The following is a 116859-nucleotide window of genomic DNA, read 5'->3' as shown; positions in this document are numbered from 1 at the left end:
CCCGGGACCCGGGTGTATTAGAACAGAAGTGTATTCTCCTGTTTCCGGCGCCCAGAAGTCTGAAGGGCCACGCACTCTCGGAGCGTCTGGGGCCGCCAGGGGCCAGCTGGTGCCCATGCTCCCTGAGCTGTGGTCGGCTCATCTCCACCACACCCTGAGAGCCTAGGCCTGAAGCTGGAAGATACTTTGGGGTTGTCTCCCTCTGGAGACGGGATTGGCAGGTGGGAAGAAGATACAGGAGAGGAGGGAAAAAAAAAAAGTCGGCAGGGGGGTGCACCAAGGCAGGGAGTGTTGCGGGAAATGTGGCTTTTGTCTGTCCAGCCTCTCAGTTTTCCTCTGGGGGACCACGGCACGAACCCCGCAGACGAGCGAGCCCTGCCTGCCCCGCTCCCTGTGCCCACAACTCCCACAGGGGGCGCCCACGATCAGCACCAGCAGAGAACAGGCGAAGTGTGGTGAACCCAGCTCTGGTTTATTAGAAAAGGTGTGAACAGAGTTGCACCGACAGGAAGAGCCCCTCCCCCACCCTCTGCCCACCCGTACCCCACACCCACACCGCCCCCGGGGGTTGTAGTGCCTCTCAGGGCGCAGCCTCAAGGGGCCTGGACAGCAGGGTCTCCAGAACCCTGGCTGTTCCCCGCCCCAGCTCCCTGATAGATTTATTGCACTTAAGAAAAAGAAAGCTCTGATTCTCTGCTCCCAGCTCCCCCACCCCCCACCCCCAGCCCCGGCCCGCACCCCACCTGGGGCTGCTCTCCGCATCTCCACCACCACTCACCGCCCCTCCGCCCGGTCCTGTGCCCGGGGCCACCGGGGGGCCACCCCGCCACCACCCGGGACTCCTGCCCGCCACAGGGCAAGCCGGGCCGAACAGGCCCTCTTGAAAAGGCGTCCAGCCTGGTGGCCGATGTCCTCGGAGACCTCCTCCTCCCATCCCCCCAGCCCAGAGCCTTCGAATGCCGGACACAGAGATACAAGTGCTTAAGTCAGGGCGGGGAGGGCACCCCCTGCAGCTCCTGCACTCCGTGTAGTGTTGTTGTGCGGGGCGGGGGCCCCCAGCAAGGCCCCCCACACCCCCGGCGGCCTGGGCCTCAGGGAGGCTGGGGGTGAAGGTGAGCAGATTCTCATGGCTCTGGCCTCAGCTCATCGAAGACTGATGGGAGGGGGGGAAAAGGAACTTGGGGAGGAGAGATTGGGGGAGGGCCCGTCAGAGCCAGGGGCTCTACTGCCAGCCCCCCAGCCCCCCCCCCCCAGCCCTCTGGGGCCCCTGCCTCACCTAAAGTGTCACAGTGTCTCCTGCCCAGAGTCCTGACTGGCTTCCAGAAGCAGCTCCTCGAGCTCCTTCTCGTTCTTGGAGCAGCTCAGCTCTGCAAGGGGAGGCGACAAAGGGCAGGCGACCTCCTGTCAGGCAGGCGGGGATGGGGGTTCCAGTCTGACCCCCAGGGCAGCACGGGTCTCGGGTACCAGTGAGACCGTTAGACTCCAGTTAACAGATCTGGCCTTGCTCCCTCCCGGGGAGAGCTGCCCTGGATCCGAGGGAAGAAAGGTGGGGGCCAAGGGTCAAGTCCTACTCTTTCCTACCCCTGCACGGGCCATTTTAAAGAAGAGAAAACCGAAGCCTTCCGAGAGGCAGCTGCCTGCCTGGGGTCACACACAGCACCCAGGGCCCTTGGGCACCCCGCCCCAGAGCGGCACTCACCGTGTTCCAGGCCACAGCTGCCCGCCTTGGCCTCGGGCCCCGGGGGCGGCTCCGGGGGCAGCGCGAGGGCAAACTCGGGCTTTAGGCCGTTGGGCAGTGGTGGCCCTGACTGAGGCGGCTCCAGCTGCGACTGAGGCTCCGACACCCCCGGGTCCTGAGTGCTGACGGCCTCGGCTGGTGGCAGGGCAGGTGAGGCGGGAGGGGAGGCTGAGGCAGGCGGGGAGGGAGGACGAGGAGGGGCAGGGGGGGCAGGGGAGGCGGGAGGGGTGGGAGGCACGGGGGGCTCTGCCCTCTCGGGTGGACTCTCCACCCGGGTCACCACAAATACTTTGTGGCCCCGGCCCGGGCTGGACACAGAAATGCGCTGCTCGGTGGGGGAGGAGGGGCTGCCTGGGGGGCTCCTGTCCCCAGGGCCCAGGGAGTCCGAGGGGGGCACCAGGGCGGGGCAGGGGGCCTCGGCCCTCTCCCCATCCTCCTCCTCAGAGTCTGAGTCCGAGTCCGAGTCCGGCCCGGCGGCGGGGTCCGGGGCCCCGTTCTCCTGGGCCTTGGTGGCGGGCTCGTCCCCGGGCTCCTCGTCGGGCTGGGGCTCGGTGACAGTGATCTCGGGCATGGAGGCCGACAGCTGCAGCCGCTGCTCCTTCTCCTCCTGCTCCCGAGCCAGCATGAAGTTCTGCTTGCAGCCGTTCTGGATCTCGGCGAGCAGCGCCTTCTGCGTCTCGATGAAGCTCTTCACCTGCGGGCGGAGCGGCCCGGCTAGGGCTCTGGCCGGCCCGTCCCCGGGGCGGGGGAACCCTGCGGTGGCCCCGGGCCGGCCGGCCCTGCCCTGCCCCGCCCGCCAGAGGCCTCAGGGGAGGGCCCACTCAGCTCACCGCCTCCTTCTTGGGCTCACGGTCAAGGTCCAGGCGCAGCAGTGAGCGGTTCACCTTGAGGGCCAACGACAGTGCCATGAGCCCGCCCGTCTTGATCTCGTTCTCCCGAAGGTCCAGTCTCAGGAGGCGGGGGCTCTCGGCGATGAACTCTGCCACCGCCACCGCGCCTGGGAGGGGGACCGCAGGGGCTGGCCACGGGCTAGCCGCCCGCCAAGCCCGCGGGCACCGCTCCCCTGGCCCGGCCCCACGCCCTACCCTCGCACGTGAGCTTGGTGGCGGTCAGGCCCAGGCGCAGCACGCTGCGGTTGCTGATGAGGCCGTTCTTGAGGTTCCGCACGCCCTCGTTCCCGATGGGGTTGTGGCCCAGGTTCAGCGTCTCCAGGCTCTGTGTGTGCGGCTGCAAGGGGCGGGGCGTAACAGTGAGGCGAGGCCCCGAAGGCCGGTCGGGAAAGAGGCACACCGAGTGCTCCCTCTCCGGCAGCGTCGCCCGGACAATCCCGCTTCAGGCCAGGTCCTTCGCGTACTCAGAAGCGGCCACAGCGCCAGCCGCCCTGTCCGCCCCCAGCCCCAGGCCCACTCCCTGCTGGCACCCGAGGGTTCAGGGCACAGACCTGGCCGTTGGTGATTCTTAACTTGGACGGGAGTCTTTGTATCCTGTGGGCTTGTTTTACATACCACGTATTTATTTAAAAAACTTTTTCGGACGTTTATTTTTGAGAAACAGCGCGAGCAGGGGAGGGGCAGAGAGAGAGGGAGACGCAGAATCTGAAGCGGGCTCCGGCCTCCGAGCTGTCAGCACAGAGCCCGACGCGGGGCCTGAACTCACAAACCACGGGATCATGACCTGAGCCGACGTCAGTTGCTCAACTGACTGAGCCAGCCAGGCGCCCCCCACGTATTCATTTTAAAAGATTTAAAACGTACTGAAGGCTTCCAGAAATAGTAACTTCCCGTGCATAACATGTTCACCTTGTGCGAGACACTGTGCTAGGCTACCGTGCTGGGCGCCAAGAGACAAGGGAAGCGAGAGCAAGGCTACTTTCCTCGGGACAAAGAGGCCGTGGGAGCCGAAGGAGAGCTCAAACAGCACGGAAAGGGCTGCCGCAAGAAGCCGGATCGGGGAAGACGACGGCGCTGAGAGGTGGTGGCGGACACGTGGGCGCCCTCCCCTCTCCCGGGTCCCACTCACCAGCGTCATGCCCAGGAAGGCCATGCCCGTGTGCGTGAGCTGGTTGTTCCACAGCACCAGGGTCTCCAGCCCCTTCTTCTGCTCCTTGAGACCCTCGCAGATGTAGGCCAGACCTGGAGGAGACCCGTGGGCGAGTCCCGCCTGTGGTCTAAGTGCCTCCCCCGGGGGCACCAGGGCCGCCGGCCGGTGAGAGCGCGGAACCCCCCCCCCCGCCCCCCCACAGGCTCAGGCCCGGCACACGACGGCGCCCTGTCCGCTTCAGGACCCTGCTCGAGTGTCGCCCTCGCGCCAGTCCACCGCCAGCCCACCACTGCTGCTCTGTTTTTCTCCAGAGCACATCTCACCGTCCGACAGACTCGGTAATCTGTTCATCTGTCTTGGCGGTGTCTCTCCCGAGGGCAGACACCTCCGTCTCACGGCTGTGAGCCCACAGGCAGCAGGCCCGGCACGGTGCCAGCTGCTCAGTAACCGTGGCGTCCGGGCCCGGCCTCGACGCCCTGTGCCATTCCCCCAGCCCTCCCCTACACCGAGGCCAGGGGACCCCGCTCAACAGTAAAGAGGATGAAACGGAGTTCCTCTCAGTAACCACTTCCTCCTCCTCCCCATTTACCCCCCAGCTCACCGTGGCCTCGTCTCCCCCCAGACATCCACCATCTAGCCTCTTTCCCACCTCGGGGCCTCTCGCACTTGGTGTTCCCCTGCCTGGATTCTTTTTCTAGGTCTTTAAAATGGCCGTTTCCAGTCTCTCTCCACATCATCTTAAATAGCGTCTGGTTGGCCCCTTGTCCCAACAACCTTGTTTCCTTCAGGGCACTTTTTCCAGGTGGTAATTATTTTCATTATCTGTTCAATACCTCGCTTCATCCTGCAGGTCTCCGCTGAGCTGTCCCCTCCTCCAGGACGCCCTCCCTGGGCTCCCACAGCCCAGCCCTGCCCAGTCTGAGTGGTCACTGCCTGGGGATGTTCCCTCTTGGACCGGCAGCCCCAGGAGGGCAGGGCTGGGATCGTCCTGGCCACCGCTGTGTCTCCAGCACCGCGGGGGTACCTGGCTGGGCACACGGCGGGTGCTCGGTGGCTGCGGTGGGCTGGGCAGACCTCTCACACACCTGAGTCCAGCACGTGGTTGTTACGGAGGTCCAGGATCTGCAGGGAGCAGTTGAACTTGAGGAGGTTGCCCAGCTGGGCCGAGTCTTGCAGGCCATTGAGCTTGTTGTCAGCCAAGTACAGCTCCCTCAGATTCACGTTCATCTTCAGCGCTGTGGCTGGGGGAGCACGGGCAGAGTGCCGTGACCGGCCAAGCCCCGGCGCCCGGCGGGCGGCCCGTCACTGCCCAGCGCCCCCGGCCCCCGAGCTCACCGAGCAGCATCAGCGGTCGCCCCGACAGGCTGGCGTTCTCCAGGTGCAGCACCGCGAGGCTGCTGCGGATGCGCAGGGCGCGGGCCACGAACGGTGCCGAGTGGTCCAGCAGGGGCGTGTTTCGGGCATCCAGGTACTGCAGGCAGCTGGTCTGGTGGGGCAGGGGCGGGGCTGCGACGGGCCGGTCCGGCCCTCCCTGCCCCCGTGGCATCTCCCGCCCCCCGGCCGGGTGGGCACCAGGGCCCCGTGAGGGAAGGCCCGGCCTGGAGCCCCGCGGGTGAGCCAGGAGGGGCCCCCAGGCTCCCCCGCGGCAGACGCCCCGCACGAGGGAAGGGGGTGGCAACCACAGCCACTTCCAAGGGGTATGTCGCGGGCAAGCGAAGGACGGGGGAAAGATGCGTGAAGGGAGGAAAAGGCGTCGGGGTTGGTTGGCCTGGGGCAGGGCACCCTTGGCACCGCTTTCGCACTAGCCTGGAAGCTGGGCACCGGCGCCCCACCGACGGCCCACGCCCCGAGGGCTCGGGAAGCCAGGTCCCAAAGGACGGGTGCCCCGGGAAAGCGCCTGGACCCCCCTGTGCCCGAGCCCCTTCCACCCCGGGTACAGGTGAGGGGCACCCACCTTGCGCATCATGTGGGCCGCGGCCTGCCAGCCCCGGGTGCCGATGTGCTTGTTGAAGGAGATGTTGAGGTGGGTGGCCGACTCGTAGTATTCGATCATGTCGAAGAGGGCCGAGGCGCCCTGTGGCACACACAACGGCGTTTAGGCTCAGGTGGAGGCAGGCCCAGGGGGCTAGGAGGTGGGGGCCACGCGACTAAGGGAAGGGGAGAGCCCTGACGCTGCCCGGGCACCTCCGGGTTCCGGGAACCAACCTGCCTGCTCCTGCCGGACTCCGTCTGCTTTCTCTTACTCGCCACCACCCCCGAAGTCGGGCAGATCTGGCGCGTGACCAGGACAGGCCCTGGTGTTCCTGGGTCTCAGTTCTCCAGGAGCCCACCCACCGGGTCTCCCAGTGACCTCCAAGTCTGGGGAGGCGAGGACACCTAGGCCTAAATGGGGAGGCTGCTTTCTGAAGGTTTCTTAAACTCTCCCCTACAGGTGCCGTTAGCCCCAGCAGGGGTTCCTGAAAAGGTTTCCGGTGGTCACACGGCTGCCCCCACTGAGGCCCGGCTCCCCAAGCCCCTCCCTTGCGTCAAGTCCCCTGCCTTTGGGGTGGGGTCTCTGACACCCCATTTTCTGGGCCCCACCCCAGAGCCCCAATATTCCTCACACCCGCTCTGGTCACACTGGCTGTGTCCCCATCTTGTCCTTCAAGAGGCCCTGCCCAGCTGTTGTCCAAGGAGGCTCTTTTGCTGCAGCGCCCCCTCCCCCCAAACCTCAGAGGGGCCAGAGGGCTCAGGGAACAGGTGAGGCGGTGGCAGGGGCTGCTCACATCTTCGTCCAGGTTTGTCTGCTCCAGGTCCACGACCTTGAACTGTAGCCTCTTGAAGACCTCTTCCAGGGCCTCACAGGTCTTGTAGTCGAGTTTCTCGCCTGGGACAAGACAGAGGGCCGGGCACGTCTAGTGAACCTGTGTGTGTATATGTGTGCACTCGCGTGCCCCGGGGGGGTGGGGGCCGGAAACGCGGGCTCCAGGCCAGGGGAGGCTTATCGCGCCTGCCTCACGTCGGGGGGGGGGGGGGGGGCGCCTGCCCCTGGCCCGGCTAACCTCCTCTTCCCGCGGGACCTGCCAGCCCAGACCCACCCCCCAAGGGTCCCGGCCTCTGTCCAGACACGCACCTTTCAGGTCCAGACAGTCGATGCGGTGCCCGAGATCTGTGAACTCCTGGGAGAACAGAGCGGATGGTGAAGACAGGAAGACACCCTCAGGAGCCAGGCTGGACCCTGACAGCAGGGCGGGCGGGGCTCTGATCTGGCTCCATTTCTGAGGTGGGGGCCGCGCAGGGCCTCAGAGAAGAGGGGCAGTTCTGCACCCACAGGGCCCGGGCCAGGCAGCCGGGGCACAGTCCCTCCGCCCCAGCTGGGCATCTCTGGGGCGGGCATCCCAGGCAGAAGGAGAAGCCAGCACAAAGGCTGTGAGGCAGGTGCTGAGGCAGGGAAGGCTGACAGGCCTGGGGTGAAGGCCAGGCCCCAGGCCCCACACAGCAAGCGGTCAGGTGTGGGCCTGCTGGGGGTGGGGGTCACATTCTGTTCTTGGGGCTCCACACACATTAACCCGTGGGGCGGGTGCTGTGACAAAACCATGCGCAGACAAAAGGCTCGGGCCAGCCTTGCCTAAAGTCACTTGCTAGTGAGGGACAGGCTTGGTCGGAACCAGATGGTGGGCTCCAGGACCCACACTTTTGGCCACCACGCAGAGTGACTGTCTCTCCCTGGAGCTGCCGACAAGCCCTTCTGGAATTCTCCCAGAAACCCTTAAACCCAGTGAGCAGGAAGTCCCTAGCTGGATGGCAAGAGTGACTGCTCACAGTAATGCTAAGGGAACAACAACCCTGGAAACAAGCAACCTTGGAACATTCTGGAATGACCCATCCAGAGAGAGGACAGGCACCTTGTGGCACACGGCTACAGGGGGAACACGCCACAGGCACAGGAGTGCCACGTTCACATAAAAGCGGAAGGTACCCTTGTGTCTGTGTAACTCTGGATAGTGAACTGCCCTCTTACAAACGCAGCACAGCAAAGGCCAGAGGACAAAGCCCCCAAGCTATCAACAGTGGGACTCCTGGGAAATGAGACTTGACTTCAAGTGAAAGGTGGATTTTGTTTGTGCCTATAATATTTTAATTACAAAAAAAATCAGACACGGGCCGGTGGGTGGCTCAGTCGGCTGGGCGTTCGGCTCTTGGTTTCAGCCTGGGTCACGATCTCACGGTTTGTGGGGTCGAGCCTGGCATCAGGCTCTGGGCTGACAGTGCGGGACCTGCTTGGGGTTCTCTTTGTCCCCCTCTCTCTCTGCCCCTCCCAACTTGTGCTCTTTCTCAAACTAAATAAACTTTAAAAAAAAATCAGGCAAGGTATATATTGAACAGAGAATATAAAGAATAAATGTGCACATTTCCCCTGGGGAAGAGAATTTCTTTGGGGAGTGATAGATATTTGAAATTCTTATTTTTTTCTTTTTTATTATTATTATCTTTAAATGTTTATTTTTGAGAGAGAGAATGCGCATGCGCGTGGGGGAGGGGCAGAGAGAGAGGGAGGCGCAGACTCTGAAGTAGCCTCCAGGCTCTGAGCTGTCGCACAGAGCCTGAGGCGGGGCTCGAACTCACAAACCGTGACATCATGACCTGAGGTGAAGTTGGACGCTTAACCCACTGAGCCACCCAGGCGCCCCGCCCCCCCAATTTTTTTTTTTAATATTTATTTTTGAGAGACAGAGGGTGAGCAGAGGAGGGCAGCGAAAGAGGGAGACACAGACTCTGAAGCAGGCTCCAGGCTGAGCTGTCAGCACAGAGCCCGACGTGGGGCTTGAGCTCACGAACCATGAGATCATGACTTGAGCCCAAGTTGGACGCTTAACCAGGCGCCCTCTATTATTTTTAAATTTATTTTTTGAGAGAGAGTGAGTGTATGGGGGGGGCGGGGGGGGGGGGGAGAGAGAGAGAGAGAGAGAGAGAGAGAGAGAGAGAGAGAGAGAGAGAGAGAGAGAGAGAGAAATCTTAAGCAGGCTCCACGCTCAACGTGGAGACGGACACAGGGCTCAATCCCATGACCCCGGAATCATGACCTGAGCCAAAATCAAGAGTCGGACGCTCAACGGACTGAGCCGCCCAGGTGCCCCACGTTCTCACTTCATGTGGTTCCATACTGTTTAAATATTCATGAAGAGCCTGACTGCTCTCACAACCGAACAGAGGGTTTTCGAGGATGGATTCACACGGGCCCTGGGCTGGGCGGCCAGGCCGGGCAGTGCTTTGTGCGCGGGGCGGGCAGAGGGGCCCAGGGGCTGCCGGGGGCCGGGGGGGCGCGGCCTCCTCTCCTCCCCCGCCTCCCCCGCCTCCCCCGCCGGGCACCTGGAGCTGCCGGAGGAGCTTCGGGATCTGTCTGCAGTTCAGCTTCTGGCAGGCCTGCTTGTAGGCACCAACGACCTCGTCCACGGTCACGTTCTGGGCTGCGGGCACAGAGGACCCAGGCCTGTGACTCCCCACACCCCGGGCCCCCTCCACCCCCTCCCACCCCCGGGCCTCTGCCAGCGCTCCCTGCCCCCCACGCCAAGCCTCCACAACAAAACGCCCCTCCCAACGACCCACTGGGTTCTGTCCTCCGTTCAAGGGCCCTCGCTGCCACCGCTGCCCCGAGGTGCAGCCAAACGAGCCACGCCTTCCCTCCACGTCTCCCCACGGCTCCTCGAGCAGCTTCCCACAAACATCACGCAGCCAGTATCACAAAACTCCTCGGCTTGTCATTCGTCTCCCCCACTAGATGGGGAGCCCCGAAAGGGCAGGGCTGGGTCTATCTTTGTCACCACCTTGTCCCCACGCTGCCCAGCCTAGGGCCAGGGCCCAGAGCAGGTGTTCAGTTTGTGGTTTTGTTTTGTTTTGTTTTTTTTGTGTGGATAAGAGAATGAATCTGTACTTTGGTGCTATGAGGAAGCTGAGCCCAGAGAGGTGAAGCACCTTGCCCAAGGTCGCACAGCTGGTGGTAAGTGGTGGAGCCAGGGACTGAACTCCGCTCTTAACTGTGATGCACGTGGCCTCCCAGACTCCCCACTCCTGAAACACCCTCAACAGCAAAACGTTCCCCAACGGCTACTTAGTGCTGGGCCTCGTCCCAGAGACACAGCAGCAGTCAGAGCAGACCGGGCACGGCCCTGTGTCCAGGGTAACAGCAGTGGCTCACAGAATGAAGGGATGTAGCCCAAACCCAACAGCGGCCCGGCACAGTCCTGGGGAAGCCCGGGGCCAGCCAGCACGCCCCAGGCAAGGCTGGCCTCTCCGTCTGCACGGCTTTGCCTTCTCTGGATATCGCACTAAAATGGAGATAAACAGTACGTGGCCTTTTGCGGCTAGCCTCTTTCGTGGAGCATAAAAGACTTTGAGTTTTGCCCCTTTACCGTGCTGCACACGCGTTACACAGTCTGTTCGTCCATTCACTGGATGAGATATTTGTGTTCTTTTCAGTTTCTATGACATACTGGATTCTGCCCCAGGGCAGCCAGGGAACAGGAGGCTCCGAGCAGGGGAGGGACGGAGTCAGGCCGAGAAGTCGATGCAGGACAGAGTCCTACACTTGGCTCCGGAACCCCATTCTCTCCGCTGTGCTGGGTGGGGGTGGGGCGCTGGAAGAAACTGATGCAGGTCCCGGCTGAGCCCTCACCACAGGCCACCACAGGCGGCCAGCAGCCTCCCTGGCGCATCACCTTCCCGCAGACCTGGTGAGGGCATGAGCCTGGTGGCCCCCGGGGCAGGGGCAGGGGGAGGGGGAAGAGAGGAGGTGGGGGCAGGAGCTGGCCCTGCCAGGGAAGGCAGCCCTTGGGACTTGAGCCGCTGCCTCGGGGAGTCCCACCAAGCTGGGTCCACTGGGCCCCCAGGGGTCCACAAACTTGAGTGAGGAAAAGGGACATCTCTACTTTCACTAAGTGAACTGAAATGAGATTGAGCCTTTCCTTCTTATTAACTTGGGCGAGAGAGAGAGAGAGAGAGAGAGAGAGAGAGAGAGAGAGAGAGAGAGAAGCATTTAGCAGCCCTGTGACTGTGTCATCAACCGCAACGACAGGTGCTTCCACGTCACGCAAGAGCCCCTGCAGACTGTGACGGCTCCTCACTACCTCCTGTTATTTTATGTGCCCGGGAGGAAGAACAGAAATACTGGATTACAAGTTTAAAAAATCTCCAGCTGACTGTATTTTAATTGGTATCCTTTGTAACCCGACTTTATTTTTCGCCTTTAAGAGTCATCGCTCCAGTGCCTGGTTGGCTCAGACGGTGGAGCACGTGACTCCTGATCTCAGGGTTGTGAGTTCAAGCCCCACGTTGGGTGTAGGGCTTACTTAAAAAAATTTTTGTTTTTTTCAATCACCATTCTGAAAAGTGGTGCGCGGGCTTTAACCAGGCAGCCAAAGGGCAAAAAGTGCTCCCCTGGACAAGCTTGCTTCAAGAAAGGCCCCTAGGCCAAGGCTGCGTTGGCCTGGGCACATCAGACGGGGATGAGGGCCTGAGCACACGTGGGGCCATCAGTAGCAGCTCTCAGGGCCCCAGACAGCCTAGAGGAAATAAGCCTCCTAAGCAACCTCTCAAGCTGCCATCAGTCCTTGAGGTGTTCAGTTCTGACATCCCTTCCTCCAGGAAGCCCTTCCTGACCTTCCAGGCTGGGCCAGGCTCCTCCCCTTCTAGCTCCACCCCCCCCCCAGCCCTGCCCGCTGGGTCGATCTGTGTTGCGAGGAGCCTCCTGAGAAGCTTGAAGCCCGGGGTCTCGAACCCGGCCTCCTCCACACCAGCCACAGCTGCCGTCTGGCCACCCCTTCAGCCAGGGGTCCATGGGGTATACATGCAGCACGGCCTCACACAAGGTCACAGCCAGGGCTCAGAGAGGTCGCATCCGCCCACTCACTTACAGAAGGGGAAACAGAGCGGGAGGCAGGGCTGGACGGACTCGGAGAAGTGGGAAAGCCCCCAGGGCCCAGAATGACCGGCCGCCCTCTGCTGGTAAGAACGACAACTGCAGCTTGTCATTCTCTGATGCTGGGACACACTTTGGGGGGCGGGGGGGGGGGACGGCCCAGGGGAAAAACACTAAAGGCACAAGAGCGCGGGGATTCGGTCAGTCCACAGCAGCCTGAGGGCACCCCTGCCCCACCTCGGTTACCCCAACATCGCCAGCGGCACGCCCCGAGGCCCGGCACAGCGCGGGCAGGCTCGGGAGTGACCTTACATGTGGGGGCTTCAGGCGCGTGTTAAGAAAAAGAAACTATTGCGAATTGCTTGCGGATGATGAGATGAAACGTATTCAAAAAAAAAAAAAAAAAAAAAGGGCGCCTGGGTGGCGCAGTCGGTTAAGCGTCCGACTTCAGCCAGGTAACGATCTCGCGGTCCCTAAGTTCGAGCCCCGCGTCGGGCTCTGGGCTGATGGCTCGGAGCCTGGAGCCTGTTTCCGATTCTGTGTCTCCCTCTCTCTCTGCCCCTCCCCCGTTCATGCTCTGTCTCTCTCTGTCCCAAAAATAAATAAACGTTCAAAAAAAAAAAGAAAATTAAAAAAAAAAAAAAAAGAACCAATTTAAGAAAAACTGGTAAGGAAGCGGCAGTAGGGGGGTCCGGAGAAGTAGCGTGCAGCATTTACACAGCACTTCTTTCCGCTGGGCTGGGTGCCACCCCGAGCACTTCAGAAGCTAGCGGAACCGGACTGGCCCCTCCACACACCGGCTCATCTGTGACGCTGTGGCCAAACGGTCAAGGGGAGAACACCGAGGAGGCCTGGCGTCCGCGGACGGAGAGAGACAAAGCTTCCCAGACCCCACGCGGGGCCTCCAGCCTCGGGTCATCCGCCCCAAGACTTCCACAACCTTAAGGAACCGCACGGGCATCGCCACGGCACAAACGGGGGGGGAGGGGGCAGGCCTGAGTCAGTGGGCTCAGCAGTCACCCCGTAGGGCCCTGGAGGCCTCCCCAGAGGCCGCAGACGCCCCGAGGCGCTGGGCCCAGGGGACGGGGAGCAGGGCCGCAGAGCGGTGAAGGCACGACTGCTGTCTGAGTGACCAGGGCAAGACTCCTTGCTGCCTCCCTCCTGGCACTCCTGGGTAGGGCTCCCGAGTCTCCACCTGAGACACCAGGTCCCGCAAAGCGGTTAAGAACACAGGCTGCGGGGGGGGACGCCTGGGTGGCTCGGTTGGTTAGACGGCCGACTTGGGCTCTCAGGTCACGATCCCACCATCCGTGAGTTCGAGCCATGCGTCGGGCTCTACGCTGACAGCTCAGAGCCTGCTTCTAATTCTGTGTCCCCCCTCTCTCTCTGCCCCTCCCGGACTCGTGATCTCTCTCGCTGTCTCAAAAATAAATGTTAAAAAAAATTAAAAAAAAAAAAAAAAAAAAAAAAAAAAAAAAAGGCCCTGAGGCCACCAGGGTGGCTCAGTCGGTTGAGCGTCTGACTTCCGCTCAGGTCATGATCTCACGGTTTGTGAGTTCAAGCCCCGCATCGGGTTCTGTGCTGACAGCTCAGAGCCTGGAGCCTGTTTCAGATTCTGTGTCTCCCTCTCTCTCTGCCCCTGTCCCACTCGTACTCTGTCTCTCTCTCTCTCAAAAATAAATAAAAACATTAAAAAAAATAAAGAATAAACAAACATTAAAAAAAACAAAACAAAACACAACACAGGCTCTGGAGCCACAGTGCCTGGGGTTGGATCCTGACTCCTAATTTAAAACTCTTGTGACTTCGAGGGGTTTCTGGGTGGCTCAGTCCGATGAACATCTAGCTGACTCTTGATTTCAGCTCAGGTCATGATCTCACAGTGCCTGAGTTTGAGCCTTGCCTCGGGCTCCATGTTGACAGTGTGGAGCCTCCTTGGCATTCTCTTTCTCTCTCTCTCAAAATAAATAAGCTTCAAAAAACAAACTAACTCTGCCTCTGAGCAAAGCAATTTAACCTCTGTGCCTCAATCGCCTTATCCATAAAATGGGAGGAGGGTGACTAACTCCTCAGGTAACTGGTGATTGAGTGAGTACAAGTTCATCCCTCAGACCAGGGCTTGGCCAACTCACGGGTGCACATTAAACACCAGCCATCACTGTCGTGTCGCCCCCACTGGAAAGGAGGGACCCAGGAAAGGCATACAGGCACCTGTCCCTTATGGAATGGTTGGTGAGGCTGGGCGCACACATGTATGCAGGAGGGAGGAAGGGGGACAGGCGTGCGCACGCGTGTCTGTGTGTGTGTCTCAGGTCAGGGCTCAGATGTGTTCACTCAACTCCCAAGTCCAATGCCCTGAAGTCCCACTCAAGCAGCAGCTGGAGTTCAAGGGGTCGTCAGAGGAGGGGACGGTGACGAACGAGGAAGAGAGTGTGCACGCGTGCCAGGAAAGGTATATCCAGAGGTTGTAAGAAACCCCGCGCTCAGTCCTTGTCCTGGTGAGGCTGCGGCAAACAAGTGTGGCCACCTCTTCGCCTCTCTGGAAGGGGCATCGGCAGGGTCTCGGGAGATGAGGAACGTGAGGGCACTCGCTAAGAGGCCGCACAGAGCAGGAGACGCGACTGGACAAAGAGGACGCGGAAGGTGGTGGCCGCCACTTCCAGGTCCTGGGAAGTCACTGTGTGTGAGGCACGACGACGCTGGGCACTTTCTAGGCACAGGTTCACTCAGCCAGCTTGGAGACGCGAGGCTGGCACAGTTACGACCCCATTTCCTACTAAGGGGAGGCCGGCCCAGAGAGCGCGCGTCGTCTGTGCAAGGGCCCGGGGCCAGGACTGGCAGGACTGGAACACACGTCCAGATCTGCACTGGTCTGAAACCAGAGCATGGCTGCTTCTACTACTTTGGCCTGAGGAGGAAGGTACCAGGGGGCAGAGGCAGGCTGTGGGGGACCCCTGGGCGCGGGGTGGGACAAGGCGTCAGCTCTGGGGAGGGAGGCTGCCGTGTGGCAGCTGGCAGGCGGGGTCTCCCGCAGGGGTGAGGCTCTGCGGCACGCCCCGGCAGCTGGTGCCAGTCTCCCAGGAAGAGGCTGTGGGGCCCGCGGAGCCTGCCTCCCCCCTCCCAGCTGCTACAGCCCTCACAAAGGGAGGGAGAGAAACCCGACCCAGGCATCAGGTGACAGGCAGAGAGACATCTGTCTGGTCCCTCGCTCTTGTCTGCACATACTTGCGAAGGCACCCACGAGATGCAAGGAGAGGCTGGGCACCAGGGGGCGGCAATGACTCAGGCCATCCCTGCCAGCCTGGAGCTGGTGGGAGAGAGAAGACACAGTCATCCAAGTGGGAGTCAAAAACCAGGAAGCCACAGTGTCGGGGGGAGAGGGAAGGGGACAAGGCAGATATGAACAGAGCAGTGGGCAGCGGCCCCTGGGAGGGGTGGGTGTGACAGAGTGAGAGCAGGCATGGCAAGATCCAGGACACCAGGAGGCGGCGCATGGGAGGGAGGCGGGGGGCAGCGAGGGCTCGGCCCCCTGCATGAGACAGGAGCCCCCAGGGCCGGGCACAGGGCAGTGATGGGAGCTCCTGGTGCCGTCCCAGGATCCCAGTGGGACCAACCACATTACCTCCGCTCTCCACTGTCCTCCCCAAAGGTCCCAAGAGTGGACAGTGGCCTGTCCCTAGCCGCTGTCACGGGGACTGGCTGAGGCAGACCCTTATAGAACCAGCCCCAGCCAGTCACAGGGACTAAGCTGGAACTGTCCAGAAGGAAGGGCTCTCCTCTGCAGGGGTGGGGCTGAGGTTACCTCTCATTTCTGGAGCCGCTGGCGGCCATCCTGGCATCCACCAGGAGGAGAGGGCCTCCTGAGCCGACTCAGAGGAAAGGTGAGCTCAGACATTTGAGACCCTGGACCCAGCCGGGCCTGAAGCCTATTCAGGAGGACCCCTCGGGTCCATAAGCCAACAAGTCCTCCCTTTCTGCTTCAGCCCCTCGGAGTTCGGCTTCTAATCCGGGACGATTCCAATTTAGGTGGCCTTTGGCCGTTCGCCCGGTGAACACCTTCTGAGGCCTGCCACATGCCAAGCTCGGTGCTGCACGGGGAGAAAGGGGCGACTCCGACCCGGTCCCTGCCCTCCAGGGGTTCTTGTTGGTGGAGGCGGCCGTGCCCTAAGAGGGCTCTGTGAACGTTCCAGACCAAGCTAAGATGAGGCAGTCAGAAGGGAGCCAGCTCTCAGAGGCCCCTTCTTTCTCCCTGGGCTCTGTGCTCCAGCCACACCCACGACATGTCAGCCCCGCCCATTTTGAGTTGTCACTGTCTGGACACAGGCCTGTCTCCCACCCACCAGACTGGGAGCCCTGGGAAGACAGGGGAGGGGCAGGGGGGTCCAGGCTGTGTCCCCAACACTGCCCTGCATGGGGGCCAGGCGCATGAGGGGGTGACAGACAGATGAAGGGGCTCACACCTGGCCACTGTGCTAGGCCTCAAAGCGGACAGGGGCTCTGAGCAGGAGGGGCCCACCTGTCCCGGCGGAAGACACTACTGCGGAGGCCGGGACGAGGGCCTCCCGGACCAGGAAGCCTGAAGGGAGGAGAGGGGCACCGGGGCGCCAGGGCGCAGGCCCTGCCAGCAACTACCCACCTTGTGACAGAGCACTCCTTGCACAGAACAGCAGGAACTCTTTAGTTCACCTGCTTCCCCACCAGGTGCTCCGCCAGACAACGTGCACAGAACCGTTCGTCCTCGTCACAATCCCGCAGAGGGGACATCTCTGGCCCACTACCCACTACGCAGAGAAGGAAACCTCCCGTAACGCTGAATGCTCTCCTGAGGTCATGAAGCAGGGAAGAGGCAGAGGGAGGGTCAAAGTCGGGACAGGACGGTCCCCGTCCTACCTTGAGGTCCTGAGGTCCTCAGGCCCTCAGCTTCAGGCTGGACTGATGGGTTTGAGGGCCCAGAAATGCAGCCTTCTCTAACATCGGGCAGGGAGGCTGACGGAGGGATTCATCTTTCTCTTCAGTTTCTCGGATCTACAGAGCCAGTCTTGTCCCTCAGTAGCACCTCTGGGGCTCCTCACGGTGCCTGCTGAGACCTGAGTGGCTGCAGTGGCTGAGCCTGAGACATATCGGTGGGGGACCAGCCCGGGGTGCTCCCGCCCCCTGGGCCGGCCTTCTCCCCTCCCCACAGGTCCCCCCAGTAAGCAGCCACCAATCCCCACTGGCCCTGTCCCAGAGCCTCCCTGCACGGTGAGGGAGACAAAGCAGGAAGCAATCACAGAACAGCCGCACAGGGTAGGGAGGGAACGTGGAAGCAGGGAGGATGGGAGGACTGGGATCTGCTGGAAGAGAACACATAGAAAAGTCTCACAGAGAAGGACTTGAAGAGAGACGGCAGGGAGAAAGGCAACCTGGCCAGAGGGAATGCTGTGAACAGGTACAGGCATGGGGACTGCACAACGCACGTGGGCAGTAAGCCACACGATCAGGAGGGCCCAGGGGATGTGAGAAGAGGGGGTTTGGCAAAGACGCTGGGGGGGGGCACCCCTGGAGGGTCTCAGTCACGGAGCATGGGACAGGGGTATCATCCTAGAGAGCAGGTGGCAAAGCCCACACACAGAAGAGGCAGGAGAGCAGAAGTGGCTCAGTGGTCAAGGTCCCCACTCAATCCTTGTCCGCGACAGAGCCATCTATTCACAAGGCCTCAGGGCCTCTGTACCTGCCGCCCCCCCTGCCCAGAGTGCTCTTCCACCTCCTGCCCCGGTGGTTCTCTCCCTCCCCACCTGCAAATCTCTGCTCCAACGTCACCTCGTCAGAGGCCTTCCCTGATCACCTTACGCAAACAGTCCCCTTTGTCCATCCCTGCATCCTGCTTCATTCTCTGTGTGGTACTTTTCACGACCCAACAAAGCTTTATAATCTGTCTGCTTAATTACATGCAATGAGGGGAAGGATTTCACTGCTTCTGTTCAGTCAAGTATCCCCAGAAGGGTATGCACTGGGCACACAGTAGGTGCTCAATAAACATTTGTTGATGGAACAAACGAACAGAGGTGGGGAGAAGAGTGGGTCTCTGGAGTCTGAGTCCCTGCTTCCATGCAGGCCAGCTGGGCTGGATGAACTTGGGAAAGGGTCCTTCTCTCTTGGGCGCCCCGCAGGCAGGCAGGGAGGACGCACCTGCAGGGAGGTCACGGACGGGCATGCTTAGCCCAGAGCTGACCAGGGCGAATGCCCTCCAAGCATCTTGACCAGGCATCCAGTCCTTCCCGCGCTCCTGAAATGCCACACACAACCCTCCTATGGCCTGGGCTGCCCCCAGGTGGCGCAGGGGGCAGGACAGCGGCAGGGCGACACAAGGCCGCCTAGAGCCTGACACAGGGAAGAGGTAGAGAGCACCCCCAAGGCTTTCTGAGGGGCCCTGTGCGCCTGAGGCCCCGCCACCTCTGCAGTCCCCGTCCCCCGCAAAGCCAGGTACATTACGCTGCCCACGTGCAGACAGATCTTCCTCGTTCCCACCTCCAAGCCCCTACCCACACCTCCCTGGGCACACAGTCCAAGGGGCCTCTCTGGTGCTTCGTGGAGCCATCATTCTGCAACTACTCCCAGACTGATCTCCAAGCCTGATCTCGCTGATGCCTCCAAACAGCCCTGGGAAGCTTTCTAGAAGAGGTCTGGAGGGGGGAAGTGACTTGCCCGAGGACACTCTTCTGGCTGGAAGAGGAGAGGCAGGGTCTGACCCTCAACTGCCGTTCTCCGCCTCTGCCTTCCTGACCACTGGGCTGGCTCCTCGAGCGGGGCGCCCTTCGCCGTGGGCACTTATCTACTCTGCCAGCCTCGCAGGGGGCCTCTTCCATCCTGCTCCCCAAAGCAGAAATCCACTTATCACGCACATTCACTTATCAGGCAGGCCAGCAGCCACACGCTAGACGGCAAGTGCTGGGGACCCCAGGAAGCGGGAGCGCCCTCAAGCGGCTGGTGAGTGTGCCAGGTGGAACAAGCCCTTCCAAAGGCAATCCGGCAATACCCGTCAGAATTCCAAAATCCGAACGCGGACGCCCTTTCGTCAGCCATTCCACCCGCAGAGAAGCAAAGTTACGTGCCTGTCGGCTCATTCGCTGCGGCGGCGTCTGCAGTCGCAGAGCGGGAACCCACAGCACTCACTGTCCACCGACAGGCGAGCAGCTGATAAAGGCCCAGTCCGCTCAGGCACCAGAACCCGCTGCGGCCATAGAGAACGAGGACGCTTGCTCTGGGCCAACAAGGAACAACATCCAAGATACGCTAAATGAAAGAAAGCAAGGCGCAGGACAGCGTGCTTGTGAACCAGAGAAAAATGAAACTCTGCTCACTGTTAACAAGCAAACTGACACAGGGGGCGGCCTGGCTGGCTCAGCTGGTGGAGCATGAGACCCCTGATCTCGGAGTTGTGAGTTCGAGCCCCATGTTGGGTGTAGGGGTTACTTACAAAAACACGACACAACACAACACAACACAACACTAACACAGAGATGGAGTGGCAAGTGAAGCAGCTCAGGAATCAGGGAACGAAGGCACCCGGCCCCCTCACCAGCCTTCCCGGCTGCCCGCACAGACGCAATAAAAAGTTAAACGCCCTCTTACCCACGTCAGTTACAACCCCTGATGCCCTGGGCTTCGCAGCCACCGCCCCTGGGGGAAGACCCTCTACCCTGCAGGGCTGTGAGCTGCCCCCAGGACCTGGCAGAGGTCAGCACACTACGGGGGGCTCTGGAGGCCAGCCGCTGGGGGCCCCGGAGGCCTGACACAGAGCGGTGCGGTGACATGGCCCAGACAGAGGGGAGGGGAGCAGCTGCCTCGGCCAGCGGGCGGTGGGCCAGCCGGGTACTTCCAGCAGCTCTGCCTATTTGGGAAAACCTCTGTCTGTGACTCTTCAGCAAGAGTGAAGGAACACTGGTCACGGGCAAGTCTTCCCAGTGAGCAACCGTTCAAGCTTCCTCCATCCCCAGCCTTTCAGGAGCTCAGAGGCACCAGGGGAGCGTGCAGCTGGAAAGTGTGCAGCTCAGGAAGCGACACCTGGCCCAGCAGAGGGGGCCCTTCCCACCGACACATGTCTTCGAGTCCAGGGACATCACCGCAGTGTCTCCAGTAAATGTCTGCGAATGAACGAATGTGATGGCTCGAGCCGAGCAACGTCTCCCTTCCCTTCTCCCCAGAGACCCACGGGACCGAGGGGAGGAGACCCTGACTGTGTTGCCAGACAGGAGGCCCTTCAGGAGAGGCTGGGATGGCACAACCAGCTAGGAAAGGCCCAGGGCCCTTTGCAGGGCTGTGGAAGGACCTGCCCGCTCCGCTGAAGGGCACAGACGGCAGGTGCCATGGGCTTGCCCCGCCCCCTCTCCCCCCCCCCCCCCCCCCCCCGCGCCCCGACCTTCCAAGCCACTTGGCCCAACTGAATGAAGATCCTGTTACAGAAACACCTGAGGTCAGAGGATGCCTATGGCTTTCCAAGTCTCTCGGGACAGAGGGAGGAGGCCAGGACCTCCGGGGGGGTGGGGGGTGGTGGCTACAGAGCCTCACACACAGCAGGAGCTTGACAAGGTCAATGGTGAATGAAGGGGGAAGTCACGCCTCAATCCCTGGGCCCCCGGTAGCACAGGGCACGCTAAATACCCAAGACCCAGCTGTATGATGGGCAAATTTTCTTTTAAAATTTATGTTTATTTTTGAGAGAGAGAGTGAGACAGCCCACGAGCGAGCAGGGAAGGGGCAGAGAGAGAGGGAAACACAGAATCTGAACAGACTCCAGGCTCGGAGCTGTCAGCACAGACCCCGACACGGGGCTCCAACTCACAAACTGTGAGATCATGACCTGAGCCGAAGTCAGACACTTGACTGAGCCACCCCGGCGCCCGGTCAGGCAACTTTTAATTCTAAGTTATTATCAGTAACCACAGCTAACACTGAGTATTTTACATATGTTACTTCATTTACTGTTCTCAACAACGCTGAGGTAGATCATCCCTATTTTTCAAGTGGGGAAACAGAGGCAGGGGAAAACTAACGAGCCTGTCCATGGTCACAGAGCCAATAAAGAGGGAAGATTCAAGAGCAACAGTCTGGCTCCACAGTCCTTGCTTTTTAACACGTTTGACCACCTTTCTGATCACAACCACCGTTTCGGGTGCAGACACGCCTCTCCCACCCTTTCCAGAAGGGGAGACTGAGGCTCAGGGAGGGGAGAGCACTTGCCAAAGACACACAGCTAAGGCAGGGAGGACCATGCAGACAGGCCTGCCTTCAAAGACCAATTCATCAGGCGCGAGAGGGGCTGACCGGGCCCCCGTGAAACAGCTGTGACGCTCAATAGTCTCACGTAGGCCAGGTGCCCGCCCACCAGCCTCACTCCCGTGTTCTCTATCCCAGCCCTTGGCTCATCGGCTCCCACCTGCTTCTGTTGGTCTACAACGGCCGTGCAGGCTGCTTGGCCAACTTCTCTCTCCCCTCCCCTTCCGGACAGCGAGCCTGTTAAGGCAGGGCCAGGTTTGTCTTGGCCGCTGCTGTGTCCCCAGCACAGGACGGGGCACAGAGCTCGATGCTGGCTGGCTGACTGCCGGAACCAGCAAGAAAACACATCGAATCCCATGGTGAGCGGAGACTCATGGCACCCACAGAACCCAAGTGCCCCAGGCTGCCCCACTAACCGAGGGTTTTCTGCTGGGATGGGTGTGTGTATGTGGGGGGTCCCGGGGCCTCCATGAGCCCCCGTCTAGAAAGGGCTCCCCCAAAGGCATGTGTGTATCTGAGAACACGGGTGACTTTCCACCTCATAACCGGAATCCACCTTCTCACCCCACAGAACAGCACAGCCTGGTAGTTGAGGGCATGGCCTTCGGGGTCTGACTGTACCGGGGTGTCTGCAGAGCCCGGGCCCCCTTCTCTGACATCTTCTCCCTACCCCCACAAGGAGAAGACAGGCCCTCGTAGGCCCCATTGGGCAGGAAGGCTGTGGACTTTTGCTAAGCCTGTATGAACCGCCCGGAGCAGGCACCCGGACCGATCGGTCCCACCCCAGCCACCAGGAAGGCCAGGCTTGCTTGGCCCGCGACCAGACAGAAAGAGAAACAAATCAGGAGTGCACGTGGCCCAGACAGCTAGTACCAGTCTTGGTTCCTGTTGGCTTTCAGGACCCCTGGGAACTGGCAGAGGACCCTGCGTCCTCCCAACGAACACCCTCATTTACCTCATGCAGCTCCAAGTGAATTCTGACCCTGACAACTTGAACAGACCCCAACTGTCACGGGAGAGGGCCTCATCTCCCCAAGGTTGAGTCTCCTCATCTAGAAAATGGAGCCAACGAGACTAAGACACACACACACACACGGAGGCTTCTAGAAGCAGCCACCGAGAGCGCTTGTGTACAACATCTGGCGCGGGGTTGGCTGCTGCTTGGTAAACAGCAGCCGGTCGTCACCGGGCCGGGGCCCGACACCCTGGCAACAGCTCGGAGTGGGTGCTGGATGAACAAAGGGCAAACAAAGTGACCAGCTCCAGCCAGAGGCTCACGGAGCACTTGCTCCCAACTAGCTGCCCCCACCTGTCCGCTGCCACCCGGCTCAGAAATACCGGTTATACACACTCCCACTGGCCGGTAGGCAAATATTTACCCAGGGCCGGGCTGCTGAGGGCGCTGAAGTGAGGACTTGGGGACAAGTGAGCACCAAGAGAGTGGCCGAGAAAGCGGGGTCGGGGGCGAGGAGGTGGAGGAACCCAGCCCAGGCTGACTGCCTCCCACTCAGGGGGGGCTGTGGCCCTGGGGGCGGTGCAGTGCCATTCCTCAGTCTACCCGGCCGTAAAGGGGAGATGCTGCTTCCTGTCTCACAGCTCTGCCACGGAGAGTCAAGTGCACCGGAGGGAAAGCCCTCTGCCCGGTGCCCCAGGCAGGACTGCTACCTACTGCAGGGGCTGAAGGAGCCAGGCCCCCAGGGTGGCTTCCGGGCTTACCTCGGACTAGCCAGGTGAGCCGGCCTTAGGCTGTGCATCTCAGGGTCCCCCCTTCATCTGTACAATGGCACAGTGATTCTTCCTACCTCCTGGGATAGGAGAAGGAGAGAAGGAGCTACAGCGTCCTGTGGGCGCTTAGCGCCCCACCAGCACCCTCTGGGACTGCACGGCTCCTACTCAGTCCGCTTTTTGTAAGGGTTCGCACAGACCTCTTCAAGAGAACACCGACGCCCACTCTCTAACTCCCAGGGGCCGGCCGGACCTCACACTTCTCGAGGCACCTCTGCCCCAGCCCTGCACGCTGTCAGCAGAGCCAGATGTTGGGCAGTGTGACAAGACTCTAAAGTGTCAAGGGCGAGGGCTGTATCCTCTCTATCTGCCACAGAGCAGAGCACAGGCCCAAGCATCTGTGTGCTCAGCCACCCGGGGGCATGCTGGGCTTTGAGCCTGGTGGTCCTGGGGCTCAGGCCTACCTCCGACAAGTGCTGAATACTGGACTCCTCTCCCCACCCCCCTTTTGAAAAAACTTTTTAGTAAGCTCTCCACCCAACACGGGGCTCAAACTCACGACCCCGAGATCAGGAGTCACATGCTCTACCAAATGGGTCAGCCAGGCATCCCGCCGTTTCTTCCTCTTAATCCCACCTGCCTCGAGGTGCCCACAAGACACTCAAGGGTGCGTGCGTGTCTCAGCAGTAACTCCACAGATCCTTCACCGAACACCTGCCCCGGGCCGCACTCTGTGTGGAGTGATGCTGGACACAGCACCCCAAACAGCTCTCATCCCTATCCACACAGGGATCCCAGGCCAGGAGGGGAGAGAGACCCATCTCCGGACGGTAATGGCAATGACCCAGAGTGGGCAGGGCTGGGGCCGAGGAGCCTGGGAGAGCGCCTGGCCCCATCTAGGGGTCAGAGAGGGCTTCTTGGAGGAGGGGCTACCTAACTAACACCACTAATCACCCACGCACAGGGACCGGGTCGCCTTCACCACTGCACTTGGCACATGGCAGGTGCCCCATAGGTATCTGCTGAAGGAAAGACAGCGGGGAAGGAGAGCCTGGAAGAATGAGCAGGAGCTAGCCCTCTTCCCGGAGAGAAGAGCCACCGGGGAGTTGGCCATGACATATGAAGCTGCACAGATCCACCAACTGCAAGCAGCAATTCCACTCCGAGGTCTACACCCTAGACAAATTCTTGCTCGCAACCCCGGTGTTACGTACCAGGAAGGTCACAGCTGCACCAGTCTGTCATACCAAAAAGCAGAAACAGCTCGACCGTCCACCAACACCACAATGGACAACCTAAGGCACGGTCACACAATGGAAGATTCTAGAGCACCTACATGGATAAAACAGGGAAACATAACGTCGGGAGTAAAATCAAGACCCAGGAGTCCACCCACAACGCAACACCATTTTTATAAAACTCAAAAACAAGCAAAACTAAAGACCATACTTTTCAGCGCACGCGCGCACGCACACAACTTGAAAAAGGGGCACCTGGCTGGCTCAGTCCGAGGAGCATGTGACTCTTGATCTTGGGGTTTGAAGTTCGAGCACCACGCTGGGTGTAGAGATTACTTAAAAATAAAATCGTGCAGCGCCTGGGTGGCTCAGTCAGTTAAGCGTCTGACTCTTGATTTTGGCTCAGGTCATGATCTCACAGTTTGTGGGATTGAGCCCCGCATCAGGCTCTGTGCTGACAGAGTGGAGCTTGCTTGGGATTCTCTCTCCCCCCATCCCCCTCTCTCAAAATAAATAAATAAATCAAACAAAAATAAATAAAATCTTAAAAGAAAAACAACCCCACAAGGCACGACAGTCATAACATTCAGACACTCAGAACACAAGTCTCCGAGCTCTGAGGCTCCACCCTCCCACCCAGAAGTAGAGGTGAGTTAATAGCCATGTTCTCATCCCCAAATTGGGAGGTAGGCTCAGAGGTCCTCATTACAATTACATTTCAACTTATGGGTCTGTTACACATATAGTTCATATGCCCAGAAAAAAAATTTAATAACGATAATTTAAAAACCAGAGAGAGGAGAAGAGCACTGCAGCAGAGGGAATAGCTCGTGCAAACACTCTGTGGAGACAGAGCTGATGGTGCCTCTGGGGAACTGAAGGTCATTGTCAGGGTCAAATGAAGCAAACGGGTAAGGGACCCAGGAGAGGGCTGGGGGCAGCGACGTGCTTGAGAAAGGTCTGTGAGTCACTCAGTGGCTCACGGCTTCTCATCACTGCCACCCACTGAAATCCCAGGTAGGCTATGGGACACACTTGGTGAAGGTGGCCTGTAAGAAAGTGGGTGCCCATCAGGGGACAGCCAGTCCTGCCAGGACCAAGCGGGCTATTTCAGGCTGCCTGCCTCAGGCTTCCGGTCAGGGGTACCAGATGGCCAGCTGGATTTGGAGGCACTGGGGGAGTTTTAGTTCAGAATTAAAATCAAGTTACTGTGAGCTGCTAACTGGTCCAGCAAAGGCTCCGGGGACGGAAACTGGGTGCCTGGAACTTCTCAGCGCCCATCCTGAGTTGTCCATGTGCGGAAGGTGAACAACACCACAACCTTCGTGAGGTCTGTTTGGGAACTAAAGGGTATATTTATTCCTTGATCCTCTACCAAATGACCTAGGCTGGGCAGACAACGGAGAACAAAACATTTTGATCCCTGCCCTCGGGGAGTAATTGCTAGGAGGACAAATACACATACAATTAAAAAGAGCAAGTTATGGGGTGCCTGGGTAGCTCAGTCAGTTAAGCTTCTGACTCTTGGGTTCGGCTCAGGTCATGATCTCATGGTTTGTGAGTTCAAGCCCCACATGTGGCTCTGTGCTGACAGTGTGGAGCCTGCTGGGGATTCTCTCTCTCCTTTGCTCTCTCTCTGCCCCTCCCCCACGTGTGTGTGTGGGTGTGTGGGTGTGCACACACACGTGCACACGCTCGCTCTCTCTCTCTCTCTCAAAATAAATAAATATACTTAAAAAAACCCCAACAGGTTATTAGGGGGAAAACATCACTCCTATAGGAAAAACAGGGGCACATAAACTTAGACAGGAGGGCGTAGTTAGGAAAGACCTGTAAGAGAGAAGAACATGTAAACTGAAACCTACAAGATGAGTAAGAGTCAGAAATTCATTCATTCCTTCAAATATCCCTCTCGTGTCTATTCCGGGTGGGCCTGGCCCTATTCCAGATGCCAGGGCTGCCATGGCGAACACCCCCATCAGACAATCCCTTCCCCAAGCCGCTTACACTGGAGCTGGGGAGGGGGAGGGGGGCACAAGACAGTAGTCGATGTAAACCAGCAGTAAGCACACGAAAGTTGGGGAAAGCCTCCCAGGCAGAGGATAGAGGCAGTGCAGGGGCCTGGCACGTGGGTGCTGGAGCAAAACCCAGGGATCCGGGGGGGCAGCAGGAGATGAGGCAGGAGACGTGAGCGGGAAGCACAGTCCGCAGGGCCAGGAAATTTGAGTCTACAGGGAGCGGGGAGCTGCTCAGGGCTGATGGCATATGATAAAGGGGACCCCCACGCACAGAGTGCCGACAACACGGTGGCCCCGGCCACCGTAGGAGCTGGAGTCTGGGCTTCTGAGACTTGTCGAGCCTCTGCCAGCTGCGGCAGAGTGGATGTGCCCAGGGACCGAGGCGGGGCCACTCTGCCTTCTGCCACCTTCTGCAAAGGAGTGCGACCTCAGGAAGCCACTGATGGCCCAAGTCACAAAGTGAGGCTTCACCAGGTCTGTCAGCCCGGTGCTCGGCAAACAGTGGCTGTAGTTGTGTTTGCAGGGGACCCTCCCTATGACCTACTGTTGCTTCGCCCAGGCCTGGCTGCCACTAAAGTGCCCTCCGCTTACACCGCACTGCTGCCAGGACCCGGGCTGATACCGCCTCATCTGCTCTTGGACTTGGCCGCCAGAACTCCTCCACCTGGAGCTGCTCCGGCTGGGATGGGTGCCCTGCTATGCAGATCCAGTGAAATAGCAAGGGAGAAAATGATTCTTTTTTGAGAGAGAGAGAGAGAGAGAGAGAGAGAGAGAGAGAGACAGACCGCTCACGTGTACAAATGGGGAAGGGGGGAGGGAGAGAGAGAGACAGAAAGAGAGAGAGAGGGAGAGAGAGAGAGACAATCGAGCAGGCTCCATGCCCATCTGGGGGCTCGATCTCATGACCTGTGAGATCATGACCTGAGCTGAAATCAAGAGTCAGATGCTTAACTGACTAAGCCACTCAGATACCCCAAAAATGATTTTTTTGAAGGAAAGAGGGGTGCCTGACTGGTTCAGTCGGTGGAACATGCAACTCTTGATCTCAGGGTTTTAAGTTTGAGCCCCATGTTGGCTATAGAGACTACTTAAAAAGAAAATCTTTAGGGGCGCTTTGATGGCTCAATCGGTTCAGTGTTCGACCTTAGCTCAGGACGTGCTCTCACAGTTTGTGAGTTCGAGCCCCACACCCGGCTCTCTGCTGTCAGCGCAAAGCCCACTTCGGATCCTCTGTCTCTCTCTCCCTCTGCCTTGTGCTTTCTCTCTCTCTCAAAAATAAACAAACATTAGAAAATAAATAAATAAAATCTTTAAAAAGAGAGAGAGAAGGAAAGAGGTGTCCTGCTCCACTCCCCAGCCTTCCCAGCAAGGCAAATGCTACGTGAGGAAAAATATACCAGTACGATGAAACTCCAAAGAGCCAGTATTTTCAATAGGGAAGGAGTCCTTACAAAAGGTCCCGAAACAAAAATGGGAAAGAGCATGAAGGAGGAATTTTATGTGGTTAACGATAAACAGGTTAACTACCAAAAGAACGCTCATTAAAACAAGACACCATCCTGGTATGAAGATACCCAAATGGAAATACTATTCCTTCACGCATCCAAAAAAGAAAGTCAAGAGATAAAACCAAGTCCTGTCTCTCAGGGCTTACAGTCCCAGGCGGGCACGGATGGTACACCTCATCTAGGGTTTCAAAGGTTCCTACCCTCTGACCTGGTAAAACCACCTTCTAAGAATTTCTTCTGAGAAAGCTCTCCGTAAGGAACATAAAGATTTATGGACGAGGATGAACATCGCTGCATTATTTATGCTACCGAAAATGGGAAAGGACCCAAATGCTCAGCAATGTGGAAATGGCTAGAAGCAATGACAGTGGCCCAATGATGTATTTTAATCATGCTTTTTAAAAAATGGGAAAATGAAGTGAAAACACAGGATATTCAACCGTACAGAGTATCCTCCCAGTTTTATTTTTATCTATCTGTGGCAGCGCATCTAGTCATAGAAAAGAGATGGAAAGGAAATGCTCTGGCATTTAATGTTGAAAACATTCCAGGTGGTGCAAATCATTTCTCCGGTAAGAGTCTTGCATCTAGAATATGCACAGAACTCGTACAACTCGGTAATAAAAAGACAGACAATCCAATTTTAAAACAGGCGAAGGATCTGAACAGACGTATCTCCCAAGAAGATACACAAGTGCCTGATGAGCACGTGAAAGGATGTTCAACTTCATGAGCCATGAGGGAAATGCAAATCAAAACCACAACGAGATACCACTTCACGCCCTCTAGGGTGGCTTCAATCAAAAGGACAGACACTGGGGCGCCAGGCTGGCTTGGTCAGTGGAGCATGTGACTCTTGATCTCAGGGTCATGGAGTCTGAGCCCCATGTTGGAAATAGAGTTTACTTAAAAAAAAAAACAAAAACAAAAACAAAAAAAACCGACATTAACCACGAGGTGGAGGAATCCGAACCTTCATACACTGTGGAGGGGAAAGTCAAGGGTGTCAGTTGCTCCAATGGTTAAACAGAGTCGCCACGTGACCCAGCAATTTCATTCCCAGAGAAATGAAGCCATACGTGCACACAAAAACTTGTACCTTAACATCCACAGCAGCGTTGTTACTCATCATAGCCAGAAAGTGGAAACAACCCAAATGTATACCAACAGATGAAAAGATAAAGAAAACGTGATACAGCCACACAATGGAACATTCTCTAGCAACAATGAGGAATGAAGTTCTGGCACATGCCACAAAGTGGGTGAACTCTGAAAACATTATGCTAAGTGAAAAAGTCAGACACAAAAGGCTGCACAGTGCACAAATCCATTTATATGAAGTGTCCAGAATCTAAACAGACAGAAAACAGATCGGCAGGTGCCTGAGTTGGGGGAGGGGTGATGGCCAAGGGGTGAGGGTTTCTATAGGGGTGATGAAATGTTCTAAAATCGACTGTGCTGATAGATGTACAACTCTGTGAAAAACTGAAATCCAATGAACTATACACTTTAAATGGGTGAAATATGTGTGAACTACATCTCAAGAGAGCTGTTAAAAAATTTCCAGATGGTGAAATTAACGAGTGATTTTTTATTTCCTTCATTAGACTTCCCAAGGTTTTTGTTTGTTTGTTTAAATGTTTATTTATTTTTCAGACAGAGAGAGACAGAGCGTGAGTGGGGGAGGGGCAGAGAGAGAGGGAGACAACAGAATCCGAAACAGGCTCCAGGCCCTGAGCTGTCAGCACAGAGCCCGACGCGGGGCTCGAACTCACGGGCTGTGAGATCATGACCTGAGCCGAAGTCGGATGCTTAACCGACTGAGCCACCCAGGAGCCCCTGTTTGTTTGTTTTTAACAATGAACATATCTTAATTTTAAAGTCAGGAGAGCAAGGGGCATGCCTGGGTAGCTCAATTGATTGAGCATCCAACTCTTGATTTTGGTTCATGATTTGGGAGATTGAACCCCTTGTCAGGCTTTGCGTGGACAGCACAGAGCCTGCTTGGGATTCTCTCTCTCCCTCCCCCTCTGCCCCACCCCACTCAACCATGTACTCTCTCACAAAAATAAATAAGTAAACGTTAAAAAAATTCTTTTTGGGGCACCTGAGTGGTTCAGTTGGTTAAGCATCCAACTTCGGCTCAAGTCATGATCTCACGGTTCACGAGTTCGAGCCCCGCGTTGGTCTCTGTGCTGACAGCTCAGAGCCTGGAGATCCTATGTCTCCCTCTCTCTCTGCCCCTCCCCTTCTCATACTCTGTCTCTCTCAAAAATAAACAAACATTAAAAAAAAACTTTTTTAGTGAAAAAAAATTTGTGTTTCAAGTCAGGAGATCAAGGTAGCGATCCTGTCCTTAGTGACAACTATCATCAGCCTCCAGGGTGACTGCACACCCCTCTCCCCCACTCCCCTCACCAGCTCCGTGAGGGAAGAGGAGAAAACTAAGACCCTAGCCGCCAACAAGCTCTTTGGGCTCCACGCTGGGCTGGAGATGTTGTCTCCATTTTCCCAGAGCACAAACCCTTTCTGTAAATAACAACTTCACACAGCCAGTTGGGAGAACCCAGGTGCCAAGGCAGGTCTCCCTGACCACCCCCCAGGATGGGTCACTCTGCCCCTCGAAGCTACAGAGGTGGCCGAGGAGAGCAGCAGGAGCCCTGTCCTGCGTTCCAGGCCACTTCTCTCTGGCCTGCTGCCTCGTCGGTAAAACAAGGAGGTTACCTACCCCTCCACCTCCAAGAATCTATACTCTGGCCATGGGGAAGGGGCCTGCACTAGCCCTGGATCCTCTTGGCCGGGTGGTCAGTGAGGACAAGCATCTGGACCCGACAGCTGGTGGTGGCTAAGTCAGAGGCCCCGCCTTCAGATGCCTGCTGCACCCGCCGGGCTCCTGGCCGAGGACGTCTTCCCCCAGGACCAGACAGGATCGGGCTCTGTCAGACATGGTAACTCTAAATAGGGCTCCACAGAAAGCGTCATCTCTGGGCTCTGCCCATACCCACTGCCCACCCCCACCCCCCAACTCCATCCTAATGTTATGACACTCCCTGAGCATCTGCTCTGTGCCCGAGACATCCCAGTAATGGAGACGGTCCTGGCCCGGCCAGGGCTCACGGTCCACTGGGGAAGACAGACCTGTCACCAGATAGGGACCACCCCGAGCGGGCAGAGCTGAGACAGGGAGCCCACAAAAACTTAGCACTGCAGATCCTGAGGGCTGAGCCCAGGCCCGGCAAGGAAGGAGGCTCCCCAGGGGAACGTAGCTTTTCCCGGTATTCTGATCAAAGTGGGGAGAGCTGGGTCAGGAAGCAAGGACTCCACCCGGGGGAAGAAGGGAGTTACAAAATAAGTGAGACGGAGCAAAGACAGGGAGGAGGGAGGCCTGAGTGGGTGGCCACACACCCCTGACACCCTCCACCTCCTCCTGTAACACCCTGTTGTTGGGGGGACAGGGGATCGGGTCACCTGCCACAAAGGTGGAAAGACAGATCAGCTACCAGCACCTGGGCTCTCCCATGATGGGGAGGAGGTCCTGGAACCTATTTAGTTCTCTAAATGGTGGGTGTGATCTATGCAGGGAGATGGGGAAACACACGCAGTGGGAAAGGACCTCAGACATCATCTTGATGCACAGAGAGGGCAGTGCCTCGACCTAGAACACACAGCAAGTCAACAGCAAATATGGCTTCTCCTGCGCTCTACCAGGCTGGCTAGCTTTGGGGTCTGCCAGAGTTGGCAAGGGGACACTAGGGGCAGACTTGGGGCCCTCCCTTCTTCACACTTCCTTTTCTGGACCTGGGCTACATGAGGGCAGGGCCTGTCTGGTACCAAAGGCCCCGCATCGCATATTGCTTTCATTTTCACCTGCCATATAAGCTCCTGCTCAGAGCCCGCACAGTGCCACATGGTGTGGGCACCGAGGGACACAGTGGCACCAAACCAAACCCATCCCGCCTCATGATCCTTACAGTCTAAGAGGCAAGAGAAAATATCAGGAGGCCTACAGATGCACAGATGGCTGACCACCTCACAGGGGATTTAGAGGGCCAGGAAGAAGAGTCTGCTGGTACCTGAAGGACAAACCGGACCGGTGACAGCAAGGCCAGCATTCCGGGACGGGATGTGGGGAGCTCCTGGCACATTCTAGAACTCAGAGAAAGCCACCACACTTGAACCCAGGGAGAACGTGGGCTGGGGTGATCATAGCCGTGGTCAGTGAGGGTGGCTAGCGCAGGGACTCTGGACTGGGGGTTGCGGGTCACAGGGCAGGATCTGAAGCGAGAGTGGAACAAGGTCTGCTCTTCTGAGCGTGCAGAGGGAGCACGAGGAAGCAGGGGCGGCAGTCGGGACCCGTCCGCCTGGCACACGGGAGGCAAAGTAAGTGTGTGCCCGCAAGGAATAAATACATGGGAGCGTGAACAAATGATGCCTCAGTAAACGTCTTCTTCCCTTCCCTGCTCTCTCCACGGCCCCCGACTTTCCCAGGCCGCGGGGACTGGGTTTCGAGGGTTCCAAGGCATCCAGAGTGGGACACTCATTAGCAGACCCGCTTTGCCCTGAGTCCCTAAGGAAAGTGCCTGGGTGTGTCAGCGGTTTGCCTCCTCTGGGGAGCCGGACGGACAAGATGTGGTCCCTCATGGAGCGTCTGGGTCCAGTGCGGGGAGATGGGCCCAAACAGATAACGACAGCATGAGGGGGCATCACGGGAACCTGAGTGGGTGCAGCAGCACTGCCTGGGGACCAAGGAGGTGATGTGGGAGCCAGCTCGAGGAGGATGAGCGGGAGCCGGGCAGGAAAGGCAGGGGACTGGCCTAGGGCGCCCTGTGCAGAGGGGGGTGGCGTCTCTGGGTCAGGAGGGAGGGTCTCCCGCCAGGCTCGGAGGTGGGGACTCGATCCTGTCGGTGGTGAAGGGGCCCTCAGAGGCTTTCTGGAAACATAGCAGAGGGTGGGAACCATCCCTTCTAGTTTGAACGCGGCTCCCCCATCGCCCGAGCCCTGGCTTTCTGCTTCTGGCTGCTGCGGAGATTAAATGAGCAGATGCACACGAAGCGCTGAGGCCCGGTAAGGGCTCCACGAAAGCGGGCTGTGCTGACCGCCACCATCATCCGGAGGCGTGACCTCTCCGCAGGGTCACTTCCCCCGTGTCTGCCCTCAGCCCCCCGCAGTCCCTCCCAGACTCCCTGCTGCTTCGAGAAACAGCAGGGAGCTCAGCTGGGAAGGCACTCTGCCCAGGACGGGGGCAGCTCTGCCGCGACATGGTTGACGACAGCTGGCGGGAGACGAGAACTGGAGAGACGCGGGGGCGGGCGTGAAGGTGGCGCACGAGCCTGACCCCAGCGGGTTCCCAGAGGGACCTGCCCACCCACCCCAGGAGGACCAGCTGGGATCCGACGAGACCCTCCAGGGAGCGTCAGACAGCAGGGCTCTCAACCCGGGCTTCTGCTGGAAAGGAAGAGGGCGTCAGGCAAGTCACATGAGCTGTCACATGAGTGGCTGTCAGCAGCCGCTTCCAAACCACCCCCCCAACCTGAGGCAACGGCTCTGCACCAGCTGCAGCGTAAGCAAGGGGGTGAGAGTAGCTTCAGAGCGCCTACTGTGCACCTCCGTCCACCACGTCGGACGTGAGGGCCTGAGGAGAGACAGGAGGCGCAAGGGCTTCTGCGGACGGCGAGGCGAGCCGAAGGGATTTAGGCCCTGCCTTTGTGGAATCTGTATTCCAAGTAGGGGGAAATACAATCAGAGCACGATGGGGTCCGTAGGTGCGTTGGGCACTCACCCTCCGAAACCCCTCCTGGAACTGGGACCCCCCTCCGTCTCTCCCACGCTAACTCCAGCCCCGGAGACCCACCCGGGCTCAGCCACAGAGGGCTGCCCCAAATCTAGCCCAGTCGCCATCGGTGCCGCAGGCCTCCCTGACACGAGCGGCATCCAGGGTCAGCATGGGCAGTGCCAGCGCCTGCCAGGGAGCGGTGACGTCCAGGCCCTCAGGCACTCTCGCCAGATCTGCCTGACGCTGGGATGTGCTCCCGGCTTCGAAGGCCCGAGGGCTGGCTCTGTTCCCAGGAGTCTGAAAGCTTTGAGATAGACTCGTCTGCCAAAAGGGCTTCACAAACGGGGACAGCGCGGCACAGGGATGTTTCGGGACGTGCCCACATTCACACGGGTGAACCCACACCTGGGCCTGTGCCATCTAGCGGGGGAGGTGGGGCTATCATCTTGCTCTTAGAGAGGAGGGAACCAGGGCAGGCTCCCAGCAGGGGCATGACCTCATTCAACTTCGGCAGATCCTCACGGAGTGCCTGTAATAGCCGGTCACCCTTCCAGTCGCTTTCCAAGTATGGAATGATCTGATCCTTAAGCCCCAGACAAATGAGGACACTGAGGCAGAGAACTCGAGTGATTCGCCGAGGGGCAGAGCTGGACTGGCACCAGGGGGCTCCGGAGCCCAAGACCTGGGGCGCCTCTCCTGTTGCTACCATTAGACGTTTTGGGGAATGAGGCCCACAGAGGACTCCATGGTCTCCTACTGGAAACCCTCGGGCCAGATGTGGATTCTGGATTCGGAGATGTCCTGGGTTTTATTGTTTTGAGTTTATTTATTTTGAAAGACAGAGAGCCAGTGGGGGAGGGGCAGAGAGAGAGAGAGAGAGAGAGAGAGAGACAGAGAGAGAGAGAGAGAGAGAGAGAGAGAGAGAGAAAGAGAGAATCCCAGGCAGTGCAGAGCACAATGCAGGGCTCGAATTCATGAACCGTGAGATCACAACTCGGTCATGAGATCGTGACCTGAGCCAAAGTCAGACGCTCAACTAACTGAGCCACCCAGGCACCCCTGGATTTTATAAGAGGGCCAGGACAGCTATATTATGCTAAGACCCCAGCAAGGTCTGGGACAGTTTTTAGAGGTTTCCGGATCTGGGAAATGTGGGGTCTAAACAGACGGTGCAGGTGAAGCCACTTACTGAGACCACCTGGGGGAGGCGGTACGGGAACCTGACCTCGCAGCCTACACGCTGCCCACCTCCCCTGCCAAGGGCAGGAAGAACTGACTGGAGGTGCGGGCAGGGGCTCAGATCCAAGGAAAGAATGCAGGGGGGGGGGGACTGTCACCTTAGAAGGGTCACAGATAACACTGGCAATAGTAAAACCTTCGTGTAGGGGGGCGAGGAAAGTTCAGATAAAGTCAATGAGTAAATCAAAGACGTCAAATATCAGCTACCATCCAATGCAGGACCACACGAAGCTAAGCGCCTACAGGTTCCTGACCCCGTGGTCACCTTCCTGGCCTCTAAGCCTCAGTCTCACCCACCTCACACCACCCAGAAGGTTCTGCTAAAAATACCAGGCATGCCCCTTCTTAAAACCCTCCACTGGCTCCGGGCAGCCCTGAGGCTAACAGGGCCTGTGAGGCCCCAGCTAGCTGGGTGCTCTTTCCTGCCTCCTCCACCTCGCCTCTGACCCTCCTGCCTCCACCTCCCGGAAGATCGGCTTTTTTTTCCTTTCCTCAGATGCACCTCCCCCACTCTGCCTCCAACCCCTTCCAACTGCTGCCCACCTGACCAACTCTTGCCCACCTGACCAACTCCTGGGACTTCTGGGCCTCCGATGGCCCCGACTCCGGGAAGCCCCCCTTGCCCGCCTGCCTGCCCAAGTACACCTGTGAGCTCTTCCTAATCAGAGTCCGGGCACCCTGGTTTGATGAGAATTGTTTTCTGTGTGTCTCTCTTACTCGGCTATGACCTCCACGGAGGCAAGGACTGGGCCCGTCTCATTCCCCGACCTCGAACACCTGGCACGGCCATGCCATGCCAAGTGAGTGGCGGCTGGCCGTGGGGGAACCGGGTCACACGTTCAGCCAGGAGGTCCCGCGCACCTACCAGGTACCGGACACCGCGCAGCACAGCAAGAACTCGGGCCAAGGGTCAGAAGGAGGACCTAATGCTGAGGGCAGGGGAGCGGCAGAGACCTCCCGGGGCTGTGGAGCTGTCCAAGAAGCACAGCAGACCCGCATCCCCGAGACGCCAACTGGGCCGGGCCCTTTACTCCGTCGCTTTCTCATCCCGGCCACAATGATGCACAGCTGGAAGTGTCCTCTCCACTTCGTAAAGGGTTAGGGGTTGCAAGTGAGGAAACCAGGCAGCACGCTGAGCTGAATGCGGCAACTCGCGGAAGTCCGGGCAGCCAGGAGACAGAGGTAAGGGCAGGGGACTGCCTGGTTTGGATCCGGCTCACCCATTTACTGGCTCTGTGAGCTCAGGTAAGTCACATCACTTCCCTGTGCCTCTATTTCCTCACCTACAAATTGGGAGAACGGCACCTACCCCCTGGGGTGGTCGTGCGACTGAACTGAGACAATACGTGTGGCCCAGTGGTGAGCACACGGAAGGCAAGGAGTCGTGGCGATTAAGGTCACCCAGGAGCAGGGATTTCAGCCCAGGCTCCTCTACGCACCGCTGCAGCAGGCTGCCCTTCCCAGCTCGAATTTCTGCCGTCACCGCAAGCCAGACGCTTCCATGTGCTCCAGACAAGCTCACCAGGTCAACCCCAGCCACCCCTGAACGGAGGGCTGGAAGGCAGTCTTGGGATTGAGTGTTGCGCTGGCTCAGCCCTGAGCAGGACAGCCAAACCTGGCTGTCACAACCACCTGGGGAGCTTTCTAGAAACACAGATTCCTGGCCCCCGTTTCCAGAGGCTGCCTTAGTTACAGCCAGTCCAGCCCGGGGGATCTGGCTGCACGTTTCTTAACTTTCGGAGCATCAGACCGAGGAGAGCCGCTCGTGCCGCGCTCCCCGAAGCACGCCCACGTGCACCGCCACTGACTCACTCACCGACTATTTACTGCCTCCTGCCCGCTAGGTTTGCGTGATCCTTCTGGGGGCTCGTGATGGGTGCCAAAGCCAGCCTGCAGATCTCTGGGGAAGAGCCCCCGGCACAGACCGGATTAACTACCCCAAAAAGCTTTCTCCCAAACACCACCACCGGCTATGAGATGTGAGGCTAACCTCACTCCTCTGACATTCGTCCAGTGCCCAGGCCCTCTTGTGCGCCAGGCTGAGGTCACAGAGGTGACACGCACACAGTCTGTGCCCTTGAAGAGGGAAATACGATGCGAACACAAATAAAGAGTTGGAGGTGGAAAGAATGAGGGCAGCCCGCCTGAGTTTGAGGATGCAAAGGGCCCGGCCCAGCAGAGCGGCACTCCCGACACACTGCCGGAGGGGGGCAGAGGGCTGGGGGCTGGGGTCCATGCCTCACACGGGACTAAGGCCCGGGGAGGAGCCGTAAGTTGTCCAAAGTCGGTATCTGGAGAGGCTAACACTTCGAGTCTAGAATCTGGGTTCTATTGCCTCTTTTCAGGCTGGTCAGAAAAACGTGTTGATTTAGTTTCAGCTCAGAGAGGTTGGGCAACTTGCCCACGGTCACCCAGCTTGTAACAGATGGGATCAGGCCTGGGGCCTGTGGTCTTTCCCATGCCCGGTCAGGGACAGGGCAGCAGGTTTTGCCCGGGGAGTGGGGGGAGAGACCAGGGACAAAGACGAGTGCAAATACACAACAGACACAGGAAGCGCACTGACGGTGAGGCGTTAGGTGGGGCTGCAGGACTGGCACTGACAGGAAAAATGAGGGAGACATGGGATGAGCATTCACTATGGACTCTGTTATCTTACTTAATCCTCACGATCACCCTATGAGGAGGTACTATTGTCAGCTGCATTTTACAGACAGAAAAATCGAGAGGGCACAATTGTCCAAAGTCACACGGCAAATCGCCCAAAGTCACACGGCAGATGATGTGCCAAGGCCGGCAGTAGGAGGTGAAGTTGGGCCCGGATGGAAATCCGGGCAAAGGCCCCAAAACTGCCCCCCACGACCCCATTCCCTACTCTCCAGCAACACCACCACTTGTGCTAACGCGAGCTGAGTCCTTTTTTTCAAAGTTCATTTTTTTTAGTAATCTCTACACCCAGTGTGGGACTTGAACTCATGACCTCGAGATTAAGAGTCACATGCTCCACCAAATGAGCCAGCCAGGCGCCCCTTGAGCTGAGTCTTTTAATGGAGGGCCTCTTCCTACCACTGACAGGTGCATTTCTACCTGTCAAACCAGTTTCAAGGACTAAATCTACAGCACAGGTTTCAATGAGAGCACCCAGTGAAGCATTTCCACCCCCTCTGATCCCCATTTAAGAATACCATCGCCACTGCCCTCACTGCCCCCTCCAGGCCCCAAGCTCAGGTGGCCAGAGGTCGCCTCGTCCTTGGGACCCCCTCACCCTGCAGACACGCCACAGGAGTTCCTGGTAGGCAAAACTCCCCCCCCCCCCCCCACCGCGGGACTGACTCTCCTGGGCCAGAGGTCAGGGGGAGGGGAATGGGTTACCGGCAGGACAGGAGGGAGGGGGGACAAGCCTCCCAGACTGCGGCCGGTGTCACATGCTCTCCGACACCTGTCTCGAGAAGCCCACACAGCGTTCATGGGACGGGAAGACGAGCCTTGGGTCACGCCTGCAGTTTGGTCTACAAGGGTCCCCAGCACAAGTCCCTCAGGAGAGCTGGGACCACGGGGTCTGCCACCGTGGGGTGGGGTGCATCCAGCCAGCCCCTCCTCCACTGGGGCCCCCGTCTACCCTCAGGGAGAGTGGAGCCCACAGGTGGCCAGTGTGGCAGCTGAGGCGGTCTCTCCCCCTCGGTTTCCACCCTGCCTCCTCCCCAAGCTTCCCTTCCCGACCACGCACACTGGCCTGTGGAGCAGGCCCCGCCCCACCGGGTTCATCCTATCTGCTCGGACGTCCTGGGTGGTCAGCGGGGCAGGGATCACCACTTCACAGATGAGGAAACAAACTCAGCAAGAACAGGGGCCTCGCTGGAGGCCACAGCGCGCTGCCGCCACGGCTGGCCTGCACGTGCACGCTGGCTCCATGGGGCCCGGGTCTGGCCTGGGTCACCCCTTCCAGGATAGCCGCACACATGCTCACCGGGGCTCATTCAACCACGATCGCTGCGTGTCCTCTGAAGGGCCGAGGAAGTGGAAACAAGGACGGACGGCGTCTGCTCTCCCAATGTCAGTTGGGGAGAGAGACCACGAGCATGGAAACAAGCACGTAAGGAAACATCAGATGGCCATTAGTGCACGGAGGGAAATAAGCAGGACCCCAGCACTGGGGGCAGGCGGGCGGGGACACCAAGTGACACGGGAGCCAGGCAAGGCCCCTCTGAGTGCTGGGCTGGGTTGAGCTTCCATAGGCCTGAGACAACTCCCCCAGTCCAGATCCATCTCATGTCTAGGGATCCCCAACACGTGACCTCTGGCAGGGCCTGATGGGGCTCTCGCCCTCAGGAAGACACCCCTCTGAGGCTCCCACCTGGCTGGGCCACCGCTCTAGTCAGGGCCTGGCTCTCCTCCACCCTAGCTGGAGGCTCGGTGAGGGCCCGGCCCAGCTCTCCCCGCTGAATGGTCACCCTGTACTGGGGCCCCCGATTCCCCTAGTTCGGGAGTGCCCCTGCACCTCTCCTGGTTCAGCCAACTTCTCCATCTCTATGACGGAAGAACGGCTTCTGGATGACCTCTCTCCCAAATCGGAACTGCCAAGTCCCCTGACCCTTGACCTCAGGGTCACATCACCGCAGCAGGCCCCAGAATGACTCCTCCGTCACCCTGCCCACCAGGTCCGCAGCTCAAACGACACCCTCTGTGCTTTCCCACGGCTTACAGACCAAGTCCAACAGATCTCCCGCCCTCCTCTAGGACGGACCAAGTCCTCCCTGCAGCCCCCAGCCAAGACCCTTTGGCCTCCCAACCAGGTAACCCCCTTGGCCCAACCTTCTGTACTGAGTCTCCGCTTCTACGGCCTGGCAAGACCCCACCTTCCCTGGTCCTGGGCCAGGCAGCAACCCGCTGTCCTCCCCAGGTACAGAGGCTAGCCTCCTGCTCCTCAGCATGGCAGGCCTTCCAACTTCCCGTCCTGCGAATCCCACTAACCTCACCAACTGCACCCATGACCCCTCCCCTGCTTGGGGACCAAGATCACCCAACTCCGTCACAGCCAGGCCAAGCCCCCACCCCACCCCACCCCACCCCAGCCACGACACATGCGCTCTTCCAGCCCACACACTGATTTCTCAACTTCTCCGTGTCGCTGCCTCTCTCCCTCAGACCCACCGACTCCTCCGGAGTGGGAGTCCTAACCAGTCCCTGCGTCCCTCTTTAAACTGCCAGAAAGGAGGGACTCCCCCAGCCTGTAAGCTGTGGCCACCTCCGCCTAAGCCGGGAAGACTGATCGGCAACCATCCCCTCAAACTCCTCCCAGCCAGACTCCAAGCGACCCCTCTTTCTTGATGTTCTCCCCTGCCGGGGGAACAGCAGCTGCTATTTATGTGGCCAGAATTTACAAGGACTATTGTATTTAATCCTCACAACTACCCGGCGGTAGAAATTAGCACCTCCATTTGCAGAGCAAAGAACAGGAGGCTCAGGGTGGAAAAACAGCTTGACTCAAAAGCAAACAGCTGGTTACACACAGCTGTTCCTCTTCTGGGAACCTGCACACCAGAAACTGCCCCCGCTCCTCCACCCCGTGCCAACTCTCCCGCCCCCCCCCCCATGACCCTGAAGCCCACACAAACTGCCCATCCGCCCTTCTCCTTGCCCCGGGGCCCACACACACGGCCCACCCTCTCCTGGCAGCTTGTGAAGCAGAGACATCCAGGCCCCGACCCCATGAGCTGACTTCTCCAGACTAGCCCCTCAAATCACCAATATCACCGGTATCACCCCACATCACCCATGTTGACCGACATCAACTGCAACTTCATGAAAGCTCATCCTCACCAATGACCTCTCGTACATCATCATATTTTTTTTTAATTTTTTTTTTCCTCAACGTTTATTTTATTTTTGGGACAGAGAGAGACAGAGCATGAACGGGGGAGGGGCAGAGAGAGAGGGAGACACAGAATCGGAAACAGGCTCCAGGCTCCGAGCCATCAGCCCAGAGCCTGACGCGGGGCTCGAACTCACGGACCGCGAGATGGTGACCTGGCTGAAGTCGGACGCCTAACCGACTGCGCCACCCAGGCGCCCCTGTACATCATCATATTTAGTCCTCTCTTAAATGCCCCCGTGGCAGGGGTATTGTCGCCCACCTCACAGTCGGAAAACTGAGGCTCCGAAGAGTTAGATAACCAGCCTGAGGTCAGGAAGTGGGTAAAAAGGAGTCAGGATTTGAACTGGAAGGTCTGCTCTTCACCACCCTGCCCTGCGCATCCAGGCCTTTCTCCCCTCGTGCCCTCAACTCCCCGGACTGGGTACCATGCTATAGCCAGGGCCCATCTGACTCCTCCCCGCCGCCAGCCCAAGTTCTCCAACTCAAAAGTGACACCTATCCCTGGGGCCTAGAGCCCGAGACTTGGCTGGCTCTCAACGCCAACAATCTTAAATTGTCTCCTTAACAATACCTAGCCAAACTGGCGTTCATGGCAGGCTCCCTACGCGCTCAGCTTCCAGTTACCACGTTTCCCACTCTCACATGAAATCCTCAATTCCTCCACCGCACAGACTAGCAACAGAGCCTCCTCTCTCCAGCGACCAAGTGACCAACTTCTATTGAGCCAGGACCAGCTGATCCCTCTCTTGGTGGGCTCCACCCTGGCAAGACTGACCGACGTCCCCCGCACAGACAGACTCAACACTGCCGTTCATCTACGAAGCGACTTTCCAACTTGAGCTCTATACGCAAAACACACACACTCCTCCAGCTGCCCTTTCCGACACTAATCTGACCTCCAGGGAACCCAGAATCGGCAGACTTGCTCCCTCTCCCAACGTCTCAAGCCAGCAAACTTCTTCCGGCTCCTACTTTCTACCGACCAGCAACTCCAAATCCCTAACTCTTTCTCAAGGCGGGGAGGGGGGAGAAAAATTTTAAAAAGAGACCCTTCTAGAGCCAGGCCCCAAAATTCCTCTGCTCCTTAATGGCTGATCATGTTTTGCTTCACTTTTGGGCGAAAGCAAAGAAGGCATGCAGTGACTTTTCTTCTTCTTAATGCCAAGATCCAACACCTCCTCCGACTATCTCGTCCACCCCCAAAGTGACCACCAACTCTGCTCCTTTTCTGGGAAGCTGTTTAGCTTGATTCCCTTTTCCCAACCCCAGGTTTTACCAACTCCTCCACAGCCACAGTCCCGCTGGTTTATTCTTCCTCCTCATAGCCAAAAAAGTGAGCGGCAGGACTACCCCCCGCCCCGAGGTTTGCAGACTAGCAGCTTAACCTCTTTCCAGCCCTATGGGCCCATCAAACGTCCACCTGCCCTTGGAACGCCAATTTTGACCCCTTTTTCCTCCCCAGACGGGTCTCTCTATCCTTTCGGGCGGGTGGGGGAGTGGGACTATGATCTCAAAGGCTACCGCCCGCCCGATCTCCCTGGCCTCCAAACTTTCTTTGATTGCTTATCATTTTAACTCCTAAAACGACCACCTTCAGCGTCCGCGAGGAGTGCGGCGGGGCATAAACCAGCTACTTTTCACCTTCCCAATCTAACAGCCACCCCGTCTCAAACACCTTGCAGCCCTAAGTGACGACAGTCTCCTTAATCATTAGGTGCAACTTCTCGAGCACCGCCTCCATGCCCGGCGCTGCACTGACTCCCGGTCAGCCACGAGCCCGCCCCCGCGCCCCGGCAGTAGCTACCGTGTCTCCAGGGGTCTTTGGGCTCCACCGCTCCGGACACGATATCCTCGTCGGAGGGAAACGTGACGCGCTTGGCCGCAGCCTTGAGGCGCCCGTCGGCGGGGGACGATGCGGGGCTGGGAGACCGGGCCTCGGCGGGGGCCTCCTCGGCGTCGCCGTCCGCGCCCGGCCCGGGCGGCCCCTCCTGCGGCGGGGTCTCCATCGCCGCCGCCGCCTCTTTCACGGGGGCCCCGGGGACATGTCCCGGGCCCCGGACTTGTCTCTCCGGCCCGCCCGCCGTCCCGGGGCATGGGCTCCGCCGCTGCTTCAGGCGCCGCCTCCGTCCTCCCTCCTGGTCGTCGTAGTCGTCGCCGCCGGGAGCTCGAGCGCGCCTCCCCCGAGCCCCGCGCGCGCCTGCTCGTTCGCAGCCGCACTTTCGTTAACAGCAGGGAGCCCGGCGCGTACTAATGAAAGCAGAAAATCAATTTACGCTATTCGCGGGTAGAGTTGTCTCGCGGGGTTGTTGAAGCGGGTAACAAAAGGCAGAAAGAGCCACGGGAAAAAGAAACGTGAGCAGTGAATCTGCAGAGCCGGAACTGCAGAGTACGAGGGGCGGGGCGAGGTGGACGCCGTCTCCCGGAGCAGCGCGCAAGCGCGAATGTGGGCCGCCCCCACCCCGCCACCCTCCTCCAACTGGATAACTAACGTTCAGACTCGCACACATTCGTCACGAGCTCAGGCAACTGTGAGGGGAAGGGAGTTGATAACAATAACATTTGCGTGGCGGAGCTAGGCAACTGATAAGGACAGAGGCAAAGGGACCGAGACTTGAAAGGAAAGGGACAGAGGCTGTATTGAATATATGAGTACAGGTGATGGATGCTGACAGACGGATCCTCTGCCTGGAGACGAAGCCTTGGCCTCTTTGCTACGGACGCTCTAGCCTTCCATTTGCAGACTGCAGTTTCATCAGTAGCCCTCTGTATTTGGACAGCGTTGCGTGAAATACAACTTAAATTAAAAGACTAAAATAAATATGAGCCCATGAGGAGTATCATAACCTCTATTAAAAAACAAAAAATCCTGGAGGATGGAAGAAATTCCAAAACCAGGAGACGAATCTGCCAACCAAACTACCGGGCGACGGAGCAGGTAGATTACCAAGCCCCGAGGAACCCGCACGAGTTCTAACGCCCCACACACCCCTCCCTCCACACGCACACGCACACGCGCGCGCGCGCACGCACACACACACACACACACACACACACACACACACACACACAGACACATCACGGCTCGTTTCAATCGCTTAATATTCGCCTCGGCACTTTCGCCAGGCTTTCCCAGCACTTCCAGCAATTGGGGGGGGGGGGAAAGGCGGGGCTAAAACTAAAAAAGGGAGGGAGGATTCGGGGAGGAGAGAGAGCGCGCGACGTCGTTGCCTAGGCAACTAGAGAGCTAGACCCGCGACTCGCTGGAGGCGGTGTCTTGAATGGACGGACGTAGGGGAGCCGAGGCTCTCCGCCCGCCCCGTTCAACATCACCAGCCGCCGCACTTTCGCGACTGAAGACGAACAAAGCAAATCTCATCTATACTTAATGGGATCTTCACTTACATTCCAAAGTTGATGGGATTACAAAGGGGGCAGAAATCACTTGAGCCCAGCGAAACCAGAAAAACGACTAGTGGCGGGGATAAGGGAAGCGAGTGATAATGGACGGCTACACAGCTGGAGCGAAATGGAGAAAGGGTGAAGCGTCACCCCAACCCCGTCCTCAGCCTGTCCTCAAAGGTGCGGCCGCACCGGGTCCGGGTCCGACCCCTTCCGGAGCGGGCGGGGAAACGAACCCGCCTTCCCTAGAGTGAGGCCCACGCCACCCAAGGGCCCGGCGACCGTGTAACCAACCCAATGCGAACCACGCCCCTCGCGGTGAACACCCCCCCCTCCCCCCGCCCACCCGAGAAAAGAAACCGCGTCTGAATCTCCCAAACCCGCTGCTCCGGTAGCTCCAGCCACTCCCCTGGAGAGTGAGGACCAACCCAATCTCCACCTTTATCCCCCAGTTCCTCCCAGCCCCTTGATGTGTCCTCTTCTCGAGGGCCAACCTCTCATTTCCTAAATCCGGTTCCATCCCTATGTGGCACATTTAACAAAACAAAACAAAACAAACAGGAGTCTTCCTGGAATAATGGGTTCTTTAGTAGAGGGGACTTTCTCCAGGGTGGCTGAACTTCGCAACTTCAGCAGACAATTTCCCACTCTGCGATGTGCCGCCCTTTATTGACCGCCCCCAACCCCCAGTCTTCAGGAACTGGCATGAGGCCCTGTTTTAAGAGTTTAGATTCCTGTGAGGCAGAGCATTCCTTCCAACGGGCTCTAGAACTCCTGTGGTTGCAGAATTTTACTGACGGGACTCCGCAGGTCCCAAGAAGCCAGAGTTGCCCGGCGCTCGGCTCAAATTTCCAAGGATGTTCCAAACCCTGTGGGGCCCAGGGTGCTGGGCTCGTGAACATTTGGAGGCTGGGATACTGCGGCCAGGCCTCGGGCAGAAAGGTGAACACAGTCACGTCCTCACGGCTTGAAGGTGTAGGAAATAATGTCACTACACCGCAGCAGCGCCTCGGCCTGCACGCCTATTGGTGTCTGCAGCTGCAGCACGTAGAAGTTGGCCACGTCCAGGTCGGCGGCTCCGAAGTGGGCGGTCACGTGCACACCCTCGTGCAGTGTGAAGTTCACCTGGTGACCCACCATGGCCAGCAGGCTGCGGAGGTAGCGTTCCCGAAGTGCGGCTCGGGCCTGCTGTTCCCGGGATTCCCGAGACTCTCGACCTACTGGAGACCCCGGGCTTCCAGGAACCTCTGGCTTCGGGGGGGCCCTGCGTCCGTCTGGGGCAAAGCCTCGGCTCAAGCCATCAGGGCCCCGGGGGAGCCGGAGCACAGGCACAGGAATGGCTGGTGGAGTCTGCATTATCCTGGCTGTTGGGTGAAGGGGAACAGAGGGAGGCCATTACACAGGGAGGGTGGGACTACAAGGGGGGAGGCGGGGAGCAGGGGCTTGTCTACCCCACCTCATCTCAACTTGTCCCAAACCCAGTTCCTGCTTCTCCTTTTAGAAGGCTGCCCGGGTGCCTGGGTGGCTCAGTCCCTTAAGGGTCCGATTCTTGGTTTCCGCTTAGGACATGATCTCACAGTTCGTGGGTTCAAGCCCCACACCCGGCTCTGGGCAGACAGCGCAGAGCCTGCTTAGGATTCTCTCTCTCTCCCTCTCTCTGCCCCTCCCCTGCTCTCGCACTCTCTCAAAAATTTAAAAAAAAAAAAAAAAAATTTAACGTTTTATTTCTGAGACCGAGAGAGACAGTGCATGAGCAGGGGAGGGATAGAGAGAGAGCGAGAACACAGAATCCGAAGCAGGCTCCAGGCTCTGAGCGGTCAGCACAGAGCCCGACGTGGGACTCGAACTCACAAACTGCGCGATCATGAGTCAAAGTCGGATGCTTAACCCATTGAGCCACCCGGGTGCCCCATCTCTCAAAAATAAATAAATAAAATCAGCCAGTAACCTCCTCCTCAGGAATTGGTACCACCATTCACAAGGTCCTCCTTTCCTCCCCCACGCACAGCCCATCCCAACCATAAGGAAATGCTCTTCCAAATAAATTCCCAATTACACCGAAGCCAATTTGAAAGGGCTTCCAGTGGCCAACTCCGGAATGATGTGAATGTTAAAATAATGACAGTTACAGATTATAACCCACTGAATAAAACAGAAATTCATGACTTCATGCTAATTATAAATAAATAAAAGAATAAATAAGGGAAGGAACTAAAATCACCAATGGACACTAAAATTTGTAGACGAGCGTTGGTGAAGCCTAGTGTATCTACACAATCTTCAAGTACTTTCCTCACAAAATACTTATTTGTTGTAAAGAATAAACAGTAGCTTTATTTTTTTTTAATTTTGTTTAATGTTCATTTATTTTTGAGAGAGAGACAGAGTGTGAGTGGGGGAGGGGCAGAGAGAGAGAGAGAGAGAGACACAGAATCCGAAGCAGGCTCCAGGCTCTGAGCTGCCGGCACAGAGCCCGAAGCGGGGCTCGAACTCACGAACCTCGAGATCATGACCTGAGCCAAAGGCGGACGCTTAACCGGCTGAGCCACCCAGGCGTCCCAACGGTAACTTTATAGTGGAGGAATCTGGTGGACCCTACCTTAACTTAGGCATCAAAGCCATCATGTGCAGTAAAGGGACAAAAGACCCCATGTGCCTTCTGAGGTGACACACTGAAGGACAGGGCACCACTTCCGTGGGATTCCTACCAAATATGGATTACTGAAATCCAATCACGAGAAAGCTCAAATTGAGGGACTTCAACAAAAAAAGTGAGCCTGAGTTCCTTAAAAATAACAAGGTCCTGGGGTGCTGGGCTGGCTCAGTCAATAGAGTATGTCACTCTTGATCTCAGGGCCAAGAGTTTGACCCCCACTTTGGGCACAGAGCTTACGTTAAAAAAAAAAAAAAATGGGGGCACCTGGCTGGCTCAGTGGGGAGAGCATGCGACTCCTGATCTCAGGGTTGTGAGTTCAAGCTCCGTGTTGGGCATGGAGCCTACTTAAATTAAAAAACAAAAAATGGGGCACCCGGGTGGCTCAGGTGGTTAAACATCTGACTCTTGATCTTGGCTCAGGACCTGAGCAGTACGGAGCCTACTTGGGATTCTCTCTCTCTCCCTATCTCTCTGCCCCGCCCCTACTCGTGCGTGCGCGCGCGCGCACTCTCTCTCTTTCAAAATAAGTAAATAAAATCAAAAAAAGAAGAAAATCATAAGGAAGAGAAAATACATTTACAGTACTGTACTGTATTTATTGAAAAAAATGCATGTGTAAGTGGACCGATGCAGTTCAAACCCCCCATCGTTCAAGGATCAACTGTTGTGTACATATTCCCAGCCTGACACCCCTGCCCACATCTTGCCCCCCATCGCTTCCTCCCTGGACTACTGAAGTCAACTCCACCCGGGCCCCTGGCTTCCACTTTCACTGTCCCCCCACCTGCAAGTCTGTCCCCACGCACAGCCAGAAGGACCTTGTCCGCACCTAACACCTACCATCTAACACCTGAGTCAGGTCACATGCGTCCTCTGACGAGAACCTTCCCCTGGCTTCAGCCTCGCCCAGAGGCAAAGCCAATGTCCTCATCACAGCCCTCAACGGCCGCTCGTGCTTCGGACCCCGCCAGCACCCTCGTGGCGGGCCATGCTTCCCTCTCTAGCCCAGCCCCTCTGGCTGCCTTGCTGGGCTGCGAACGCGCCTGGCACAAAAGTCCCTCTCAGACCCCTGCACTTGAAGTTCCCCTCTGCTTGTATCTCCTCTCCGCCTTCTCTGAGCACACCATCTTCAAGTGCCACCCCACATTCTTCCACGCCCTCACCAGCCTCGTTGGTAGCGCGCAGGACTCTTCTGACGTGATTTTGTATATTTATTGTCCTGCCTAGGGCCCTTCTCCTCCGCTAGATGCCTGCCTCCCTCCCCGTGGGCAGCGACCTTGCTTTCTCCCGGGTGCTGACCCCCAGCTTCCTGGAACACTGTGTGGCAGCAGCCCAGAGACCAGGCTCCTTAAAACATTGTTCCTGCTTGAATGAATGGAGGGGAGACTGAGCTCCCAGGCCTGCTTAGCTGGGTGACTTCAAGGGACAGTTTCCAGGCTGGACAGGGCCTGGTGATTAACAGAAGTGACAAATTTTAGGCACATGGTGTCCCATCCCTGGGCCACTCACGGTACGGGGGAGATCAAGATGATCCTTGGGGCGCCTGGGTGGCTCAGTCGGTCAAGCGTCCGACTTCGGCCCGGGTCATGATCTCACGGTTCGTGGGTTCGAGCCCCGTGTCTGTGCTGACAGCGCAGAGCCTGGAGCCTGTTTCCGATTCTGTGTCTCCCTCTCTCTCTGCCCCTCCCCCACTGGCGCTCTGTCTCCCTCTGTCTCAAAAATAAACATTTAAAAAAAAAAAAAAAAAAAGATGATCGTTTTTCTTGTTCAGCTCTTCCAGTCTCTGCAGCTCAACGGTGAGCTCCTTGGGAGCACGGACGCCACAGAGCAATGGGTCAAGGCCGTAGAGGAGGGTTTCTCCCCAACATTGATGATATTTGGGACTGGATCGTTCTTTTTTTTTTTTTTTTTTAAGCGTATTCATCTTTGAGAGAGAGAGACAGAGCATGAACAGGGGAGGGGCAGAGAGAGCGAGGGAGACACAGCATCCGAAACAGGCTCCAGGCTCTGAGCTGTCAGCACAGAGCTCGATGCGGGGCTGGAACTCCCGGACCGCGAGATCGTGACCTGAGCCGAAGTCGGATGTTTAACCGACAGAGCCATCCAGGCGCCCCGGGACTGGATCGTTCTCTGTGGTGGTGTGGCGGGCTGTCCAGGGCATAGGTGTAGGACTTTAGCAGCAGCCCTAGCCTCTACCCACCAGATGCCAATAGCACCCCCCCCCCACCATTACCCCCTGCTGTGACTACCAAAACTGTCCCCCGTTGGTGAATAATATGGTATGAGAATTACACTTCAGTAAAGCCTTTTTCTTTTAAAAGATTTTATTTCTTTAAATATTTTTTAAATGTTTATTTATTTTGAGAGAGGGGAGAGAGTGTGTGCGCGCGCACCCTAGTGGGGGAGGGGCAGCGAGAGGGGGGGCCAGAGGATCCCAAATGGGCTCCGCGCTGAGCGATAGCAAAGGGCACAATGCGGGGCTTGAACCCACGAGCCTCGAGATTATGACCCGAGCTGAAGCTGGACGCCCCACGGATAGAGCCACCCAGGTGCCCCTAGAAGATTTTATTGTTTTTAAAGCGATCTCTGCACTCGGCGTGAGGCTGGAACTTACAACTCTGAGATGGAGTGGCAGGCCATACTGACCGAGCCAGCCAAGTGCTGTAACATACGGATAACTTTAAAAAACAAAAAGGCTTTAAAGGGGCGCCTGAGTGGCTCGATGGGTTGAGCGTCCAACTCTTGACTTCGGATCGGGGCATGATTTCATGGTTCTTGGGATCAAGCCCCACATCGGGCTCTGTGCTGACAGCACAGAGCCTGTTTGAGATTCTCTCTCTCCCTCTCTCTCTGCCTCTCCCCATGCTGGTGCACGCGCGTGCTCGCTCTCTCTCTCTCTCTCTCAAATAAATAAATAAACATTAAAAAAATAAACTAATTAACATTAAAAAAGGCTTCAGGGGATGCCTGGCTGGTTCAGTCAGTAGAGCATGTGACTCTTGATCTCAGGGTCGTGAGTTCCAGACCCACATTGGGCATGGAGCCTACACTTTTTTTTTTAAGTAGGCTGCAACCCCAGTGTGGAGCCCAACGTAGGGCTCGAACTCATGAGCCTGACGTCATGACCCGAGCCGAGATCAAGAGTTGGACGCTTAATCGAACGAGCCCTCCAGGCGCCCCAGTAGTTTTAAAATTCTAATTTCAAAAAGGCAGGGGCATATCGTAATGTTTCCGTGTCCCTTAAAAGATGTTAGACTCCCGGAGCCTCTGGCTGACTCCATTGGAAGAGTATGAGGCTCTTGATCTCAGGGCTGTGTATGGAGCCTACTTAAAATTAAATTAAATTAAACTAAATCAAACTGAAAAACGTTAGATGTCCCCCTCAGGAATCTGAACTTCCTCTCCTATCCTTCCCTACTCCCCAGACCTTCTGTCCCGGTCCAGACCTTTCCCAGGGACTGGCTTTTAAGTCCTACAGATCAGACACCCCTACTGCTGACCCGGATTGAATCCCTATTAGCAGAAGTTGGCAAATTTTCTCTGTAAGGGGCCTGACGGTGAATACTGTAGGCTCTGTGGGCTATAGGGTCTGTCACCACTACTCAACTTTGTCACAGTTGCAACACAGCGGCCACAGACAGACACGAAAATAATAAACACGGCCGTTCTTACAACCTCACTTATTGGGACACTGACATTTCAATTTGATCTAATTTCATGCACCACAAAAATTTCTCAAAGTCTTCCAAGCACTTCAAAAGTAAACCTTGGCACTTGGGGGACTCAGTCGGTTAAGTGTCCCCACTCTCGATTTCAGCTCAGGTCGTGATCTCACCGTTCCCAAGTTCGAGCCCCGCGTGGGACTCCGTGCTGACAGGGCAGAGCCTGCTTGGGATTCTCTCGCCCTCTCTCTCTGCCCCTCCCCTGCTCGTGCTCTCTCTCTCTGTCTCTCAAAATAAGTAATAAAGTAAACTGAGGGGAAAAAAAGGTAAAACCCACTCTTGGCTGGCAGGCCACACAAGACCGGGAGGCAGGCCATTAGCTTACCCCCCTCAGCGGATAGGAAGGTGTGGATTCGGGGAGACGGGTGGTTCTTAGCCCTCCCAGATTCGCTACGAGGGGTCTGGACAGGTCACCGCGGCTCTGCAAACAGCCTCCCTGTTCGGTTTCCTCATCTGTAAAATGAAGCAAAAAAAAGAAAAGAAAAAAAAAAAGACTCAGACTTCCTAGGGTTCCGGGAGACCCTTTCAGGCGGCAATGGGTGATCACACAAGGGACATCCCACAGCACCCTGGACTCCTCCTGGCTTTCTCTGCCACCCACGTTCAACCCAGCGGTAAAGTCACCTTCGGAAAGGTATCCAGAATCCAGCAACTTTTCACCTCCGCTCGCTCTCTCCTCCCCCTGCCTCCTCCTTGGTCCAGCCACCGTCTCCTTCCCCCTTCACAGCCTCCACGACCACCCTGCAGTCTGTTCCCTACGCAGACACAGCTCAGTAAATATTTGTTGAAGGGAAAGGAAGGATCCACCCGTCCACATTATCCAAGTGCCTGCTCGGGGGCCCAGCTCACGTGGGGTGGTGCCAGGGACAGGGTGGTGAGGGAAACTGCCCTCACAGGCCAGTGGGTGACACAGACTTGTTTCTGGACAATGCCTACCCAGAGCGGGCAGGGCTGGAGGAGCCTCAGGTGCCCAGAGGGGCCACCTGGCCCAAGAAGGGGGCAAGAGATAGCCAGCCAGGAAGGGTGTTGTATCTGAGCAGCACTAAATGAAATAAGGAACTGAGTCCTGTAGACATCTGGGGGGACAGCGTTGCAGTCAGTGGGAAGAGCAAATACAAAGCCCAGGGAAGGGTGACTTTGAAGCAAAGCAAGGAGGCCAGCGTGGAGGAGGTGGGAGCAGAGGCAGATCGGCAGGGAGGGGCCTCGAAGACTGAGGTGAGGGCTTGGCTCACTACTCTGAGGCAAGAGCCTTGGGATGGTTCTGAGCAGGGGAGGGACAGGACCTGACTGATTTTCACATGATCCCTCTCCCTGCGGGGAGCCCAGTGAGGAAGCTGCCTCGGTGGCCCAGGCAGGCAGAGCATGATGGTGCCTGGAACAGGGTGGGGGCCATGGGGGTGGGGGAAAGTGGTCAGATGAGTGTTGGGTTTTTTTTAATGTTTTTACTTATTTATTTATTTTTGAGAGAGAGAGAGAGAGAGCGCGTTGGAGCAGAGAGAGAGACACACACACAGAATCTGAAGTAGGCTCCAGGCTCGGAGCCCGACACGGGGCTCGAACTCGCGAACCGCAAGATCATGACCTGAGCCACAGTGGGGACGCTCAACCAGCCACCCAGGCGCCCCACGTTTTTGATCTGTTAGTTAACACGCACTATTATGTTAGTTTCAGGACTACATTTCCTTTCTTTGACCACTACCACTGTAGATGGGATTAAGGGATATACGCACTTTCTAATTTATCTGACCACTGCCCTTCGCACTCCAAGCTTAGCCAAGGCTCATCAGCCCCCAGGGCTTTCACCCAACCTGGGTTAACACTCCAGTGATTTAAGAGATACACCCTAGTCTGTAGGGCTAGGACGTCCCACGGTACTGATGGGAATTAAGCAAATGGCCACAAATCACATGAAATCCCTAGATAAAACAACCAACGGAGATTTGGTCATACCACGTAATCCCCGTTCTCCTGAAGAGGAAACTGGCACTGGGAGATGCCAAATCATTTACTGGGTGCAAGCTGGTGAGTGGCAGGAAAAGGGAGCGAACCCAGGTTGCCCTGGGATGGACAACAGACCCGGGCCATCACCCCTGCTCTCTGCAGGGCAGATTTGTTTCAGGGTCAGCGCACCACTGGAGGTCTTGGAACCAAGGTGTGACCTGATAAGAAGCTGGTTTAAGAAAGGTCAGGTGGGGTGTGCCCAAGAAGGCAAAAGCAGGCATTATCCCTTCTCCCTGGTGACCAGGCCCCAGAATCCTTTATCCTCTAAGCCAAGGATTTCTGGCCCAAAGATTTCAGAAAAATGGCCGAACCCACCCCCACCACTTGCACAGTCAAGACAGACCCCATCACTTAGGTCACGGACAAGGAAGGGCAGGAGATTCACAGACCTCCCTTCTTGGGGCCTCAGTGCTGACTTCCAAGAAAATGGGAATGGATCAGTTCAAGGGACAGACGTTTAGTTAACCCTTCAGTAGCCAGGGGAGGGATAGCCGAGTTACCAGGTTAACAGTAAAGACCCCAGACCTTCGCTAATTAACCAAGGTCCACACACACCCCAGAGGTGGCCCTGTAGGATGCAAATCAGTTAAAATGGAGCCTCCAGAGAGGGTCGGAACCTCAAGCACGGAATACTTCCCCTCCCCTCTGCCCCCTGGGCTGGTCAGTTTCCTTTCAATTCCGCCCTGGCCACCCACAGCTAGCCTTTTCTTATACTAAGTAGGTCCTCCCGGCCCCAGGCGTCCATTCCCCACTCTGCCTGGGCTGGGTGTCCTCCCGGCTCAGATCAGGCAAGCGATTCCGTCCCGCCAAGGCGGGAGTCACAACTGCTGCCGTTGTTACTGTTACCATCGTCGTCGTTGTTATTTTCCCCGAGGGAGAGAGAGCATTCTGAGCGGCCCGGGCCCCTCACCCCAACCCCGGCGCCGGAACGTCCCCGATGCTGCGTTCCGGACCGGAGTCCCCATGCAGGCGTTCGGGGACCACAACGTCCCCACGGCCAGCGTTGCAGGCGCGGACCTGCCCCTTCCCGCCACTCCCGGCCGCGCACGCGGGCGGGCGTCCGGGGCCAGGCCCGGGGAGAGGGAGTGAAACGTGCTCGCGCCCCACCACCGACACCCAAGCACTCACCGAGGTCCGCGGCGCCCGGCGCCCCCACTTCCGCCGGCGCCCCAGCTGCAGAGGCCCGGGCGGGCCGCGAGCCGCCCAGCCTGGGTTCCGCCCGCGCTTGACCCGCCGCCCCACGTGGTGGCGGGCGGGCTCTCGGGCTCGGAAACCGGCGCGGCCCCACGCACCACCCCGCCCCGCGGCTTGGCCCATCGCTTCCATCTGATCCGCCTGCCTGCGAGATGGGGGGCGTCCGGGATGCCCGCTTTAGGGAAGAAGAAATTGAGGTGCGGAGAGGAGGAGACTTCCTCCGGGCTGAGTTAAGGACAGAGCTTGGTCTCCCCCTACACGTGCACACTCCTACCCTTCACCTGCAGTCCAAACCGCAGCTCCTCTCTTTGAAACCTTGAACAGCCACACGGCAGGAAAAAGGCTTGGAGAGGGCAGCAGCGGGACCCGAGGTGGTGGTCCTGTCTAGCAGTCCCCCCTGCCGCCCCGTTTTACAAAGGGGGAAACTGAGGCCCTGAAAAACGGAATGTCTGGCTTTAAGTGCTATGGAACCTCACTGCCCTGGGCTCAGATGGAATTCACTTCTTCCACATTTCTTCCATAAGCCAGGGGCTTCACGGGCCCAGCAGATCCCCAAGACCGCGTGCCTGGCACACAGCCCCTCTGTGAGGTCTGTTGAAAGAACGTGCTGGAGGGGCCTGGGCGGCGCAGTCCCGTTAAGTGTCCGACTCTTGAGCTCGGCTCAGGCCATGATCTCTCTCACATTTTGTGAGTTCCAGCCCTGCATGGGGCTCTGCACCCACGGTGTGGAACCTGCTTGGGATTCTGTCTCTCCCTCTCTCTGCCCCTCCCCAGCTTGTGCTCTAAATAAATAAATAAATAAACAAACAAGAAAGAAAGAAAGAAAAAGAAAGAGAATGTGCTGAATACCCATGTGTTGACTGACCTATGAACAAGCAGGATTTATGTGAACCAGGCTGATTTGACTCTTGCCCTCTGGAACCCACATTCTTGGAGGGCCGGGAGGGGCAGAATAGGGTATACCTGAGCAAATACATCAACAAGATCCTGCAGGGCTTGTGATGAGTGATACAAAAGGAATAAAATAAGGATAATGGGGTAACAGGCGGTAGAGTCAGGGGAGCTTCTCTAGTTGGGTGGTCAAAGGAGGTGGCAGTGAAGAAGCCCCTTTAGGTAATAGATGGGGAAACTGAGGCCCAGGGAAGAAGTGAGGACAGATGGAGGTCACGGTTGTAAGGCCTCGAGCAGGGTGGAGCTGCTTTAGATACAGTGGCCAGGGAGGCCCTGGGCTCTCTGGAGGACGATTGAGCTCAGACCTGAATAACAATATGAGGAACCCTCTGGCCCGGAGCAGTGCTCCTGGGACATTAGCATGTGCAATTCACTCAGAGCTGGGCTGGGGACCCAGGGGAGGACAGACCCCGGCCCTGACCTCAGCGAGCTTGTGTTGGGTGGGGGTGGGGAGGGAAGAGAGGACAGTCAACAGATAGGTCTATGTTATTATGATGTGGCCGGTGCCAGGAAGAAAAGGAAACTTGTAAGGGTTGGAGGGTGGGGCGGGGTGTTGATGCCACTTCAAACAGTGATCGGAGCGAGCTGCTTTGCGGAGGCAAGTTCAAGGAGGCCCGCGTGGAGGGAGGTGAAGACAGTTGCTTCTTTGGTTTTTATAGTGATTCCAGGTTTAGGAGCAGAGTAGATGTATATAACCGCAACCCTCCTCGCCTTAACCAGCCCTCCGCCGCAGGCGCTGGTCTCAGAAATCCAAAGCCCTTAAGTGGACATAAGACCCCCCTCGGCCCCAAGGCAGTTTTCTCACAGAACTCAATCACCCACGCCTCTCCCCACGCCCTGCCCCCCTTCCTTGTTATTCTGGAACATACAAGGCTGGCCGGCCCCCTCACCTCCTTCGGGGCTCAAGTGCCCCACGCTCTTCCCCTGTAGAAAACCGACCAAGGCCCCACCCTCACCCCCACCCCGGCAACCCTGCCCCTTTCTAGCCCTTCCTAGTTTTTTATTCGGCCCCATCGCACTTGCCGTCCTGGAAGGCACTCCGTTTTACAGTTATCTTGTTGAGAGTCTGTCTCCCCCCAACAAATATACTGCGTGAGAGGAGATTATTGGCTGTCCTGTTCACCGCTATACCCTCAGTACTTAGAACAGAACCTAGTGCAAAGTGCTCAATAAATGTTTGCCCCCTGAGTTTTTATTGTAACGCATTTAATGGAATAGACCGAAACGTGGCCCCCGCCGTATTCTCTCTCGGGGGTGCATGTAGGCACCCTGCGCCTCAGTTTCACCGGTCCTAAAAAGGCATCAGGAATGGGCGTTTGTGTGCATGGTCGTGTGACCTCGGCGTCGTTAAGGTTTGGTCGCTAAGAAAAATGCAGTGGGCTCGTCTTTGATCGAGTTTGGCTGCCGCCCGGGCCCCTGCGGGGGCCGCCCCGTCCTCGCCCGCCAGGTCCCGCCCCGGTGGGTGGAGCCACGGGCCGGGCCAGCACGTGTAAGAGTTCGCGGCGGGTCGCCGCAGTCACTCACCTGAGCGCCTCGGTCTGAGCGCGCACGGCCCGCGCGTCCTCCGCCCGCCCGCTCACCAGCCCGCCCGGCCCTCGACTCATGTCCCGCCGCAAGGCCGGCTGCATGCCCCGCCGAGTAGACCCCGCGCCCGCAGCCAACACAGACGACGAGATGGAGATGCCGGACCTCGTCATCGAAATGAAGCCGGAGCCAGACGTGCGGCCCCTACAGGCCCCGGGGCTGGGGCCCTTCTCCCCGAAGGAAGTGCCCACGCCGGGGCGGTTCGAGGGCGAACCCCGCCGTTCCTCCGGCCCCGTGCCCGTCGGGAGCCCTCTCCACGCCCTCGGCGCGCGGAACCAGTGGGCACTGTGGACGCCGCTGATCCTCAACCCTCGCGGTGAGCGCCCCCTGCCCCTGCCCCGCCTCCCTCCCCCTTCACTCGGGTGGGACGCCCTCCTCCGGACACCGGGCACCGACCCCCGACCCCCCGGCCTTATTTCCCTTGCTGGGTCCTGGCCTCCAGCCCCCTTTCTGACCTTCGGGGTTTCCCTCTCCCTCGGAACCCCCAGCCCCCATCCGGGCCCCACCCGACGCTTACCACCCGCTTCCTCCCAGCAGACCGCCAGCCCTGGACCGACAAACACCCAGATCTGTTGACCTGCGGCCGCTGCCTGCAGACCTTTCCTTTGGAAGCCATCACTGCTTTCATGGACCACAAGAAGCTGGACTGTCAGCTTTTCAGAGGCCCCAGCCCCGGCCAGGGCTCAGGTGAGTCAAGCCGGGATGCAGTCCCCCTCTCAAGTTCAAGGGCCTGGCTTCCTGTGGGAGAAGGGGCTGAACTGGACAGGCGGGGCAGTGAGCACTACTTCCCCTTTCTCGCTCCCCATCGGGTGCAGCCTAGGCGTGGCCAGGGCCTGCCCTGTCCCAGGGCTGGGACTAGTGGCGGGGGTGGGGGGGGGGGGTGCGGGCAGGGGCTGGGCATGAAGGAGGGCCGCCCACAGGGTGTGGCCAGCCCCTGAAGACTGGTCTGGGGATTTGCCACACACACACCCCCAATCTGGTTTCACTTCTCCTTCCCCTTGGCCAGAAATAACTGGCCAGGTGGCTGGACCAGTGTGGCAGTAGGGGGACCTCTGGGGAGGGCAGCGGCCTGGGGGAGGGGAGGCTGAGGCCAGCTGGAAGTGCGCATTACCACCCCCTCCCACCCCATTATTAGTGCCGATTGAGGTGCCGGTGCATTTGCTCAGAGCCAAGGAAGGGGCTTCTGGCTTCCCTCTCTGATGGAATCTCCCAGCCCTGCCCGCTGGGAAGCCCCTGGTTTGGGCCAGGTCCTCGGTGTCTGGACACCTGGGTTCCTTCTCTTAGAAGGGAACGAAAGCCCTTGACGTGATACTAGACTCGCGGGAAGCTTTTGGTCATCACAGGCTGTGGGGGGCATCTAAACCTACAAATTTTCATCCCCTGGCCATTGTGCTCCTAGGACTTTTGAGAAATAGAATTATATTCAGGCCTGGGCCGGGGGGGGGGGGGGGGGGGGGGGGGCGGGGAGGGGCTGTGACTGGATCAGCCCGAGAGAGTGGAAGCCTGCAGGGTGGCCTGGTGGCCCAGGGAGGGGCTATGATGGAATCACTGGAACACTCCCAGGTGCTGGGACTTGGCGGAGCGTGGGCACTCCCGCCATGTGGGTGTAGTGCAGTTCATGTTTACTGAGGGTTTACATGGACCAAGACTTTCAGTTCTCCGTTCAACGTCACAACGCCCCTCGAAGGTTAGAATCCCCGTGTTCTAACAAATGAGAAAACAGGGCCTGAGAGGAGCGTTTCTTGCCCGAGGTCACACAGCTAGGGAGCCTAAAAACTAGTTGGTGGACACGAGAGGCTGGCACTCTCCGGCCCCCATCTGTGCTCCTGACCTGGTGTTGCGTCAGGAAAGCCACCCCGCCCAAGACTGTCTAGGACTTGAAGACTAAGGTACTGATAGTACCTGGAGGGTCTAGAGAAAACACCCCATTTGGAGGGCTCTTAATTTGGGGTCCACGCAGAGGGAGAGGGAACCTCACTCACTACCCCTCCCAACTTCTGGGTGGCTGCTTCCCTCCTCGGCCCCCTCTTCTGCAAGGCAGGGAATAGAAGACCATGCATGGAACCCATGAACTTGGGGCCTGGCACAGAACCCCGCTCAGTGATCAAAAGCTGTATTAAGTGGACAATCTTCTTTGAAAATCTGTCTCCCGCTCCCCAGGGTTCTGGGTTGAAACCCCAACTCCACCCTTCTAAGCTCGTGAGCTTGGGGAAAGGTCTTTGCCTATTCTCCCTTCCCGACTCCCTCCTATCAAACAGCCCTCCCCACCCCATCCCTCACCCCGCTTTAACTTCTGGTGAAGACTTGCAAACACAGAAAATCCTCAGGTATGCACCATCCACCCCGCAGGTTTTCCTTACTTGCCTGCCCGCCCGCTTCTGAGCATCAGCTTCTGGAGGACGGGGGTCTCGCCTGCCTTCCTTACTGGGCCTTCTCAGCCCCCGGAGTGGAGCCTTTCCCGCAGAAGGTGTCCGCCTGGCAGGCGTGAGTCGCAACTGTCGCTTTTCCCCATCTAACACCGGGCCCTTCTCGTTGCAGAACGCCAGGACCCCAAGGCCCTGGGCTGCTTCCGCTGCGGGAGACAGTTCTCAGGGGCCTGGAAACTGCTGCGCCATGCCCAGTGGGACCACGGACTGTCCATCTACCAGACGGAACCCGAGGCCCCGGAGGCCCCGCTGCTGGGCCTGGCAGAGGTGGCCGCCGCCGTGTCGGCAGTGGTGGAGCCGGAAGCTGAGGCCAAGGGCCCCCGGGTGAGCATCCCCCCGCGGCGGAGCCCCACCTGCCCCGTGTGCGCGAAGACCCTCAGCTCCTTCAGTAATCTCAAAGTGCACATGCGCTCGCACACAGGCGAGCGGCCCTATGCCTGTGACCAGTGTCCCTACACCTGTACCCAGAGTAGCAAGCTCAACCGCCACAAGAAGACCCACCGGCAGCCACGGCCTCAGAGCCCCTTCAAGGCCAAGGCCAGTCCAGAACAGGCCTCTGCCACTGCCCCTCCCGAGCCAGCGGCCCACGCCGCGGCCCCGGCCAGCACCCTCCTGCGCAGCAGTGGCGAGAGCGCCGGAGCGGCCGCCACGGCGGGGGTCCAGGAACCCGGGGCTCCTGGTGGTGGGGCGCAGGTGGGCCCCGGCGGGGCCAGTTGGGAAGCTACCACCAAGGAACAGAGAACTGAACCTGCGAAGGGCCCAGCGTCCCCCAAGAAGCTGCCAAAGCCGGCGGTCAAGAGCCGCGGGCCCGGGGGCAGCTGTGAGTTCTGTGGAAAGCACTTCACCAACAGCAGCAACCTGACGGTGCACCGGCGCTCACACACGGGCGAGCGGCCCTACACCTGCGAGCTCTGTCCCTACGCCTGTGCCCAGAGCAGCAAGCTCAACCGCCACCGCCGCATGCACGGCCTGGGGCCGGGCAGCACCCGCTTCGAATGTCCCCACTGCTGTGTGCCCTTCGGCCTGCGCGCCACCCTGGACAAACACCTGCGGCAGAAGCACCCCGAGGTGGCCGGGGACGCCTGAGGCGCGGGAACGCCCTCTCTGCGGTCCCTGGTACCACCGTTACCGTGCTTGTCGACCTTGGCCTTGGCTCTGCTGCGAGTAAACCTCCCGCCTAGAACACACACGTTTGGACTCTGGCTTCCTTGGGGTGTCGGAGGTGGGGCGGGAGGCTTCCCCCTTTAGGGTGGACGGCTGGACAGACCGGTTTGCAGTGAGGGGGTGAGGGGAAAGGCCAGCCCCCAGTGCCCCAGGCACAGCAAGACTGGCACAGAAAGCCGTGCTCCCGGTTCCCAGTGTGGGCGAGGCCAGGGCAGGGGCCGAGACGAGGGTGGGGAGAAGCCCGGACCTGTCACCAGAGGCCCCCGGGCAAAGTCCTGGCCCGTCCTCCACATGCCCGGTCCAGGCCCTTCCCCACAGATCCCCACTGATCGTGCCCCTGCCCTCACGGACTGCAGCAGAAGCACTTCTGATGAACAAGGAGCCGCCACCTAGACACCCGGGTGTGGGCAGGACTTGCCACGTGGGCTCCTAGCGTTGGCTCCTGTCCCCAGACCCAACCAGCTTCCTCCCCAGCTATCCCTGGTGGCTGGACACTGACCACACAGATGACACCGAGGCCAGGTAAAGGGAATTAAATAGCGAGTGATTTTATTTCATTAGAGATAAAACCAGCAGCATCACAGCCTGAGCCCTCACCCCACCCCCCAGTCCCCCACACTTCTGCCTAATGTCGGTAATGGGGACTTCGAGATCGCGACCTTGAGCGCCTGGAGAGAGAAAGGAGGGACCCCGTGAGGGCTGGGTGAAGCAGCCACACTGCATGCACACGCACCCGTGACCAGGAGCGAGCTGCGGAGGGAGGGAGGGACGCTAACGGGACCAGGCCAGCCTCCACACGCAGAGGGGTACAGAGAGGGAATGGAGAATCGAGGCAGGGACGTCATGTTCCAGGGAGCGGGGCTGGCTTGCTTACCTTCGGGAAGAGCTGTATTCCCGACCTGGAAAGAAAAGAGAACAAAGCACACACACGCCCAGGGACGGGGCTCCAGGGCTGGACTTCAACGCGGCATCCAGCGGCGGCCGTGGGGATACTTACTGTAACGGGGGGAGGGTGAGCGGCTCTGCCGGCTGTACTGACGTTCCCATTCTTCTCTCTCCTTCTCTCTGCGTTCCCGCTCCCTGCAGAGAAAGGGAGGCGACCCAGGGGAAGGCATGAGCACGCGGAGAGAATGCTGAACTTGAGGGCGGGCTGGGTTGCCTGCCCGGGGCAGGTGCTTCCAACATCCCAGTCCAAGGGCAGGGTAAACCCAAGGGCAGGTACTGCTGCCGTCCTTGATTGGAAATGAGAACACTGAGCTCAGAGGGAACAGGCTGGGCAGAGCCAGGACTGGAATGTCAGTCGGCCTGGCTTTGAAAGGCCTGCTGAACAAACACACAGAACTGGCAAGTTTGGCCACTTCCTGTCAGTTTAGGTGGTCTCAAAACACAGGGACTCACACACTACGTGCTTTACCAGCCTTTGTCATAAAGTCGGGGACTGGGCCCCTTCTACTCGCCTGGCCCTGATCTCAGTGAATCCAGCCAACAAGCCCGTAAGGAGGGACAACCGTTCCATCCTCATTTAGCAGACGAGCAAACGGAGGCCCAGACAGGAAAAAGGCCCACAGCTGGGGGCGGCAGAGGCAGGATCAGAACTGGCCACAACGCTGAGTCCCTGGGCACTCTACTTCCCCACCTGACAAGCAGGCAGCGTCCTCAGAGGCACACATGATGGGCTCGCAAAAAGCAAACCACAGTGACAAACACGACGAGCAGACTTCTGACATGCTAGGGACTGCGCTGGAAGCCCCACGGAAGGATCCCCCGGAGAGGAAGTGGAGAGTCCCCGCTCAAAGGTGAAGTTGCTTGTCTGAGGACCCACATCAAGTACGAGTGGAACCAGAAAGAAACATGGCCCTGCCACCGACGGACTCTCCTCCTCGCCAACACTGAGCACTTAGATCTCTGGTTCTGCACACTGGCCCCGAGCGAGCAGGCCTACGGTTTCCGAGCACTAATCCCTGAGCTACCCTGTGAGGTCGTCACCGAGATCTGTCCTGGCTGCAGAGTATGAAATGAGGTTTTAAGTGAAATAAGATAAATAAAAATAATTAAAAAAAAAAAAAAAAAAAAGGAGTGGACGCCTGGGTGGCTCAGTTAAGCACTGGACTTCAGCTCAGCTCATGATCTTGTGGTTCAGGCTCTGAGCTGTCAGCACAGCCTGCCTCAGATTCTGGGTCTCCCTTGCTTTCCGCCCCTCCCCCGCTTGTGTTTTCTCTCCTCCCCCCACCTTCTCAAAAATAAATGAAAAAAAAATGAAAAAACATCTGAAGTGAGGAAAGAGCTGGCAACCACCCCTGGGGCCACACGGTCACAGAGAGGCAGAGCTGGAACTAGACTTCACGTCTGTCTGACCCAGGCCCCGAGCCTGTCCACTTTGCAGTGAGGAGTTGAGGAACAGAAGGGGAGAAGAGGAAGCCACCACGGGGTTGGCTTACTAAGCACCACTTCTGTGTTCCAGGGGGCTGAGCACACAGCAGGGAGCCAGCACCGAACCTGTCCTCGTCTCACTTTGAGGGACATCAACTAGTAAGCGAGATAACAGAACAGCACGTGCCAAGTGGGGGTCAGTACTCTGAAGAAAACACAGCAGCCTTGGGGGATGGAGCATTTTGGGGTGCTACTCTAGATAGGACAGTCAGGGAGCCCCCCTCCGGGAACCTCCCCACAAATGAAGCCAGGCAAAGGAACAGCAGAGGCTCCGTGCTCCAGGGCCGGCAGAGCCAGGAGGAGACACAGCAGGTGCGGCACAAAAGCTGAGGACGGAGGGAGGACACTGAGGGCCAGGCGGGCACTTTGCCTTCCACCCCTAGGGCTGGAGCAGACAACAGGGCTCTAGCTAGGGACCAGGCGGTTGAGAACGCTGGGCAGCCCACGAGCGGGTGGCTGTGACCTAGAGGCAGGAGTGCGACGGTCTTACTTCATGCGGATCTTGCGGGCCATGGCTCGAAGCTCGTCTTCCCGCTCCTGTGGCAGAGATGGCTGTGAGGGCGGGCCCGGCTGGCACCCCCTGTCCCGCCCCCACTCCTCAGTCTCACTCCTACCTGGCGCTCATGCTCCTGCTGTATCATCTTCTCCTGCGCTGCCTTCTTATCCGCCTTGACTGTAGTGAAAGAGGGACACGATAGCTGAGGGGTGCCCTCAAGAGCCCCCCCTTTCCCGATGCCACAGCTGAGCCCAGAGAGGCCCACCAGACGGCCAAGGCCCTTAGCGTGGTGGCAGAACGGCATGCACGCTGATGCCCGCCCGTGCGGGGAAGGGCAGGGCCTCCCCCACAGGACGCTGGAAAGGGGCCGGGGAGACCGGGTGCGCGTGGTGGGACATACACTGCCTGTTCAGTGCTTTCTGCATCCTCAGCTTCAGCTTCTCCTGTGGCGTCAGCTTGGGCTGGGGAAGGGGGAGAAGAGGCGGGAGAGGGGGTGGGTGTCCGGAGCTCCAACAACCTACCTCATCCAAGAGCCTGGGTCTTGCGGGGGCGCGTGGGGAGGAGGGACAGGCCGCAGATGCCCGCCACAAGGGCCTGGGAAGCCTGGGGACGGCTGGAGCCCCGCTGGACAGCGAGGAGGGGAGGGGGACGCAGATCTCACGGGGCAGAGCATTCCCAGCTCCCTTCAACCCCAGGGCTGGATCTCCCGACCCCCCCCCGGGCCCCCCCTGCAGGCCCACCGGGCCCAGCTCTCGGGCACTGCTGCTGGCGGGAATTAGACGGGCGAGTTCCAAATTCTTACTGACTTTGGCAGCTCCTGTCTCTTTACCAGCGGCAGGTTCGGTCCTGGGAGGAGGAAAGGACGGTTGCCACCTCTGACCCCAGGCAACCTCGGGACCGTCTGAGGGCAGTGGGCCTCGGACGCCCCCGAGGAGACACTGTGCCTCTCGGCTCTCTCGAGACAGGGGCCGTGTCCCCTAAACCCTCATCCGAGGTAGGGCTGGGACTCCTCGGACGCCCCTCAGATCTACCCTCCCAGGTTGGGGCCACGTGCCCCTCAGACCTCCCGAGGCAGGACCAAGCCCTCTTCAGAAAGAGAACGGTGGGGCTCAGCCACCTCGCCTGAGGCTGACGACTGTCTTCCCCCAGCCCCACTGCCCCCGCTTACTTTTTCAGCTTCTCGCCCACAGCAGGGGACGCCGCCGGCCTGGTCAGCTTCTCCCTTGGGGGCGATGGCGAGTGGCTCTGGCTGCGGCTGCGGCTGCGGCTCTGGCTGCGGCTGCGGCTCTGGCTGGGGCTGCGGCTCCGAGTCAGGCTGCGACTGCGGGACGGGCTGAGGGACCAGCTGCTGCGGCTGCGGCTGCTGCTGCGGTGCCGGGGGCCCCGGCCGCCCCGCCTGTACCGGTCCCCGGAGCGGGAGCGGCTCCTAGGGGCACGGGGGGTGGCCAGAGAGGGGCCGTGAGGAGCCACGGAGCCCCCCCCCCCACCCAGCGCACCCCCACCTGGGCTCCAAGTCGACAGCCATCCCACTAGGCCCTATGGTAGGTCCAGGTGCCATCACCCACTCCTCTCCAGCTGCCTTCTCCTCGGCTGCCCCCTGGCCTTGCTCGGTGTCTACACAGAGACCACCCTCCAGATACGACCACCCTGAAATGGCTCCTCGCTTCTCGCTCATGAGACACCTTCTCACCCGCTTCCCTGGGAGGTGACCTCTGTGAGGGTAGGACGTGGCTGGCCGGCTCCCCCCTTTACTCACCGTGCCCAGCTCTGGGCGCCCAGGGGCTGTGACCCCACCTACACCCTCAGCACCTCCTTACCTGCGTGCCCACTCTCCCCACCAATCCAGAGCACAGATCCCACGAGACCCACTCTGGGGACAACATGTAGCCCCATCCCTCCTCTGCTCAGGACCCTGGGGGCTCCTCGGCGATGGCTCACCCTCAGACTGGCATTCAAGATGTGGCCAGGCCCCCTTCCTCCAACCCCAGCCTTTCTCCCGTGGTCACCCTGGGTCAGGCTACAGAGAACCATCCGGAAGCCAAATCCACACTACACACTGATTCTGTCAGGAAGGAGCTGTCGGAGTTTTCACAAAACTCAAACTCGTTGACAACACTGAGGAAACGAACTACCCTTTAAAAATCCAGACTCTCAACTTCTCTCGAGAAACCACAAGACAGAACAACACCGGACCTGCTGCTGCACAACCAACAACCCGACTCGACGGGACGCGTGCGCCCCAGTCCGCCGGGGCCCACCTGGCCCCTTTATTTCAGACACCAGCCCCTGTAGGCGGCTGACGTGGAGATGCACGCCACAGGACAGGTGACAGTGCTGACGGAAGAAGCACTCCCCCAACGCCAGGGCCCCAAAGGAGCAGTCCCCTGCGTTACCTGTCACACCTTCCCGCCGACTCAGCGAGAGCAACACTCTCCTAATTTTACGGATGAGAAAAACGAAGCCCTGAAAGTGTACCAGCAGGGCCAGGATTTAAAGCCAGGCAGACGCTCCACAGCCCATACTCCCGCAGGCTGAGCCATGCTGCCTTCACACAGGCAGCCCTGATCCCACCGGGTCAGAGCCCAGGAAGGACATTCCAGTCCCCAGATGCTTCACTTCCTGCCTCAGCAGCAGCACCTCTCTGCCCAGAGTACCCCAGGCCTAAAGGTCAGCCAGGTCCCCAGCGCAAACCAAAGGGCACCCTGGAGTGTCCACGTACCACTCCAGACACAATCCCCCCAACCGGAACTGGCCTGGGGACTCCCCAGGAGAGGAGCAGCTCAGTCTCCTGTCCCCACTGCATCCCCGAGGATGTGGCTGTGCTCCAGCCCACGTCACCACACACGGAGAACAGACGGCACATGCCTCCCTCTGCAAACCGAGTGCTTCCCCACAAAACAGCAGTGGCCTGGTCCCCTAGAGCCTGGTCTCGCTGACATCGGGCCATGCCCACCCCCCGGTCCCGCGCCCACCCCCCCCAATCCCCCCCTCCAACCCCCCCCCCACACACACACACACGCCAGCCTCACACACCTGCTTCTGCGCCGGGGCCCGTAACCACCACGCCGGGCGGGTGAACGGGAGTACCGGTGTCCGTCTCGGGAGCCCCCACCTGAGTGCCGCCGGCCACGGCTACGGGACCGAGAATAGCGCCGCGAGCGGGACCGGGAGCGGGACCAGGACCGGGAGCGGGAGCGTGCGTGGCGGCCAGAACGGTAGTAGCCCCCGCCACGGCGGGAGCGGGAGCTGGAGCGGGAACTGGAGCGGGAGCTGGAGGTCCTCGAGGCAGAAGAAGAGGAGGAGGAGGAGGAGGAGGAGCGGCGGCTGCAGGCGGGGCACGGAGGGCCGGTCAGCATGGGCCTGGGCCGTGGCCCCCCACTGCCCTGGGTCCCCCCCACGGTGGCCGGGGGCGTAGGACGGGCAGCGTGAGCGTTACCGACCGGGCGCTGGCATTACGTCCCGGTGCGGGGCCGCCGGGCTGGGGGGGCGCGGGGGGCTTCCCTGTGGTGGCCCCTGATGCGGCTGCTGCAGCCGCTGCTGCGGCTGCCTCCTCATCGCTGCCCCCAAAACTGGTGATGAACGTGATCTTCTCCTCACGGCCTGGGGTCGGGGAGCGGGAGCGGGAGCGGGACTCGGAGCTGGACTCTGAGGGTGACCTACAGGGCAGGGAGGAGGGGGCTCAATTGCCAGGCTCCCCGGGAGCCCCCTGGCTAAGTAAACACGGCACAGAGCCACAGATGAGGACGGTGAGAAGCTCAGATGAGAAACTCAGCTTTGTAAGGGTCTGACTCCCAACCACGGAGCCTCCTCAAAGTAAGTAAGAGAGTGAGTGACAGAAAAATGTATCGATCTCATGGAACTATCAAAAGGCAGTGAACAGATCCAGAAAGATCTCCTCAACGTAGCTTTCAAACAAGTTCTGAAACGTTAAGTGTGGTTGAATTCCATCATCACAAAGGAAAACTACCTACATCCCTAACAGCTCCTCTGTACCAAGCGCTTGCCTGTGCCACACCTTGTACTGAAAGGCACACGCCTCACCTTACCTATTCTTCCATGAGGCCAGAGAGGCAGGTCCCTCCCTCTGCATCCTGAAAAGCGTACGGGGGTCAGACTGATGTCCGTCCAACCTCAAGGCCCCTGCCCCAACTACTCCCACATCCTGAAGACACACATGGGCAAGGCCAGGCCCTTCTGGGCCATATTTCTCACTGGTTATTTCTGGCAGTTTAGATCAAAGAGACTTCTGATTTCTACGTCGGGGCTTTCTATCATGCTTGGTGATTTTTAACACACAACCACGTTGTGTTTAAATCAGAAGATCAAAGAAGGTTCACGTTTAAAGGAAAAAAAAAACTGGGAAAGCAGAGTAACATTCTGAAAAACAGAAAAATGATTCAGACCCACAGGTGACACCAGGTGCCAGTCTGAGGTCTCAGAGCAGCCTACAGGGTGGCCCCGCCCCTCCTCCCCAGCCCTGCCCTTCCTTGGGCCCTGGAAACTCACCGCTTATAGGGGTCGTAGGTGGGGCTGTCTCGGCGGGCGTAGCTGTGGAGAGAACGGGGCGGGACAAGCAGGGACTGGGCATCTGAGTGGGCACGGAATTGCACCCATTCCCCCAACCAAGGCACTCAAGGCCAGGTACTGGGTCCGTGGAGGAGGCGGCTGCGGCCAGGTTCCAAGCCCTACCTTGATCCCTCTGCCCGCCTCGCCTCAGATCTGTCCAAAGCCTGAACCTCGGCCACACACCACAAACAGTGAATGTCCTGGGCCCCTCCTGACCCTGAACAACAAGGACTTCAGCGGCCTCAATCCTGCTTGGGCTCTGACCCTAGACTGAAGTGTCCCTCCTGCCACTCCCAAGTCCTTGGTTCTGCTAACTGGGTCCTGGCTTGTTAATGACAACAATAAAACTAGAAAAGCTACCTCAACTGCTTCACAACTCTGCCATGGGTAATGTAATCATTCACACCTCAGAGCTGAAGAAACTGAGGTCCAGAGATAGAGAGTCACTTGCCCAGCATCACACAGCTCCTAAATGAAGGAGCTGGGATTCACAGCTAGGCCCTAAGACCCTGAGCGCATGCTTTCATGCACTACACTGACGACCTCTAGGGGAGAATGGGGACAGCAAGAATCCATGCAGCTTGTTGAGGAACGCTTTCCAGACCCCACACCAAGCCCTGTGAACCCACAAGAGGCTGTTTAACCCTCACAGCTCCCCTCAAGGACCCTCCCCGACCAGAGGAGACACAGCAAAAAGCGGCATGGGTTTGCCCGCGGCCTCCAGGGCTAAGAAGCTGCAGCAGGCTCATCTCGAGGCCGCTGGACTAGGTGGGCTCTCCACACCCCACCTCTGCCTCACCCAAAGCCGCCCCAGGCCTCAAAGTGGGCACTGGCTCGCCCCCAATCCTGGGAGATGACAATGCCTCTTTTCCAAAGGAGGAAACCGAAGATAGAGAGAAGTCACTTGCCCCAAATCTGACAAGGACACAGCCCAGGAGGAGAACCAGGCAGGACTTCAGGGACAGGCCTGTTCCCCGTGACTCTGCCCTCAGCTACTCCACACCACCTCCCCACAGGTGTCTGGGATGCCTGGCAAGAGTCCCAAGTCCAGCAGGGTACGGGGAGTGGCTGGCAGGGCAGGGCGTCCACACGCCCCTCAGCCACTCCTATTCTGAATCCTTCCCATTTACTGCCTCACCGGGAGGACTCTGTCCACAAACGAAAGCGTGCCCCCAAAGAGTCTCCTTGAGCCCCAGCCCCTCCCCCGGAGCCCAGAAAGAATGAGGCTGGCAGGGCACAGGGGAGAACCCGACCTACCTGGGTGGGCTGATCTTGCGGCCCCTTAGTCGCTTTTCCCGGAACTCCCTCCGCTGGCGCCGGGAGCGACGGCCCTGGAGTAGGATGGGCACCTGGCCGGTGAGGGCTATGCCCTCCCTGACGCACACCCTGCCCCCACCCGACCCGGCCCTCACCGAATACATGGCCTTCTCTTCCTCAAGAGCCTTGGCATGTTTGATCGCCTCCGCCTCCTCCTTGTCCTTCCGGAGCATCCTGTGGAAGGAGAGGACGGTGACAATGGAGGAGTGGGCAGGCCACAAGCAGGGCTGTCGCAGGAAGCGAGGGATCCCGTGCCATCCTGGAGTCTCTCACTCGTTCAGCACTATTATTGAGCACCTACTGCGTGCAAACGCTATTTTACACATTGGTGATTCAGCATTAAAAACAAACAAAAATCCTCGCCCTCACAGGCTTACGTTCTGGGGACGAGACGGACAATGACCGAGGTATTAGGTTAGATGGTGACAACCTTGACTGTAGAAGGGGGAAGAAAGTGCCAGGGAACTGGTAGAATCTGCTACGGCTTTCGACAGGGAGGTCACAGAAGCCACGCAGAGAAAGGGAGGGCTAAGCAGCAGCCTCGGGGAGTAAGCCACACAGAAGCCAGCAGAGCCAACAGCACGGTGGCCTAAAGTTGGTCGGAGGGTGGCTCGGGGGTAAGGAGGCCACGGAGGCTGGGGGCAGGGTGTGGGAAGAGGGGCAGAGGACCAGACAGGTAAGACTTCGTGGCCATGGTGGGGACTGGCTGCCTGAGTGACAGGGTGGTCATGGAGGGTTCTGGGCAGAGGGTGCTGTGTTCAGACAGGATTATTCAGATTCGGACTCAATCCTCTGTTAGCTGGGACTGTTCTATGTGATCTGCACAGGGTGGGACTCAGGGAAGAGGCTCCATTCGGCAAGTGCAAGTAAGTGAATCCAGTGAATGAAGCCTCTCCACCAGAGGGTGCTGTCCACCAGGCCCAGGAGCCCCGTGAGCTTTTAGGGGTCAGATGGCCAAAGTCACGTGGAGTTGGGCGCAGCCTCAGTTTCTGCACAGGCAAGGCCCGGTCGTGAGTATCCATCCCACAAGCTCAGGAGTCCGTGTGTGTGAAGCCCCCGGCACGGGGCCAGGCACACTAGTGCTCACGAATAAAGTGGCCGCTGGTAGCAGGGGTAATGACAAATGCCAGGTCCGGAGTGGGGAGAACCAGCCAGCAGGCCTCACCTGACAAAGTCACCGTCGGCCATGCCATAGGTCGTGGCCTGTTTGTTGAGATCTGCCACCTGCTCCTGGTTCAGTTCGTCCACGTCCACCTCCACGTCTGCACCAAGAGAAAGGCCGTCAGGGACCAAAGCCGAGTGAGAGGACCGGGGAGAAGGGGCAGTGCCCCAGGAGGCGGGGGCACGAGGGGACGCCCACCAGACTGCAGGCCTCTGCAGGGAGGGAACGAGTCAGCTCATCTCAGCATCCCCAAGCCGGCACGGGGCTTGGCCAGAGGCGAGCACAACGAAGGGCAAGGGGCGGGGGAGAGGCAACGCAACGGATGAGGGTCCAAACGTAGAGTACCGGGATGGACGAGCAAGACGAGTGGAGGCAGCGATGCAGGATACGTGAAGGGGGACAGGGGTGGGTAAAGATCTAAGTGGGCAGGAGGCAGGGGGTGGAGGTCATGGGTTTTCAGGAGCTGGATGCACCATGACTAAGTGGAAGGTAGGATGGACCCCTTACATGTGTGTGATAAGCAGCGGCTGGCTGAGGAGGGGAAACGGGTAGCTGGCTGGAGCCACGGATATTTGGGTAGGGGGTGAACAGCAGTGCTGGGGGGTGGGGGGCGGCAAGGGATGACTCTGGAACTGAATGAACACTTGTTTTCCAGAGGGGAGAGAAAAACAGGGAGACAGGCTGACCAAGTAGAAGAGAACGGAGACAGAGCCTAGGTGGGGACAGTATCGTAAGAGCAGGGTCCTAGAAATGAGACGACACGTACAGAGAGGGAGGCCGGCAAAGAGGAGCACATGAGTGAGACAGGGAGGACGGCAGAGGCTGGAGCGCCCCAGAGTGGGGGCGGGAGAGACAGGGCTCGTAAGTGCAGGGCGCCCCACAGAGGGTGAGGAACGAGACACGAAAACGATGCCCAGGGACTGCGGGGTGGGGGAGGGCAGAGAGGGGACCCCACCGATGTCGGGGATGACCTCATCTTCGTCCGAGTTGCTCTCCTCCTCAGCTGGCGACTCCTCCTCCTCTGGCTTCTCCGCCACCTTCTCCACCTCGGCCACGGTGCTGTCCTCGTAGGTGTAGCCAATGGAAGCCTTCTTCTCCGCCAGCCTGGGACCGGGGGAGCCCGTGAGCCAGGAAGGCCAAGGGCAGGGCGCAGCCCAGAGCCAAGCCTCGAGGGCACACTGACTCCCTGCACTCTGACCTCTCAAGGGTGCCCTTGCCTCCAGGCCCTCACACGTGCTCTCCCTCAGCCTAGGACCCTCTGCGCCTGCCTCCCACAACCCCTCCGTCTTCCCCCAGACTCCAGTTCCAACACACCAGGAAGTCCTCCCCCAGGCAGGGTCGAGCACCATCCTCAGCTCCTCAGCCCCACCCACATTGGATCATTACTGTCGGGGGACAGATCTGTCTCCCCACCAGCAGTCTGAGCCCGAGACGGCAGGACCCAGTTATCCTGGGTAACAATATGCCCCAGCTTTGCCAGAGCAGAGGAGGGGCCTCATGCATGTCTGTCGCTGAATGAAAGTAGTCAACATTCCCTGCCGCCCTTCTAGTGCCAGCCTTCTCCTGGAAGTAGGCTCCTGGGTAAAGATCAGTCATCAAAAAGCTTCCATTACATCTGCGGAAACTGCAGATGGAGGGAAGCAGCAAGCGCTCAGGATCACAAAGGGGAAGATTCAGCAGCAGGAGGGGAGGAGTCGGGCCCAGGACCGCCGCAGACAAGCGGGCTGAGCGCTGCCCTGGAGGGCACGAGGCTGCCCAGGCAGAGGAAACGAAGAGAGCAGCGACACGGCCAGCTGAGGACCTCCCCGAGCCAGCAGCAGCTCCAGGCAAGGCCCCGCCCTTCCTCTCGAGGGGACACGGCTTGAGAAGGCCCCGTCCACAGTGACACTGGCTGCTGCTGAGCACCCGCTTACTGAAGGACACGCACGGGACAGGCCGTCCATAAGCTCCATCGCCCGCAAACAGAGGGGACCCCTGTTAGCCTGTCACATAGGGGAGCACGCCAAAGCTCGGAGAGGGAGTCCTCACGCTCAGGACTCAAACCCGGGCCGGGTCAACCAACGGCACCTCCCACCGCGCTGCAAGCTGGAAACTCAAGGCAGGGGTTTCTGAGCAAATCCTTGCTTCTGGCCACCACTTCCTCCTCTAAATTCCTACTAAGTGGGCGCCCACCGTGTGCCAAGCACTGGCCCCGACTCTGGGGACACTGACGTGGAAAAGCTGGAGGAGGCTGTGCTGGTGGGGCTCCCAGTCCTCCTGCCTCCCCCGACACCCAACTCACTTCTTCTTCTCATCCTCACTGGGTCTCTGGAGGCCTCCATACAACTCGTCAATGTAGATCTGGTACAGGCACTGCTCCTCGGAGACTGCAGCAAGGCAGAGTGGACGGGGTCACCGGGAATTCAGGAAGCAGGGGACACACGTGTGTGCAGCGGCGGGTAGGAGGGTGGGTACAACCCAAGCACAGCCAGGGACAGAGTTACCGATTTGCGGATCATCATAAACCGTGTGGTGAGGACACACAACTGCAGGTGGCCTTGCCATGGTAAAGGGACCTAACTGCTCTTTGCCTCGTTTCCTCTGCTGTAGGAGTGAGCTGAGCACCTGGTACCCGGGCCACGTGACTGATCCCCGGAAGGGAGGCCTCGGGTTGGGTCCTTCAGAACCACAGGCTTATCCTGAGCGCTGGATGTCACCTGGACTCCACGGGCTACTCTGCCAGGTGGCTCACCGTGGCTCAAGTTTAAATTATGTGTTTAGAGCCATCTGGGCTCTCACTTACCCACAACACCTAACTGGGGAGCTCAGCATTGTATCAGAGACTTCCCTGATGCTCCCTGCGATGAAACACATGCTCCCGACTGGGCGTGGGGCCCTGGGCGAGCCCCCTTCCCCTGGGCGTCAGCTCTACTACCCAAAAAGTCAGGTGGATGGGCCGGGCGAGCCTGGAAGTGGCGCAGCACTGTCCCTTGCTCCAGTGACCACTCTGGTTCCCACCCATGGCGAGAAAGGGCCCTGTTGGCCTATCTCATGCAGGTGCCTCGCTCTCCCTACTCCAGCCACATAGGCCTTCGCCCTGTCCCCACAGAGTACCTACCTCCACCCCCCCTACAGGACTCTCCTTGCCAGAGAGCTCCTCTCCATCCCTCCCTGACCCTAGCCTCGGTCAAGGACCTCAGAGAATGGCCCACTGTGTGCTAGAACGCCACCTGAGTTTGCAATCACCACCCACTCTGGTGACTATGTGGCTGTTGCCCTCTCCCTAAGGAGACCCCCTGGCCCCAGAGGAGCATGTGATGTACCTCAGGTGCTCAGGAATTGTGGCAATGAACGAGTGAGGAGTCAGAACAAAAGGAAACTCTGACTCCATCACCAACAACCTTTGTGACCTCTGGTGAAAGCAAAAAGGGATGATAAATCTCCCGGACTCTAACACCTCATCAGTTGCTAGAATTTTGGTAATCTTTGATTTTAGAGATGCTGAAATGTCTACCTTAGAAACAAACAAACAAAAAAAAATAAGGGCATACCAAACCCACGGCAGTGGCTGACTGTACCAGGCTCGGTGCTGGGCCTTCACGCATCCCTCCCCAAACTTTTACACCCACCCTGGGGGACAAAAACCAACATCACCACCCTTCTCTGGGTGGGGGACAGCAAGGCCCGCCAGGCTGAGGGACTTGCATGTGGGCCTGTCCTCTCTTTAAAACTCAACAGGGAAGCCCCGGAAGGGGAAGTCTCAAAGCCCGTCTCAGGGGGTGAGCTAAAGCTCAGAGTTGTCCACCAGGAGGCAGCAGTGGTTAAGGGTAGGGTAAGAATCCCAGCTCCTTAGTGTTCCCACCAACTCCTGAGCCTCAACATACTTGTCTGTAAAATGGGTACCACCCCTAGGTGATTGTGCAGATGTAATCAGATATAATGAGATAATACAGATAAAAAACTCAGGGTCTGAATATCCCTGGGCAAGCCCAGAGTGGGAAGAAATCTGAGCCTCCATTTTCTCATTTGTGAAAACAGCAGTGGTGACGGCTCAGAGAACAATACCAGACATATACAAATGTATACAAATGCTGGGCAGGTTGTTAAACTCTAATATTTCTAAACAATCCCTAAAACACGTTTCCTCTTTAAAAGTGACATTCCGACCCAAACAAGCAAGGTGAACATCACACAGGGAAACAATGTGTTCTTGCTATTTTCCCCAATTTTTCAGGAAAAAAGACCACAGAGGCAGAGGGTATGGGATGTGGAAGTGACCTCAACAGGACCACCTCACCCAGCAGATATCATTGTACTGGGTCCAGAGACGGAGGCCCAGGAGGGAGAGAGCTGGGAGCAAACCCCAGGTCCCTTAGGAGAAACCACTGGGGTAAAACCGGTGTTTCCATCTGCATGGACCCCCAACCCACTCCCCGCACCCCAGCTCACTCACTGCCAGCAAAGTCGTTCTGCACCAGGCCTCGGTAGCGCTCGTAGTTACATTTCCGCTCGTCCGACTCCTGTTCTGGGGAGCTTTGGAGGAGGTCAAGATGTTGAGATGAGAGGGGGAGGGCAGGCCCCACCCCAAGCCAGCAGGAATTGGATGAGGAGCTAGGCTTGGGCTGGGAGGCTCCCCACCAGCACACCTACTCCTTCCCAGGAAGGTGATGGGCAGGCAAGGGTTTGGGGAAGAAGAGGCAGCAAGGGTCAGACTCCCTGTCTGGCAAGCCTTAGGGAAGCTGCTTACATGGTGGTGAGCAGCGGGGGGGTGTAGTCGGGGATGTAGTCAAGGTGGGCACGGACATCAAAGCGGTCAATCATGTTGTTGGTGTCTCCCTGCCAGGGCATCCTGAAAATGGGGAGCAGGGGAGCAAGGAGTTTAGGGGAACAAGGACTTTAGGGTCTCCAGTGCCCATGTCAATTCCCTGTCACCTCAAACTTGGGAGCCTGACCCTCAGCTCCTGTGATCTTCCAGGCCATGGACCCCACCATCACCCCCCCACTTCTCACTCATTTCCCCGAATCCACATTCAGGCTCCTGGCCTGGTTAGGGCCTGAATAGGGCCCTGAGGAAACAAGGGCCCTAATTCGCAGAACCAAACGAGAGAGAAACTTGAGCCAGGTCCCAGGGGCCGCTTTCTAAGCCCCCGGTCACCTTGAAACATCCCCTGTGGCAAGCCACTTCCCATTTCATCTGGGCCCCTGGCACCGGCCTCACCCATTCCCCTCCAAGTACCCCAACCACCTCTGTACCCCAGGGCCTCCGTCCCAACCCCTGCTGGCTCTCCTCAGCCAGTGACGGTCACCTTCTCGTGTAAGGCAAGCGTTCCTTGCCTGAGTCCCCAAAGGTCTATTCATACCCTCGGTCTCTTCTGACCTCCAGCCCTCAGACACAGACACGACCCTGCCCTTCAAGCTCAGTCTTACATGTTAACGGGGCTCTCGGCGGCCAGGGCGACGGCAGAATCCAGGTGCACCTTGCAAGCTCGGCCGTGCACTTGCAGGAACTGGGCTGGGTCCTTCTTCTGCAGGGGTAGACGGGATGGAGGTCACCACCCCACTGAGCTCCAAGCCCTGCCAGCACTCTGCAACCAAGCTTAGCAGTAGGCTCACTTCTGATGTCAAGTGGGCCGTACTTCAGAGGGAAACTAAGCTGCACGGGGGTGGCAGGACTAACGGGAGCCACCTAACCTCCAGGGACAGGGGGCCTTGTGATGGTGGAAAAAGGCTCTGAGCTCTGGTCCAACTTTCTGTACAGCAAGTACCAAGACCTCCTGCCCCTAAAATGTTATCTCTCGAGCATTCACACCCACCCCACCCCCCACTCATTCAGAGCCAGGTGTGAGCACTGTGGCTTGGACTGGACTCTAAGACACACCAGGACCACGTGAGCTCATGAAAAGATCAGTGTCACGACTCATCACAGAAATATCAGAACCACGAGACACTGCTTCACATTCGCTAGGAAAGCTAAAACGGAAAAGACAGATATTGACAATACTGACAAGAATATGGAGAAATTAAGTTCTTGAAAAGTTAAACTACTGCCCTAAGACGCAGCAATTCCACTCCCGAGGATACACTGCAAAAACTAAAAATAGATATTCAAATACTTGTACACAAATATTCAGGCAGCACGATTCACAACAGTCCCAAGATGGAAACAATCAAATATCCATCAACAGATGATCGATAAACAAAACGTGGTCTATTTAGACAATGGAAAATTACCAATATAAATGAAGAAGTGACATGTGCTACAACATGGATGAACCTTGAAAGTATAACGTTAAGTGAACGAAGTCAGTCACAAAAAGCACGTGTTGTATGACTCCATTTATGTGAAATGTCCAGAAGAGGTGAATCCACAGAGACAGGAAGTAGATTAGCAGCTACCCAGCAGTGGGAAGTTGGGGGTACTGACTGCTAATGGGTATGGGATTCTTTTGGGGTCACGAAAATTTTCTAAAATTAGAATGCGGTGATGGATATACACGCCTGTGAATACACTGGAAACCGCTGAGCTGCATGGTATGTGAATTCTACCTCAATAAAGCTGTTAAAAAGGTACCAACAGGGGCGCCTGGGTGGCGCAGTCGGTTAAGCGTCCGACTTCAGCCAGGTCACGATCTCGCGGTCCGTGAGTTCGAGCCCCGTGTCGGGCTCTGGGCTGATGGCTCGGAGCCTGGAGCCTGTTTCCGATTCTGTGTCTCCCTCTCTCTCTGCCCCTCCCCCGTTCATGCTGTCTCTCTCTGTCCCAAAAATAAATAAACGTTGAAAAAAAAAAAAATTAAAAAAGGTACCAACAGAGAGGAGAATGTCCCCTGAGTCTATGCCCCTCAGGCTTGAGCCACTGTGTGGGGGGTCACGACTCCAAGTCACCATGAGGGTGTGAGGAAAGGATACAACCTAGCACCGGAGCTCCCACTACCCAGCTTCCCGAGTGTCAGATCTGGCTGGGCTCCTGCCGTGTGCCACATCACAGAACCCACAGGAGCCACAAGAAGGGCTGCTGGGCTATCCACTGAATGCCAGCAACACTCCTGGCAGCGCCTCCCCAGAGTCCAACCCTCTCTCATCACACCCTGGTCCAGCCAGTATCTCCTCTCCCCAGACCCCTGGGCAGCCTCCTCCCGGGCTCCCTGCTGACGGCCCCCTTGCCCTCCGCAGTCCATTTCCCACACAGGGCCTGGGGGTTCTGCTAAGGCCTATCAGGCCATATCCCTCTCCGACCTCTCTCCCCTGGCTCCGCTCCGGGGCACGCTGGCCTCCACGCCATTCCTTGACCACTTCGCCCGCGTTCTGCTCCGGACCTCTATGCTCACTCTTCCCTCAGCCTGCAGAGGCTCTAGGAGGTGGTTGCCCCCTCGCTTATTTCTGACCTCCTTCTAGAAGCCTTCCTCATCAACTCTAAGTAGTTCCCCGCACAAGCCCGTATTTACTCTTGCTCTCCTGAACTCCACTGTTTTGTTATTTTAGAGAAAGCACGCACAGGGGAGAGGAGCAAAGGGAGACAGAATCTTATGCAGGCTCCACGCTCAGTGCAGGGCCCAACACAGGGCCAACGCTGGGATCACGACCTGAGCTGAAATCAAGAGGCAGACACTCAACTGACAGCCACCCAGGTGCCCCAACTCCACCTGTTTTCTTCACAACACCTGCTACCGCTTGGTCTTGCACCTTCCATTCATTTATCACTTGTCTCCCACTCTAGAACTTAACTCCCACGAGGCAGGGATCTCTGCGTCGTATCCCCAGTGCCGGGAGCAGGGCCTGCCCCACAGCAGGTGCTCGGGAACACTGACAGAACGGAAGAGAGTGAATCCTGGCGGATCAGGAGACCGAGCCCCTTGTTTTTCCCTCAGCCCTGTGAGGCCCCTGGCCAAGACCCCCTCAGCCCCCCTGAGTCTGCTCCTGGCCAAATGCCTGGGGCCCACAGCCATCGAGGGACACTGTTTACAACGGGACTCTGACTGGAAGGGGGAAGCCACTGGCTGCGCCTGCACCAAAGGAAGGAAAAAGCATCAGGCTGGGAGTGAAAATCTAAGTCCGGGGCCTGGCTCTGCTAGGAGATTCTAGGAAAGTCAATAAACTGTCCTAAAAGCCAGGCATTGAACTAAGCATTTTATGCGTATTTTCTCAAACTTCTCAGCTGTGGGACAAAGGTTAGTAGTGCTCCAGATGAGTAAACTGAGGCTCAGAGGGGTGAGGCCCACTGGCTTGAAATCATGCCAGTAACAAACAGAACTAGGATTTGAACCCAAATGGGTCTGCCCCCAAATCCACTCTTTTTTCAAAAGTAATTTTTTTTTCTAGTAAAAAGCACAGAATACAAAATCTACCACATCAAGTACTTTCAAGCGTAGAGTACGTTAGCATTAAGTCACAGGCACCTTGCTGTGCGACTGATCCCTAGAATTTCTTCGTCTTGCAAAACTGAAAGTCTATACCCACTGAGTGACTCCCCTTTTCTCCTCCCCCAAAACCCTCGGGAACCACTTTTCTGTTTCCAGTTTCCTCTTTTAAGGGTATTTATTTTGAGAGTGGGGGAGAGGGAGAGAGAAAGAATCCCGAGAGAATTCCGCACTGACAGCATGGAGCCCGATGCAAGGCTCGATCCCACGACCCTGGGGTCATGACTTGACCCGAAATCAAGAGTCGGAGGCTCAACAGGCTGAGCTACCGAGAGGCCCCTCGGTTTCCTGTTTCTAAGGGCCTGACTACTTTCAGATACCTCATATACGTGGAATCTTGCATCACTTTCTGTGACTGGCTTATTTCACTAGGCATCAGGTCTTCACGGTTCCTCTGTGTTGCAGCATGTGACAGGATACCTTTTTTAATTTTTTTCCCTTTTTAAGGCTCAACAATACTCCACCCTATGGACCCACCACATTTCCTTCATCCCTTCATCAGCAGACGGGCCTTTAGGTCGCTTCCCCATCTTGGCTATTGTAATACTGCAAGGAACATGGGGTGTACAAATACCTCTTCGAAATCCAAGACCCATTCTTTCAAGTTTTAATTCAATTAATTCCTACACCCAACGTGAGGCTTAAACTCTTGACCTCAGATCAAGAGTCGCATGCTCTTCCAACTGAGCCAGCCAGGCGCCCCCCCAAAAATCTATTCTTAACCACTGGATTATTCTGCCTCCAGCATCAGATGAAGTCAGAGCAGTTCGTGGACTCTCATTCATTCACTGAACTGATAAGCAGGCACCCACTATGTGCCAGGCCCTGTGCTAGGGCCATGGCAATGACTGAGACAGCCCCGGCCCTACCCCTCACAGCTCATAGTCCAGTGTCGGGGATAGACCTGTCCCACACAGTGATGACCTAGAGTGGGCAGCAGGGGGATGGGGGAGCCCAGGGGAATGCTTGACTTGGCCTGGGCAGCGGCTGGCAGGGATTGGGGGCTGAGGGGGTGGTCAGCCTGGGGCTTTCTGGAGGAGATGCCTGAACTGAGCACTGTTTATTTCCCATTTTCTTATCACCAGAGAATTCTGTTTCTCATCCAAACCACTGATTACAGAAGAGACCTGACCAGGACGCGAGCAATGACAGAACCAAGGTCGGGGAGGGAGAGAAAGTAGGCACCGAGGACAAATCAAGAGCAGAGAAACCAGCCTTGTGTGGACACACCCATTCAGCCGGCCACAAACTACCAAGGCTTCTTCAACACTTGCCCCACAGCCTCCTCTCGGCCCAAGAATAAGATGAGAGACCCGTGTGAGCGGCCCCATCCCCTCCCCAAAGCAGCCACCAGCCACTGCCCACAGCGTGACAGCTCAGCTCTGAATGCTGATCACGTTCACGTATGGGGACAATGGAGGCTTGTACAGGCCCACACCATAAAGCACTCCACAGACACTGTCCTTGTTCTTGAATTTCTACCCTGTCACCCAGCGAGAGAGGCTGATGATCACTACTGTCCCGAGAGGGAAAATAAAGCTCAGGCAGCTCCCCTGCTAAAAGAGCCTGGAATCCCGGGCCTTGAGAACGACCCAACTCCAGCCTTCTTTCCTCCACACCATGCCAATTCCAGCTCTACCTGGTGATAAGAACTTCAGTGACAAGAGCTAGCATTCACTGAGCAAGTAAGTCACCCTGGGCAAGCCTGCGCTGAGGTCTGTGTGCCCAATCTCAATGAACAGCCCTGTGAGGGAGGTGCTCACCCCCCACCATTTGTGGCAGACCATTAACTGGCAGCCAACATCTACTCCCTCTCCTTTAATAGTAACAGGCTCCTAACACATCTGGCACAAGGCCATCCAGAATAAAGCCTATGCCTCTAAGCCTTCCTTGCACCTGTACACGACCACGGGGCCACTAGTGCAAGTGTTGTGTGCAAACATCTAGAAACTTTCTTAAAAATTGGCATAAGCGCTTTTGGCTCTTTTCCCTCCCTCCTCATCCCTGCTGGATGGAATGCAGACATGATGGCTAGTGCCTAAGCAGCCCTCTTAGACCTGGAAACAACACTGGTAAGAGAATCCATGTGCAGGTGGATTCTATAGGACATACAGGACAACTATATGGTCCTTAAGCAGAACTGGCTATTTCTGGGCTTTTGGGGGAAAAAGAAAGAAACGTCTATGTTGTTTAAACCACTAATGTTTTAGGATACATCATTTCAAATGCAAAAAAGGAAACTAGCTCAGGGAGACAGTTACTTGCCCAAGGTCATGCAGTATGTAAGTGGAAGAGCTGGAATTTGAACCCAGACCTCGAGGACTCAAACTCAAAGGCCTTAACCATTTTAATACTTCGCCTCCAGGCTGTGTCACCTTGGACTAGTCGCTTTACCTTTCAGAACCTGTATTTCTGCAGTAAAAGCCCAAGTGAGGTGCTAAGAGAGGTCAAGGTTCAGAGTCTGGTTAGAATGCCAGCTCTGCCCTCTTGCTAAAGGACTGTTGACCATGACTGTCTGAGCCTCAGTTCACTCATCTATGAAATGGAGATAAGAATAAGAACCACCCCCTAGACTACAGAGAAGATCTGATGAAGCGTAAATGCATGTCAAGCACTTAGCCCAGCGGTTTAACACACAAGTGCTCAAGAGACTAGCCGTTCTTATCAGCATCACCTTAACACAGGCATCAATACCAACCTCCCAGGCCGGCTCAAAGGGCTAGAAAGAATGTACCAATGTAGTAGGCACTGGGTCTGGTACCCCATGAGCTCTTATTATAGCTCAGGACAGCTATTTACTCCTAAGCATTACATCCCTGGCCCACACTGGGGCCTCAACTATGGCCAGCACAGACCCAGGCCCTGCCCTCATGGTCATGTTGTAATCTTTTCGACACCGCCAGAGAGGGGCTCTCCCTTCCGCCCAGTTCCTTCCTGGGTGACAGGAGGCAAGTGAGGAGCTCTCAGAGAATCCCTTCCTACAATAATAGCACTTCTATCTCATGGATGACTACGGGGACGCGTCTAAAGCTCTTCTCACAGAGCCTGGTGTCTGAGAAGGAGCAATTAAAATGGTAACTACTAGTATTAGTATTTTTACTCATCTATTCTTTCAAGCCATATTTGTTGGCCCCAAGCTTAGGATGCAAAGATGACCTGAATACAACCAGTCCCCAGTCTTACAGAGCTAGGTACGTGTGTTGTTATGTGTGTGCCAGGGGGCGCCCGGGTGGCTCAGTTGTTCAGAGTCTGACTTCGGCTCAGATTATGATCTCGTGGTTCGTGGGTTCAAGCCCCGCGTCGGGCTCTGTGCTGACAGCTCAGAGCCTGCAGCCTGCTTTGGATTCTGTGCCTCCCTCTCTCTCTCTGCTTCTCCTCTGCTCACGCTCTGTCTCCCTCTCTCTCTCGAATATCAATAAACATCAGATTAAAAAAAAAGAAATCCCTAAGGGGAAGAACAAGGGTTATAATGGCATTCATGGGGACACTTGCTGGAGTATGGGGGATGAGGGAAGACTTCCTTGGAAGTGAGATCTGACGGACGAGCAGCAGTTAGCCGTGCATGGGAAGAGCTCATGCAAAGGCCCGTGGCTCCTTAATCCTGAGAAACAAACGGATACTCTTTATACATCTTCTGTGATAGAGAAATATCACCCTAGATAACAAGGATGGCCAGATGGCTTGAGCAAAGGAACGAGGCAGAAAGCAGGGTGGCACGAGTTTAAAGGGGCAAGGGGGGAGTAGGTGGCAAAAAGCCAGACCACGTGAGGCTTGAAGGCTGTGTTGAGGAGCCTGGCCTTTCTCTCAAGAGCACTAGGGAGCCATGGAGGAGTTCAGAGCAAGTGAAGGACAGGGTCAGCCTTGTGCTTTAGAAAGACCTCTCTAGCCCTGCTGAAGAGGATGGATTGGAGCGGGGCAAGAATGAAGGCCAGGAGACCAGGTAGGGCGCTAAAGCAGTATCGCAGTTGTGAACAGGAACATCTGTATTAATACCGTCTCACAGGAGAATTGAACCTACTACACAAGTGCCATTTCAAGCTGGGCGCGGGGGGAGGGGGGATCTCAAGGGCAAGTAGGAGTTAAACAGGCGAGGGGAGACATTACAGGCACAATGCCCTGTGGTGACAGAGATGGAAATAAGCCCAGTGGAGCAACTCAAGGATGAAGCTGAGAGGCTGGCTGATAGAGGTCAGACCATAAGGGCCTTTCAGGTCACAGGATGGGAGTGTGGTCTCTCCAAAAGCAACCGAAGCATCAAACAGGAGACGAGAGCGGTCAGAGTCTGCTTAATGAATACTGACGGCGCTCCTACGGGGTGCCGAGCCAAACCTCAAGAAGGGCTGAGCTTTTCTGGGCGCTGCGAATGCAGCAGGAAGACAGCATCCGGGAGGTGGCCGGTCTTCTACCTGGCCTGCTTTGAATGTTACAGAGACCTTCCTCCTTCCTGCTCACGCCAGCTCGGTACTGAGCCCGCACCGAACAACGCAGCATGCCATAGCCGAGAGGACGCCTCTGGTTTTTACCGACTACGCCCGGGAAATGACTATCCATCCTCTTGAGGAAACTGGGCCCTTGTTGTGGCATATTTTCAAGCCCAGACCTCGCCAGGGTGGCCAGGGCCTCGCCCTCCAGGGGAGCCCCCACCCCAGAATGAGGCCAGTTACTCACAATCTTTTCATAGTACTCCCGCCGCCGCTCTGCCCTCTTCTTGTAGTCAACCATCATGCCTCGAAGCTTGCGCTCATGCTTCCGAGCCTCGTGCCACATCGTGGTGAGGCCGAGCGTGGGGCCTCAACCTGGGGGGATGAGAGGGGAGCGTCAGATGCGCTGTAAAAGACCGTAGGGGCAGAAGAACCAAAGTCGCCCAACGAGTTGGTGACAGAACCGGATCCTAAACACCCGCTGCTGCAGGGAGGGGAAGGGAGGCTGCAGGACCGCGCGCCAGATGCTGAGGCGCATCCCTGGCAACTCTGAGCCAATACCCTGGGCGTTCTGGAAACCCCCCAGGCGATTGTGGAGTGAGCCTCCCCGGGGAAGAAGTGTCGTGAGTTCAGGGCGCTAGAATCAAGGATGAAAGGTTTTGGAATGCTGGGAGCGAGCCTTTGATGTAAGGTCTGGAGGCAGAGCCCAAACAGCTGGGGCTGTAGCTCCAGGGAGGCAGAAGGGCGGAAATGGGGTTACCCGTGGCGGCGGGGCACGGCATGAATGCAGGTGAAGACAAGACAAGACTTCATGGGAACAGAGTAGTTGTAAGGGGACGTGGGGCGGGGAGGGGGGTCGGGACGGAGGGCAGGTGAAGGGCGTGGACGAAAGACGACAACGCTCGGGGGCGGAGGGGGAACATGGTGGGGTGCTGTAAATAAAAACCAGAGTGGGGCTGAGGTCTACAGAAGGAATCTGAGTGGCGGGGGCGGGGGGGGGGGGGGTGAAAATCCGAAGAGAGACCGACGGAGGCGGAGCGGGCAGACGGGAGGGGGTGGGCTGAGCTGAGGGGCAAGGCTTGCAGACAGGGGCGGAGCCCCAGGGTTTGGACTGGGCTCGAGGACCGGGTCGGGGCCTTAGGGTTCGGGATAAGGTTTTTGACAAAGGGGCGGGGCCTGTGGCAAGCGGCGGGGTCCGACGCGGCGAGTTCTGGCCCGCCGCGGGGGCAGGGGCGCGGCCTGAGGCGCGGCAGGCCTGAGGGGGTGCGGGGCCGGCGGCCCTCGGGGCTGGGGCTGAGCAGAGGCTCACGGCACCCCGGGGAAGGGCCGAGACGAGGGCGGAGCTGGGCTGACGCCCGCCCGAAAGCCAGGAGGTCGGGGCCCGCTGCCTGCACTCACCGGCTCGTCGCCGCCTCCCACCGCTGCGCTCGCGCGCGGCCCGCACCGGAAGCGGAAGTGGGAGGCCGCGCGAAAGGCAGGGGCGGAACGTGGCGCAGCGCGCTTCCGCCGACGCGAAGGGCGTGCCCTGAAGAGGAGGGGCGGGGCCTGGAGGACGGAGGCGTGAGAGGCGGAGGCAAGGACTTCCCGGAGGGTTTGTGCGTGAGGGCCCGGGGTGTTTCCCAAGCGGAGGAGAGACCAGACTCCCGAGGCTCAAAAACTCATCTTTATTGGGAAGACTCAAAACAAACAATCTGTATCCCCCACCTTCAGGCTTGGGGAAGGAGAGCTGAGGGTCTGCACCCTTCTCCCATATGTACACTCCAGAATCCGCCTGGAGAAGGTGCCCCCCTCTTGTGGGGGTTGAGGCAGCTTTACAAGCTGGTGCATGGGAGCCAAGCCCCTTTTCCTCTCCGGACTCGGTTTTCTCATTTGTAAAATGGGCTCAGGGGAAACCGGTGCTACGGAGCTTCTGACCAGCGCTGAACATGTCCCATTCAGAAGGATGAGGAGGTCGGAAGACTGACCAAGGGTGGCCCAAGGGGATGGAGGTGCTGGACATCCTGGTTGGGTTTTCAGGGCTCCTTCTACCTACTTCCCTCCCCGCCCAGCGCCTCTCTCCTCCAGCACCTCGGGGCTACGTGGCCTCGGGCCCCGGGGACAGGAGCCCTCCCCCAAATCCGACCTCGCGGTACTGGTTGGGGAACATGTTGCTGCCCACAAGGCTGGCAGTGCCCCCGTCCCCGGGGCCTGGGGCCTGGTATGAGTCCAGTGTCATTGGCTCGGGGCCGGAAGGCTCTCCAACAGTGGGCCCTGCAGCCCCGTTGCCCGTGACAGCGCTGGCGAGTGGCGGCGCCGGGGGCAACATGTCCAGCATGGTGAAGAGTGTGGGGGCTGTGGCGTCATCGTAGGCAAAGCTGTCGTCCAGGAGGTCCGGCCCCCCTGGGGGCTCCAGGCCGGGTAGGGACACGGGGCCAGGGAAGAAGTCTGTATCCGGCAGCAGGGCTGACGGCGGGAGGAACGGGCCTGCAGGGATGAAAAGACCGAAGGAAGCAGGGCAGGCTTCAGGGTCAACTTCTGGCCCGGTTCTATCTCGAATGCCCCGATAGTGCTAAATGCGTTATTACTGTGGCCTCTGTTCATCCCAAGGAGACCCTTGGAGTAGGGACTATCACCATTCTCAATAAGCAAACTGAGGCAACATAATTCACTCACACATAGCTGGCGAGTTGTAGACCCAGGGTTCAAACAATGTTCCTGCAGTGCTAGGGAGTTTTTCCAAAAAATAGGAAAGCCGAAGAGGCTCTAAAGCCCCTCCGCCTACCCCCCCCCCCATTATAGACACAACCCGAAAAGAAATCCCCGCACATGGGAGACCCAAATGAGGAGTCACCAGTCCCCAAATTGGAAGGTAAAATTATGTGTCATCATAGGAGAGTCTCTCTTTGCAACAAGACAAACCTCACCAGCAAAGGTATATTATGCTTATCTCAGAAAGAGACCCAGGACTACTGGGACTCTATTTCCCAGCCTCGCTTACAGCTTAATGTGGTTATGTGACTAAGTTTTCCTCGCTGGAATGTGGGCATGATGGCTGGAGCTGGGGCAGCCACATTGGACCATGAGATAGAAACTGTGAGGTGAAAATGGCTGGAGCTTGCTTGGGTCTCTGATGATCATACAGCCTCCAAACCATCCCAGGACTGTCTATCGCTGATTATCTGAGAGAAGACATAAAGTTCTACCTTGTCAAAGCCCCTGTTAATTTGGGTTTTGCTGTGAACGCAGCTAAACATGATCATAACAAATGCAGGTGGCATTCCCGATCTCTGGCAAGTTCCTAAGATCTGAGCATGAACTCTGTGCCAGCCACTGTGCTGTGGGACATGACCTCACTAAATTCTAAAAGGGACCTTAAGAGGTAGAGTTTCCGTCTGACAGACGAGGTCCCAAGGAGTCACATGGAAGTCTCACCGTGGCTAAATTCGGGCCTCAGAATTCAAACTCCGTCTGATCCCATGAGGCCATGCTCCTAACCATTATACTATCAGGCCAGAGCAGCTCTGCCCCAAGGATGAGAGAGGGGGACTTTAGGCACTGGGAAACTGGGGTGATGGAGGAGGCAGATGAATGGCAGGTGGCTCATGAGGAGAGGCTGGGATTGGTGGTTGCTATGGGTGGAGCTCTGGAGGCACTGGTTACCAGGGGCAGTGGGTAGAGGGAATAACAGGTGACGCTTGAAACCTCCAGGGTGGGGCTGGCTGGGTCCAGGTTCAGCTGACTCTGGCTGGGAGCTGGGTGGCTGGGGTACTGGGGGGGTGGGCGGCGTTCTTCCAGCTGGCGGTCAGTGGGTGGGGAGGCTTCTGATGGCAGCCAGATGGGGCTGCGGCTCATGGGAAGTGGAAGCTGGCGTGTGAGTTTAGATGAAGGCAGGGGTCGAACAGGCCAGAGGGTGGCTGGCTTAGAGAGGCTCTCAGTGAGAGTTGGCTGGCCCTCACACCCACCCCCACCTGCCTGCCATCCACTCCCGGCGACCTCCTTCACACAGCGCTTCACCACCAACCTACACAGATGGCCACGTACAGCTCCCCGCCCCATCACAGACCAGGTGGGTGACCTCGGGTAAGACCCCCCCGTCTGCCTCTCTGTCGGGCCGTGCGCTGAGCGTGGAGCCTGCTTGGGAGTCTCTCTCTCTTTCCGCCCCTCCCCCACTCGCTCTCACTCTCCCAACATCAATAAATAAACGTTAAAAGGTACATTAAAATCTAAAAGGCCCGTGAGGTACGCCTATGGTGAAACGCTTCAGAGGAGGCCCTGAAGCTCTGACCAACTTGGCCATGGTCACCCAGCGAGTCAATGGCCCAGCTGAGATCAGAGCCTCCAGACTGTGTCCAGAAATCTTATTCCTTCTACTTCAGGCTGCTGCCTAAGTGGTGAGTTACTGGCCTTGTGGGAGGTGGGGGGGGCGGGGGGGGGCGCTGAAGAGGCCAGAAGCACCCTCACCCTGCTTCAGAGGGCAGGGACCCACCCGTGCCGTGACCCACCTGAGCCGTGGTTGGGCAGGAAGTGATCCAGGAAGGCCGGCTTTTTCCTCCGCCGTTTGCTCTCGATGCCATGGGGGTCTAAGGGAAGGTGGAGATGAGGAGCCCTGGACCCTCACAGCCCCGCCTCCCCAGCCTAGGACTTAGCCATCCCCTCCCAGGAACCTGGAGATGGGTGTGGAAAGGGGCATAAGGGACACACCGGAGCTGTTCAGCTCCCCAAGGACATCTGGCATCCCCCGTTTCCGCTTCTTGTCCACTCCGTAGCTGTCTGTTCAGGAGACACCAGGGGCAAGGGAATCCATCAATAATTATAATTAAGCGTTAATTACAGAGACCATTTAGGAAGTCCTTGACTTGCTCCGGTTTTTGGCCAACTAATGCAAATAGATGTCCACATCTTAATCAGAATGAAAAACCCAAATCCACTTCTAGCCACACTGGCCTCTTTGTCGTTCCTGGAACACGCCAGGCACAATCCTGCCTCAGGACCTTTGCACTTGCGACTCCAGCTGCTTGACACTATTTCCCACCTCCCACCGCTTCCCTCAAGAATTGCTTAGACATCCTCACGTCCTCAGCCATCCCCTTCTCCAGGAAGGCTTCCCTGATCCCCAGGCTTGGGTCAGATGTCCCCTCGGAGTGACCTGAGTCCCCCGAGCAATTCCATCCCCACTAAAGGACTATGACACTTACAAGGGCAAAGCTGAGGCTATCTTGGTCACTGCTGTGTCCCCAGCACCAGCCAGTACAGGGCCAGGCATGAGCCGACGTGCTGAGGGGACAAATAAATACTCCCCAAATGCCATCAGACAGGTAGCATTATTTCCATTTTACATAGGAGGCTGAGGTTGAGAGAGGCCAAGTTCACAAAACCAGTTAAGTAGTGGACCCCAGTCTGTGCAGTCATGAACCTGCACTTTACTTCTGCCTCTTCCCCTGGCCCCTCTAGGCCAAAGACCTGGTCTCTAGGCAGTGGGTCACCCTGGATTTCTGTGGTTACCATGGTCCCGAGGCAGGTACGTGAAGGGCAGAGGCTCACTGCAGACCCCGTCGGTGAGCCGCTGCAGGAAGACGTTCACGGTCACAGGCTCAACGATTTCCAGGTCCTCATAGGGCGGTGTCTTGAACACAATGGCGATCTGGCGGTGCACATCGGCCTGGGAGAAGTCTGCCCGGCCTTCCCAGGAGGCCCTGCTGAACACCACCGATATATCCTCTGGCGGGAAAGTGGGGACATCAGCTGAGCCAGGACACTGGCCCACTGGGCCCCCAACACATTCAGCCTCCCCCCAAATCAATGTTGATGTTTTTCAAGTATTTTTTTTAAGTTTTTGCAATTCCAGCTGATTTTTTTTTTTTAAATGAGTTCCACGCCCAATGTGGGGCTTGAACTCACGACCCCAAGATCGAGAGTCACACGCTCTACCAACCGAACCAGCCAGGTGCCCCCGATATTGATAGTCTTAAGAATAAAACTTATCATCGTGGCAGCTAACCTGTTGAGCACCTACTCGTGTGCTAGTCACTAAGTATCTTAAATATTTTTTATGTATATTATCTCATTTAATCCTTTAAGCAACCTGAGCGACAGGTAGAATTAATATCCCCACAGTGTCAGAAGTCCCCCAGACCACTGTCAGATTCAGTGATTCACTAAGGGGACCCACAGGACTCAGCATCTACTCATACTCATGGCTGAGATTTATTACAGCAAGAAGGTAATGAGCATCCTCAGTAAAGGGAAAAGATTTTGCCTGGAATAAAGTCCAGAGGAAACCAGTCACAAGCTTCCAAGAGTCCTCTCCCAGTGGAGTCGCAGAGAACATGCTGAGTCCCACCCCCCCCCCCCCCCCGTAACAAACTGTGACAACACGTGCGAAATGCGGTCTCTCAGGGAAGCTCGCTGGAGACCCTGGCACCCCGGGGGTTTTTATTGGGGGTTGGTTCCATAGGCACCGTCTGCCTGGCACATACCAAAATTCCAGACTCCCAGAAGCAAAGCAGGTGTTCAGCACAAACCACATTGTCCATGCAAACAGTTTAAACACAGTGAGCCACTCCCATCAGTCAGGGAATGGTGGGAGCCCTCTCGACACCCAAGATTCCAAAAGCCAGCCAAGGGTCAGCCCTTGAAGTAGGCCTTTCAAAGGATAATAGTCTCAGATCTACTGTGCCAACTCTCCTACACAGCCACTTTAATTTTTTTTAATGTTTATTTATTTTTGAGAGAGGGAGGGAGAGAGAGAGAGAGAGAGAGAGAGAGAGAGAGAGAGAGAGAGCACGAGCAGGGAGGGGGCAGAGAGAGAGGGAGACACAATCCGAAGCAGGCTCCAGCCTCTGAGCTGTCAGCACAGAGCCCCAACTCATGAAACTCGAGATCATGACCTGAGCCGGAGTCGGACGCGTGACCGACTGAGCCCCCCCAGGGGCCCCGAGTATGATTACTTTTATTAGCATTATACAATGTACTAGCTTCAGGCCTGGCACTCAGAAATTCTCATTAACGCTAACTCTTTGTAGTGTAGTTCTTGGGTGGTTGAGATCCCGTAACATCCCGACACCAGCTCATTCTAGGGATGAGGAAATGGAGACTCAGGGTGGTGAAGTCACCAACCCAAGACTGGCCAGTGAGTGAACGATGAATCAGGACTCACATCTGCCTCTAGTTAGTTGCACACCTAGAACAGTTTCCCCGCTCTGGGACCCCAATCCCAGGCCCCTCACAATCTCCTTGGCATTCCTCAGATCTTGGCTCAAATATCACCTCCTCTGGGAAGCCTTCCATGGTGCCCAGACCATGTCTGGTCTTCTTGTTGTTCAGTCTTGGTGCTTTGTCTTCTTCCGTCTTAGCATAACTCACCTTTGGAATTTGTCTTTATTTCCTTATCCCCCCACTGAATTGGGAGCCCTGCGAGAGCAGAGCCCGGGGCTGTCTCTGTCACTGCTATGTCCCAACACTGCCTAGCACAAGGGCCCAGCACAGAGAGCCACTCAATCACCATTTGCTCATTCACTCAAAATTCTGTAAGAACCTCCCATTCCTGGGGGGGGGGCACCTGGGGGGCTCAGCCAGTTGAGCGTCTGACTTCGGCTCAGGTCATGATCAGGTTTGGGAGTTCGAGCCGCGTCAGGCTCTGTGCTAACGGCTCAGAGCCTGGAGCTTGCTTCAGATTCTGTGTCTCCTCCTCTCTCTGCCCCTCCTATGCTCATGCTGTCTCTCTCTGTCTCTCAATAATACATAAACGTTAAAAAAAAAAAATTAAGAACCTCCCATTCCTGGGCACAAAAACTTATACATAAATGTTCGATTGGTCATAGTGACACTTGTAATAACCAAAAGGTGGGGGGAACCTGGGTGGCTCAGTCAGTGAAGTGTCTGACTCTTGATTTCTACTCAGGGTGGTGGGATCGAGCCCTACACCAGACTCTGCATTGCAGAGCCCGCTTGGGATTCTCTCTCTCCGCCCCTCCCCTGCTCATGCTTTCTCTCTCTCTCTCTTTAAAAAAGTTAAAAAAGGGGCGCCTGGGTGGCTCGGTCGGTTAAGCATCCGACTTCGGCTCAGGTCATGATCTCGCGGTCCGTGAGTTCGAGCCCCGCATCAGGCTCTGTGCTGACAGCTCAGAGCCTGGAGCCTGTTTCAGATTCTGTGTCTCCCTCTCTCTGACCCTCCTCCGTTCATGCTCTGTCTCTCTCGGTCTCAAAAATAAACGTTAAAAAAAAATTTTTTTAAACAGTTTAAAAAAATTTTTGCTCAGTCAGTTAAGCATCCGACTTCAACTCAGGTTATGATCTCATAAGTTCGTGGGTTCGAGCCCCACGTTGGGCTCTGTGCTGACAGCTCCGAGCCTGGAGCCTGCTTCAGATTCTGTGTCTCCTCCCTTTCTCTGCACCTCCCCGGCTTGCCCTCTGTCTTCCTCTCAAAAATAAATAAACATTAAAAAAAATCTAAAACAAAAACCAAAGTGCTTGTAAGAGAGCTTGGCATATAGAAAGGGCAAGATAAACGTTAGCTCTTTATTACTGTTGGGGGTGATGCGATGTATAATAGAGTCACATGACAGAAAACGCAAAGGATACAGAAAAGACATATATGGTAAGAGGGAAAGCTCTCCCCAGCCAGGCAATGCGGCGGGCACCTGTTTTTTATGAAACCCTCTCTTTGAAAAAGGGACACTTGAACAGACACGAATGAAGTGGGGGAGATATTTCTCCCCCTCTCCATTTTCCTCCTCCTGTAGCCCTAGCACAGCCATCATAAAGCATTTATTTATGCAACTCCAGGATGTTAATATCAGAGTCCCCCCGTCCCCACCGCAGCTCCTGGGGGCCGGCACTGCCTGGCCTGAGCCAGCACATAAGGCTCTCCATCTTTGCGCATGAATGAGCGAGTGAGCGGCTCCGTGAGTGAACGGACCAGTCAGCTGTTTCACTCGGACTCCCCAACCAGAGTTCTGGACCCTTCGACTCCGACTCCGCCGCCCCAGTCGGCCAGCTCCTCCTCACCCAATCACCCTCCCAGCTCCCTGGCTACCCCAGCAAAGCCAGCAGACCCCACGCCGCCCCGGGGCGCTGTCCCAGGTCCCTCACCTTTCTGCACCTTGTCGCACAGCAGATAGAGCTCCTCGCCCCCCGTGCACGGCCCGCTCTCCTTGTTAATTCGGCAGATCCGCAGCTCTGACGTGTTTGTGGACTCTGGGACAGAGCGAGGGGAAGAGGGATGGAAGCAAAGATGAGAATTCGGTCATCCAACCCTTAGCAGGTACCCCGTCGGTGCCCACCCTGGGCCAGGCCAAGATGGAAACGGAGAAGCCAGCTGGCCTGATCCTCCTGGAACCCGTGGTCCAGGGAGAAGAAGAAGATGCTCAGACGGAAGGGTCGATGGAGAGTCGCGAGTCCTCCAGGCTGAGGCCCAGCGAGTGTCCAGCCGAAAGGGAGGCTGTCAGACCTCAGAGGAGAGTCGGCCAGGTCAGGGGTCAGAGACCATTCTGAGAGGAGGATTCATGGTCTGAAATCTGTAGTGGACACCCTCGTCTTGCCTGTCTAGCAGCAGTCCTGGCCCTCTTTCTGTGAACAGCCCCTCAATTTTTCTTGAAGCTAACAGCCCCCACCCCCATCTCAGTCAAGTGTGCACCTGTCTTGGGGGGCTGAAGCCACTCCCTAGCTCAGCAGTGATCACATGCCCCAAACCTGGCCAATGAAAGCACTGCCTCCCTCTGGCCACAGCTGATTGGTCAGAGAGGAACCCATGACCAAAGCCAGGCCAATGAGAGCAAGTCCCGAGAATCCAACCAAAAACATTGGGTAAGAGAAGCTCTCTTTGGGCACAGGGGAGAGGTTCCAAGCTGGTAGGATACGAGGCTAGGGCTGCATACAGTCATTTTGCTCCCACCATGGGAGGACCCTGCCAAAAATGACTCTAAATCGGAGGAAGTAGAACTTAGAGTTGGAAAGAGATCCCTAATGGTACTGCTGAGCACCTGGATTCAGCCAGACCTGAAGCACTTTAGGTGCTGACCTTGTTAATTAATGGGACAAACAGATTCTTCAGCCCACTTGAGTTGGAATTCTATCACTTGCACCCACAAAAGCCTTGACTGAATTAATATCCCTCCCATTTGGGGGCACCTGGGTAGATCAGTCACTTAAGCGGCTGACTCTTGGTTTTGGCTCAGGTTGCGCTCTCACGGTTTGTGAAATCGAGTCCCGAACCGGGCTTTGCCCTGACAGCATGGAGCCTGTTTGGGATTCTCTCTCTGCCCCTCCCTCTCTCTGTCTCAAAATAAATCAACTTAAAAAAAAAAGTCCCTCCTCGTTTTGATGCTTGTGGCAGTCACTGTAGGCTGCTAAAACCTAACAGCCATTCCCATTCTCCTCTTCCATACCTATATCCCCCTGGAGAGGATGGAAAACCTAAATACTTGCTTTCCCAGACTCCCTTGCAACTAGGGGCAGCGATGAGACCAAATTACGGCCAATGATACATAAACAGAAGTCTACCAGGGGGATTCTGGGGAATCTACTGTTTTCTGTATAAAAGAAAAAAGTATTATTACTCGTGCTGCCTCTTTCCTAGAACTGCCTAGTACAGTGGTTCAGGTTGTGCATTCTACAATACTAAGAGCCCTCGTTTCCATAGGCTACCTAATAAATGCTGACCACTGCCATTGGGCAGTGTACAGCCTGCACACCATACAGGGTGACCCTGCCCATCGTGCCTTGAACACAGACATGATATCTGGAGCCGTGGCAGCCAGCTCATGACCAAGGGCATCACAGAGCTGAACCGGGGCCCTAATATTGCCGAGCAGCCGAATCAGCACGAACAGACTTAATAACGAGACAAATAAAAATAAAGAACACCCTTGGCTTGTTTGTTCAAGCCATCGAATGTGGGGCTTTCCAGTATCTGTGGCCAACAACAATCCTAATACGCACACCCCAGACTCACTCTTGTCATAGACGGGCTCAGAGAGCACAGGGTCCATCCGGCGCATCTGTCCCTGCTGGTCCCTATATGAGGCCTGGAAGCAAATCCTCACGACATTCATGTCCACCTCTTGATGGTTCTTCAGGGACCCAGCTGTAGGAGAGATATGGGAAGGCTGAGGGTGGGGGGTGGAGACTCTGGTGGGAATACAGTGGAGAGGGTAGGGACTGGGGGCTGGGGAGATAGCAGATACCGGAGAAGGTGAGGTAAGGGGACCGGGTGGCAGAGAGGGCAAGGCGTTCAGGAGGACAAGACAATCTGACTAGTTTCGGGGACTCACCGTTGTAGGGGTCGATGCCCAGCTGAATCTTCCGCTCAATGGCGGCTTCAATCTCCTTCTTCCTCACACACTGGATGCCCAGATTGTTAAAGCTGAACGGGGAGAGGGAAGGAATGGGTGAAGGGAGGTACTCATGAATAGGCAGGTAGAGACCTAATCCAGAGGAGGACTCCGGCAGATGCGGCCTCGGGGCTCAGAGTCTCAGGGTGCCCAGCATCAGGAGGGCCCTAGGGTTTAAACCCCTCAGGAGCATTGGGGATTCTCGAGAGCACCTGGAAACGCACCTGTCTTTACCATATGAAAACACCGGCCAACCCCATTTATCGTGGGAACACTGCAAATTATGGGGCACCCGGGTGGCTCACTTGGTTGAGCATCCGACTTCAGCTCGGGTCATGATCTCGCAGCTCGTGAGTTCGAGCCCCACATCGGGCTCGCTGCTGTCAGCCTGTCCGTGCAGAGCCCGCTTCAGATCCTCTGTCCCCCTCTCTCTGCCCCTCCCCTGCTTGCGCTCTCTCAAAGATAAATATTAAAAAAAAAAAAAAAAAGTGGGGCGCCTGGGTGGCTCAGTCGGTTAAGCGTCCAACTTCAACTCAGGTCACGATCTTGCAGTCCGTGAGTTCGAGCCCCGCGTCGGGCTCTGGGCTGATGGCTCAGAGCCTGGAGCCTGTTTCAGATTCTGTGTCTCCCTCTCTCTCTGACCCTCCACCGCTCATGCTCTGTCTCTCTCTGTCTCAAAAATAAATAAACGTTAAAAAAAAATAATAAAAAAAAAGAACACTACAAATTAAAACCGACGTGATGCCAATGTATAAAAAACTCATCGACACAGCAAGGATCAAAATGTTTGATAAAGCTCTCGGGAAAGCTGTCAAGAATCGAGCACTCTCACCCACGGTGGGTGGGAGCGTAAGGCACTCCAGCAAGGACAACACGGCAGGATTCATTCATGCTACAGGTATTTCCTGAGCACCTACTGGGTGCCAGGCACCGTGCTGGGCACTGGGGGACACAACCGGGAACAAAAGAGACAATATCCCTACTCACATGGAGGTTCCATGTGATTTTTTTTTTTCTGCCCTTGAGTAAATGTATCCATCACTGAAAGTACACCTGTGTGGACTTAGAGCGAGCAATTTCATTTCTAGGAACTGATCCTAGAGAAGAAATGATATATGGGTAAAGCCATGCATTACAGCACAGTTAGTAATTGGGCAACAGGAGGCCGGAACCACCCTAAGTGCCCATTACTAGGGGACTTGCTTAATTAATTGTGCACGTCTGTACATCAGAATTCTATGGAGCCAGGAAAAAGGATAGGGCAGCTCTAGATGCTTATAGGAGTGATCTCCAAGATGTACTAGAACATGAAAAGGAGGTACAAACGTCTGCTACTACTTGGAAGGGGAGAAAAAAAAAAAAGTACGTGTAGCATACTTTTAATCGCCTCTAGGAAGGGACGCTGATAGCTGGGAGGAAGTTTATTTTTCACCGTAGAATCTTTTTGTACCTTTTAATTTTTATTTATTGTAAATGACAAAGGGAAAGAAGGAATGATCCTTGCAGTTAAGTGGGGTCGGGAGTCAAATCCCAGCTTTGCCATCAGCTATCTGGGCTCCTTCACCTCTCCGTGCCTCAGTTTCCACCTCTACAAAATGGTGATAAATATAATGTGTGTGAATGGGCGTGCAGCAGGGGGGCCAGGCCTAGGTAAGCCCCTCCACCACCCCCAGGCCTGGCCTCAGTCTCCCCATCTAGGAAATGCAGTGGGGACAATCTGGCCAAGCGGCCCCTTTTGCTAAGGTTTCCCTGGGCAATCTTCAGCCCCTCTATTTCTCTGGTGCCTGAGGTGCAGGGTTAGGGGTCGGGGGTCAAGTACCTGTGCCGGGGGCTGACATGAGGCCGGAGCCTCACCCTGCAGACGCCGTCGGTGCAGTCTTTCCCCACGAGGCTGTGGGGGTGGACTCGGTGAGGCCAATCCTTCCACACCAGGCAGGCGGTCACCTCCACCTCCCGAAGCCCTCCACAATCCCGGAGCTGCAGGGAGACAGGTGCGCTTTTGGGGTCCCATCGCAGACACCTGCACTCATCCAAACTCCCTGGGGCCTCCTCTGGTAACTCCCCAACCCTCTCCCCCCACAGGATGACGGAAGGGCGTTTGCTTAAGACCCCTCTGGGATCCTGAGCCAGAGGCTTCCGACTGGTGACCTGGGGGCCTCATCACATGATAGCTGCCCTCCAGATGTGCCTTCTTTGGCCACTGTGAGTTTTAGAAACTTGGATGCACACAGGGTCTCCAAGTATGGCCCACAGAGAACTTACTAATGACCAGAGGAAAAAAGCACCTTCGCAGGGGAAACGTCACTGGGCACCGTGTAAATCAGGTGGCCAAGGTCAACATCACCAATACTGGGCCAAAATGACCTGGGCACCCTGACGGGGTACACTGGGAAGGCACAACATCGCTGCTGTGACAGCTTTCCAGAAGCACGTCACCTGAATCTCACCGTGATTCCTCAAACGAGCCCAAATGGTGGTGCATCAGGTCAAAAAAAAAAAAAAAAATCAGTGTTGTGAAAGAATAAAAAGATGGGCATCGCATTTGGGTGATAATCGAACAAATAACATATGCGGACCTGGCTGGCAATTACACAGTGGTGTATGTATGTGAAAATGCATAGAGCTGCACACACAAGAGTCGATCAACTGCAACTTGATTGGAAAAAAAAAAAAAAAAGGAGAGAGGGGCGTCTGGGTGGCTCAGTAGGTTGAGCGTCTTGAGTCTCCTCGATTTCGGCTCAGGTCCTGAAACCAGGGTCGTGGGATGGAGCCCTGTGCCGGGCTCCGTGCTGAGCGTGGAGCCTGCTTGAGATTCTCTCTCTCTCTCTCTCTCTCTCTCTCTCTCTCTCTGCCCCTCTCCCCTGCTCACGCTCTCTCTCTCAAATTAAAAAAAAAGAGAGAGAGAGAGAGACCAGAGAGACATGACACGCAAATGCAATCTATAACATATGATCCTTAACTGGATCCTGGATGCAGGAGGAAGAAACGATGATAAAACACATCTTGGGGACAAGCGGGAGACGTAATACATTGGACGATATAATGGGATGTTGTTAATTTTCCCAGGGAAGCTAATGATATTGTTAATGTCGCCATGCGGGAGTTTACTCTATTTGCAGGAGGTGCCGGCTGAAGTATCCCGAGGTGAAGTAACTTAATGTCTACAATGTGCACGCACATAGTTTAGCACAAACAGTGTGTGTGTTTGCGTGTATGGAGAGCAGTGGCAGATACAGGGAATGTGGCCCAATGTCAACTGGCAAATACAAGTTAAGGGCACACAGGTGCTCACTGGACTATTCTTTCCATTTTCCTGTAATTAAAAAATGTTTCAGGGGTGCCTGGGTGGCGCAGTCGGTTAAGCGTCCGACTTCAGCCAGGTCACGATCTCGCGGTCCGTGAGTTCGAGCCCCGCATCGGGCTCTGGGCTGATGATGGCCCAGAGCCTGGAGCCTGCTTCCGATTCTGTGTCTCCCTCTCTCTCTGCCCCTCCCCCGTTCATGCTCTGTCTCTCTCTGTCCCAAAAATAAATAAACGTTGAAAAAAAAAAATTAAAAAAAAAAAATGTTTCAGGGGCACCTGGGTGGCTCAGTCGTTAAGCGTCCAACTTCAGCTCAGGTCATGATCTCACAGCTTGTGGGTTCGAGCCCCGCGTCGGGCTCTGTGCTGACAGCTCAGAGCCTGGAGCCTGCTTCTGATTCTGTGTCTCCCTCTCTCTCTCTCTGCCCCACCCCCCACTCACGCTCTGTCTCTGTCTCTCTCTCAAAAATAAACATTAAACAATTTTTTTAACAAGTTTCATCCAAACTCATCAAAATGTATGCATTAAATATGCACAATTTTGCATATATAAATTATACCTCAATAAAAACTTTTTTAAGCTACAAAAAAAGACTAAAATAATTTTTGTTCCAATTTGGGGAAACCGAAAATTCGGTGCCTGCATTTCAAAAGCATGAAACATCACGCTCTTCCAGATTTCCAGATTCCCTTTAAAGAAAATGGACATTAAGGCAACTGGGGCTGGAATTCCTGTTCAGCAGCCACATAGCAGGGAGGAAGTTTATTTTTCACCATAGAATCTAGCAGATAGAAACCAGCTCTTCAGATGTCGCCCAGACCCACCTGGTTTTCCTGAGTCACCCGTAGGGCCCTGCTAACATCAAAGACCCTGTAAAGCCTGCTCTGAACTTCTAAAAAAAAAAAATTTTATTAACTTTTTTTTAAATGTTTATTTTTGAGAAAGAGAGAGCAAGGCAGGGGCAGGAGAGAGGGAGACACAGAATCGGAAGTGGGCTCCAGGCTCTGAGCTGTCAGCACAGAGCCCGACGCGGGGCTCGAACTCACAGACCATGAGATCATGACCTGAGCCGAAGTCGGAGGGTCAACTGACTCAGCCACCCAGACCCCCTGAGCTCTGAACTTCTAAAGCCCTTCCCTATAAAAGACCAGGAAAGAATGTGTCTCTGTGGGGGAGTACTGCCCTCTAGGGGGTGTTTGGGATATTGGGAGGTGATATGGGTTGACTGGGTAATGGGGACCCACGGCAGGCGGTAGCCAGAGCCAGACGTGCTCCACCGCCTGCAAAACCAGGGACAGTCCAACACAAGTCCTGCAAGATTTTGATCATCCCGCCAACATTCACATCGGTGACAAACCTGTTTGAAATAATCACAGCCAGAATTAGCTGTTTTACATATACAGTCCTTTTTCCCATAACTTAAAAATACGCTGAATTTTGGGGGCACCTGGGTGGCTTAACTGATTGAACGTCTGACTTCGGCTCAGGTCATGATCTCGTGGTTCGTGAGTTCGAGCCCCGTGTCGGGCTCTGTGCTGACAGCTCAGAGCTCAGAGCCTGGAGCCTGCTTGGGATTCTGTGTCTCCCCCCTCTCTGCCCTTCCCCCGCCTGCACTCAGTCTCTCTCTCTCTCTCTCTTTCTCAAAAATAAACACACATTAAAAAAAAATTACACTGGGGCGCCTGGGTGGCTCAGTCGGTTGGGCGTCCGACTTCAGCTCAGGTCACGATCTCGCGGTCCGTGAGTTCGAGCCCCGCGTCAGGCTCTGGCCTGATAGCTCAGAGCCTGGAGCCTGCTTCCGGTTCTGTGTCTCCCTCTCTCTCTGCCCCTCCCCCGTTCATGCTCTGTCTCTCTCTGTTCAAAAATAAAATAAAAATGAGAAAAAAAATTAAAAAAAAATTATACTGAATTTTCAAGGACCGCGGCCACCATGTTAACTGAGGGAAGACCGGATTTTGTTTAGACTAAGGGTTGTTTGCCACTTTGGAAGATCCCATCACCAGCTGCAACCCTGGCCAAATGGCGTTTAATTCGCTAACTCCACCTGACTGGGTCAGGCTGCCGATGGGGCTACTGCATTAGTGAGGTCTCAAGCGACTGCCACCTTCATTAGGATTCCCTGGGGCTGTGCCTGAACATTTTACATATTGAAATGAAGGTGCTTATTATGCTGTTTATTTTCCTTTTATTTCTCCTTCATATTAAAGTTACGGCATTATGGATTTGGGGGGTGATTATGAGTAGAGAGACGTAATAGTGCATACAAATTTCACTGAGTCAGATGGGGTTAAAGCTATTCATTTAACCAGCTCCCCGCCATAATATTAGGAGATCCAGAAAACCTCAGAGTCAACGGTCTGGGGATTCAGGAGAACTGCAGGGCTGGAAACTTCTAAGATGTCACACGAGGCCTTGGAATAAATCAGACCTGGTACCAAATCCAGGCTCCGTCGCTGGCCATCTGCATGATGAACCTGTCTATTCTGCCTTTATCTACAAAATGGATATTAGTAAGCACCTCGCACACAGGAGTGCTTAGTAATTACTACCGTCAACTTGCTGTGTGCCCCCGAGCAAGTAACTTCCCCTCTCTGAGCCTCAGTTTCCTCCTCCAAAAGATGGGACTAAAAACCCTGAATCCAGATTCGGAGCCAGGTGGTCCCCTGTTGTTGGGTTTTTACTGTTCTAACTCTTTGAAAATCAAAACCAACACCAGCTCAGAAAAACTGCCTGGAAAGACCTAGAAAGAAAGTGTTGGGGAAAACACAGCGTCCAGGCATCACCCCACAGGTAAGTTACTAATTACAAAGGAAGGCTGTACCTTTACAACGAAACGGGCTGCTGGTCCCTAGCTGGTATGGGCCAAGGGCATCCCCCTACGACTCATATGTTGAAGCCCTAACCCTCAGTGCCTCAGGATGTGACTGTATCTGGGGACAAGAGTCTTTCAAGAGGTGATTAAGTTAATGAGGCCGCTAGGATACGTTCTGATCCAACCTGCCCAATGTCCTTACAAGAAGAGGTGATTTAGGGGCGCCTGGGTGGCTCACTCAGTTAAGCTTCTAACTCTTGATTTCGGCTCAGCTCATGATCTCATGGTACATGAGTTCCAGCCCCGTGTCAGGCTCTGTGCTGAAGCGCGGAACCTGCTTGGGATTCTCTCTCTCCTTCTCTCTCTGCCCCTCCTCCATGCTCTCTCTCAAAAAAAAAAAAAAATTTAAAAAGAGGTACTTTGGACACGCAAAGAGACACCAGACGAGTGAGGACACAGAAAGGGAAGCCGTCTTGGACCTGAAGCCTTGATCTTGGACCTCCAGCCTCCAGAGCCATGAGGACAATATATTTCTGTTGTTCAAGCCACCCAGTCTGTGGGATTTTGTAATGGCAGCCTGGGCAGGCTAATATACCTCCCCACGGGGCCTGACTCAACATCACTGACATGGGGACAGACTGCCACCCCATGTCTCCTGATGTGAGACTGATGTGAGCCACAGCATCGCCAGCGGGGTATTCCCACCAAAACATCCAGCCTGATCTCCTCTTGGAAACGCTCAACAAGCACAGAATGCGGGACATTCGACGGAACAGCTGTCCTGTCCCCCCCACCCAAGTGTCCACACCCCAAAGCATGAAGTCAGACTGAGAAGCTAAACTCAGGTCAAAAGACACTAGAGGCAGAGGCACCTGGGTGGCTTAGTCGGTTAAGCCTTGGACTTTGGCTCAGGTCATGATCTCACGGTTGGTGAGTTCGAGCCCCGCACTCGGCTCTCTGCTGTCAGCACAGAGCTCGCTGCGGATCCTCTGTCCCTCTTGTTGCCTGTCCCCCCACGCTCAAAAATAAACATTAAAAAGACACTAAGGCCATCCGTCTTAGTCTGTCCGGGCCGCTACAACAGAACACGTGAACTGGACAGCATCTAAGCAACAGCAATTTATTTCTCACTGTTCTGGAAGGGGCCAGCATGGTCAGGCTCTGGGGAGGCCCGTCTTCCAGCCCTGACTTCCCTCAATGTCATCCTCACTTGGTGGGAGGGGCCGGCAAGCTCTCTGGAGTCTCTTACAAAATCATCAATCCCACTCACGAGAGCTCTGCTCCCATAACCTCAGCACTTCACAAGGGCCCTACCTTCTTCTCTCTCTTTTTTTTAAAGTTTATTTATTTATTCTGAGAGGGGGGAAGAACAGAGAGCGGGGGGAGAGAGAATCTCAAGCAGGCTCCACACTTAGTGACCAGCACGGAGCTGAATGCAGGGCTCGATCTCATGACCCTGGGATCATGACCTGAGCTGAAATCAAGAGCCAGACGCCCACTGATTGAGCCACTCAAGCGCCCCACAAAGACCCTACCTTCTAATACCATCACACTGGGGACTAGGATTGCAACGGATGTAGTTTAGGGAGACACAAACATTCAGACCATAGCAAGTCCTGTCAATTAAATGCAGCATGTGATCCTGGACTGAATATTAAACAAGTGAACAACAAAAACAACAGCTACCAAGAATATTTGGGGGACACCAGGCTGGCTCCGTGGGGGGAGCACGTGACTCTTGATCTCAAGGTTGTGAGTTCAAGCCCCACATCGGGTGAGGAGAGTACTTCAAAATAAAATCCTCAAAAAGAAAAAAGAACAGGGATGCCCTGGTGGCTCAGTCGGTTGAGCATCCAACTTCAACTCAGGTCATGATCTCATGGTTTATGGGTTCAAGCCCCACATCAGGCTCTGTGCTGTCAGTCAGAGCTTGCTTTGAATCTTCTGTTCCCCTTTCTCTCTGTCCCTCCTCAGCTCGTTCTCTCTCTCTCTCTCTCTCTCTCGTGAAAGAAAGAAAGAAAGAAAGAAAGAAAGAAAGAAAGAAAGAAAGAAAGAGAGGGAGGAAAAAAGAAAGAAAAAGAACATTTAGGGGATAATTAGAATATAGACTTAATATTAGATAATACCCTTGGAGGAAAATTAAGTTTCTAGAGCGTGATGATGATATTATGATTATATGGGCACTACATTGTAGGAAAACATCCTTGTGCTTGAGGGATATACACTGAAACATTATGGGTGGAGTATATCTCCAACTTACTTTTATTTATTTTTTTTTAATTTTTTAATGTTTATTTTATTTTTGAGACAGGGAGAGACAGCATGAACGGGGGAGGGTCAGAGAGAGAGGGAGACACAGAATCTGAAGCAGGCTCCAGGCTCTGAGCTGTCAGCACAGAGCCCGACGCGGGGCTCGAACTCACGGACCGTGAGATCATGACCTGAGCTGAAGTCGGATGCCTAACGGACTGAGCCACCCAGGCGCCCCTCCAACTTACTTTTAAATCTCCCTCTATAAATGTCTATCTAAAGGGAGAGAAAGACATAAAGCAAATAAGTCATGTTCACTGCAATGTTCTTGTCTATCGTATGTAGGTTTTTAATTTTTCAAAAGAAAAAGTTGAGACATAAAGTTGAAAAAAAAATACCCTGACAATTGGAAAAATAGACAAAATCTTTAAAGATAAATAAGGGACTACAAAAATATCCCTCTATGCCCTGTGCTTGCCCCATTCCTGAAAATCCGGTGATGGAATGTACATTTCAAAGTAAACCGTTCTTTCCACCAGAATGTTCCGCCCTGGATGCTGCTTTTGGCCACAATGTCTGGAACCAAGTCAAATAGCAACTACCTAGCTGAGTAAAGGGAGCCTCCACTAGGGGAGTGAGCGGTGGGGAGCTCCAACTCCATTCAGAAGCACCGGACTAACCTCAATTCACACAGCTGGTAAGATTCAAACGCACGTCTTTCTGACTCTAGAATCTGAATTTGTAACCACTATGTTGACTGCTTCCTGCAGGGTGGGGGAAGGACAGGGTTGCTCTGTTAATCACCTAAATAAACCTATGAGTATAAATTCCCATACTTTATGGGAGAGGGGGAGGGAAGGAAGCAGGAGACGTCGTGTGAAGGAGTTTGGGCCTGGGGCAGAAGTGGGCTAAGGCCTCATGGGTCTCCAGGCGGGAGGAACAGCATGGGCAAAGTCCTAGTGGCTGGAGGGTGGCCAGTGACGAGGGGCTGGGTGGGCATGGGCAGCAGGAGCCAGAGCGTGAGAGCCTTAGAGGCTCAGGGAGGAGATTAGGCTTCCTCCTGGGGGCACTGGGGAGCCAAGAAAGGGTTCTGAGCAAGGGCAAAGAGCAGACGTGCAATTTAACAGGGCCCTTCTGGCTGCCTGGTCGGGAGAAATTCGGAGGACTCTGGGCGCTGGCGGCCATGCAACCCGGGGCTGGTGCAGTGATTCACACACAACTCAGGTTCAATAAACACTTCGACAAAGATCCAGAAGCACATGAGGGCTCTGTACCGGGGAGATGCAAGGAACCATGCCTCTCCGACGCCAGTTGGGAGAAATGGTCATGGGCACAACCTCACGGAGGGCAATTTGCCTACCAAATTACCTTAGACCAACCAGCAAGGTCCACTTCCAGGAGCGACATGAAGGAAAGAACAGACGAACCGAGTCATTCTCTACAGCGTTGCTTCTAATAGATGGGAAACAACCCCAATACCCACCAGGAGAGAACCTGCACGGTAAATTATCCCCCATCCACGCAACGGGTTACAGTGGTAGAGAGTGAGACGGCTCTAGACAGGCTGAGGTTAGCCGAGCTCCAAGACATATTCTTTTTTTTTTTTTTTTTAATTTTTTTTTTTTTCAACGTTTATTTATTTTTGGGACAGAGAGAGACAGAGCATGAACGGGGGAGGGGCAGAGAGAGAGGGAGACACAGAATCGGAAGCAGGCTCCAGGCTCTGAGCCATCAGCCCAGAGCCCGACGCGGGGCTCGAACTCCCGGACCGCGAGATCGTGACCTGGCTGAAGTCGGACGCTTAACCGACTGCGCCACCCAGGCGCCCCCAAGACATATTCTTAACCAAAAAAGACCACTGTGCAGAACAGAATGTATATATGACACTCCCCTCTATGGACAAAGGGAGGGGGGATTGTTGTACATACTGTGTACATATTTACCTGTAGAATCATAAACTACTTCTGGAAGGATACACGAGACATTGATAAGAATGGTTACCTCTGGGGGGGCACCTGGGGCCTGGGGGTAGGAGTGGCGGATTTTTGTTCATTTTAATTAATTAAATTAAGTGTGATTTAATTCCTGTTCATACAAATCTTTGATTTTTGAAAGTTTTGAGGCATGTGCTTTAAAACTTTAAAACAGAGGCACCTTTAAACAGGTTTGAAACGGGTAGCTCTGGGGCGCCCGGGTGGCTCAGTCGGTTAAGCGGCTGACTTTGGCTCAGGTCGTGACCTCACAGTTTGTGAGTTCAAGCCCCGCATCAGGCTCTGGGCTGACAGCTCGGAGCCTGGAGCCTGCTTCGGATTCTGTGTCTCCCTCTCTCTCTCTGACCCTCCCCCACTCACACTCTGTCTCTGTCTCTCCCTCGAGAATAAGTAAACATTAAAAAAAAAAAAAAATCTGGGGCTCCTGGGTGGCGCAGTTGGTTAAGCGTCCGACTTCAGCCAGGTCACGATCTCGCGGTCCGTGAGTTCGAGCCCCGCGTCGGGCTCTGGGCTGATGGCTCGGAGCCCGGAGCCTGTTTCCGATTCTGTGTCTCCCTCTCTCTCTGCCCCTCCCCCATTCATGCTCTGTCTCTCTCTGTCCCAAAAATAAATAAACGTTAAAAAAAAAAAAATCTTGAAACAGGTAGCTCAGGGGGTTAAGCATTGGACCTGGACTCAGGTCACATGATCTCACGATTTGATTCACGCGTCGGAGCCCTGCAAGGGGTGAGTTCCAGCCCCACACTGAGTGAGCTCGAGCCCCGCTTCTGGTGAACACAAGCCGTTCTTTCGGTGAGCTCTGCTTCCCTCTCTCTCTCTCTCTCTCTCCCCGTCTCTGCCTCTTGTGGGATTCTCTCTATCCTCTCTCTCTGCCCCTTGCTCACTTGCACCCTTTTGCTCTCAAAAAAAAAAATAATAATAATAATAATAAATAAATAAATAAATACTTAAAAACAAATTAAAGATTCATGTAGCAAACCCAAATGTGGAAACTTATTTTTCCCTCTCTTTAACACAAAAGGTAGCATAATCCCCTACAAATGGTTCTGTGCCTTTTTTTTTTTTTTTTTTTGGTTTATTAATCTATCTTGGAGATGGTTTCACATCAGTACAGTAAGGGAGGGCTTCATTTAAAATTTTTTCTGTGTTAACTAACTGCACGTGTTCATATTTATCGGCACACACATTCACACACATAGACTTGCCATGGCTGAGTAGGATTCCAATGCGTAGATGTTCACAGGATTATTTCACCAGTGCCATGCTGATGAACGCTGCATTCTGATTCTTTACGCAAGGCCGCAAGGGATAACCTTGCACATCCCTCTTTTTGCCCAGAGGCTGACATATATCTACATGATCAGCGCCTGGAATGGCCAGGCCTATGAGTCACGATGGATGGTCATAATCCTTAACACCGTAAGGCCAGCAGTTCATCTCTACGGAGCACATACCGTGCTGGAGGCCCTTGGCGTGTATAAATTAACTCGTTTCCGCCTCCCAACAACCGCAGGTGGGTTAGCATTATTATTATCCCGTTTTGTAGAGAAGGAAACTGAGGCACAGAGGGACTGAATAAGCAGCCCAAGGCTGCACAGCTGGTAAATGGCAGAACGGGGATTCGTTCAAACTTGGCCACTCCAATTATTAAGACCTCCCTTGTGGACCAGGAGATCGCGTCTGCCTTTCCACGGCAATGATAATTTCGATTAATACTGCCAACTGCCAGGAAGGAGGCCTTTCTTTGAATGTCCTTTTGAATCTGGGGCCAGGTGATTAACTATGATCCGCTCCAACAACAGCAACAGCAATAATAATAACGACCGTCAACTAGGCTAACTACACGCACGCGAATCCCGGGGGCGGGGGACCGCGACACCCCACTCCGGGCCCCACCTCGATGGCGGGCAGCGTCTTGCTCGCCTCCGTGCTGCTCTCCCCGAGGATGCTGCCGGCCGAGCGGCCCTCGCACTCGTAGCGGAAGCGCATGCCGCGCTGTTTGGGCTGCTCCGTGATGACCAGGTGCGGCCGCGGCCCGGGGCCCGGGGCCGGGGGCAGGATCCGGCCCAGGGGACAGCCCCAGGGCGGCGGCGTGGCCGGGGGCGGGGGCGCCGCGGGGCCCAGGGTGACGGTGCTCAGGGAGGCGGCCCCGCGAGACACCAGGCGCGGCAGTCCCTCGCCCGGGCCCGGCTGCGCCCCCTCCAGGCCAAAGCCGTTCTCCTTGATGTACTCGTCGATGATCTCTGCGGGAGAAGCAAAAACTGGGGGTGACGCTGATTATAAAAGGAATGGCTCGGTGACCCTCCCTCCCCACCCCCGCCCCGAGACCTGTGCCGCCCCGCCTTCCCTAAGTCATTCCTTTCTTCACAAACATATTTCTTGGGGCGCCTGGGTGGCTCAGTCGGTTGAGTGTCCGACTTGGGCTCAGGTCATGATCTCGCGGTTCACGAGTTCGAGGGACTGGGCTCTGTGCTGACAGCTCAGAGCCCGGAGCCTGCTTTAGATTCTGTGCCTCCCGCTCTCTCTGCCCCTCCCCTGCTCACACTCTGTCTCTCTCTCTCAAAAACAAATGAAACATTAAAAATAAAATTAAAAAAAAAACAACATATTTCTTGCGGGCTGATGGCGGGGGGGGGCGGGGGGGGTTGGCCCCAAACACAAAAAAAGTCCCTACCCCTCCTTCTTGCAAACAGCTCCCCAGTTCTTGAAGCCAGAAACCTGGGGACCTGCCTGGTCTCTCCTCCTGCACGCTCACATCCACTCCCCTCCCTAATAGCACCTGAATTCAAGTCTCCATCACCTCTCACCTGGATAAAGGTAGGGCCAGGTAACAGGTGTCCCTGCGTCCAGCTCACCCCGTTTAACAACGGCAAGAATAACAGCTGTTCTGCCTCAGAGAGCAGCCCCATCGTCCAAACGCTCAAGCTGGAAGGATGCGCCTCTTTGTGGGTTGCTCACGATCCCCCAGCTGTGTCCCGTCCTTGAACTTCTGCCTCTTGCCTCAAACACATATTTACGCTTCTCCCCACACCCCTGCGTCCATCCTGGTCCACCCTCACGGTCTCCCCTCGAACCGCTGCTCCCGTTCGCCACCAGCTCACCTCCTCAGCCTGTCCCCCACGCACAGCCAGAGGTATCTCATGTCAGATCTTGTCCCCCCTCCCGTGATGCCCATCTCCCTTACAGTCAAAGTCCATGTCTTCCCCATATAACCCCCCCCCAAACTCTATTCATCTCAGAAAACAAAAAACAAAAAACAAAACCCCACAACCCGGACCCCTCCGTATCCCTGCCACAGAGCCTTGCATGGACGGGTCCCTGTGGTCCTGGGTCTCCCACCACCTCCCTGTCACCTAGCTCTTTTCTCTTGCTCCCAGCAAAACTGGCCCTCTCTGGGGGGGGGGGGTTGTGCTTGCTCCCCATCTGCCTATTCCATCCAGCCCACACTGGTTTCTCATCCTTCTGGTGACAAATGTCACGCCTTCAGAAAGGCCACTCTAATGTGTGTCTTCCCAGGCCATCTGTTTTCCTTTGTGTTATTTCCTTCACAGCCCTTAGCCCAATCTGACATTATCTTGCTCATTTATTCCTTTTCCTACTGTCTCCTCCACTAGAGTGTCAGCTCCAGGAGGGTGGGGACCTTGTTTGGTTTGTGGGTGAATCCCCGGGGCCTAGAACAGTGCCTGGCACATGACAGGTGCTTGAAACAACTCACCGAAAGAATTAACAACGGTCACGGTAATGGTGCCACGAAAGGCAGCTGGCGTGCGGAGTCATTTCTAATTATCAAGCACTGCTAACACCTTGGGAACGTGACCGTTAAAATCCCCTGGCGGTCCTAGAAGTCACGCTGTGACCCTCCCCCTGCCCAACAGCAAGGGAGGCCAAGATCCCCCACTGTGAGAACTTGGACTCCTCAGCCTCCCCCCAGACCTGCCCTGTGATACTCACCCAATTCATCTGTGGAAGGAAGAGAAAGAGAAAGAGAAAAGTGAGGTCCAGAAAGTGCTCAAGACTTTGATCTTTTAAGACAGATTCCCCAACCCCCTCGCCTCATGGAACCCCTCCCTTTCCCCCTTCCTCCATCCTGGGAAACTGGGCTCCGACTCCCTGGGGTACCAAACCCCAGCCCCTGTCTTATCCTCTTGGGCTACCCCCCCTCCCCCGCTCAGCTCCCAATATTGGAGCCCCAGGGTCAGGGTACCCTCAAGTGCCTTCTAAAAACCGGGAATTATAAAGCATCATTGGGAAGGAAGCCGAAGATCTTATCACTGGGAAAAAACTCAACATCCAAGATTCTAAACTGAATGTGGGGGGGGGGGGTTCCCTCCCTAAAGCCCACCACAGAACCCCAAGGTTCTATACTAGCTAGTATCTGAAGATCCAAGGAAGTCGGTCCTTCACCTCCAGGCACCCACCTGCCCCGCACCCCGGCCCAGTCCCTCAGCAAGGCCCACCCACCATCCCAGATTCGCCCCCTGAGTGGGGAGAAACAGCAATGCTGGGGAAGCCCTTTATCACCTCCTCAGGGAGGCTCTGTCCTGAACGGGGCCATGGAGAAATTGAAACACGCCTCCCATCATTCCATAGACAGGATGAGGGGAAGGCCGGAGTGAGCAAGCCTGGGCTCACACCGTGAGGGAGGGCAGGGGTCTGCTGCCGGTCGTAGACTTATCGATGCCGGCCTGCCTCGCTGCCAGACCTGTCCTCCTCTTCCTCCTCCTCCACTCTCGGGGAGTGGCTCCTGTCAGCCACTGCCACCTGGCAGTTTGCTCCTCGTAAAGCAGTTTACCTGCTCCCCTTATCTCATGTGATCTTTGAAGTCAGCAAGGGGGGGAGGATCCCCCCCCCACTTGATAGCTGGGGACACTGAGGCTAGGAGAGAAGAAGGGACAGGCTGTAGATCACTGGCAGGGCCAACCTCCAACTTGGAACAACTTTCTTAAGCATCTATGCTGGACGGCCTGGGAACCCCAAGATGAGTTAGACTTTGGGGCCCTCAAGGAGCTCCCAGGCTGCAGGGGGAAACTGAGGCCCAGGAGGCAGTGGCCTGAGCTTTGGACTGCTTCAGCTCAAATCTTCAGTTAGCAACTTGCTAACTGTAGGGACTTGAGCCCATTACGTAACCCCTTTGGGCCTTGGTGTCTTCACCTGTAAAATGGACACAATAATAATGCCTCGCTGGGCTGCTGTGAAAATCAAATGAGCTAATACGTGGGAAGCACTCAGAACTGTCACAGTTGTAGGCAAGACATAAATGCTGGCTGCTCTTGGATAAAGTGTTGGGAGACATTATTTTATGGACTTAGGTAACCCGCTCTCCCTTTCTAGGCCTCGGTCCATCTGTCTATATATAAAACGAAAGGGTTGGAAGATGTGCTTTCACAACATGGGGTGTAGAGTCACCCAGATGTTGGTTTGAATCCTATCTGTCACTCACTGACTGTGCAGCCTTGGGGAAGTCTCTCAACCTCTCTGAGTCTTTCTCTGAAACATGAGGTCTGAGCTCCTATCTCAGGTGTTAACATGAGGATTCAGAATCGCACAGATCAATTGCTCAGCACGGTGTCTGAGCCCTGTGTCATAAAGGCTTAGCTAATAGTATTATTATCTAAAATCCTCTTTCAGCCAGGAAACGCTGGGACCTTCTCCTTATTAAAGGCTCAATTCAAATAACCCCCTACCCCACCTCAACCTCCCACAGAGACCTGCCAAAAACCATTCAGGGACGGCCAGGATGGGCCCCATGTCTTTCCTGCCTCAGGGCCTTAGCACAACCTGCTCTCTGCCAGAATGCTCTTCCTCCGTTTCTTTGCGTGGCCTCCTCCTCCTCCTTCAGGTCCCTGCTCAAATGTCGCTTACTAGATGGGTCTTCCCTGACCACTTTATCTAAGAAAGCCCCCTGGTCCCTTGCTCCAGTCACTGCCAGTTACATACCTTCGTTTTATCATTTTCATGACACCGATTAGGATTTGACAGGACTTTGCATTAAGAGACTCACATCTATCTCCTCCTGCAGACTGTGAGCACCTCGGAGTAGGGAACATGTCTGCCCCATCGCACTGTATACCCAGGACCCAGTACGTGTCTAGCCCGTCAGAATGAGGGAAATTTTCCCTCCCACTCTGTCCTGGCATTTAGGGCTCTCATTCTTACCCTGCTGTTAGATATCACTGGCCCCGAGACCTCTTCAGAGCCTTTATCACATTTTATAATCCTGCATTTACTTTATTGCCTATGTGTCTGCCTCCACATCTAGGGAGGGAACCTAGGAGGGCAGAATCAGGGCTGTCTCAGTCACTACTGAGTCCCCAGCACTGCCCGGCACAGGGCCAGCTACAGAACGGCACTCGGTAAATATTTATCGAAGAGATGACATCACCAATGACTCTCAATTGAAACCAAAGATGTAGGTCTTGCGCCAGAAAAACCTCAGCCTTGTTCCTGCCCGGAACCAGTGCTCGGGCACGACCTGTCCCCAGTGCCATGCCCCACCTTTCACCGCTGTCCAAACTCTCAGCCCTGTTAGAGAACCCGCTGAGCCTCCTCCACGGCCAGGCCAGCGCTTTGCAGGTCCATCCCAAGGATCTACCTCCAGACAGAGGCCCAGCCCCAGCCCACTAGGGCCAACTGAGTTTTCACAGTGACAGGATTCAATCCCTGCCCTCGAAATCCCAGAAGATTTCTAGGAGAGAAGATGTTGTCATTTAGCTACGATTCTGCGCTGTCTTGGGCAGCAATGAATTTTGGATGGCACTGGCTGAGGGGCCGTACAGACTAGTGGTTCTCAGCTTCTTTTTGGGAACTTGCTAGAAATGCAAACTCTCAGGGCCGCTCCTAGACCTACTGAATCAGAAACTCTAGAGGTAGGGCCCAACAATCTGTTTTAACAAGCTCCCTGAATGACTCTGATGAACACGAAGGTTTAAGAACCATGGTTACAGGCTCTGTAACAACGACAACAGCGGCAGCAACAACAGTAAAAGCCATTAACAGTTAACACTTACGGGGACTTTACTGTGTGCCAGAAACTGCTTTGCAGACCTGCCTGTATCAGCTCATTGAATCCTCTCAATCCCTGCCACCAAAACGGAGGCACTGATATTATGTCCATCTTACAGATGAGGCAAACTGAGGCCCAGAGAGGGGAAGTGATTTGCAGGCACTCACACAGGGAGGAGGTGATGGGTGGCACCAGTGTGTACTTATTACCCTCTGCACTGCCACGGTAAATCTCTAAAGAGGACTCCTCTCAGAGGGTGAATAGGTGGTTAGTTTTACCTGTCCAGCTCCTAATCACCCGGGAGGTAGGGGCATCTGGGGCCCCCATCTCAACCGGCGGGGATGAATACAGGTGGTCAGAGGAAAGCTGAGGTGGACCTGGGCGAAACCCCAGACAAGAGGCGTGCCCAGTGCCGCCTCCACAGGACGCCCCCCTCCCCCGTCCTGAGGGCGCAGGTGGGCCGGAACTGTGGAGGGCTGCTCACCCGTGGTCCTGGAAACGGCGAGCGAGAGCGAGGAGAGGTCAGCGGACCCTGCAGGGAGGGAGGCATGTCTCAGGAGGTAACGCGGCGGCTGCGGGGGGGGGACGGGAGAATCTCCCAGGCCCCACCCCGTTCCTCTCGTGGCCCCGCCCCTTTGGATCACGCCCCTTCTGCCTTATTGCGTGCAGGGTCTGGCCTTCCTTCTCCAACTTCTGGACCCGTTTCCCAGTTTCTGTCATTCTCACCACCTTCCATCACAGTCAGGCCGGCTCCTTCTCTTTCTCAAGGGCCTGGAGGAGCCCTTAACCTCAGGAAAGCCCCCACTCCGTCCTTTCTCTCAGGATCAACCCTCCCCCTTCACTTTTTCAGTGTCACCCAGTCCCCTTCTCCCTCTCAGACCCTGCCACTTCTCTCCAGAGACAGGCCCCACCCCCCCCTTTCTTCTCCGAGGCAGGCCCCGCCCCTCTTTTTTCAGAACAGGCCCACCCCCTTTTCCCTGGCAGAGTCAGGCCCCGCCCCCTTACTCTGAGTACGACGCCGCTTCCTTCTTAGAGTTAAGCTCCGCCCCCTCCTTGCTCTCAGAGTCAGGCTCCGCCCCCTTCGGTGAGCGAGGACCCTCATTTTCGCCCTCGGTGAATCTGTCCACGCCCCCACTCCGCAGGAGCAGCTCCCGCCCCGCCTTCTCCGAGTCGGGCCCCGCCTCCTCCTCGGCCTCAGGGTCAGGCCCCGCCCCCTTCTCACTCTGTAGTGGGACGCCTCCCTCTTACCTTGGGCTGGACCCCGTCACTATCCTCTGTCTCCTTCCTTCCCTCTAATACAGTGTCCCCGGAACCCTCAACCTCGCCCCCCCAAACGTTTTAGAGTCCCGTAGGACCCCCCAGACTACTCCAGGACCCTCCAGAACCCCTGCATCTCCAGTCCCGCCCCAGACTCCTCTCCTGAACCCCGGTCCCGCTTACCCAAGGCCCCCAGCTCCGGCGCAGCGGACGGTCTGGCGACGCGGCGACTCGGCATGGCCCGACCAGTGGGGACGAACGGCCCGGAGGCCGGCCCAGATCAAAACACACACGCGGGCAGGCCGGGCGGCCAGAAGGCACGGTCCGGAGGACGATCGCGGGTCGGGCGAGCGGCGCAGGGGCTGGGGCCACAGGCCGGGCTGGACGCGCGGCGCCCGGGGCTGCGGGGGGCGCCGGGCCGGGCCGGGCGGGCGGCGGGCGGGGGCGGGGCGGCGGAATTCCCCGGCGCCGCCGGCCTGCGCGCCCATTGGCCTGCACCCCATCGTGACGTCACGCTAGGGGAACGGGAAAACCCCCACGCGTCACGTGGTCGCGGGGGCGGGGCCGGCCGGGAAGAGGAGGCTGGGCGCACAGGAGGGGCTGGGCGAGCGCCGCTGCCCAGTGCTCAGGGGGGAGACAACTGAGGCTTGTTTAGGGCCACTCACGTCCTACCCCGGGAGCAAGTTGGGAAACTGAGGCCCGCCCCCCAGGTCTGCAAGCGGGAGCTGAAACTGCTATTTCTCTGTAAGGGAAGCTTCGGGATCGGGAGGTTGCCAGGGCTCCAGCTGCCATTGGTAATAATGATCTTTACGAAAACCTCCGCAGCCTCTCTATGCCTCAGTTTCTTCAAGGGTGAACTGGGACTGAAGGTACTTAAACGTTTAAAGCTAGAATGCCGGTTTTAGGATTTGTCTGTCTTGTTCCTTGCTCTAACCCTAGCGCCTAGAACATCCCTCGGAACACAGTGGGTGTCCATTAAATGTTTAGTGCATGGATGGATGTTTTATTCTTCCCCCATTACCCCTTCAAGTTTCCCAATGGCCCAGAACACTTTCACCTCGAGGGCTCAGCAACTCATTGGGGGCACGGTGACCGCCGAGACCCCAGTGTACATGTTAAGCTGACCCCTGAGCAAAGGGCTTACCTGGGGCCTTATATCTCACAGCTTGCACCAGCCTCAGAGGCATGTGATCAAATTACCATTATTGCAGAGCAGGAGCCTGAGGCTCAAAGAGGGGCAGCTATTTGGTTAGGTCACATTCCTAGGCCTTCCCTGTTTGTCCCTGAGAATGACCGGTTGACCATTAGGTCCTAATTTGCCAGGGTTTAGCATCCTGTGCCCACTCGTGTCAAATTTTCACCCCTTCTCTCCGTGACCCATGTGGACTCATTGATTCATTTTACATACACTTACTGAGCACCTGCTGTGTGCCAGGGCCTGCACCGGGCACCGGGTCACAGCACTCACCATGCCAGGCCCGGTGCCTCCTCGTGGAGAGCAGAATAGGGTACAGCAGCAGTCTCAAAGTGTGGCCCTCGGGCCTTCAGGTGATGCAGATAGCTGAAGCCCAAGTGTTGCCCTGGAGCAAAATATCAAGCAAACCTTTTCCACAAAAAAGCAGTCAAAGACAGCACAGAAACAATGAGCACGGCCATGTCCCAATAAAACATTATTTTATGGGCGTTGAAACTTGGGCTTTGTAGAACTCTCATGTGAAACGAAATATTTTTGAGATTTTTTTCTTCCAACCACTCAAAAATGTAAGAATCACGCAAAAACTGGAAAAAGCTGGTTTTCGCCTGGAGGCTGTAGCCTGCATTTGACAAGAGCATTGCAAGAGAGGTTATGATTCGAGGGTCCAGAATCAGGCTGTTGGGGTTCAAATCGTAGGTCTCCCACTTACCAGCTGTGTGGCCTCAGGCAACTGACTTCGTCTCTCAGCCTTGGTTTCCCCATCTGTAAAATGGGTCTTATAATAGGATGGTTGTCAGGATTAATAAGATACTAAAAATAGTTGACACTATAGCTCTGTATGTGCTAGGCACTGTCCCAACAGCTGAGGACAGAGTGAGAAAGACGACAAATAAAACCCCTGCCACCATGGAACTGAAACCGAAGGTGGGGGAGGACAGATGGAAAAATAGATAAGCAGGGCACCTGGGGGGCTCAGTCAGTTCAGCAGCCGACTCTTGATTTTGGCTCAGGTTATGATCCCAAGGGCCTGGGATCGAGCCCTGTGTCGGGCGGAGCCTGCTTAAGATTCTTATTCTCTCTCGGGGTGCCTGGGTGGCCCAGTCGGTTGAGCGTCCGACTTCGGCTCAGGTCACGATCTCGCAGTCTGTGAGTTCGAGCCCCGCGTCGGGCTCTGTGCTGACAGCTCGGAGCCTGGAGCCTGCTTCAGATTGTGTCTCCCTCTCTCTGCCCCTCCCCCGCTCCTGCTCTGTCTCTCTCTCTCTCTGTCAAAAATAAACATTAAAAAAAAAATTTTTTTTTAAAGATTCTCATTCTCTCTTTCTCTCTCTCTCTGCTCTCCCTCTGTCCCTCTCCCCTGTTCATGCTCTCGCTCTCTAAAATAAAAAATAAAAATAAAGCAGATAAGCAAACGTGTATCTGGTGGCGATCACAGCATTACAGAATAAAGCAGGATGTATAGATTGACTTTGGAGGGTGCTGTTTGAGTTAGGAAGTTCAGGGAAGGTCTGAGATGACGTCTGAACAGAGTCGAAACGGTGAAGACTCTTTGTGGCTACGTAGAGAAGTGTTCGAGACGCAGGAAACAGCAAACGCAAAGACCCTGAGGTGGGCACGTGCATGGCATGTTCAAGGAACAAGGAGGCTGGGGTGACCACTAGAGAAGTAGAGGAAGCAAGAGTTAAATGTGGCCTGTAAAGCGATGGGGACGTTGAGTAACATTAAATTTAACAGATGAAGCGAACCGCATACAAACCTCAGGCTAGAGTTTGGCTCCTGATAAGGAACATCTAATAGCGGCTCCTATAATAGGACCAGGAGCCCAGTTGGTCCCCCCCCCCCCCACCGTCCCTTGCAAACATCTGGCCTCGTAACTGTTTAATTGGGTGGATAACTAAAAGCACAGGCCAGAAATCCCCAGCATTCGGGGCTTCTACTGGGCTCTGAGCACCCTGAGGGCAGGCTTGGGGCTATCTTGGTCTCTGCTGTGTAAGCAGAACCCCCACCCCCATCCCCGCTCAGTGCAAGGTGCAGGGGAGGTGCTCGGGAAAAATCTGTGGACTGACTGCATGTCAGTCTCTCCACCGGTGTGTTAATGCAGGCCCCGCCAAGGTCCACACTTCTGGATGTGTACCTGTCTGTGAGAGACTGTACAAACGTGTGCTCAGCCAACATTCCCAGAGGACAGAGCAGTGACTGAGACAGCTCTGGCTCTGTGCTCACAAGGCTCAGTCCAGTGGAGAATAACCTGTCCCTAGACAGGGATGACTCATAGTGGGCAGGGCTGGGGCGAGAGATTAGGGAGCTGGGGGTCCCGGATCAGGTAGTCAGGGAGGACTTCCTGGAGGAAGAGATACTGGAACTGCAATGTGGGGGACGCCTAGGGTAAGATAATGAGTTGTGTGCCTCAGGGCACGTCCCAGGGAAGGGAAGAGCAGGGTCTAGAGCCAGAAGATAAGAGATCATGGCAAGTTAAAGCAAGGGTGATGAGGGGCGCCTGGCTGGCTCCGTCGGTGGGTGGAGCGTGCAGCTCTTGATCTCGGGGTTGTGAGTTCAAGCACATTGGGCATAGAGATTACTTGAAAATCTTAAAAAAAAAAAAAAAAAAGGTGAGATGAGGCTGTGGGGGTGAAGTCCCTCCCATCCCCTCAAGGTCTCGTTTATTAGGGGCCTGGACTCTTCTCCCCAGCATACTGGGAACCACAGTAGGTTCTGAACAGGGGACAGGCAGGGTCAAGTCTGCGCCTTAGAAAACCCTCTGGCTGCTGAGTGGAGAGTGGACGGGAGGGGCAGGGACAGACGGGGAACAGCTTGGACCAGGTGGTCTCAGTGGGAGTGAAGAGGTGGGACTTCCGAGTGTGGGGGGTACGGCTGGTGGGCCTTGCCAAAGGCTTGGGCGTGTGCCTGCGGGGGGCTAGTGAGTCCAGGGGGCCTGAGAGCCTCCTTGGTTCCTAGAATCGTGGGACAGAAGCCCCACAGAGGAGTCCGGGCTTTCTCCCGGGGCACTGGCAACCCTGGGATGATGCAGGGCAGGGAAGGGAGTGTTGTGGGTCCGTGGGGCTGCCTGAGGGGAGGAGGGGCCCGCTGCCCACGTGTGTGCATGCGGGGCCCTGCGTGTGCCAACGTTTCCCAGGACCTCATGGATTCCCTGCCCGGCTCTGCAGGAGGTCGGCAGTGGAGCCCTGTGTGGCCCTGGGCGTCCTCTCCCTGTGTTGATGCGGCCACCCCCCAAAACAGTAAATCTGGAAATGTGAGGTCCCAACAGTTCGGAGGGAAGGGACATCCAGAGACATATAGAGTCCATGTCTCTACAGTGGATAGACAGTCCCAGCCCAGACAGCTGGGAAGACGTGTTGGCTGGGTCCCGGGGGCAGATGTCACCTCCACAGCTACAGAGCACGACAGCCAGGCACACCACCCTGAGTAAGGAGTCACCCCCGTACCCCTACCGTGACCCTGGCAGGGAGAGCTGAGAGGCCCAGAGACGGGAGGCTGTGTGTCTAGGGTGCGGGGACTACTCAACAAGGAAGCCTGATGGGGAGTTGACTCATGGGGTGGGCCT

General features: G+C 56.4%; 5 protein-coding genes across 17 annotated transcripts; 1 reads left to right on the top strand and 4 right to left on the bottom strand.

Annotated features, from left to right (window-relative positions):
• Positions 1-726: 726 nt before the first annotated feature.
• On the bottom strand, positions 727-42615 carry PPP1R37 (protein phosphatase 1 regulatory subunit 37). 3 transcript variants are annotated; one of them, XM_030298601.1, is made up of 13 exons: positions 42105-42615; positions 9128-9225; positions 6891-6936; positions 6544-6644; positions 5733-5852; positions 5114-5264; positions 4864-5019; positions 3758-3870; positions 2824-2965; positions 2569-2735; positions 1700-2432; positions 1277-1367; positions 727-1153 (listed from the first exon to the last, which is right to left on the bottom strand). In XM_030298601.1, exons 1-12 carry the CDS (start codon positions 42304-42306, stop codon positions 1285-1287), a joined length of 2112 nt encoding a protein of 703 aa, XP_030154461.1. In that variant the 5' UTR covers positions 42307-42615; the 3' UTR covers positions 727-1153; positions 1277-1284. The 3 variants fall into 3 exon arrangements, with proteins under 3 accessions (XP_030154461.1, XP_030154460.1, XP_032447230.1); XM_030298600.1 differs by having other exon boundaries at positions 727-1177; positions 42105-42613; XM_032591339.1 differs by lacking the exon at positions 42105-42615 and adding an exon at positions 23867-23912 and having other exon boundaries at positions 727-1177.
• Positions 42616-44263: 1648 nt separating this feature from the next.
• GEMIN7 (gem nuclear organelle associated protein 7) lies at positions 44264-56473 on the bottom strand. 2 transcript variants are annotated; one of them, XM_030298610.1, is made up of 3 exons: positions 56385-56473; positions 50403-50530; positions 44264-45063 (listed from the first exon to the last, which is right to left on the bottom strand). In XM_030298610.1, the coding sequence occupies exon 3, from the start codon at positions 45053-45055 to the stop codon at positions 44660-44662; it is 396 nt and encodes a 131-aa protein (XP_030154470.1). In that variant the 5' UTR covers positions 45056-45063; positions 50403-50530; positions 56385-56473; the 3' UTR covers positions 44264-44659. The 2 variants fall into 2 exon arrangements, with proteins under 2 accessions (XP_030154470.1, XP_030154469.1); XM_030298609.1 differs by lacking the exons at positions 50403-50530; positions 56385-56473 and adding an exon at positions 50355-50378.
• ZNF296 (zinc finger protein 296) lies at positions 55759-61470 on the top strand. The gene is made up of 3 exons (XM_030298608.1): positions 55759-56123; positions 56345-56494; positions 58346-61470. The coding sequence occupies exons 1-3, from the start codon at positions 55826-55828 to the stop codon at positions 59317-59319; spliced, it is 1422 nt and encodes a 473-aa protein (XP_030154468.1). The 5' UTR covers positions 55759-55825; the 3' UTR covers positions 59320-61470.
• Positions 59921-83638, bottom strand: LOC115502820 (CLK4 associating serine/arginine rich protein). Of its 7 annotated transcripts, XM_030298598.1 has the most exons (21): positions 83581-83638; positions 82430-82557; positions 74775-74872; positions 74095-74196; positions 73801-73880; positions 71650-71734; positions 70324-70472; positions 69372-69468; positions 68302-68380; positions 68147-68220; positions 66830-66871; positions 65764-65979; positions 65357-65647; positions 63492-63749; positions 63130-63169; positions 62724-62784; positions 62442-62500; positions 62318-62364; positions 60395-60477; positions 60272-60296; positions 59930-60065 (listed from the first exon to the last, which is right to left on the bottom strand). In XM_030298598.1, the coding sequence occupies exons 2-21, from the start codon at positions 82526-82528 to the stop codon at positions 60023-60025; spliced, it is 2028 nt and encodes a 675-aa protein (XP_030154458.1). In that variant the 5' UTR covers positions 82529-82557; positions 83581-83638; the 3' UTR covers positions 59930-60022. The 7 variants fall into 7 exon arrangements, with proteins under 7 accessions (XP_030154453.1, XP_030154455.1, XP_030154452.1 ...); XM_030298593.1 differs by having other exon boundaries at positions 59921-60065; positions 60395-60629; positions 62724-63169; XM_030298595.1 differs by having other exon boundaries at positions 59921-60296; positions 60395-60629.
• A 185-nt stretch (positions 83639-83823) lies between these two features.
• Positions 83824-112508, bottom strand: RELB (RELB proto-oncogene, NF-kB subunit). 4 transcript variants are annotated; one of them, XM_030298606.1, is made up of 13 exons: positions 112289-112508; positions 111333-111380; positions 107797-107805; positions 105742-106106; positions 95311-95468; positions 93432-93523; positions 93113-93244; positions 91252-91356; positions 87664-87879; positions 86863-86931; positions 86664-86741; positions 84381-84645; positions 83824-84277 (listed from the first exon to the last, which is right to left on the bottom strand). In XM_030298606.1, the coding sequence occupies exons 1-13, from the start codon at positions 112341-112343 to the stop codon at positions 84211-84213; spliced, it is 1659 nt and encodes a 552-aa protein (XP_030154466.1). In that variant the 5' UTR covers positions 112344-112508; the 3' UTR covers positions 83824-84210. The 4 variants fall into 4 exon arrangements, with proteins under 4 accessions (XP_030154466.1, XP_030154464.1, XP_030154465.1 ...); XM_030298604.1 differs by having other exon boundaries at positions 83824-84645; XM_030298605.1 differs by having other exon boundaries at positions 83824-84645; positions 105742-106088; positions 112289-112507.
• Positions 112509-116859: the final 4351 nt, after the last annotated feature.

Source organism: Lynx canadensis, chromosome E2 (assembly GCF_007474595.2).
Source record: "Lynx canadensis isolate LIC74 chromosome E2, mLynCan4.pri.v2, whole genome shotgun sequence".
Taxonomy (NCBI): domain Eukaryota; kingdom Metazoa; phylum Chordata; class Mammalia; order Carnivora; family Felidae; genus Lynx; species Lynx canadensis.
Note: the sequence above shows the minus strand (reverse complement) of the source record. Positions and strands in the feature narration are given on the sequence as shown.

What these genes read in the sequence shown, in the direction of transcription:
- PPP1R37 (XM_030298601.1), bottom strand. Translation starts at nt 42,306, where the DNA reads ATGGAGACCCCGCCGCAGGAGGGGCCGCCCGGGCCGGGCGCGGACGGC. An exon ending in AGCTCCTCCGGCAGCTCCAG is followed by an intron (nt 6,937 to 9,127) that starts GTGCCCGGCGGG and finishes CTGTTCTCCCAG; the next exon opens with GAGTTCACAGATCTCGGGCA. An exon ending in CGACTGTCTGGACCTGAAAG is followed by an intron (nt 6,645 to 6,890) that starts GTGCGTGTCTGG and finishes GTCTTGTCCCAG; the next exon opens with GCGAGAAACTCGACTACAAG.
- GEMIN7 (XM_030298610.1), bottom strand. Translation starts at nt 45,055, where the DNA reads ATGCAGACTCCACCAGCCATTCCTGTGCCTGTGCTCCGGCTCCCCCGG.
- ZNF296 (XM_030298608.1), top strand. Translation starts at nt 55,826, where the DNA reads ATGTCCCGCCGCAAGGCCGGCTGCATGCCCCGCCGAGTAGACCCCGCG. An exon ending in GCTGATCCTCAACCCTCGCG is followed by an intron (nt 56,124 to 56,344) that starts GTGAGCGCCCCC and finishes TCCTCCCAGCAG; the next exon opens with ACCGCCAGCCCTGGACCGAC. An exon ending in CAGCCCCGGCCAGGGCTCAG is followed by an intron (nt 56,495 to 58,345) that starts GTGAGTCAAGCC and finishes TTCTCGTTGCAG; the next exon opens with AACGCCAGGACCCCAAGGCC.
- LOC115502820 (XM_030298592.1), bottom strand. Translation starts at nt 82,528, where the DNA reads ATGTGGCACGAGGCTCGGAAGCATGAGCGCAAGCTTCGAGGCATGATG. An exon ending in AGTGAGGATGAGAAGAAGAA is followed by an intron (nt 70,473 to 71,649) that starts GTGAGTTGGGTG and finishes CCCCGGTCCCAG; the next exon opens with GCTGGCGGAGAAGAAGGCTT. An exon ending in AAGAGAAGGCCATGTATTCG is followed by an intron (nt 68,221 to 68,301) that starts GTGAGGGCCGGG and finishes ATCCTACTCCAG; the next exon opens with GGCCGTCGCTCCCGGCGCCA.
- RELB (XM_030298604.1), bottom strand. Translation starts at nt 112,343, where the DNA reads ATGCCGAGTCGCCGCGTCGCCAGACCGTCCGCTGCGCCGGAGCTGGGG. An exon ending in GGGCATCGACCCCTACAACG is followed by an intron (nt 93,245 to 93,431) that starts GTGAGTCCCCGA and finishes TCTCTCCTACAG; the next exon opens with CTGGGTCCCTGAAGAACCAT. An exon ending in GTGCGACAAGGTGCAGAAAG is followed by an intron (nt 87,880 to 91,251) that starts GTGAGGGACCTG and finishes CTTTCCCGCCAG; the next exon opens with AGGATATATCGGTGGTGTTC.